We start from the raw sequence: 144,179 nt of genomic DNA on the forward strand, positions 1-144,179 counted from the left end.
CCAGAGTCAGAGCTAGCCAGTGAGAAGGATGTGTTTTCACAATAAAGTAAGCCGGCTTTGTAAACGTTTGTGTGAGCAAGGGGAGTTGGTCACTAGCCCACACGCCACAAAATAGGTCACCCAGTAGATGGTGCAACAGGCTCTCCAGTTGGTGGTTATTCATGCTTACTCTTTTAATAATAGTCCACCAGCACCTGTCTTCTCGAGTTGATCTCCAAAATGGAATCGTAACATGCGTAGACAATGAGGGTTGTGGTGTGAGGTAGCGGAACTCTAAACCTCGCCTCCAGTCTTAAATTCCCATTAGAAACAGGTGACAAGGCGTCGCTATCCTCACCAGGATTGAGATTAAAGATAAACAGCGAGTAACCGTTGTTAAATTCTTCACGTGTGATACTCAGAGGGAGATCTTTTAAATGACGACCTGTCGCTGTGAACAAATTGTAAAATTCCCGGACTGAAATGCCTTGGTTGAACTGAGGCTGGAACGCCTTGGCGGGAACTTGTTTACCATCCTGACAAAGAGCTAGATACTCTATATCCATATGTTTAAAGTTGAAGGGTGACAAGTCCCTTCTTCCCGTGAATGCCTCGTGGTGCACCATACCTAAAACAATATATTTAGGCATCGCTCCCAAAAAGAGATTCTCCTGATTGCATATCCTCGAATTTTCAGGGATGGAGTATGTTTTTACATTCACTCGTGACAGTGGGTAGAGAGCGTTTCCTCTCATTAAGGCCGATGTGTGGCCTAAACGAACAGCGGGGGAGACGGAAACTTTTTTGATAAAAAGAGAGGCTCCTAATATCATTAATCGGTAAGTCGAGTCTCTGGTTCCCATGAGATAGAAGGCCTCACTGGCTCTGGGTAGTTTAACTCTCATATCCACAGAGTTCAGCAGGAGCCTTTCGCAGAAAAATATATCCCCATGGAGGGGGCCCAATAGGTGTACTTCTCTGGAATTAGCTGTACAGAGAGACCTCTGGTTTAGCCCTCTGTTTGGCCCATTATTGGTTACTATAGAGTCTATGGCGCCGGCTTTGTCTTTACAATAAAGACCAGCGCTGAACTGACTCTTTAATGTGTCTTCAGAAACGTTTAGCAGAGTCTCGATCATAGCTCTATATGGGTGGGTGGCACTAGACTGTGAAATTAATCTATCACCCAGAGTAACATCACATTGACTGAATAGTGTATTGAGAGGATAATTGATGAGACCCACAGGTGCGTCGTTCGCCAAGTTTGGGCCGTCTGCATTGGTGATCTTCACGCGTAGATGTAACAAGGTATCGTTGAGATCCAGATACTTTTCACCATCTCCCGGTATAAAAAACTCAATCGGACCATTCTCAGTAATAGCGGATAGAGGCATAATTTCCGTGTAGATCTTATCCTCGATAGAAAGCTGGGTCATAGGGACTGAAAATAAGTCCAGTTCTGCCAGGGTGCACTCAGGGGATTTGTGATGCAAAAGAGCCATGTTTCACTCTCTTTCTCTCTCTATTTATGATTCAGTGGAATATATCCCTGCTCCGTGCAGACTTCCTCCCTTTAGGCTTGATCCTTCCAACTGACTTCTTTCTTTTGAGCGGCCTCACTATTTGTGACCTCCTCACACGTTCACCCGGCGGCCGCTTTCTTGGTCTTCGTGACAGAACCATGATACCCGATCCTTCTTGTCCTCCTGTCTCTGCAGGACCAGAGATCCTTCTCATGGTTTTGCCTATGACATCTGAGGCAATGTTTGTAGCTGCTGTTTTCAGATGAGGCTTAGCTATAGCAAAACCTTTTTTAACAAGGGGGGCTACGAAGCGAAATAATTTTGAAAATATAGAACCTATTCCACGACCGTACATTACAGGTGCTCCATAAAAACCAGGCAGGGTACCTCCGACCTGGATCTGGTAATAGTTTACGAAGCGGTGAGGATCATCCCTCATGTTTATCTGAACCATGTTGCTTTGTTTTGTCGTCCTCCTCCTGACACAGACACAGACACTGAGGTGACCTCTGACTGAACGTTTGTTTGATAGTGACTAATGAGTCTGTGATCAACCCGTTTTTATAAACATATATTCCCTCTTACTCTCTCTGTGATATCAGAGTGAATGACCATCATTTCATTACGCGTTGTGATATCACGGGTCGGAAGTGTAGTCTCACAACGGTTTTCCCATAAGTAAAATTTAGTATTTTGATCCGTTTTAATCTCTATGTGGATGTTTTCAATATGCCTCTTTGCTACAGGTAGATAGTTGACCGGGTTAAAAGTATGCGTAATTATATCGCCAAACTTACCCTCTACTCTAGCTGTTCGCAAGAGCGGGGCATAAGCATCGCCGACTATCTGAGGAGCAACCACATCGCTGTAACAGTAAAGCTGGTAGAAACCTGCTTTTAAATCCATCGGGTAAGGGGCACTCCTTTTATCAAATACGATCCATTTGCCAGGTTCCACACCTAGCATGTAGCTCAGTGGTGGATAAAAACGCAGGTGGTACTGGGCACCTGCCTGATACACGAGTCTATTTTCCACCGTGTTCACGACTAAATAAATATCAGAACCTATTTTTCTAAGGTGACCCTCAATCTCGGCTTTGAGCTGATTCAAATCCTTGAAATGTCCCCATCCTATATTGTGGCGGTAGAAATTTTCCAGCCCCGCTTTCCTCCATTCAAAAAAAGCCTGGTCCTTGGGGGCGTTATGCCATGTGTACGGATAAGAAATCTCCATCAAGGCAACCTGCCACCAACCTTCCAAATCGATATGCTGGGCTAAATCCACGCTGAAACTGGAACTGGTATTATTCTTAAAGACGTTGAGACTAGCGTTGGAGGGCAGGGTGATATAAAACCCCTCATCCTCTACCGTTCGGTTCATGGTGTAATGTAGCGGGCTAGCAGTAGCGATGGCCCCCTTTATACCTCGTGGAGGTCACTGGCTCTGACCCAGCTGTTGAATTTCTCAGGCCAGTTTTTCCAACGGACAAAAACCTGTTTTACACCCCTGATGTTGCGTCGTTTTAATATCTTCTCCACTTCATACATCTTGTCTTTATTCAGTTTAACTTTTTGAATCTCCTCCGCGTAAAATGAACCTTCAATAGCTTCTCCATCAAAATCTTTGAGTTTGTACACAGGGGGAGATCGTGCAAGCTGCTCGGTCACTGTAAACACTTCATCTGTAAAACTTTGTTCATATTTCTTGTCAAACACGCCTCGCAGTTTAAATATTCTTACAAGATCTCCTTTTTTAAACTTTATCCTTGAGTCCTTGCAGCGTCGATCGCGTGCAGAGCCGTACAGGTTCTGAAAAACTTTAAAGGTGTTTTCTAGAGTCACCTCTACAGGCTTCATTTTGATGCTCGTGTGGTAACTGTGGTTGTAACTTTCCACGAGATCCTGCAGGATGTCGACGTATCGACGTGTGTTATTAGCAGTAACATATCTCCACATCCTGGTTTTTAACGTGCGGTTAAACCTCTCAATCACAGATGCCTTTACCTCGCTCGGAGTAGCAAAATGCACAACTCTGTGGTTCTCCAATAATGCCTTAAATTTTTTGTTAAAAAATTCTTTCCCCGCATCAGTTTGAAGTTTTTTAGGGGTCTCGCTTTCTCTAAAAACAGATTCAAAAGCCTTTACGACCTCTGCGGCTGTTTTTCTCTTCATAGTGCGAACGTAAGCCTTTTTTGAAAACACGTCAATGACGGTTAATAGATAATTATACCCGTCATTGTACTCAGCCAGGGCCTGCATGTCGCAGAGATCTGCTTGGAATTGTTTTAAGGGGCTGGTGACAAAGACTCTGTTTCTCGGAAAATGTATTCTTGCAGGTTTATGTAGAGTATATGCATCTTGCTCTGATAAGAAGTCTTGCACTTTTTCGCACGCGACTTTCTTACCCGTTTCGTCCTGTACAGCTTTACGCAACCTCTCTACTCCCCCAAAACTACCAGGGTGGATAGGATCGTAGAAAACCTTTTTCATTAACCTCGTTTCAGCCATCTCACCTTATACAAACTCTGGCTTGTAATGACAGAAAACACAAAACGCAAGTATATTTCAACCTTTTATTTTTTCTCTAATGTGTGATAATACACACACACACACACACACACACACACACACACATACAAATGATCACAAAAAGCAGGAATGCTAGTAATATAGGATTTAAGAAAAGTTAAATGTTATAACAACATCACATCACACGAATACAATATTAGTCTAAACACATCCGGCTGATGGAAAGAAGGAATGTAACACCCCTCTTTTAACCCTCCCAGAACTTTGTCATGGTTTGAAGCTGCTGCAATTTCTTTACATCTTCTCCAATCAACTGCTCGTACATATCGTGTATAGAAGTGTTGATTTGTTTCACCAGAGTTAGTTCGTACAAGTAAGCTTCTGCCACAGCCCTGACTCTGGCATCATCTTCACAAATGTTACGCGCAGTTAGAAGATGTTGAATGGAAGCAATGAATCGTTGATTATAAAGTTTCCGCATCAGAGTGTAGTAATGGTCATGAAAAAAGTCGTCCTCGAGCACATCCTTGCACTGACATTGGCGTAAACTAGGGTGATCGACACTACACCCGTAGCATGATTCAATCATAAATTTTTTGATGGTCTCGTTCAAGAGGTGTATCACTGCAGTTTTCACAACTTTGATGAAACCTGAGGGGACCCATCCATCAAATTCGTCCTCACCCTCTCCTCCGGCATCCTGAGTGTGTGCAGGGGACCCCTGGCCTGGTGGAAGCTGAGAGTCCTCCATTTCGTTAGATTTAGCTTCCTCCGTTGTTACGGCCACGGTGGATCCTATCGGGTAGAGCGTTAAGCAGCGGTCATCAGGCGCCGAATTTGAGAACTCGATCTCGAGAGAAGAGGAGGAGTTGGAGGAGAAGAAAGACTCAGACGAAGTCGCTGGTGAAGGAGGGTGATACGGCTCCAGGTAGTATCTGTCGCTGTCTGGTGATCCAAACTGCGGTGATGTGGATGTTGCAGAAGGGGTCCCTGTATTCATCAATAGCGACGGAGAAGCATTCTCAAGATCGCGGTCAGTGATCTCCTCGCACAATGTCTTCTGGACGCTAGTTCTCATCCTGTTCCTCGTGTTGATCAGTGTATGACCTGTGCTGGAGTGTGTCCTTATAAACCTGAAGGGGGTGTGGTTATTGAGGTTGAGGAGGAGGGTTCTCAGCGGAGGGAGGTCTACACAGCCAGGGTTTTCTTGACTGCTAGAATCTCACCCCAGTTCTGGCAACTGCGGAACAGCGTGGAAACTCGATCCGCTATATCATTCATCTTCTCCACCCAGGCTGCATGAGGTATTGCTAACAGCGTCCTAAACACACCACAGTCAGAGTTATAGCACTCAAGAACAAAAAGATCCCCGTCTTCATTCTCATTAGATTTCCAGTGGCTTGCACGGAAGAACCAACGGCCTGTAACGCCTGTTTTCGATTGCCACACAGCAGTGAAAACCATCCTTGTTTTGGCCAGCTCAGCATCATCCAGAGGATTCCTCAGTCTCGGACTCTCCAGTCTCGGCCGTTTGGCTGCAGACGTTGCCGGGATTTCTTCGGGTTCTTCTTTCACTGTTAACACCTCCTCAGCCGAGCCCTTGCCTCCTTCTCTATGACGCGGTATCGCTAGTTTCAACACTCCCCAGTCGTTGGAAGTTAGCATACCCACAGTGGTCAGAGGTCCCGGCTTCTCACCACCCTCGTCAAGCTGATACAGACAGAGGTCACCTGTTTCATACATGAACACATAGCCCCATCTTCCCCGCAGTCCATAAGGCTCCAGTGACCATTCTTCCCGTAGAGACACGGGCGGCGGTTGCTGCGTTCTGCACAGAAACACCATCCTTTTCTTGGGAGCATTTGGTACCAAGGGCTGATCTTCAATTATCGTTACCGGAGTCTCACAAATGAGAGACCGCAGAGCACACGTCCTCTCCGGGGCCTGCGTAGATTTATCCTCTACACTCACTCTGCTTCTTGTCCTCGGCATCTTGAATCAGCTATCTTTCACCCCAAAGTCGTTCTCTACACACTGACTGTCTCAGGGTTTTTATCCTTTACTCGAAACCCCTCCCCTGTCCACCCATTGGCCCTCAAACCTGGGGTCGAACAATACCCCACCCCACACATCTAATTATTTTCCCATCTTTACCTTACAGGGACCGGTCTTTGAAGCTGTTAAAATGCTGACCGCTTCTACAACTTAACCTTTTCTATTAACCCTAACCCTTTCTCTTATTTAAACATTCAACTAATATATTTCTCACAACTTCCTGACTTTAGCTGTAATCATTCTTAACCCTAGCCATAAACACCCCCTTCCTTCCTTAGATCGCTTCAACAGATGGCTAATCTATGTCAAACGAAGGTCACACGTCAAAATAGCTTGATCGATCGATAAGAGGTCAAAAGTCATATCCCCAGATGTCAGCAAACGGATGTCAAACGAAGGACACACGTCAAAATAGCTTGATCGATCGATAAGAGGTCAAAAGTCATATCCCCAGATGTCAGCAAACGGATGTCAAACGAAGGACACACGTCAAAATAGCTTGATCGATCGATAAGAGGTCAAAAGTCATATCCCCAGATGTCAGCAAACGGATGTCAAACAAAGGTCACCTGTCATATTAATTTGATTGATCGATAAGAGGTCAGAGGTCACCTGTCAAAATGAGTTTGAGCAAAGGTGTTCTTTTATTTCTCTAATATCATTTCAAGTAATCACAGCAGGAGAGGTTAATACAACACATCACAAAATTGCACAACACTACATTAATAAGATATTCACGCATTTAACCCTTAAATGATCTTAACTTATTTACTTCGTAGATGTTCCTAAAACCAAAATGTGGTGTGTTCCCATAACCTGCTATAAAAATAGTATATATTGATATTTTTTACTTTAAACACTTGGTTTAAAAAAAAATATTTCACACCTAACTGTTGAACAAGAACCCCTAACTGCTCCTGATGAGGGTAGAGGCCTCCACCATAGGAATGTGGGCATGTCAGTTGTTAAAAAAATATAGAAATGCAGACCATTTGTCACGGGTAACACCAGTACTTACAGACAACAGAAAATGTCCACTTTTCCACACAGGGATAACAATGGAATCCCTACTGCGAATGTCTCTCTAATAACAAAGAAAAAGTTAAACGTATACAATAAATAGAAATATATTTTCAATAATTTAGCATTGACACAGTATCAGTTTAAGTTAGAGCAAGTGTAAGAAGGCTAAATGAACAAAGATAATTTATAATTTTCCAAACGTTGTTAAGTCATGGCACCCCACTGTGAATATAAATGTAATGTAACACTTTGCATGAACCGTACAATAATGACAAGTTCTGGGTTCAAGTTGTGTTGAATTGTTTAATTAGTCATGTTTTTCAAGCTGTGGAATGAAAACAGAATTAAATACAGTTCACACCATACAGTTCACTTTGTCTGAATTTATACTTACATCCCTCTCCAATTTCATAATCTCTAGCTTGATCTTTTTTTATTTTCTGTTTATTGTATTCCATATCTAGTTTAGTTCTCTCTATACTCAACAGAAGTTTGTACAGAGTTTGTACAGAGTTCGGACATCCTGTGATAGAGGAAATGTGCCTGTGAACAACAAAGTAGTGATAGTAATGTGAAGAGTTACAAACTTCAGTCTTTGCTGCTGGAATTTGTGTTCCTGTTGCAACCTGCAGTGAAGTGTATTGGTGATAATTAGGCCTATTGATATAGAATAGGGAGACTGTAGACTTATCCAAACCGTTTCACATTTTTAATAATAAATAGCCTACCTGTGGCATTTATGTGTCAACAGACACAGTTTCATAATCGAATGCCCGAGATGTGCTAGGGCCATCAAACTGCAAACAGAAACACTGCAGTTGTTGAAGTAGGAGATCACAGGGATGCATGAGATGCATAGTATTTCCATCGAAAGAAAATAAAATTGAATATAACTAACAACTTGGTTGCTATGCGCCGGCCTTATCGGCAGCAAGTAGCTCTCAATTTTGTTTGTTTTTTATATAATTATGTCATTTTTAGTTTTTATCTAAACTTTTTTTTAGAGATCTGCTTTTTATTTACATTTTGTTTTTTGACAATGTACACTGCTACCAGTACTATAGCAGTGTACACAAAAGAACTGTTGGTCCTGTCAAGGATTAGACACGTTGTGTCTATCTGTTGTGGAAATTTAGCAAAGCACAGAGTCAGTTATTTTCTTCTGAGGAGATAAGATGCTTTAATAATAATATCTTGCAAGAGGGAACAACATAGTACAGAATACAGAGTTGCTCTGACCACTGAGGCAAAAACACAGTTATATTGCTCGCTTATCACGTCATCTGTCTTTGGGTATAGTTGATTGTTCTTCTATCTTTTCTCCCCAACCATCAGTTGAGGTTACCCAGACACAGTCGTAAATACCAGCCCCAGCCCTGTCCCCTTTAAAGTGCAGCCATCTCATTATAACAAGCCCACCATTGTAAAGAGGAATTAAACGGGGAAGGTACCTTGCAGCTCTGTCATTTGCAGGTCATGCACAGTAACACTCAATACAATGCATATAAGAACTAATTTTCCATTACAGTGTCGTCATCCTCATACTGGTGGCATTTAGCTAGGTCTGGGATAGAATATGGTCTTCCATACATTATTTCGAGTTAAAGATTGATCTTGTGTGGGAGTTATCCTCATGCTTAGCTGAACTAAGTCGATGCAGTCAGGCCATTTTCTCCCTGTTTCTTCCATTGCTTTCCTCAGTTTCAGCTTAATTGTTCCATTAGTTCTTTCCACTAGCCCTGCACTCTGGGGGGTGATAACCACAATGTTTTTTTTTAAGTTTATGCAGAAGTGGTCTCCTATCTTTTGGATCACTGTATTCACAAAATGACTTTCATTATCACTCTTGATAATCTATGAAATCCCAAAAGTAGGTATTATTCTTTTCCATAAGGCTTTTGCTACTGTCAGGGCATCTGCTGAATGACATGGAAATATCTCTACCCATTTAGAAAATGCATCAATTATTACCAAACAGTACTTCTGGTTGTTACTTTTGTTTAGTTCCATAAAATCCATGTGTATTTCTCGGAAAGGATACTCTGGTTTAGGAAATTGACCTCTTCGTGGTCTCATGTTTCCCATTGGATTATCCATCCATCCATCCATCATCTGCCGCTTATCCGGGGATCGGGTCGCGGGGGCAGCAGCTTGAGCAGAGAAACCCAGACGTCTCTGTCCCCGGCCACTTCCTCCAGCTCTTCCGGGGGGACCCCGAGGCGTTCCCAGGCCAGCCGAGAGACATAGTCTCTCCAACGTGTCCTGGGTCTCCCCCGGGGTCTCCTCCCAGTGGGACGTGCCCGGAACACCTCCCCAGGGAGGCGCCCAGGGGGCATCCTAACCAGATGCCCGAGCCACCTCATCTGACTCCTCTCAATGCGGAGGAGCAGCGGTTCTACTCCGAGCCCCTCCCGGATGACTGAGCTTCTCACCCTATCTCTAAGGGAGAGACCAGACACCCTGCGGAGGAAACCCATTTCGGCCGCTTGTATTCGCGATCTCGTTCTTTCGGTCACTACCCACAACTCGTGACCATAGGTGAGGATGGGAACGTAGATTGACCAGTAAGTAGAGAGCTTCGCCTTCTGGCTCAGCTCCCTCTTCACAACGACGGGTCGATGCAGAGCCCGCAACACTGCAGACGCCGCACCGATCCGCCCGTCAATCTCCCGCTCCATTCGTCCCTCACTCGTGAACAAGACCCCGAGATACTTGAACTCCTCCACTTGGGGAAGGATCTCATTCCCGACCCGGAGAGAGCATTCCACCCTTTTCCGGCTGAGAACCATAGTCTCGGATTTGGAGGTGCTGATTCTCATCCCAGCCGCTTCACACTCGGCTGCGAATCGCTCCAGTGAGAGCTGAAGGTCACGGCCTGACGACGCTAACAGAACCACATCATCTGCAAAAAGCAGAGACCCGATTCTGAGGTCGCCAAATCGGACACCCTCAACGCCCTGGCTCTGCCTAGAAATTCTGTCCATAAAAGTTAGGAACAGAATCGGTGACAAAGGGCAGCCCTGACGGAGTCCAACTCTCACCGGAAACGTATCCAACTTACTGCCGGCAATGCGGACCAAACTCTGGCCCCGGTCATACAGAGACCGAACGGCCCCTATCAAGGGGTCCGGCACTCCATATTCCTGGAGCACCCCCCACAGGACTCCACGAGGGACACGGTCGAACGCTTTCTCCAAGTCCACAAAACACATGTAGACTGGTTGGGCGAACTCCCATGCACCCTCCAGGATCCTGCCGAGGGTATAGAGCTGGTCCACTGTTCCACGGCCAGGACGAAAGCCACACTGCATCTCCTGAATCCGAGGCTCGATTATCCGACGGATCCTCCTTTCCAGTACCCCCGAATAGACCTTACCAGGGAGGCTGAGGAGTGTGATACCCCTATAGTTGGAACACACCCTCCGGTCCCCCTTTTTAAAGAGGGGGACCACCACCCCAATCTGCCAATCCAGAGGCACTGTCCCCAATGTCCACGCGATGCTGCAGAGGCGTGTCAGCCAAGACAGCCCTACAACATCCAGAGCCTTGAGAAACTCAGGACGGACCTCATCCACCCCCGGGGCCTTGCCACCGAGGAGCTTTTTGACCACCTCGGCAACCTCAGCCCCAGAAATGGGAGGCTCCGTCTCTGAGCTCTCCGACTCTGCCTCCTCCGAGCACGTGTTGGTAGGATTGAGGAGTTCCTCGAAGTACTCCCCCCACCGACTCACAACATCCCTAGTTGAGGTCAGCAAAGCCCCGTCCCCACTGTAAACAGTGTTGACTGTGAGCCGCCCCCCCCCCCCCCTGAGACGCCGGATGGTGGACCAGAATCTCTTCGAGGCCGTCCGGAAATCGTTCTCCATGGTCTCACCGAACTCCTCCCAGGCCCGAGTTTTTGCCTCAGCAACCGCCGAAGCCGCGGCCCGTCAGGCCTGTCGGTACCTATCAGCTGCTTCCAGGGTCCCACTGGCCAAAAAGGCCCGATAGGACTCCTTCTTCAGCTTGACGGCTTCCCTCACCACTGGTGTCCACCAGCAGGTTCGAGGGTTGCCGCCACGACAGGTACCGACCACCTTACGGCCACAACTCCGATCAGCTGCCTCGGCAATGGAGTCACGGAACATGGCCCATTCGGACTCAATGTCCCCCACCTCCCCCGGGATATGGTTGAAGCTCTGCCGGAGGTGGGAGTTAAAGCTCCTTCTGACGGGGGATTCTGACAAACACTCCCAGCAGACCCTCACAATACGTTTGGGCCTGCCAGGTCTGATCGGCATCCTCCCCCACCAGCGGAGCCAACTCACCACCAGGTGGTGATCAGTTGACAGCTCCGCCCCTCTCTTCACCCGAGTGTCCAGGACATACGGCCGCAAGTCCGATGATACAACCACAAAGTCGATCATCGAACTGCGGCCAAGGGTGTCCTGGTGCCAAGTGCACATATGGACACCCTTATGCCTGAACATGGTGTTCGTTATGGACAGTCCATGACTGGCACAGAAGTCCAACAACATAACACCACTCTGATTCAGATCGGGGGGGCCGTTCCTCCCAATCACACCCCTCCAGGTCTCACTGTCATTGCCCACGTGAGCATTGAAGTCCCCCAGCAGAACGAGGGAGTCTCCGGTAGGAGCACTCTCCAGTGCCTCCCCCAGAGACTCCAAAAAGGGTGGGTACTCTGAACTGCTGTTTGGCGCATAGGCACAAACAACAGTCAGGACTCGTCCCCCCACCCGAAGGCGGAGGGAGGCTACCCTCTCGTTCACTGCGGTAAACCCCAATGTACTGGCACACAGCCGGGGGGCAATAAATATGCCCACACCTGCTCTGCGCCTCTCACCACGGGCAACTCCAGAGTGGAAGAGAGTCCAACCCCTCTCAAGAGGACTGGTTCCAGAGCCCAAGCCGTGCGTCGAGGTGAGTCCGACTATATCTAGCCGGAACCGCTCAGCCTCGCGCACCAGCTCCGGCTCCTTCCCCAACAGAGAGGTGACATTCCACGTCCCAAGAGCTAGCTTCAGTAGTCGAGGATCAGACCGCCAAGGCCTCCGCCTTCGGCTGCTACCCAGCTCACATAGCACCCGACCCCCTTGGCCCCTCCCACGGGTGGTGAGCCTGTCGGAAGGGGGACCCACGTCATCATTTCGGGCTATGCCCGACCGAGCCCCATGGGCACAGGCCTGGCCACCAGGTGCCCGCTGCCGGGCCCCACTCCCGGGCCTGGCTCCGGGGGGAGGCCCCGGTGTCCCATATCCGGGCAAGGGATCACGAGGTCCAAATTCTCCCAATCACAAAATCCTGTGGATAATGTTTTATGCAAATCTGACATTGTGCACAAAATATTTTTTTTTAATTAAGTAGTAACATAATGTATATAATGTTCTATTATACTGTTAATCCCTCCTGTTGACACATGGCAAAGCCCATGTGCCACAATTGCTGCCCATTTATACATGGATTTTAGCAAGATTGGTTTTCCAAATGGTCAGGTGTAAATGTCACCTTTCAAAATTGCTCCTTTATTGCACCACATAGTTCTTTCACTGTTTGGTGCTTGTTGTTGCATATCTTTTAAAACATCATTTTCCATGGTCATAGTTAAATTGCATTGCAGCTTCTTTTGCAGCTTTATCTACAAAATCATTTCCTTTGATTACAAAGTCTGTTCCTTTTGTGTGTGTTGCACATTTGCAGACCGCAGTAGCTTTTGGTAGTAATATTGCGTCCAGCAAATCTTGCAGCAGTTTTTTGTGAGTTACTGGCTTTCCAGTGGTAGCCTCTATTTTTCCATTGTTGACAATATTGGTGTACTGTAGCGAAAGCATATAGACTATCTGTATATATTGTGACATCTGTTCCTTTATACAGCTTACATGCCTCAGTTAGTGCTATCAGTTCAGCTGCTTGTGCTGAAAGGTGTCCAGGGAGCGGCCCAGCTTTTACTAATTTTGAGTCTGTGGTTACTGCATAACCCACGCGATTTTTTCCTTTTTCTTCAATTTTAGCTGACCCATCTACAAACAAAACTTCTCCTTTTAAAGCCACATCTGTTAGGTCAGGTCTAGGTTTGTAAACCTTTTCTGCCTCTGCTACTGCTTGTACACTGGGGTGTGGCTGCTGCCACAGAATCCAGTCTTTTGGAGAAATAAGCTACCGGCTTACTTCTGCTCACTTTGTTTCCTGTGTCTGCTACATAATGTATCAGCGCTATGGTGTCTTGTTTGCATTTCTGTTGTGACTTTCCTGCCACTAGGTTGTCATCCACATACGACAGTATCTAGCTACCTTGGGACGTGACGAATTCAGCAAAGGAATTTGCTACAGCTTCTGCAAAATAGTTGGACTTTCTGCATACCCCTGGGGCCGCCTGGTAAAAGTGTATCTTTTTCCTTCAAAAGTGAATGCAAACCAATACTGAGAGTCTGGACGAATTGGGATAGAAAAGAAAGCATTACTCAAATCTATAACAGAGAAATTAGGTGGTCACAACTCTGGTCACAACTGGTTTAACAGTGTGTGTGGGTCCAGAACATTTGGGGATCTAACTATCACAGACTCATTTACTGGCCTCATATCCTGTACCATCCTCCATCCTGCAGATGGAGGCGCTTTCTTTACTGGAAAAATAGCTGTGTTAATTGGGGAGTCTGAGAAGGGTCTAATAATCCCTTTACTACGTAAATCTGTAATCACAGGACGTATACCTTCGATTGCATCAGGCTTAAAGGGATATTGTCGTGCTTTAGAACTGTGCTCTGTCTTAGGCCTAATAATAACAGACTCCACACCTTTCATCAGTCCCACATCAGCGTTGCCCTGGGACCATAGTTTGGGTGGCAGTGATTCTAAAGCCTGATCTTGTTCTGCAGTGAGGGTCATGGTTCACGCAGACTGTTCCTCCAAATGCGTTTGTGGGGAACATGTTACGACCCAGTTTAACAGTTTCCTATAACACTGTGTTGAGGGGCTGAACTGCCAGCCTTTCTGCTCATCAGGTCTCCAGTCAGTGACGTCTTTGACATATAATGCCGATTGGTTCAAATGTTTCCAGTCTGTCCAGCCATTTATGGCCATGGACACATGTGGTGTCTTCCCATATTGCACCAATTTGTTCATTTCCGGGGTAAGAGTACATAGACAAAAACAGTTGTCTTCTTTCCAATAACATGCGGTAAGAACAACTCTTTGTGGGCCTAATCGACAAAAAGCCTTGTCAAATGCATAGTCTGGACCAGTGGTTTTCTTAAACCTCACTGTAACATGATAACCACCTGGGGGAGAGGTGCTCTTTGGGCGATTAGTGACTTCAGCTGTCAGATCAGCGAGCTGCTTTGCAGTGCCTTCTACATCGACAGTTGGTAAGTCTAAAGACCATTGATAGTGTGGTTCCCCAGAGCCTTGTATAACATGGGTCTCTGCATATTGACGTGCCACCATGCCCCCATTTTCTGCTGGGTATATGGCAATTTAAATTTTTTTCCATAAAATCTCATCCTAGAAGGTTAAAGGGGCAAGCTGGGGAGAGAACCACTTGTCCCCAGGAATTTCCACCTTGTTCTGGAAATTCTATCTTAATTTTGGTGGACATAGGTTTCTTTTGCACCTCTCCACCTGCTGATCTTACTAAAATGCCATCTTTAGATGTGGGGAACTTGTGGCAACCATCTCTCATCACAGTGCGGCATGTTCCTGATTCACATAAAAACACATATGGTCTCCCATGGACCAGTAAAGTAATTTTGGGACATGCTATCAGCCATTGTGCAGATACCTGCTAAATCCTTAATCCTGTCCTTAACGTCAGGTGTGTTTCCAGAGCCACTAAAAACAGCTGTAATTAAACCTCTGCTGAAAAAGGACAATCTTGACAAGACGCAAATGAACAACTACAGGCCCGTCTCAAATCTCCCATTTATAAGTAAGATCATTGAAAAAGCAGTTTTTCAACAGCTTAATTACTTTTTAACACAAAATAACTGCTATGATACCTTCCAGTCAGGCTTTAGACAGCACCACAGCACTGAGACTGCTCTGACCAAAGTGTTTAATGACATATGTCTGAATACAGACAGTGGAAAAATGTCAGTCTTAGTTTTACTAGATCTCAATGCTGCCTTTGATACAGTTGACCACAATATATTACTCAAACAACTGGAGAACTGGGCTGGTCTTTCCGGAACTGTACTAAACTGGTTCAAAACATACTTAGAGAACAGGAAGTACTTTGTGTCAATAGGTAACTTTACATCTGAGCAGACAAGAATCACATGTGGGGTTCCCCAAGGTTCCATCCTGGTACCTCTTCTGTTTAACATCTACATGCTCCCACTGGCACAGATTATAAAAAACAACCAAATAAACTACCATAGCTATGCAGATGACACACAGATGTATATAACAATATCACCAGGAGACAGAGGGCCTGTACAGGCCCTTGGAAAATGCATTGAGGAGATTAATGACTGGATGTGCCACAACTTCCTCCAGCTAAACAAAAACAAAACTGAGGTAATTGTCTTTGGAGCCAAAGATAAACGATTGAAAATCACCACAGAGTTTCAATCTATAAATGTAAAAACTACCAACCAGGCCAGAAATCTGGGTGTAGTGATGGACTCAGACCTAAATTTGGACAAACACATTAAGGCAATAACAAAGTCAGCCTACTATCACCTTAAGAATATATCAAGGCTAAAAGATCTGATGTCTCAGCAGGACCTGGAAAAACTAGTCCATGCATTCATCTTTAGTAGGCTTGATTATTGTAATAGCATCTTTACAGGTCTGCCTAAAAAGTCAGTTAGACAACTGCAGCTCATCCAGAACTCAGCTGCTCGAGTCCTCACTAAGACCAAAAAAGTGGAGCACATCAGTCCAGCTCTGAAGTCTTTACACTGGCTGCCTGTCCATCAGAGGATAGACTTTAAAGTTCTGATGCTGGTCTATAAAGCTCTGAATGGTCAAGGACCAAAATACATCAGTGACCTCCTGACCCACTATGAACCTTCCAGACCCCTCAGGTCATCTGGATCCGGTTTTTTAATCAGTTCCCACAGTCAAAACCAGACATGGAGAAGCTGCATTCAGCTTCTATGCTCCACATGTCTGGAACAAACTCCCAGAAAGCCTCAGATCAGCTGAAACACTCAGTGTATTTAAGTCCAGGTTGAAGACACACCTAGACACACACAGCTGCATTTGAATAAGCTTGAGTTTCAAAACGGAATCATGTTTTAACTATTGATTTTATCTTTCATATATATAATTTTTTCTGATTTTATCTATTGTTCTTATTTCCTTCTTTTGTTTAAATTTTAAATCATGCTTTTTATTTCTTTTGTTTTAATGTCTCTGTGAAGCACTTTGAATCACCTTGTTGTTGAATTGTGCTATACAAATAAACTTGCCTTGCCTTGCCTAAATCCAACATCTCATCCACCACTCGTGATTCTTCCTCTCCATTGTCTGTACGTGGCTGCTTTCTCTATCTAGTCATTTCTGTTTCCCTTTTTCAGGACAGTTTCTGCTAAGATGTCCTGGCCTGCCACATGACCAACATTCTATATCTGAAAGTTTTCCTCTTCCTCTGGGGAAGCCTCTACCGCTACCTGTGGAGAAACCTCGACCTCTTCCTCGTCCTCTGTTGTCCCAGCTTGGACCTTCCATATAAAACACATCTGCATCTCCTCCTCCATAATCATCACAGCTGTCTGCCACAAATGCATCAGCTTTCTTTTCTCTGATCTTCTTTTTGTTCTGTACCACTTTTTCTGCATGTATGACCTGATCCATAAATAACATAAATTGATTTTTAAAATCAGAGATGGGTTAATCCACGTAATGTGATCGTTAAGGAGAGGGTATGCTGTCCAGACATTGAACTGCTGTGCGTTCTATGTGCCCAGAGAGTTCCCATATACAATCGTCATTGTTGTTTACATTCCACCGAGGACAGCACCTACAACGGCGTGTGACGTCGTCCATGACGCCGTTGCTTGGATACAGACCCTGCATCCTGAGGCATTCATTGCAATCACAGGGGATTTCAACCACTTCTCTCTATCCTCCTGCCTGACTGGCTTTGTAGAGTATGTGGACTGTCCAACACGTGGAGAAAGGACATTTGATCTGTTCTATGCTAACATGAAGGAGGCTTACAGGGCAATGTCTCTTCCACTACTGGTTAGATCTGATCACAGCATGGTCTATCTACAGCCCACATACACCCCTTGTGTACAAAGACTTCCTGTTACTACCAGATCTTTCAGGAAGTGGTCACCAGAGGCGAGTGATGCTTTGATGTCACAGACTGGGCTGTACTGCTGGAGGAAGAAGAAATGGACATTGACATGAAGAGGAGGGTCAGCACCATCACTGACTACATTAACTTCTGTAGGGACACTGTGATTCCAGTTAGGACTGTAAGGTACTATCCAAATAATAAACCATGGATCAGTGATCAAAGATCAAAGAAGCAGAGAAAGGGCATTCAAGAACGGGGATGGAAAAAGGCGGAGGGATGTACAACAGGAGCTTAAAAAGACACTACATCGAGCTAAGTTGGAGTACAGGAAAAAGGTAGAGAGAGAGCTGGAGAACAAGAACACCAAGGAGGTGTGGAGGGGCATGAGGATCATCACTGTATACAGACTGAAGAACTCTCAGTCTGTGGAAGGAGATGTGGACAGAGTCAATACTTTTAACCAATATTTCAATAGGTTTGATAGTGTGGCTTTTTCCACCTCTGCTGCTGCTCCCTCCACCCCACAGCTGCTTACTTTATACTGCTTCCACTGCCCAGCTGTACATCCACCTCAATGGCAACTTGCATTGCCAAGCCTCCTCCTCCTCTGCCTAACTGTACCTCAACCTCTGCACCAACTCTCACCAACAAGCTTCTTCTGTCAAGGTGTGCCTCCACCTCTTTGGCAGATTCCACCACCAGGTCTCCTGAGCCAAGCACTGACTTTATTTTATTTTTTTGGCATCCCGAAGGCTATGCAAAGTGACCAAGGGTCGAATTTTTCTTCTCGTATGTATGGTCAAGTGTTGAAATCTTTGCGCATAAAATACAATCAGTCGTCGGCTTACCACGCACAGAGTCAGGGTGCGTTGGAGAGATTTCATCACTCTTAAGTCTTTCTTGCGTGCTTATTGCACTGACCTGGATCGAAGTTGGGACCGAACAACCTAGTTTTGGGGCATGTGGTGAGGGGCCCTTTGGTTGTGTTAAAAGATAACTGGGTGGATGCTGAGCCGCCCAAAAACTTGATTGATTTTGTGAATGGGTTTTGGCATCGGTTGTCCGTTGCAGGTGGTAGAGCACGGGATAAGTTGCGGATGTCTCAGAGCAAAATTAAAAAAAATTCTGACTGCCACACAGAGTGGCGGGAGTTTAGTCCTGGGGATCAAGTCCTGGCATTAATGCCTTTGTTGGTTCCCCCTTCCAGGCCAAGTACACCGGCCCATACACGGTAATTGAGAAAATCTTGGATTTGAACTATTTTATTGCGACACCGGGGCGGAGAGAGGCCAAACACCTTTGTCACGTCAATTTGTTGAAACCATTTTACAGCTGTGGTATGGGGTCAGGACAGGCCGAGGAAGAGTTGCGTCCGGCTCTGGCTGTTTGTTGGTGGCTTTGATGCATGAGGATGGGGTGCCTAAGCCCGATGACAGTTTGCTGTCTGGTCGTCTGAAAAATTCAGAATCTCTGTATAACTTGGACAAGCTACTGTCTCATTTACCCGAGTCTAGACGTTGTGAGCTCGCTGATTTGGTGCGCAAGTTTCCTTGTCTGTTCGGCGATGTCCTTTCGCGCACCAATTGGGTGGAGCACGACATTGAGGTGGGAGATGCAAAGCCAGTAAAACAACGTTTTTAATCGTATCTCACCGGAGAAACTTAAACATCTTGACTTTGAAGTGGCTTACATGATTGAAAATAATATTGCTGTACCGTCTAACACCAGTTGTGCCTCTCTGTGTATTTTGGTGCCGAAGCAGGACAAAACACCTTAGTTTTGTACAGAGAAAAGTGAATTCAGTTACAAAGCCAGATTCTTTCCCTTTGCTGCAAATGTACGATTGTATTGACAGTGTTGGGTCCGCCAATTTTGTGAGTAAATTCGATCTGCTTAAGGGATATTGGCAGGTACCTCTGTCCAAGCATGCTCAGGAGATTTCAGCCTTTATTACACCGTCGGGTCTATAATCGTATACGGTGATGCCATTTGGACTAAGAAATGCTCCGGCTACGTTCCAGCGCTTAATGAACCAAGTTGTGTCTGGGTTGCAGGTATGTTCAGTTTACTTGGTTGATTTGGTGATCTGTAGTGACACATGGCACTCCCATCTGCAGTGCATTCAGGCGCTGTGAGAGCACTTGGCAGAAGCGCAGCTCACCGTTAACTTGGCCAAGTGCGAGTTTGTTTGGGCCAAGGTGACTTATCTAGGTCTCGGTAGCGGGGTAAGGTCGCGTAGCTCCAGTTCAGGCTAAAGTTATGGCCATCAAGAAGTTTCCACGGCCCACCCATACTTTATATAAATATATAATATAATAATATAATATATTTTTGCACTGCGTCTCTCCCGTTTTTGTCATCTCCTTCAAGCCAATGACAATATTTATAATTTTTTTGAGCTACTTGACAAATTTGAATTTCCCCTACTATAGGATGAATAAAGTATTTTTCTATTCTATTCCATTCTATTCTATTTCTACTCACACATGAGTTAGGGATGGGTTAGGGAGATATAGGCACACCATCAGTTATTATAATTGAGAGACTGACAATTTGAGGGAAAGTGATCAATACCTTCTAAAGAATGAACCCGCACACTTTTGGGAACATATCCTGAGGAGGTCCCTCTATTCCTTCCACCAGTGGCCACCCTCGATTGTTGGTTTGAGCAAGTTCCTCTGCTGGTATGAGATTTTCAGGTGGAGGCCTCCGTCCTTTTTTTTGGTAGCTACAGTGCAACATATTTACAGCTCAACACAATTTTTGTTGAAACACATTTCTTCAAAAGGATACTTACCACTCTGAAATATGTTGTACTTTACTTTCACCTGCTGCCAGGTACGCTATTGGCTGTTAAGATTGCTCCTGCTGAGATGTAACGGTGAAGAATTAATATGTGGGTCACACACTCAAGATAATGTAGTCAAAGTATGATGATATGTGTTGATTATTGGGTTAGTAATAAACTGAGCAGGGCCAGTATATATGTGCGGTACATCTCATACAGAGACAATTCAGCATGCTTTATATATATATATATATATATATATATATATATATATATATATATATATTATGGCATGCCGTTCAGGAAATTAATCTTTGAATATATGGAATGAAACTTTGAATATATTGAATGAAACTCTGAATATATTGAATGAACCTTGAATATATGGAATGAAACTCTGAATATATTGAATGAACCTTGAATATATTGAATGAAACTCTGAATATATTGAATGAACCTTGAATATATTGAATGAAACTTTGAATATATTGAATGAACCTTGAATATTTTGAATGAAACTCTGAATATATTGAATGAACCTTGAATATATTGAATGCAACTCTGAATATATTGAATGAACCTTGAATATATTGAATGAAACTCTGAATATATTGAATGAACCTTGAATATATTGAATGCAACTCTGAATATATTGAATGAACCTTGAATATATGGAATGAACCTTTGAATATATTGAATGAAACTCTGAATATATTGAATGAACCTTGAATATATTGAATGAAACTCTGAATATATTGAATGAACCTTGAATATATTGAATGCAACTCTGAATATATTGAATGAACCTTGAATATATTGAATGCAACTCTGAATATATTGAATGAAACTCTGAATATATTGAATGAACCTTGAATATATTGAATGCAACTCTGAATATATTGAATGAACCTTGAATATATTGAATGAAACTCTGAATATATTGAATGAACCTTGAATATATTGAATGCAACTCTGAATATATTGAATGAACCTTGAATATATGGAATGAACCTTTGAATATATTGAATGAAACTCTGAATATATTGAATGAACCTTTGAATATATTGAATGAAACTCTGAATATATTGAATGAACCTTGAATATATTGAATGAAACTCTGAATATATTGAATGAAACTTGACTGACGTCAGACTTCACGGAAGTGCCTGCGGCCATCTTGTCTAAGGTGTGGCACTGGCTACTGTGGCGAAAAGCGAATGACAATGAGTCAGTCCGCTCGGAATTTCGTAGGAGGAATATTAAAGTATGAGGACATCATTAACACACTGGCGAATGCATGTACGGGCCAAAATCCTCCCGATAACCCTGCCAGTTCTTCTAACGTAGAAGTCGTGGCAGACTTACGACAACAGGCCAGGCAGCTGTTTATCAGGCCGACCTCAGCATGCCTTCAACCTCTCAGGAGTGCCCCAAAACGGCAATGCAGGCTGAATATTTAGTTAAGTAATGAACGTATATGATGATCCGTGACACAATGTCCACTTTGGGCACGATGCATTTGTCTGTCCGCAATCTGCTGTGAGTAACGTCAACAAAGCTGTGTCGCGGATCATCAAATACGTTCAATACTAAACTAAATATTCAGCCTACATTGGTCTATGAATATGGGTGATTCTTATTGTATCTAAACAATATATTAAGAGCTTCTCTTTCAGTTCACGAAATCCCTGTAGCCGCAGCAGCTTCTCCAGTGCCGGAGAAGTGCCGCGTCAGAGCGCAGTGTCATTACGCACGGCCATTCACTGTGTTTCACCTTTATTAAATCAACTGAAAACTTTATCAAGCTAACCATAGAGACCTCTACACACAACAGACTGTTCTGTTAGTAGTTCTGCTTTTGTTTTTTTAAGGAGAAGCTGTGTTACCAGGGCTCATCATGGCTGCAGTGAGGTATCGTCTATATTACATCAGGGCCCTCGTGTTATTTTAAATAAAGCCTATCTATTCCAACATCTTGTGTGTTGGGTCCTTTCTTGTTTACGGGTGGAGATTGCACACAGGGGCTGTTTTGGGGCACTCCTGAGAGGTTGAAGGCATGCTGAGGTTGGCCTGATAAACAGCTGCCTGGCCTGTTGTCGTAAGTCTGCCATGACTTCTACGTTAGAAGAACTGGCAGGGTTATCGGGAGGATTTTGGCCCGTACATGCATTCGCCAGTGTGTTAATGATGTCCTCATACTTTAATATTCCTCCTACAAAATTCCGAGCGGACTGACTCATTGTCATTCGCTTTTCGCCACAGTATCCACACCTTAGACAAGATGGCCGCAGGCACTTCCGTGAAGTCTGACATCAGTCAAGTTTCATTCAATATATTCAGAGTTTCATTCAATATATTCAAGGTTCATTCAATATATTCAAAGTTTCATTCCATATATTCAAGGTTCATTCAATATATTCAAAGTTTCATTCCATATATTCAAAGATTAATTTCCTGAACGGCATGCCATAATATATATATATATATATAAAAAAGTATAACATAAAGAGGAGAGCATAAATACATGAGGACCGTGAAATAAACATGTAACAATTGATGACGGTATGAAACAATTTTTTACGTAATAATTTACGTGTCTGTCAGCAATTGTTTGTGGCAGTTTCCCTCGCTTTATTGATCACAGCTAATTACCTTTTCTGGTGATGACACTTAAAATCCTCATACAGCTCCATCAGCGTTCTTTGTTCAACTGCCGAGAAAATGACAGCTCTTTTCTCGCTCTCCTTTTCTGCCATCTCCTTTTTCCACCATTCACTTGTCAGGGCTTCTTACGTTCCTCGGGCACTCACACATAAGCCTCGCTTGAATCAGCCTCGCTTAGATGCAGCTGAAATGTCTTAGCGGAATGACTTGAGGCTTAATTGGGCGATTGCATTAGTTTAAGCAAGGCTTTCCCGATACAACCTAGCTTTCTTTAGCTACGTTCGCGGAACACCCCTCAGGTTTCTCATCATAAAAATGTGTGTTGACAGTGACATGTTATTGAGAAAGTAGTTGTTTTTCTGCAAAGCTGAAAACAGTTTCTCGGCCACTTGACTATTCAAAGAACGCTGAAGTTCTGGGACAACTTTAATCCTTAACACCTCTCTTGGATCATTGGTGTTGGCCTCGTGGAATTTGTTATACTGGGCTTAATGGTCTGAAGAACCATTGCAAGGATGCCCATCTGTGTCAGGATTTTGTAGCTTTTTTTAGCTACTCAACCATGGAAGAGGAATCTCAAGCTTTCCTAGCTGAGCTGCTGTGACACTGTCTTGGGTTCATGTGGCTTAAAAGGTAGTGTGGTTGGGACATGGAGGTTAGCAGGAGTTGCCAAACCATGAGCAAAATCGTACACAGAAACATTTGGGAGGTGTTTCCAGAACAAGAGATGATCAGCGAAAGCTCTTGGAGACTCTGCCCTCATGTTAAACTTTAAACTGTATGCAACACCATGAGGGCACAGAATCACTGACCAGCCACCTTTAAAGGAAAGTTGAAAAGCTATATAGTAAATGCAAATTACAAATCAAATTGTTCAAATAACAAAACAAATTGTTTTTATGACTTATGTGATTATTTACCAGAAGCTCCCCAGATTTTCTGAAAGATCTTGTCGAATGTGTGTCTCTTTTTTATTTCATCCCTAAGGTCCATGTGGGATCCATTGTCATCTAGATTGCAGGCCTTGCACAGCTTTCTTACTGTGGAAACCTTTTAAAAAACAAACAAACAAAAAAAAAACATTGATACACGATGCATCTCAAATATACAAACAATAACTGTACCTTTTCCTTCATGAGTTCATCAACGAGGCGGCTCTCTGAGACCACACTGAGCACTGCTTCAGTGGACGACTTTGAAAATTCTCAAATTCTGTGTTCACACAGTATCAGTTCTTTGTGTATTTTTCCCCAATCCATGAGTCCCAGTGTTCAAAACTTGGATGGACAGCAAAGATGTTTTTTGCATGGCCTGGAGAAAAAATACACCAAGTGATTTTTTTGCATGGTAAAGTGCACTAATCGATTAAATAAAGACAATAAATATAGAGAAATTTGAGAGGATGTAAATACTTGGAAAAAAGGCACAACAAATCATCTCCAACTGTACAGAGTCCCAGAAATCTTTGATGTCAACTTCACCAGTGAAGTTCTCAGGGACCAGTCTTATGTCACTCACTGAAAGAAAATAAAAACCTGTACTTTACAGTCTCTTTATTATTACATACACATATATACACACATGATATTGTGACTTACCAGGCAGGTTGAAAACTCCTTTCTTGTGTAGGTCCAACAACAGGAGGATGGTGGAGGTACATGTCACATGGTACATGAAGTGGAGGTAGGCATGGAGGACAGTATTTTTTGACGGAAAAGTTTCTTGAACAAGTCCATCACCTTGGAAACTGAAACGTTGTTTTAAAAAAATTTTTTTTAAATACAATACAGCTTATTTTGGAACATCCAAACTGTTCCACAAAGGGCCCTGTAGTTGCAGGTCTTTGTTTCAACCAGCGCACCTGACGTGACTCATTAAATCAACTATCTCAGTTTTCAGAGAGCTGATTGGTCAAACTGTGTGCTCTTCATTGATTGGAACAAAAACCTGTCACATGGCGACATAGAGAAAGAAACAAGCTCCGAGAAACTTGGATTTCCTTATCATGAAAGTTTTATTGTCAGATTTTTGGGAGACTGGACCAAATGCAGAAAACACAGGGCATGGAACACAAGGTAGAAAACGCAGATGATCAGACAAAAGGAGACACTGAGGTTAAATTCACAAGGTAAGACACGGGTGGTGCAATCAAAACGGGAGAAACACATTGGGTATTCACAGCAGGGAAGCAGACAGGAAGACAGTGCGCCAAACTTCAAAATAAAACAGGAACTCAAAAGGAACCAAAAGGCACAGACCATGACATCTATTCTACTAACCTGTAAGTTGGCTCTCAGATATAAAGTTCCAGGCTCACAATGACGTGGTTGTCAAAATTGTGCAGACCGTCTTGTCATTCCTGATAACGGTATGTCATGTGGCAGTGTGGACATTGCCGGAAATAGGTTGATACATCTAATGAAATATTAAAAATAGAAAAAAATTTTAAGATTTTGCTTTTTCAATCAAAATATTTACTCACTCTTTAGTATTTGGTGTAAACTTGTGATGTGACAAGATTTTGATTAATGAACAATGTTGCATTCAGAAATCTTTCATAAAATGAGGAGAGATATTAATAACTTGTGTTCAACTATTCCATTGATGGTGATTATCCTGACATTTTTGGAGATGAGCAAAGCTCAGCGTCTCTCCAGAATCTGCTATTTAACGGTTTTCCACCTACTTTTGACTAGACTATTCATCCAGAATTGTTCAGCGTTGCTCTTCTACAACAGACAAGAGCTTCTGGACATCTCTACTCAAAACTCCGATAGTTTTATCGTCGATCTCTGACTCATCCCAGAGATCTCCAGAATGGCTGCTCACTCCTCCCGGCCGGGTGGAAGTGCACGCAGACAGTGCCAAGAATGTAAACTAAGGCGCAGTGGCGGCTGGTTTTTTGCATTTAAAAAAAAAAAAAAAAAAAAAAAATATCAATCTCAGTTTTACTTAATAGTGTGTGTGCATACATGTAACTTAAATAATTTAAACAACATTTCCACCAACTGACACTCATTAAACAGTGAATTTCCACTGACAGACAGCGTATCATTCTCTCATGGGGCTATCAACAAATAGTCCCAGACCTGCAGCTAAACAGCCAATCCGGTAATGGTTGCTAGGGGAAATTTATGAATAATTGGCCTATCAACGTCGCCAAATTTAACGTAAAATGCGTGAAGGTTTAGGATTGCTGAAGCTACATGAGGAGCCAGCGATAGTTTTTTTTCGTAGTGCGACTCCCAGATTCTGACCTATGCTACGGTGAAAAATAAAATACGTGCGATGACGAAGAGAGATGATGGTGGTGACAGCCAAAGTTCAAGAGCAGCTTCCACCAAATTCGATGAAATCATTATTAATGCACCCTTTGTCACGGTTCGGAGAGGTAGGACCCAGATGCAGTTCTTTTTGTTCACAAAAAGGGTTTATTCCACAAGCAGGGAGCAAAAGACAAGAACAAAAGGCGCGGCAGGGCCGGATCAAAATACTTAACTATGACAGCAAAACCAAGACTGTGAAATACAAAACAAGACTATGAATAAACAAAGAAACGGGACTCTGAGGCATAACCAGACTTATCTCTGTGGCGAAGCATGGAGGGATAGTGAGGTAAGGATTCTAGGACTAAATACTGTGGAGGGAGTGATCAGTGAATGCGGTGCAGCTGTGACCAATGAAGCAGGTGACGTGAGTGAAACTAGGTGGCAGGGGAAAAAACATTACCAGAACAGAACCTGAAAACGTTACTAATAAAACATAAACTGTGACTTGAACAGACTGTGACACCCTTTTGCAAGACTCAATTTAGACACCAACACCCCCCCCCAACTCACTCACTGTATTGTATAGTATTTGATAGCGTCAAGTCTAATATAGCTGTTCTTACCTTTTCTGTGAAACTGTGAAATTAAATTATTATTGTGGAACTGTAGTCATTTTCCGACTGTTAATTTGAATGCTTATGCTAGATTAGGCAGGGAAATCTGTTGGCACACCAGTCCCACCAAGATTTTTTTTCAACAGCCACCACTGCAAAGACGGGTTAAGCTTAAGCTTACACCGCACCGGCTGCCCTTACCCACCATCTTCCTTGCCGATGTCCGTTCTCTGGCAAACAAAATGGATGAAATACGGCTCTCCATCACCGACAACAGACGGATTATGAAGTCAAATGTCATGATCTTCACTGAAACATAGCTAAACAACAGCTGCCCGGACAATTGAGTTAGCAGGGCGCCACACACACCGAGCCGACAGGATAGCAGAGGACTCTGGCAAGACCAGAGGTGGAGGTTTTTGCATTGATATCAACAAAGCTTGGTGCACGAACTCTGCTACTACCGAGAGACAATGCTCACCTAATGTGGAGTTTATAATGGTCAAATGCAGACCTTATTATCTCCCTAGAGAACTCATTTCCATCATACTCACTGCAGTGTATATCACCCCGGACACTAATGCTAAGCTGGTGTAGCATACTCGTGATGACCAGTAAAAGGGGGGGAGACCCAAAGATACCCTTTTTCTTTGATCTGTTAGGAGTGGTTTCAAAATAACAAACCCCCTAATTTACAATCATGAGAAACTGAGTGGAAAAAAAACATTCCAAACAAGGACCTTCATCCTTTGAAAGTTTCTGGAGTTAGATTAACATCTGCTCGGCCGGCCAGAGCTGAGTTGGATAAACACAGCCTCACCTTTTGGTACCAGATAGATCAGTGGGGTGCGTACCAAGAGCGAGCATTACCATCCTTATCTAAAGAGCTGTAAATTAAGACGTGACACTCACCATCCGGACAAAAGACAGACCCTTGTTCGAAATAAAGAAAAACTTCAGAGCCAGTTTCAGATGGATTAATAAATCTGTTACCAATATGCCTCATAATTACCTACTGACTGTGAAATACGAAAAAGGACAGCTCAAGCATCATTTTAAGACTTTCCACAACGCTGTACGTAAAACACCAGGAAAGTTAATATTACTCCGTGGGACCCGACCGTCGTGCTGTGGAACCACAGCGCCATCTACAGGTCGCGACAGCGAATCTTGGGATTAAAATCATTCTGTATTTTATTCCCCTGTTTATAATATGGTGACTACTGCATTAGTGTGTTAAATGTGTGTGTGTTACAATGAACTGGAGGTCCAACCGACGGAATAACCGTCAGTCAATGAACCGTGTGAATAATACATTTTCAGTTTATTGGTCACTCACTATAACCCATCGTCATCTCTTGTTTGAACATATCTACTGACTCATGTTTACATTGCTTATATTTAATGCCTGTGTGAAAAGTATGGTATTAATGTATTCTTTGAATGTGCTTTGGGATGCCGGGATAAGAGAGATTAACTTTTCTTTTATAAAAGTTAATTTAAGAATCAAAGCCCCTCTGTGACGCCCAAAGGCAAACCCACCATTTCATTGGATGTAAACCAGTGACGAAACTCTGCCCTCGCCAGTGAAAGCGAAGCGCGCCGCCGTTTGAGAAAGAGTTTTTCTTTTTTCTTTTCAGTCTAGTAGTTTTGAGTAATTTTCTCCCCATTCTTTAGTTTTTGATTAATTTAGTTTTATTCTATTTTGTTTGTTTCAGTTATAGTTTATTTTACACTTTCAGACTCTAGACTCTTTTTCCCTTTTTGTCACTTATTTACCCTCTACTTAGACTATTTCACTTCTCTCATTTTTGTTACCTTTTTGAGACGCTCAACCTATAATCCCCCTTTTTCACCAAGTTTACTTGAAAACCCTATTTTTGTTGGGGTTATTTTGACTCGACCTCGCTCAAAAGCCACTCAGCCACCTGCCCGCACCCGTCGGCAAGAAGGGGAGACGAGATACCGCATCAGGTGCCTTCAAACCGAACCAGAACCAGAGACTGGTTGGACCTACACAAGAAAGGAGTTTTCAACCTGCCTGGTAAGTCACAATATCATGTGTGTATGACTGCAAGGCGGCAGCCAAATTCTCTGGATTCTGCTCAAAGTAAGGTCCACTCTTGTCTACCTCTCAAGAAGCATCGGCTGTGGTTTGGTAATAAATAGGGCCGAGTTAAAATAACCAAGTTTTCATTCACGCAGTAAACTCATCCCTATAATTAGCCAGAGACCGCTATGGAAATATTAAGTCCCATGTCTCTCTTATCCTTGGGCTCTTGAATTGAATCTTTGGTGTTATGTCCTCCTTATCATAAGTACTGTCTTACCCCCATGTTAAATAAATGACCATATATATGTAATCGATCCGTGTTTCATGTTTCTTAAGTAATTCCGGTCAATTCAGAGAGAATTCTAACCTTCAGTAACGACTCTTAATGTAAATATTTTCATACGTTCCTGCCAGCGTAAATGGTAGGTGGTGCCCTATTTCTAAACGAGGTCTTAAGAATTAATATCCTAGCTAGAACGCTACACTGGCTATGAAAGAACTTTATGCAGCCATTAGCAAACACCAAAACCAAACACCCTGAGGCTGCCTTTATTGTTGCTGGTGATTTCAACCTGGTGACTCCAACTTGAAGACAGTGCTCCCCAGATTCCACCAACATGTCTCCTGCCACACCTGAGGGGAAGGTATTAGTTGAGTACTGTTCTTCAGCTGATATGGTGGCAGATGTTATGAATAAACCCACGACAAAGTTTAACGTGGGGAAGTTTATGAGATTTGTGTGAAATATGAGCTCCATCTGAATAAGATAAGAATGTTTATGCAATACTATGTTTGTTACTGTATAATAAGGTTATGGGCCTACATGATCTTCTGTGAGTTATAGTTGAAGAGTATGTGATCAAATGGGAGTGTTAACATGTGACCACATACGTCATTACATTATATGTCTTGCATTAATACAATAGCGGGAATAAAGATATTCTCTTTCGCCAGCAACCGATGTGAGCAGTGTGTGATTTTTTTCTCTGTACAAATGATATGAATTTATCCCTGCATTACTTGAGTGAGCTCAGTAAAGATGGCTGCGCCAACAACTCCAGGACCAAGTTGCTTCCTCCAGTCATTCAGGGAAGACTGACAGCAGCTGTCATGTAGATTTGACTATGGTGAGCTTCTTACCTTCATTACCAGACATGGTGGTCTCCACAAGTGTTTCAGGCCACTCAGTACCCAGTTTTGCAGTTGCCCTTCTACAAACTTTATGCAGTGCCAGTGTTACAGTCTGGAGAGCAGCTGCATGTGCCATCCGTGCATCCGACTAATCGGATCATACATAAACTGAATGTAAAACATACAGCTGCTCTTATATAACCATCATTATCTTTCAGCTTGGAGTGTTTTAGGTATATGCTAACTACAAAAAAGACAATATCATAGTTCATTAACCCTTTAATGAAATATGCAGCTGACTCAAATATAACACCAACATGTTCAGTATGGACTCAGTCAGGACATTTGCTTGCTGAGGTGTGCATGTAGCTAGCTTTGTAACAAAGCCGTCCATTGAAGATGAACATACTTTTTTAGCACTGAAACGGAACGTTAGAAAACATTAGCGTTCCTATTCAAACACATCACTGTTATAACGTTACAGAAAACACATGAAATATGTGTGCTAAGGCTAATTAATCAAATCGTCATCACTAATGTTAACGTTTACAGCTATCAATATGAGTAAGTAGCAAGTTAACTCTCTGTTTACGCTAATTTTAGCAGCCAACTAGCCAGTTAGCTTACCAAAATGACAGTCCCTCTTCACAATCAGCCACAACAACATGCTTCCTTTTCAGGTGCTCGTGCATCGTTCTGCCTTGCAGATATTGCATTGCTGTCACAGTTTATGTTTTTCAGGTCACAGTTCATGTTTTAATAGTCTTGTTTTCAGTTTCTCATGTTCTTCTTCTTCTTCTATGATTTTTAATGGCAGCTGGAATCCTTGGTGTTGCATATGCCGCCATCTATTGGACTAAATTTATTTTTTTTCTATATTCTTTTAATTATTATAGTTACCAAGAATCTTATTGTTATTCTCCTCCCTTCTTTAGACTTAGCAGATTCCAGTTTCTCATGTTTTCAGGTTATGTTCTTGTCATGTTTCTCCCCTGTCACGTTAGGTTAACTCATGTCATCTGTTTCATTGTTCACAGCTGCACTTCATCACTAATCACTCCCTCCACAGCATTTAGTCTCCTGGTTTCCTTTCACTCATTGCAGAATCCTCACTAACCTTTCATGCCACAGCCACGATTGCCAAGTCAGGTTTTTGCCACCATAGCCACAGTAATTTCATAGTCTTGTTAACCATAGTTCTTTTGTTATTTATCCATAGTCTTGTCTTGTTTCACTAACACCAAGTATTTTGATAATCCGGCTCAGCCGCGCTTTATGTTTTTTGCCTTGTCTTGTGTTTGGAATAAACCTTTTGAATTCAAAGAACTGCATCTGGGTCCTACCTTCCACCGTTCCTGACAATTGCACACATTTGTCTTTCGTTTTCTTAAAGTGCTCCCACACTTTTGAGCTCCGTTGCCGGGTAGCCATGATACCAGAGCCCGTCTGGTTTAACTTTCTGTGACGACTGACCCCGGTTACCACTACTGCACATGTGTGTCAAGGACAGAAACGCAGACGCAGCAGTGGAAGGTGCCGTATGGAAGCGAATCTTGACCATAATTCAAATTAAAATGCATTTGCAGAAATGCTTTTTCATTTTAAGAATGTGGCTGCATTATTTGACTCATAAATGCAATTAGTAATCAATCCTTTCATTTGCATTTTAATTTTCTTCTTCAAGAGTGCTTAATCTTTCACCTAATTAAAATGAAAAAGAAATAGGCATTTGAGATTTAATTTTCAAAATATGCCCCAGCAAATAGATACCAAAATTCAATTTGAAATGTAAAATCTGAAAATTAAAATGCATTTTCAGAAATGTTTTTTCATTTTAAGAATGTGGCTGCATTATTGGACTCATAAATGAAACAAATCAATCCTTCCATTTGCATTTTCTTCTTCAAGACTGCATATTATTATTTTTTTCGTTTTCATGGTCTGCTCGCAAAGTACTGCCCCTGATTCAAAAACGAAAAAGCATTCTGAGCGGCGACGTCAGCTCTTCCTCAGCTCCCTGCTGACCGAGCTACCCATCTTGTTCGGTAGGGGGCGGTGTGCACATCTGCATTGCATTGCAAATGTGCCGGGAAATTGACTGAATTGCCGGGTCTTTAGAGGACGCATCACAGATCATGGCGCTCCCTCAAATTCTGCAAACACTTAGAATTAGCTGAGCAGGTAGAATCTAATAATATATCTGGGTCTGATGCCCGTGGCCGAGTAGAACGAGTCAGAGCTTGGCTGCATACTCTGCCGTCACAGATTTACACATTAATGAGGTTCCATAGTAAACCTCTGTTCAGTCCTGGAACAGCTGGATGCTGTGGAGCCTCAAATTGAAGAGGACAACCAACAATCAACATCAGTTCGAGTCCATTGAAAGCTGTTTATTAAATGGTTTAAAAATAAAGGAAATAGCGGAGCTGTTCGGCATAGGCCACCAGACCATCCGTGGGAGGATGCAAAGCAACGGATTGATGTAGCAGACTCCTTATTACTTTTATTTGTAAAGGAACCGTGTCCACAACTAAACTTAATTGTTGCCATTTGATGTTTTGTGCCAAAGTTCTAACCTGATCATTGTTGATGTGACTGTCACTAAAAATAACTTTTATAACGTAGATCAGCGGCTCCCTTCTATGTCCCAATTCGATTCCATAGTGCCGCAGCAGCTTTGAGAGAAAAACAAAAAACGACACGTCGACTATTAAATTAGTCTTGATGATTTTAATAGTCGACATAATCGTAACTAGTCGACTAATCGTGGCAGCCCTAGTGCGAACAGCATCTAACTGGTCATCCCAGCTGGCTCCCATGCACATATGTCTGCCTGTGTATCCTCAGTCAGCTCCTGTAGCAGTGAAATGGCTAACCCCATCAGAGGATCTGCTGCTGACAGTCTAGCTGTACATCTCGTCTGCATCTTCAATTTTCAGTCAGGCACACACAATGCTCTCAACTAATTGGCATCTTGCAGCCTTAGGCAAGAAGCACAAGAGGTATTTTGTTACTGAAAACACACTTTAGCCAGCAACATGACCATTTCCATGGTGAGGGCAATTTCAGGCTCTGTAGCTCTGAAAAGGAAAAGCAGTCACGAGCTAATATGGTGCAGCAGCTAATTGTCTGGTGACAGTCCAGCTACTGAGACTCAGAATGGCACTGAGTGGTTTGCTCACCCAGACGGTTTTACCAACCCGTTAATCATATGCTGTCTTAGAGGTTTGTTAATGGAGCTAGAAGAGGTGAAAAGAGAATTCCATCAGTAGATTATAACTTGACGCGACTCCGGTTCGTCACTTCTTTGTACTAGTCAAGCGTTATACAGAAACAGAAGTAAACTTGTAAGTGTAAAAGTGTAAAGAACTTCTGGGAGCAGCGTGCGGGGGCGTGTCCCATAATGAATTCCAAAAGAAGTCTTGGAAGAGAGAAACACAAAGTTGTTTTATTTCTGCTACATTATTAATTGATTAAATGATCTACGGTGTTCAAATCAGTTTACATTTGACATACATCAAATGTAGTAATATAATTTTAAAAACGTAGGCTACTGCGGTGAAGCAGTCTTTACATGTGCTGACCAGAAAGGCACGAATGCTGACTTCCTATAGCTTCCGCTGGAGTACGCGCTTCCGCGGGGTGCGTGTGATCATGAGTCTGCATAATGTCTGGTGACGGAGCCTTGGCTGTTTGTGTCCCTGTCAGTGAAATGCTTGGTTGGCAGAAACATGGACGGATGTTTCCATCACGAGTTTCAGGCCCCTGCCAGCATCTGAGCTTTAGCGGAAACTTTGCGCAGACAGAGACACCAACGCTGCTCGCATTCCTGAAAAATCTGGTAGGAAATTCTGAGGATGATCCACGGGCTCACAGAAGCGCGAGACATCGTCCTGTTTTTTCAGATTTTCGTTGCTCTGGGAAAACTCCTAATTTATTTTATTTTTTTAATTTAAACTTTAAAGCCGATCCATCCGTAGGACTCCTCCGCATCTCGGTGGAAAGCATAAATAATGCCACTTCACAGATAATGCTGAGATTAGTTTCATACCTCTACAAAACTTTGTACTTTTGTCCGAAAGAGTTGTTTGCTCAATTTTATCATGCTCGTTTGATTTAAAAAATGGTGTAAGATAACTCGAAATAGAATGGAGTTTGTTGCAGCTTTTTGTCTCAATCGTGCGGAGTCTTGCTTTCAGTCTGCTTGGAAATTCTTGCCTCAACACCCAGTCTTATTGCCACAATGTGCTTTATTCTTAGATCAAGAAAGATCACTGTAGATAATATGGATATACACTATTGTTAACTGTTCCTGCTCGGTCTCGAGACCGTGGTCGAAAAACACAGGGAAGAGGCTCTCTCCTGGGCCGAAGCTGCAGTCAGCCTCGGGTTTAACTCCCTTCACTTCCCAACAGTGGAAAACAGACACCAAACTCGAGTTGTGCCTGCAGAAGATGTGGTATTTATTATCAGACTTGGGCCACACACTTTGAACAGAGTCTTCATAATACAAACTCTTTTGCCTCTTCCATCCTTACAACACACGCTGAGTCTCTCTTTCTCCCCACACGCACTTGCTCTTGAAGGGGCCGTACTGCTCTTACGAAGCTATATTGCACTTTGTTATAATAAAACTGACAGTTGACTGTGGAATATTTAGTTGCAAATATAATGGTACCACGCTGAAATTTACTGAGCTCCTGAGATGGACCTATTCTTTCACAAATGTTTGTGGAAGCAGTCTGCATGCCTAGGTGCTTGACTTTATATGCCTGTGGCCATGGAAGTGACGGGAACACCTGAATTTAATTATCTGGATTATCTGTGACTGGATAGTGTAGACATAAGATTGCCACTTTTCATGTGGGTGACCTGGGTTCAAATCCCCTGCATAAAAGGTACTACCTCCAGTAGGGGTCCTTAGGCAAGACCCCTTTACCCTACCTGTGTAAGTCACTTTGGATAAAATTGTCTGCTAAATACATAAACATTATCTGGGTGGAGTGAACACTTTTGGCAATATAGTGTATATACTGACTAGTTAATTGATTATTTGATATATTTCATAGTTTGCTGTCCCAATAACATGTTGCAACCTAAAAAAAGAGAAGTGAACTCTGATTGTCTAATATGAAGCAATCTGCTCAGATGTTGACATATTTTGCAAGACCAATTTCTTCACTTTTACTGACCTGCAGAAGTCTAAAGGTTTCCAATATTTAGCCTTGTTTTCCGTGAGCTATACAGCTCACTAAAGGTGTTCAGTTTATGAGGACTCTCTGAAGTGAGAAGAAAATTTGTGCTCTTTAGCTCCAGGGTGAGCTAAAGTGAGAGGAGTCCTTGTGTTGAGCCTGTGGCCATGGCGTGGTACCTGAGGCATTTCACCACAGTGGGCGACCAGCAGCCGGGCCAGTGGGAGGAGGAAGAGCTGCATGAGGACAGTGAGGATTTGAGTCCAGCTACAGGGCAGTACCCAACAAAACTGACCTTCAAGGATTCACTGAAGAAGCTATACATCTCTGACCGCTTCCAAGTAGGTCACTTTGGAAAATTCTCCAAAAATACGCATCATTGCTGTTCAAGGCACAACCTTCAAAATGCTGGGTTTTTTTTATGTGTGGAACCTGAAAAAGACTTGGATATCACAGTGATTACAATAAAAAGAAATTGCAGATAGCAAAGAGTGATTAGATGAAGAAAAGTACAACATTCAAAACTCACTGAAACAAAAGTACAGCAAAATGTATTTCAAGCACAACAACTAAGATGTAAGATGTCCTGGAGCTGACTTAAAAAAATCTTACAAGGTCTTAATATGAGGTAAAAACAGATGAACAACACATGACATATTACACTGTCATTATTTATTTAACAAAAACTAAGACAAAACAGAATCAGTGTGGGGGAAAAACTAAGTGAACCCCATGATCAAGCAGCTTGTAGAACCACCTTTAGCAGCAATAAGTTGAAGTAATGCTTTTCTGTAGGACATTATCAGTCTCTCACATGGGAATTTTAGCCCACTCTTCTTTACAAATGTTTTATGCATAGCTCTCTTAAGGTACCACCACAGCATTTCAATGCTGTCTGAATTTGTGTGCAGGTGGTGGTGGTGTGTTTGGTAATCCTGGATGCTTTCTTTGTCTTGGCGGAGCTACTAATTGACCTATCTGTCATCAAGCTTGAACATGATCACATTGCTCCTGAGGTGAGACAGACAGTTTTCCACTCACACTAAGAAACTAACTACTCTTCACAAGACTTTTTTTACAGTGTAACTAATTGTGTGTGTGGCAGATATTTCACTATCTGAGCTTGGCCCTTCTCACCTTCTTTATGGTGGAACTGTCTGGGAAGCTGTTTGCTTACCAGATGGAGTTCTTTCATCACAAGTTTGAGGTGTTTGATGGTGTGGTGGTGGTGGTGTCCTTCTTGCTGGACATTGTCTTCATCTTCCATGAAGATGCCTTTGATGGGATGGGTCTCCTCATCTTGCTGCGACTCTGGAGGGTGGCCAGGATTGTTAACGGTCAGTTCACTCAAAGCTTTTAACTGTCCAAGGAAAGGACATAATGATAAGGCCACTCCACATGAGATACCACAGCCCTCCTCACACCAAACCACCTCAAATCCAATCAAGAACAGTTCTTGCAATGAAAACCATTTAGTGGATTTCATGTTTAAGGCATGTCAAAAAGTGGGCAATGTAGATGTTACTGTTGGGGGTCACTCTATGAATTTCCTGCAGGGATCCTGGTGTCAGTGAAGACTCGTGCAGACCAGAGAATCCACAAGCTGAAGCAGAGCTACGACCAACTTGTCGAAAGAGTCACAGAGATACAGAAGCGCTGTGATGAACTGGTGATTTCTTTAATCTTTATATTATCAAATACAATACACTTTACATTGTAAAAGAATGAAAACGAAAAAAATGGAACATAAGAATAAAACTATAAACTGAAATTCATAAGAAAAAAACAAGGTGAGTAACAGAACGGATTAAAAACCACACCTGTAGGAAAATCATTTGAAAATCAAAGGTTGTCTTGAAATGAACTGTTTTAAGTCCTTCTTAAAAATGTCCTTGGATTGTGGAGCCCTCAGGGTGTCAGGGAGGATGTTCCATACAGGAGAAGAGCAGGAGCACATGGTGCTGAGCATTGTCCAGTGTGTGTGTGTTTGTTGGAGAGCGAGAACTTAGAGAGTGAAGAGTGGGTGTGGGTTTGATCTTAGGTGCAGATTTCTGGACAGACCAGAGTTTCTGTAGACTTCAATTATAGATTAGAATAAAGGTTCAGGTACTGATTTTATTAAAAGTGTAATGCAACTTAAACCTGCTCTATATGACTTCCAAAGGCAATGCACAATGAAATGTGTCATGTTCAATGTTCTGAAATGTTCTGACTATACATTAAGATATCAAAAGCTGGAGCATCCCTTATCAGGGTCTGCACAGATCTATTATAGATCTATATTTATTTGACATATTAGGTAGTAGGAAGTAGTCCTTTCATCTCAGTCAATGCCCAGTCCAAGACAGAAATTTAGTTCCAGTTTATTTTGCCATTCACCATCACACTTTTTTTTCTTTTATAACAGACAAAAGGTGCCTCATAAATAACATATGAATAAAGTTATATTCTGAATGGACAGCTTTTCTGAAATATACTTAGGAAAATACTGTGGATACTGTGTTTCAGGCTAAATGCACGTTGGATTTCAGTGGACTATGTATTTTTGTATTTCAATCAGAGGAGATGTCGTGAAGAACTTTTGTAAATGTATAAAGGAGTCAAAATAACAAATGATTTTCTATTGTAGAACACACAAATGAAGATATACTGCAGGAAACTGAATTCGACTCCAGTACCAAACTGTAGTAAGCAATGTTATGTTTAGAAGAACCAGGTCAGGTTGAAGTAAAGTAATCAAGTTTTGTGTGTTTATATATCTTCATTGTTAACAGTGTTCCGACTTCAGTTCAGCCACTTGAGAGTTTATCAGGAGTAGGACTGGAAACCACCTGTCCATGGGGACTCTTCCCACTTGTTTGGTGTGCACCAAGCAAGCTCTAGTTGAGATGAAATGCACTAACTGACCTATTGCACCCAAGTTTGTTTTAATCAAACTAAATCTATAAAGACTGAACATGTCCTGAGACAAACCTACCCCCAGTCACCAAGAAACTATATTTTAATATAAGTAATGACCATCAGGGCTGTTACAATCACAGTATTTCTCCTTTTCTGTTTTTCAGGCCGCAAATATTGTATGATTGATAAAAGTTTAAAAATACAGATACACCGTGTGAAAAATGAATCGGATCAGTACTTTTCACTTTCTTTTTGCAACAACATGCCTCTTTTAAGTTTTGGCCTCTCAATTTTCCTTGAAATGAAAACCAAAATGTGCCTACTGTGTTGCTGTGCGAGTCACAGGAAAGAAGGTTGGGTCAAGCCTCACTCCAGTTACCTGTGGCTTATCTGCCCCACCACCAGTTGTACTGAAATGGCAACAAATTGTGGCTTTTGGAAAATTTGATCTTAAATATGAAGAAAACCACCAAATTGAAATTTGTGTGCAGAATGACAAACATCTGCTGTATAAACTTAATCTGCTGTTCAAAGACAGTGACTGCTGGTCTGTCAACTTGTGATTGTCCAAGTTGTGTGTTTCATGTGAGGATGGAATGAGCCATGGGTACGAGTTTGCTTAAAATGCACGATTATGTAGTCTGTGGGCCATTGTTGACTATAACATTTGTACCACTTCTGTGTTTATGTTTATTTCAAAACTTCCTGAAGTAAAGTATCACAGGGACGGTGTGGAAAAAACTCATGGGCCATTCTGCATACACCAAATATGGTAGAGAAGTCTTTCATGTTGCTGTTTTTGAAATATCAGTTGGTTCTACTGCACTGATGAAAATGTGAGGTGTAAAAAAAATGGAAACACTCATGTATGTTACAGAAACAAGAACATTAGGAAATAATGGTCTTCATGTAGCTGTGTTTGAGGCTGTCTCATGCTCACAAATACCTAAAGTAAAAAAGAAAGAACTATGAACAGAACAAGTTGTTTATCAGGATGTATCCAAGATATGGCATTTGTTGTCATCAATAATACCTCGGTCTGAATGAAATTCGTAGTTGTCATGCTGGGCATGATGTGTTTTGGCTGTTTTTATGCTCATACAATGGAGTCTGGGTCTCCACCTTAAACATATCATTAATTTACATTTGGTTCTTGTATTAGTATAAGTACTTCTTGCATAAAACCAATACTGTTTATAGTATTACTGTAAACCACTTGAACTAAAACAAAACTCTGGCACACAGTGATTGACTGTGGTTTGTAAACTGTTAAGTATGAGCCATAAAAGATTTGCGGAAGACCCAACAACAAACTGATTCTTGTCTCTGTTTGTTAGACACAAGAGAACCAGAAACTGCAAGCCCTCCTGAAGAAACACAACATCGACTTCTAACTACCATGCAAACATTCTCGTAGCCAGTGATCATCTCATTCATATCCTGTACTTTTTCTCTCTTGTTTTTTTAAACATTGTATACACTATGATCATTATTTAGACTTGATCTTAGTACCATACCTATGTGTTTGTAATGTCTTTATCATTTGGCAGAAGCTGAAGAGAGAAGTATCTGTAATCAATGGATCATTACAAGTCATTGTTGTAGAATATGTCCAATAATTGATTGGCTTGATTAAGTTTAAAGGGCTTGTATACATGTAAAACCTCATGCAAACTGATAACTTGCATATAATGTATTTATCTATATTTAGATCTGCCAAATGGTATATACATTTTACGTGGTATCTTAAGTTGATTCAAATAAAAGATTTAAATATTGAATATGAAAAATGTATTTATTAACTCTACTTGCAAAAAAAATCATATGTACAGTAGTCACACGATATACAAGTACTGATCATTCAAACTATGCTGAGAGTGATACATGTACTGGTGAGGCAAGTCTGTATGGGTCAGACAAAAGGGAAGAAAAAGTCAAAGGGCAGTTTGGCATTGATGGTGGGTGTAGCTCTGTATCCTGGAAGAGCAGCTGCAGATATTGGTATGAAGGCCACTGAGCTTCTGATTGGCAGGACGCCGCTGGTGCCAGACAGCAGAGCCTGTGAGAAAACACACAAAACAAATGATCAAGATGCTGCATTGTTTCTCTATGCTTTGGCTTAAAGTTAAAACCAAAGAAGCATGCATTCTTGTTTATTATTTTTACGTTTGTTATTTTTGAAGCCTCACTGTTTAATTATCAGCTTTGCTCTGTTCAGTAAAGTTAGTATGAAAGCAATAAACCCCATGAATGTAGGTACAGCTAGGACTAAAAAATGGAGGCACTGAAGAACAGCCCAAAACTGAAGCTTGATGTTGGCTCCAGAAATAAGATAATCTCCTCGACTGTATGTAAAATATGGATGAGTCATCCAGTGTCAGACATGAAAAAGAAAGTCTTCAGGGAGGGAGACAGGGAGGACACGCACATATCAGATTTTATTTGAGCATAGATCTTTTGAGACTCCTCCACGCTTCACAGGTCCACAAATGTATACTGCGTTTAATGCTGGTGGAAAGCTGGGCCATCCGGATTTTAATTGGATTCAAGTGTTTTTTCCCTCTATAGTCATCTTGAAGTGGGAAAGACATTTATCTATGCATACAGAATTGCTCATCACCCATTGGTCCTCATGCAAGAACATTTTCATATTCTTATTCTAAATTTCTCTCACTTTTTTCGTATGAAGGTCTGTACGAACACGTCGTCAGATTCAACAAACGCTCTTAACTACAGAAAAAGTGTGTAAACGATCTGTGTAAATGATGAATGCCACCTGTGCGTATTTAAGTGCACGTGCACGAGGATAGTAAATTTGCAGACTCCACGCCTAAAATAATACCATATAAGGCTACGCTTCCTCTCTCCTGTGCCAGGAAGTGTTGAGTCATGAGAATGGCATCAAGTCGCAAAAAGAACCACTTTACGGGCTCTGAGATTGAAGTTCTGCTTTCAGAGATCCAAAAAGTAAAATCTGTCATTTTTAGTTGTGTCAGCAGTGGAATTACGGGACCCGCTAAAGCAATTACGAGTGCTGTTAATTCCGTGTCACCTGTAGTTCGTAATGTCACCGAAATAAAGAAGAAATGGTTTGATATGAAAATGGCTTAAGAAAAAACGTCTCGCCATGGCCAGGCGCTCAATGACTGCAACTAAAGCCATGCAATCAGTTGTTGTCTCGTCATGATGGCACTTTGATGGGGCAGTCCGTAGATAGATAGATAGATACTTCATTGATCCTGAAGGAAATTCAAGCATCTAGTAGTAAAAAGTAACAACATACATTGAACATATATTAGGGTCTATACAAAAACTATTTAAAAAAACTAGGAAGTAACTGTAAAAATGAAAAATGTTTTGTACAACTATAAACTATTTAAAAATATAAATTGACCATACAAATAGCAGAAGTATTACACACAAATGATTAAATCCAGCCTGTTGTAGGCAGAATTCTGGTGTAAAACTTCTGTGTCACCGGATATTTGCTTTGCGGCTTTACTTTACGGTAAGACGTATTGCATCACTTCCTGTTACCTTGTTTGTGTACTGTAGAATTTCTTGCTCCTCTTGGACTACTAATAATCACCTTATTTCTCCCTATAATTTACACATCTTGCATAGTTAACTCTATCCCATACTTGTTATATTCTAACGCTCACTCTTACAGATCTTTAGTTTTTATTTTTCACTTTTTAGCGGTGTGTCTGGTTCTCTAGCTTAGCATGGCTACCAGTTCTCTTCCTCCATCTCCTGCTTTCACCTGCTCCATGTGTCAGATGTTTAGTTACTCCTCTGCCTCCTTTAGTGATAATGGTACATGTAACAAATGTCTTTTTGTAGTTTTGAAGGCAAGGTTATCTGAATTGGAAACACCGTTGAAAACCACCTGATAGTGAGCCAGGCCCCTTTAACCAGTGCGGAGCCACTTAGCGTAGCTAGCTCCATTAGTCGCCTCCTAGCAGAACCTGAGCAGCCGGGGCCCCAGAGTGGCTAGGTGACTATCAGGAAGAGGAGGAGTCCTACAATTGGAGGTTCACCATCAACCTGTCCACGTTTCTAATAGATTTTCTCCACTCAGCGACACACCCGCTGAGCACAAAACCCTGGTAATTGGCAGCTCTATAGTCAGAAACGTGGCATTAGAGACACCAGCGACCATAGTCAAATGTATTCCAGGGGCCAGAGCGGGCGACGTAGAATCCTATTTAAAACTGCTGGCTGAGGATAAGCGTAAATACGGTAAAATAGTTATTCACGTCAGCGGCAATGACACCCGGTTACGACAATTGGAGGTCACTAAAATTAATGTTGCATCTGTGCGTAATTTTGCCAAAACAATGTCAGACTCCGTAGTTTTTCCTGCTAAATCTGACCAGTGATGACATGTTTAGCCCTATGTCCTCCTTCAATCGCTGGTTGTCTAGATGGTGTCCAGCAAACAACGTGAGCTACATAGATAATTGGCAATCTTTCTGGAGAAAACCTGGTCTGATGAGGAGAGACGGCATCCATCCCACTTTGGAAGGAGCGGCTCTCATTTCTAGAAATATGGACAAATTTATTAGCCATCCAAAAACATGACAACCCAGGGTTGAGACCAGGATGCAGAGTTGTAGTCTTACACACTTTCGGCGGCTTCCCACCTGATGCTACCCCCCCAATCAACAAACACAAGAGGAGCAAATCCTTTTGTGCAAAAAAAAAATTTTTAAAAAAACTTTAACTGAACAAAAACATCAAACTATTAAATGTGGTTTGCTGAATATTAGATCTCTCCTTTCGAAGTCTCTGTTAGTGAATGACTTGATCTGTGATCATCGTATTGATATATTTTGTCTTACAGAAACCTGGCTGCAGCAGGAGGATCATTTTGAATCTCTGATTCTCAGTTTTTATCCAAGGTTAGTGCTGAGTACAGATAAAGTCACAGTAATGGGTGACTTTAATATTCATGTAGATGAATGATGAAAATGACAGCCTAAATATTAACTTTAATTCTATATTAGATTCTGTTGGATTTTCTCAAAGTGTTCACAGACCTACTCACTGCCTTAATCATACCCTTAACCTTGTGCTGACTTATGGCATTGAGAGTGAACAGTTAACAGTGTTCCCTCATAACTCTGTCTTGTCTGACCATTTTTTGATAACTTTTTAATTTACATTACTTGACTATACAGCTTCTGAGAAGAATTTTACATATAGAGGCCAGGCTGACAAAGAGTCCGAGCTCTGTTGAGAATGATATGTATTCCTTTAACTGTCAGCAGTGATGATTTATTGAGATTCTTTATCAATGAAATTGCTTCTATCAGAGAGAAGATTAATGGAATCCTTCCCACTATCATCACTGATGTATCATCAAGTGCAGCAGCTTTAGATGTATCTTTAGAACCTGATTTATATTTAGACAGCTTCTGCCCAGTTGATCTCTCTGAGCGAACAACAGCAATAGTCTCTTCTAAACCATCAACTTGTATTTTAGACCCAATCCCAACCAGACTGTTCAAGGAGGTTTTCCCCTTAATTGACACCGCCATACTGGATTTGATCAATCTGTCTTTGTTGACAGGATATGTACCTCAGACTTTTAAGGAATTTGCCAACTTTTTTAGCCAAAAAATCAAAACAATTAGACAAAACATTCACTCCACACAGACCAACAAGAAAAATAATCTGTGTCTAAAACCTAGAAATAACTCTGACGTTATGTCGAAATTTAATATTATTGATTCAAAAATCCTGGAGGAAAGAGTTCGGCATCTGAAATCAACAACTTGCACTCTGGACATAATACCATTTTAAAAGACTTTTTAAAAACTGTTTTTAACCCAGTAGAAAGTGATCTCCTACAACTAGTTAACAGCTCACTGGCATCAGGCATTTTTCCCAAGTCACTAAAGACAGCTGCCATTAAGCAGCTGTCAATCAGGCTTCCGACGTCATCACAGCAATGAAACAGCTCTGGTCAAAGTGTTAAACGACATTGGGTTGAATACTGATTGTGGTTATGTTTCAGTCCTGGTTCTGTTGGATGTCAGCGCTGCGTTTGATACTGTAGATTACAGAGTCCTGTTGCACAGGCTGGAAAACTGGGTTGGACTTTCTGGAGCGGTCCTTAACTGGTTCAGGTCCTATTTAGAAGGCCAGAGTTATTTTGTTACAATTGGCAGCTATGAATCTGAGCGAGTGGCGATGACTTGTGGAGTCCCCCAGGGGTTGATTCTTGGACCTCTTCTGTTTAACTTGTATATGCTGCCTTTGGGTCAGATATTGCAGAACTTTAACATCAATTATCACAGTTATGCAGACAATACACAACTTTATGTGTCTCTGTCACCAGACAACTGTAGCCCTGCAGACGTACTGTGTCAGTGTCTGGAGGAAATAAACTCCTGGATGAGAGAGAATTTTCTACAGTAATGAAGACAAAACTGAGATCATTCTGTTTGGTAGCAAATATAAGAGGGTCAGCATTGGTAAATACCTTGAGACTCGGGCCCTTACAATCACTGACCAAGTTCAGAAGCTTGGAGTGTTCATAGACTCAGATTTTACTTTCAGCAGCCACATCAAAGCTGTGACCAAGGCAGCTTTTTACCAACTCAGAAACATCAACAGAATTAAAGGTTTTCTCTCCTAAAAAGACCACAGTGGGGCGGATTAGCTCAATATTTCACATCAATTGTTCACTTTGTGATAAAAGTATGAAATTTGGTAGATGTGTTGGTGAATATGTTTCAAACAAATCTAGATATTGGGCCACCTCAAAAGCGCCCCCTAGTGGCAGCCAATGTTGTTATGTTAGTTATGCAAATAAATAAAGGATGAATAAAAACTGTCCTTTTAATAATACCAACTGCTGATGTATTGTATATTGTTGGAAAACCTGATTAGTCACCTTTCCAACGGGGTACAGCTTGTAAGGATCGTGCATTCATGGAATGAGCAACGGGGCTAAACGTGTGGGTAGCGTCCCTCAAAAATGTGCATCCCCTGTAGGGCGGATTTGCTCAATCAATCACAAGAATTGTTTATTTTATGATAGAAGCACAAAATTTGGTGGATGTGTTGTTGGATATGTTTCAAACAAATCTGTACATTAGGCCAACGAAAATCCGCCCCCTAGTGGCCATAGTAGTAATTTTCTTCATTAAAATTACTTTAAAATATTTAAATGATTTCTTAAAATATTTAAAAATGTAAACTAAATACACAATTGTATATTAGAACATTTAAATACACATTGATAAAAATCCAGTTAGATACTCTTTCAGTTTTTTTTCCTGCCCCACCACAATCCAGCTAGCCATCAAACTAGCTAGCAAATGAGCTAGCTAGCATTTGCTTCCTGGGACAAGCAGTGCAGTGGATTGTCCATCAAGGTATGCCTAAATATTTTATTTCACCTGTTATAATTATGAATAATATATGCTATGAACATCATAAAGGCTAAAGAGAAAAACAATCATCATAGGCCTTTGAAAAGTAAATAAGCAAGATAGGAAAAATAGGTCGCCTACTTAAGCTAGCTAGTTAGCTTGGAACATGTATCAGTGACTGTTGGGTGTGGAAGCTTAATGAGTTAAATTATGTCCCGTCTAATGTGGACATCTCTTTCTGCACACACGCACACACACACACACACACATTTCTATCACTTCCTGAAAGCAAAAGACTTAATTTACTGTCATTATGTCTCCTTGGCCCATGTGGTTCTTTTTTTCTTTTTTAAAATTTCTTTTATAACTCCATCACAGTCACACACCAGAAAAACCGGCTACAAGTAACCTAGTTTTTAAATATGATTTTTTTCTGTCTAAATTTGTTTTGTTTTTATTGTTGCAGGTTGTACAATATTCAAAAGATGGTGGTGGACATTAATTGACTATGTCAAAAAAGTTTCTGCTAAAAGAATCAGGGTGTCCAACACCCTCAACGTCTAAGAAGCCTAAAAAGGATATAAACTGGGTACTGTGTGCCCGCTGTCAACAACATCATAATGACACGCTAACTGACCCAACACTAACAAAGAGAAAGGATAATGGGAGGGCATACAAGTCATTAGCTGAAAGTCTTCTGAGAATGAAAGAACTGAATGAACTACCCAAAAATATACAGACAAATAAATTAGATGAAGGTGTTGGAATTGAAGCTGCTCTTGTTACCAGCAGAGCGAGGTGGCATCAATCTTGTAGACTGGCCTTCAACAAGACAAAGGTTCAACGAGCCAAGAATAGAGCTCTGAAGAGATCTAGCAGTACAGGCAATGAAACCATTGCAGGCTCAAGTAAACACACAAGGAGATGTTCTTCTAGCACTGAGAAACCATAACAGGAAGCACTATGTTTTTTCTGCTGCAAGCCAGCTGGCACTGATGGTTTTCATGAGGCAGCAATGCTTCAACAGGACAAACGACTTCAGGAGTGTGTGGAGCTCTTTCAGGACACAGAACTGCTTGCACGACTTAGTTCAGGAGATTTGATTGCACTTTAAGCTAAATATCACACTAAATGTTTGGTGGGCCTCTACAACTGTGTCAGAAAACACAAAACTCAAGAACGGAAAGACACTGAGGAAGGGAATTGCTTTTGCTGAAATTGTCATGTACATTGAGGAAACACGATCTCAGTGCTGCATTTGATACGATCGATCACAGCATTCTGTTACAGAGACTTGAACATGTTATTGGGATTAAAGGAACTGCATTAGGCTGGTTTAAGTCATATCCATCTGATAGATTCCAGTTTGTTCTTGTAAATGAAGAATCTTCCTCACACACCAGAGAAAGTCATGGAGTTCCTCAGGGTTCTGTGCTTGGACCGATTCTTTTTACTTTAGACATGTTTTTTTTTTTTTTAGCTGACATTATTAGACCGCATGGCATAAATTTCCATTGCTATGCTGATGACACTCAGCTGTACTTGCCTATGAAAGCCAATTAGGTTGGTCAGACTACAAGCATGTCTTCAAGACATAAAGACCTGAATGACTCACAACTTTCTGCTTCTAAATTCAGAGAAACTGAAGTCATTATCTTTGGACCTGAGCGCTTCAGGGAGAAATTATCTAGCTATATAATTACTGTAGATGGTATTTCCTTGGCCTCCAGTTCTACAGTGAGGAACCTTGGAGTTATTTTTGACCAGAATTTATCATTTGACTGGCATATAAAACCGATTTCTAGGACTGCCTTCTTTCACCTTCATAATAGTGTTACAATCAGGAACATCCTGTCTCAGGGTGATGCAGAAAAACTAGTCCATGCATTTGTTAGTTCAAGATTGGACTACTGTAATTGTTTATTATTGGGCTGTCCCACATATTCTCTGAAAAGCCTCCAGCTGATCCAAAATGCTGCAGCCCGAGTTCTGATGAGAACTAACAGGAGAGATAATGTTTCTCCAGTTTTAGCTTCTCTTCATTGGCTCCCTGTTAAAATCAGAATAGAATTTAAGATTCTTCTCCTCACATATAAAGCTCTTAATGACAGAGCTCCATCATATCTTAAAGATGTCATTGTAAGATATTTTCCTAACAGAGCATTTCGCTCCCAAACTGCAGGTTTACTTGTTGTTCCCAGAGTTTCTAAAAGTAGAATGGGATGTAGAGCCTTCAGTTATCAGGCCCCTCTCTTGTGGAATAAGCTGCCAGTAAATGTCCGGGAAGCAGACACCCTTTCCACTTTTAAGATTAGGCTTAAAACTTTCCTTTTTGATAAAGCTTATAGTTAGGGATGGCTCAGGTAATCCTGAAACATCCCATAGTTAAGCTGCTATAGGCTTAGACTGCTGGGGGACCTCATCTGTCACACCTTTCCTCACTTTGCTCTCTTTTTCCCCCTGTTTAATTTCTCAAATCATATTATGTACATGTGACATTATTGTGGTCATTAACTTGTGTTACCCTGTTCCAACAGGTATCCTTTGAATGGTGTTATGGTGTTTTTCCCCCCTCTTTTCCCTCTTTTCTGTCTTCTCAAACCCCAGCTGGTCGAGGCGGATGGCCACCCTTCCTGAGTCTGGTTCTGCCAGAGGTTTCTTCCAGTTAAAAGGGAGTCTTTCCTTTCCACAGTTGCCACAGGCACGCTCAGGACGGGAGATTGGACTGAAGACAAGTTTCGGTGCAATCTGTTGGTTTCTTAGCTAGGATATTGTTTTTGAATTGGCTCTACATGAATGAATTGGATTATTTTTAAATGAATTCATTGGATTTTAATTCCATTCATTTGGATTGAACTCCAATTGGCTTGAATTGGACTATATTATTTCAGTGCCTTGAGATGACATTTGTTGTAATTTGGTGCTATATAAATAAAAATGAATTGAATTGAAAGTACCATCACTGAGAGCTGTTGTACAGCCTGATGGCCAAAGGGGCAAAAGAGTTCTTGAGTCTGTTGGTGGAGCAGGATTGAGACAGCAGTCTGTCACTGAACACACTCCTCTTCCTGATGAAGGTATTGTGCAGAGGGTGGTGGGCGTTGTCCAGTATGGACAGCAGTTTGTCCAGGGTCCTTCTCTCTGCCAAGGTCACCAGAGAGTCCAGCTCTGTGCCCACCACTGAGCTTGCTCTCCTCACCAGTCTGTCCAGTCGGGCAGAGTCCTTCTTCTTGCTGCTACTTCCCCAGCAAACCACAGCGCAGAAGAGGACGCTGGCCAGGCTGGTAAAATATCTGCAGAAGTTTTTTGCAGATGTTGAAGGACCCCAGCCTTCTCAGGAAGTACAGACGGCTCTGTCCTTTCCTGTGAACAGAGTCTATGTTTGCTGTCCAGTCCAATCTGTCATGCAGCTGTAGCCCCAGATATTTGTGTGTCCTGACCACCTTCACATCGACCCCCTCAATGGACACAGGTTGGGGCTGTGGTTTCTTCCTGCTGAAGTCCACCACCATCTCCTTAGTCTTGGAAGTGTTCAGCTGTAGGCGGTTGAACCTGCACCACCCCACAAAGTCCTCACCCTGGCTGCTGTACTCCCCCACCCATCCGTCCTTGATGCAGCCAACTATGACTATGAAAGTCAAATGTGTACTGGGTGAAGAGGACAGGAGAGAGCACAGTTGCCTGTGGTGCTCTGGTGCTGATAAACACAGTGTCCGACGTGCATGAGGGGGGTCGTCTGGCATGTTGTCTGCCTGGGCTGGTTCAGGTAATGGGAGACCCTCGTTCATGGAAATATTGTGCAAAACACAGCAGTTTGCCCCCCGCTGTATAGTAACACACCCACCTGGCCTTCAGCACACCCATAGTGTGCTCCACAACGGCACGGGTGCTTTGATGCATATGTTTATGTATTTAGCAGATGCTTTTATCCAAAGCGACTTACAAATGAAGATTTAACAAGCTATATAAAAGCTAACAATAAACTACATAGAAGGAACCCACTAGTCTGACTATGTCAGAGGTGACAGAGTAGAGATGGGGTGTAGGCATAGAAAGAAGTGCAGAAAGATAAAGTGCAGAGGTAGAGGGGGTAGGGAAGTACAAGGTAAGTGCTAGGATAGGACATGCTCTCTGAAGAGCTGGGTTTTCAAGAGTTTCTTGAAGATAAACAGTTCTGGTAGCGCTCGGTAGGTCATTCCACCATTGTGGGACGACACATGAAAAGAGTCTGGATTGTCTTAGGCGTGGTGTAGGAGCTGCTAGACGACAATCCTGGGACCAACGGAGGGACCGAGTTGTGACATAAGCCTTTGCAAGAGCATTCAAGTAGATGGGAGCCGTTCCATTAAGCACTTTGTAGCTAACATCAGTGACTTGAATCTGATGTGGGCGGCTAATGGCAGCCAGTGGAGTTCAATGAACAGAGGGGTGACGTGTGCTCTTTTAGGCTGATTGAAGACCAGACGCGCCGCTGCGTTCTGGATCATCTGCAGAGGTTTCACAGCACAGGCTGGGAGACCAGTTAGGAGAGCATTGCAGTAGTCAAGGCAGGAGATGACCAAGGCCTGCACCAGGAGCTGGGTGGCATGTTGGGTCAGGTATGGCCTGATCTTTCTTATGTTTAGTAATGCAAAGCGGCATGAACGAGCAACGTTACCTCGGACTGCATATATGTATGCAGTCTATTGCTCCGATTATGTTTGGCAGCCCAGTCATGGCATGAAAGTCCCTCTTGATCTGTTGACCTCTTGACTTGTTGGACAGCGGTGTATGGGAATTTGATGTACCATGGGCGATAAACTGAAGAGAGCTTTGATGACCAAGGGGAGCGCACGACTCAGAGAGGACTGGGACGAACCCAATCTGTCTCCAATCTCCCTCTGACAGGTTCCCGTGGCCAATAAACCAAGGGTGGTGAGGACCTGGACGTCTGGTGGAATTGGGTTTGATAGGCGTTTCTCGAGTTGTGGCTTTAGTAAGCTGCATATTTGCAGAAGCACAGTCCTTGGCAATTTAAACCGTGACGTCAGCCATTTGTCTGTCTCCACAAGGATATCTACACGGTCTCGGAACACATGTTCTCTTCCAAGAGCACTAAGGTATCCAAAAATAGCAAGTCAGCTGCTGGTTACACTTCCCATTGTTGTATACAGAGTCAAATTAACCTTCAATTAGTGCATAATTTAAGTCAAACAGAATAATGTCAGCATAATTATTGGGTATAATGTATATATTTATTTATGACATCTTCAAAGTAATTAAATATATAATCCATTAGTCAAGCAAACTTGAGTCAAATAACAGCGGACTATTTTACGTGACTCCTATTTCTGTTCGTACCTGAAAGAAAACTCAAAATGCAAAAAAGTGTGTGAATGCGCAAGTTCTCTTAAATCACTCATAAGCGCGATTTAAGAACAAATCTGTTCGTACGAGTGGTTCTTGCATGAGGCCCATTGATTATAATGTCTGCAGACGTTGGTCTGGTCTGTCCTACTCCAATCTACGTTCAGTCTCCTGCTTCTTTTCACCACCACTCGTAAACAAGACCTTGATTTATTTATTATTGAAGACGGACTTAAACTAATGCTGGGCTTACACCAAACGATTTTCACAGTCCCAGACTAAAAACTGACAGTCTTTTGGAGTCTAACTGGAGTCTCGGCGCGCTCCCGTCATCTCGATTGTTAAGTTTAAGGTGGTAATCTGCAGTCTGCGACCGCGTTTCATACCAGTCTTTCCCTAGTCTTGGGCTTAGGATCATATCAAACATGTTTAATATTATCGCAGGTTGCAGTGACGTAACACAATCAACAACCAATAGATAAACACTGACAAAATCGGAAACACGAAAGCAGACAGTCAATAACAAACATGTCGGCGGACGTAGAATGAGCGACAAGCAGGTGAAAATGGACTATCCAAAAGGAGTCCCCGTCCATATAACCAAGGCCGTGCCCATATTCTGTGGTGTTTTCTCTTTAGTTGTGTTTTTTAATCTAATAATTTTAAGCTTTGTGTTATTTATGAGATTTTTAATCATATAATTTTGTTGGGTTTACCCCCAGTGTTTCTCAACCGGAATAGAAACTGTACCATTGCTCTTGAATTTGCAGTACAACTATCTGCTGGACTCTTCTCTCCAGCATCCTGGTATAATTTCCCAGAGAGACTGAGAAGTGAAATAAAGTAATGCTCTTTCATTTATCCAGTGCCTTTAACACAATTCACTCTGCCTCCACAATCGTCTGAATTAATGGCTCCACGACTAACAGTCCACAGTTTGTGAGACTGAAGAGTTGCGCGTAAGAGAAGGGGACTGTACTCTCGCTGTTTCTCTTTACTCTGTACAACTTCCAGTACAACCCAGTGTCCTGTCATCTCCAAAAATATTATGACTATTCAGTTTAGATTAAGAAAATTGTATTAGTCCCAGAAAAGCAATTCATTTGTAGCTTACCCACACACAAATATATATATGTTCTCACATATATTCATGACATACAGAATGTATGCACTAGGCGTCAGACAACAGGGTCATGAATATAAAGAGGACAGCATCCTTACAAAGTAAGTGGTAAAATGAATAACTAAAAACAACAGTAAAAGTGAAAAGTCCAAAACAGAAATTAGTAAAATTGACCCAGATCCGAATTAAGTTGTCTGAAAACAAAAGATTTAGAATATCTTTTTGTTCTACTTGGGAGCAAAAGAAAAAGGCAACCTGAGGGTAAAATCTTGAACTCATGTGATCATGATCGTTAATAATGTTTTGGGCTTTTTTAACTACCTGTATCCTAGTTTTGGGATGCATCAGTTATGCATCAGACCCCTTTGTGACAGGGTGTGTGAACAATCACCTCATTTTGAATGCAAACAATAAATCATCTAATCCTGGACACAAACAACAACAACACAAAAGATGATTATGTATTTCAGGGGGACCGGGAATAATCCAAACACTGCCTATCCTTGAAGAGGAGATGGAGGTCGTGGATAATTACAGACACTACTTCTTGGGGAAGCATTGATTCTTCAATTTTTGCAGCAAGATGTTGTATATCTTCTATCAGTCTGTGGTTGAGAGTACAATCTGCTTTGCAGCATCTGTTGGGGCAGCAGCATCAGAGCCATAGATTCAAAGAAACTGATGAAAAAAAAAGGCTGGCTATGTGCTGGGGACTGCTCTGGAGCTTATGGAGTTGGTTATGCAAAATTAATTTTACAAAAGCTTCTAAACATAGTGGACAATACCGCACTGGATAGTGTAGTGGTAAGATTGCCACCTTTCATGTGGGTGACCTGGATTCAAATCCCCTGCATGAAAGGTACTACCTCCAGTAGGGGTCCTTAGGCAAGACCCCCTTTCCCTACCTGCCTACCAGTGTAAGTCACTTTGGACAAAAGCGTCTGCTAAATGCATAAACATAAACATAATATGGCAATCAAATGACAGTGTGTTTAATCAGGCAGGAAGAAAGAATGTAACAGATAATTCATGAACATAGCAATAGCTACACAATTACTTACTACTGTTATTGTATATATTTATGCTGTCATAAATAAATAAACAAATTGTAATGATTACCTTTTTTGGGAATAATAAAGTATCATTCAGTTAAATTATATCCAGGTGTTATTAAGTAGATTTACTTATTTTGATCAGTGTGCTGGTTGTCATTCTTCAATATGGAATCATAATGAAACAGATATTAGGCCTCAAAGATAGATACTGTTGTCCAATTGAGTTCCAAGTCTCACTCTTTAGCTTTACCATATGGCCCACATACAGTCATTTCTGGCTTCAAAGAGACCAAGATGTTGTCAAACTCGAGGCTTCAAAAACCAATGGGTGACACCACTGTGGCGCTACCCATTTCTTATGTACAGTCTAAAGTCAGTAGTATAAAAAACAAATACCTTTGTTCATCGTTATGTAACGTACAGGCAATTAAATAAACTGGGGCCCTTTTCAAGTCCCAAACAGTGTCCTGCTGTGGAGGCTGTTTAAACATGAGCACTGTTATCCCAACAATTACATTCTCCCTGATAGCTGTCCTTTCACTCCACATTTACTGTATCTGTAGCTACTTAGAATTTACAACAGTTTCTGATGAAGTTGTACAATACATCCTAAGAACTAGTTCTACAACTAGAAGTAGATTGTGGTTCAGTTCTTACAGTATATTTTGCTACAAACTGCAGGTCTTACCAAATTACTGGTGTTGGTCTGGATTACTTCTTTGATGCTTACAATTTTAACTTGAGGGTTAACCAGGGAGCCGTATTTGGTCCATTCAATTTCAAAATGGAGAGACAATGGGATGTTGCAACTTTGTGTTTCCTGCAAAAGACAAACATAATGCTGGACACTAGCACGACTTTAACAGGACGATTCAAAATAAAACTTAAACCCTCTTAACACAGGAAATTCTAGATTTTTACTTAAATTATCTACAATTACTTTCAATGTCTTAAATACCTCACTCACACACTGTAGATTATTTTTGTGGCCAGGCATCTGATCAGATTACAGTGATAAAGTATGTGTGGTGAAGAAGAAGCCTGAGCTCTTTTTCCTCTGAACAAAACTTCCCAACACTAACTCATACTGTCAGATTATTAATAAACAGTCAGTCGTGTGCCTGATGACACCCACACAGTAGACAGGAACTTCTTGCCTCCTCCAATCACTGAAGGACTTTTTTCAAAATAAACTTACCACTGGATGGTTGCTCTTGATCTGCACCCAGTCCAGTTGACTGTCTAACGGTGAATTTCCAAAGGAAGCCACATACTGGGGAAAGTTTTGTCCTCTCAGAACATCCAGAAGTAGCTGGGAGACCAGGGAGCAATTAGTTACGTCCTCCAGTCTGCAGGGACAAGGCAATTCACAGTCACAAATACATTAAGACCCAATGATACTATAGTACCTGCTCCCAGGACTAGGATATGTGTGGTTTAAGGGTACTGTACCTTAAAGTGCACCCAGACACAGAGTCCAGACCAAACAGGACAGGAGAGCGCCGGTGTGAACACCGCAGACAGTCCTGGCCCTGAGTGCTATGGAGCAGCGACAGTGTATCTCTAAGGTTCAGGTTTCTTTTTATCCCAGTGGAAGAGTTGGTCAAGGACAAATCCTGAATCTTGGAGGAAAAAACTTTGGAGATGATTTTGCATGGCTTTGAGTTAGTCACGTACCTTTTTTAATCACAAAATTTCGACTTCTCATATATTGATTGAATAATTTTTTATTCAAAATGTATCTGTAAAATCTTTAAGACAACTAACCCTTCGTCCTCCTTTATTCATGCAGTTTTTTTCATTTTAATTTCACTAGTGGCAACTAATCGCCACTTATTGGTTCTTGCAGCCTGTACTACCACTGGGAAAAATGACAGAATCCCCACATTTGGGGATGTTCATTCAGCTTTTTAATACTATAAAAGAATAAAACACGCATGACAAAAAAAACCAAAAAAACATTTTATTTAATAGCTGAACACTCTGGCTATATAAAACATAGCTAAAAGCTTTTTTTTTTTTTTTTTATAAAAATGTAAAAAGTAGAGGAAAGAATGATGGAATCATTACCCAAAAAATTCCCAGTCAGTCCTTAGTTTCAGCTCCTCTGACTTTCTGCCAACTTGAATTCTTTGATGACTTCACTGATAAAAACAATATTCTTCATCAGTCAGGTTCCATCTTTCTTTCAGCATCAGTTCTGCAGGTTGGAGCCTTGTCATGGACAAATGTTTTCAGTGTCCAACATAAATCTGAACTCAGACTGAGATCCGGACTGTTTGTTGGCCATGTCACTGAGCTGATATGTCTTTCCTGAAGAAAGTCTGAACCCTCTTTGCTGTGTGGAGAGATGCAAATCCTTTACCTGACATCAACCCCATATCATCAATGATGGTGGAAATGTGTTTGTTTTCTTCAGCCAGTCCTCTTTCTATGTTTCATTGGACCTGCACCAAACTAAAGTTCCAGCATCATCTTTTTGTCCAAAGCAGATTGGTGATTTGTCTCTGAATATAACTTTCATCCAACCATCCACAGTTCATGACTGCTTCTGTTCAGCCCATTGTAACCTGGTTTTCTTCTCGATATGTTTGGCTTTTCTGGATAAAATCCCATTTCCTTCAGCCAGTTAATGACATTTTGCTCTCAAATATTGACTCCGATTTCTGTCCGTTTCTTTTTCATTTTATTTTGTTGTACATTTTCTATTTTAGCATGTTGCTTTGACTTTTCTTTTCTGACTGACGTATTCCTTGGTCGACCTGTGTGTTTCCCTTTTACAACCTTCCCATTTTGTTTGAAGTTGCTCCACATATTACATACAGCTGACTGGGAATAACTAACATGTTTTGCCACATCCTGAGTTAAATTACCTTCCTAAGGAGTTTTATAATCCTGTCCATTGTTTCTACTCACAGCTCTCTTGATAGGGCCATGCTACCCATCAGTCAGCCGTTGCAGCGGCTCCTGAAGCTTAGCAAGAACTCTCTTTTAACTCCACACTTATTTGTATATTTAGACTAGGTATTTGTTTTAGGAATTCAAATTGCAAGCTGACTGGATAACTTTTTTCTCTACTTCAACAGAAAAAAGGCAAAACAATCACTACAATTTTATCATTTTTGTTGAATTTTAAATTAAATTTCAATAGTTAATTTTACAAAGTCAGAATATTCAGCTATTAAGAATAATTAGCATCATATCTGTGTTTTGTTTATTGTTTAATAAATTACGAAAGCTGAATAAGCATCTTCCTGGCGAGGTGATTCCATTATTGTTGCCAAGAATTATATATGGGTGTGAGAAAGCCCTTTCTTTGCAAGAGAAGGATATTCTGTTGTTCTTGCTCCAGAAACAATAGGCAGTCCGACCACATAACCTGGATTTCCGCTGTAATGGACAGCCAGGTCTCCTCTATACTCCTGTTCATAAACACAAGACATAAAGCATTACTCAGACTAATCAGATTTAGAGTAGGTTAAAATACATTTTCAGTTATTACGTTTATAGAAAAATGAATTCTACAAAATTGCTGTGGATGTCTTAAATGAGTCAAATATTCCACACACACACCTAACTGAAAAGAGTTGTCTGAACAACTTAGATGAAACAAAGAACCCAAACATTGCCCTGTCAATGAAATTAAAGAAGAAATTTAAGAAGAACCCTAACCCTCTCCTATAGCTGCAAGAAGCCACATAACAGTAGCTATGTGCTAACAGAGCCATAGTACGCGTTCGTTCATTCATTCGTCTTCAAGTATTGGTGAAATAAAGACAGATAATGCCTTATTTAGAGGCTGCATTGTCATTGCCCCGTTCACTCCGTTATATGGATATACGCCGATCGCGAGTTATCTTAATAGCTTCCGAAGGACTCCGACTTTCACCAAACTGTTCTCGGTGAGTAGATAAATGTATTTCATACCAGAAATAAGGTCTAGGTTTAAAACTACCGGAGTTCCCCTTTAAGTAAAATCATTTCTGCAAAGCAATAGGTAAAGATATGTCTAACATACCAACAACCAAGGAATGAAGACATCAGGATATAAAATGATTGAAATAGGTTTATTTGCTTGAACTGGAAAAAGGATATCAGCTGCTTTTACCTGTGGGGGAGGAAGGGACAGATGGTTGGGCTAAACAAATGAAATAAACATAACAAAACCAAGCCTAACTGTTTACTAAACTAGAAGTAGAAATCAAACAACCAAAACCTAACTTACTTATCTAAAAAGAGGTTATCAAAACAAATACAGAGGGTGGCACCAACCACTACAACTAATGATTTAGACATAGGGTAACCTGTGGGCAAGAACGTATAGGGTACCCTAGCTTACCTAGTCCACATTCCTCCCACCACATACCTGACATAGCAGCATCAAGTTCAGATTATAACGCAGAGCAGGGCAGAGAGATGTCTGAGTGAGGAGGGCAGCTCCTAAGTGATCTCTGCGAGCTTCTTTTAAAGGAGGGCTCCAAGGTGCAAGTCATTCAGGTAATCAGAGCAATCAAGAGGTGAGCCTTTCCTGAATCAGCTCTCAGACCAGTGACACCTGAGGAGAAGTGCTTGCACGTAACGGTTTCTTTTTTTTTTGTTCTATGAAAACAACATCTTAACGGCACATCTCAAGTTTAACCATTGTTAAATATTCCATCTTTTCTATTTTGCTTTGCATTGTCTATTTTTGGTTTAACGTTTTTCCCACCATGCATACAAACTGGAGAACACTTCCCAACATATTAGATCACCTTGTCAAAAGTCAGTCTGACAGCCCTCAAGCAGGAGGTTGTTCAATTCAGTTTTGTTTATATAGCACCAAATTACAACAAATGTCATCTGAGGGCACTTCAATAATATAGTCCAATTCAAACCAATTGCAGTTCAATTCATTGTAATCATAATCCAATCAAATCCAATTTGACTAATTCAAAATTAGTCCAATTCATACATATAAAGCCAATTCAAAAACAATTTCCGAGCCAAGGAAACCAACAGATATCACCGAAACTTTTCTTCAGTCTAATCTGCCGTCGTGAGCGTGCCTGAGGTGACTGTGGAGAGAAACAACTCCCTTTTAAAGGAGTCTGCAGTCTAGACCTATAGCAGCTTAACTATGGGATGTTTCAGGGTCACCTGAGCCATCCCTAACTAGACTAGCCTAGTCTTAAAAGTGGAAAGGGTGTCTGCTTCCCAGACATTTACTGGCAGCTTATTCCACAAGAGAGGGGCCTGATAACTGAAGGCTCTACCTCCCATTCTACTTTTAGAAACTCTGGGAACAACAAGTAAACCTGCAGTTTGGGAGCGAAGTGCTCTGTTAGAAAAATATCTTACAATGAGATCTTTAAGATATGATGGAGCTCGGTCATTAAGAGCTTTGTTATAACTGGCTTTGTTCTTAGATTATGTTTAACTTAAGATTTCTCTAGCCTGTTCTTGGGCTTCCAATGAAAGAATCGGGCTAACAATTTGGTGCTGTGACCCGGATTGGCTGACCCTTTTGTCAGACAATTCAAAACACCTAAAGCACAAGCTGAGCAGAAAACCTCTTGTATCAGCATATGTGAAATTTCTGCACATTGGTCAAGCTAAATTAAATTGTCTGAATAAAGATGTCCTCTGATCACTAAATCAAAGGACAAAATTACTGTCCGTCTGTTTTACTAAACGGTCACATGTAAAGTATAAACACATAGTCTCACCTGGCGAGAGCAATGAGTGTCCTAGACTAGTACAATTTGGACAAATAAAATACATAAAATTCAAAAGATAAATTAATAACCCTTTCAGGATTATCTTCAAATATTGAATAGGATCTAGGACATAATTAAGTAGCCCGCAAGTGGCGGTTGGTCTATAATTTTCCCGCAAGTGGTGGTGGGTCTGTAAAATGTCCGCAAAGAGGCAGTTTGACTGTAATTAGGTTAAGTAGCATGCAATCGGCGGTTGGTCTATAATTTTCCCGCAAGTGGCGGTTTGACTGTAAAATTAATCCACAAGTGGCGGTGGGTTTGTAAAAAGTCCGCAATGAGGCGGTTTGACTGTAAAAGTGTGGTTCTGTAGTTCTTTTGAACAGGCGATGAATTAAGTGTTCATCTCCGCATAAGGACACAGGGCTAAGTTTGTTATTTGGGGTGGTTTGCTACTTGGTTGATATTTTACTGTTGGTAGAAGTGTATCGAGCAGTCGAGACTGACCAAGAATTCCTAAACTGACACAGATTGTCACAGTTCAGTCATCCAGTCATCAGTAATTTTCCATTGATCCTGCCTCTGCTCCACTCAACCTGTCAGCCACACCCACCTCGTCAGTTCACTCCACTCACCTGTGCACACAGCTGCCTCTCATCACATGCAATCAGCCCAGCATATAGTCACCAGCTCCACACTTAATCTTTTGCCAGATTGTTCTTTGCCTTGCAAGTCTTTCCAGCGTTCTCCTGCCTGTCATCCCGGTACCGACATCGCCTGTCCCCGATTCCCTGCCTCCTAGTATTTCGACCCAACCTTCCGTCCCTGACCAAGAACTTTGCCTCTCCTCTCCTGATTCCTGTTTGCCGGTTTCTAAACCGTTTGCCTGTCTGCCAGACTCTAAGTAAAACATTGAACTTTTTACCACTGTCTTCTGACTCCTTTGTACTGCAATTGGGTCCATACACCACCCGTTACAGTACAATCTGGCCAGACATGGACCCAGCAAGACCATCCTCACCACAGAATCGGTTTGAGAGGATTGAGAACGCGCTCATGCAACATCAGCAGAGAATGGGGGAGGCTGATGCATACGCCAGACGAGCTGCAGAGGCCAACACCAATGCCCTCTCCGCCCAGTTGCAACAGCTGATGTCCACTCGCCCTCCTGCAGTTCCAGTCCCCACACCAGAACCTCCTGCTCCAGCCCTGCCATAGCCCATGATGATCTCCGAGACCCGAGTGGGAACCCCTGAGCGATATGATGGAAATCCTGAACTCTACGGTTCATTCCTGACCTCCAGCTCCTTACTCTTCAGCCTGCAGCCATACACGTTCGCCACTGCGGAAGCCACCGTGGCGTACGTAATCACCAACCTGACCGGCAGAGCCCTCCTGTGGGGAACAGCAGAGTGGGAGAGGCGGACTCCCGCCAATATTCAGCCAATTTTGAACTATCACAGTTAAAAAAAAAAAAAGTAAAATCCTTGATGATTTCTGAGTTTACAATGCATTCCAATGACATGGAATGTTCATGTGTTGAGTGGAGGCTCCAACTGGCAGAGTGAAAGAATACAGCAAGATTCTTCAGAAAAAAAGTTTTTAACCTGTCACTGTTTCCAAAACATTTAAGCCACAGAAATAATTTTAGCATTAAAACGTAGGTAATTTTGTCTTCTTTCAGCCAATGTGACTTTCATAGCCTTCATGACTTTACTTTTTGAATTTGAAGCCTCTGAATCACAGCAGTACCTTCCAACTGCCAGTCCTTTTTGCATGTTTCTTCTCTTTTCTGTACTTTTCTGCCTTCATCTAGTTCCAGGTGGCTTAAATATTCACATTTTTCTGCATTGATTCCCATCATTCTGATTTTTTTCCCCTTTTAGTTTTAAATGTGTCTAGTCTTTGCTGTACTTTTCTGCCTTAATCTAGCTACAGGCCCTTTCAAAAATACATTTCATGCCTTTTGAAACTTCAGCAAATGACTTTCTACTAAATTTTCTAAATGTTCTGCAGTGTTTCTCTTCCTTTTGAATATATTCACTTTTTGTTTAGCATTTTTCTTTTCTTTCCATAGATACATACTGGAAGGAAGAAGTAAAGGTTAAGTAAAACATAATATACTGAAGGCAGAACTGCTCTAAGTCAGGTAAAGCACAAAGCTCTGAACTACGCGAATAAAGGCTTAACTTATGTCAAAGGAAAAACAAGAAGGATCCTGAACACTTTAGCTAACATTCTAAAACTGCGAACAGCAAAGAAAATTATTCCAAAACAAGAAAGAAACTGGGCCCTTAGGTCAAAGCATGCATGCAAGGTAACAGTGATCAATAACCAACCAATGTCGGAACTGCACGGAAATAACTGTGTGTCTGCTAGTGTAAGTTTTTCTTATGTTTTTCTAAAGCTTCTTTGCCAAAATCAATATCTGTTGTTGAGAAAGTGATCAAAACCTATCCGTGGGTGAAACCTGCTGCCTAGTAGCCTCGGTTGGGCCATAGCAAAGCAATCAGAGTATTCAGGGGCTGTGAATGGGCGGTCACTCCCCTCTCTGAAAACACTTGTTGGTTAACTCTCGGTGGACGGTCTCAGCCTAGTGCAATTAGACAACACATGAACGGCTGTGTCCAATTGTGCGCACAACATAAAGTAAGGGGTGACGCCTGAAGCGTCAGCCATTCTTGTGTGAAGACATTCTTGGGTAAAGACTAGCGTGTCTACCTGCGCGTGTCCACCGAGCAAGGCCTCTGAACAAGGCAAACCTGTCCTACTTGCCTCATCCATGTCGCTCTGGCCTCACCACCTACTTAAAATGTACCTCAATCCCATTCCTGTTGTCTCCGGCTTGCATAGAAGGTGTCACACAACCAAACGCCACCGCAACCTTAACAACCTCCGCTCTCTAAAGCCCACTTCACTCTGTGACACGCCCTTGTCTGTGGGGTTGTGGAATTGCCAATCGGCGGTAAACAAAGCAGATTTCATTATGGCTTATGCCAACCACCTGTCTCTTGACATCCTGGCTCTCACTGAAACCTGGATTAAGCCTGAAAACACAGCTACCCCGGCTGCACTTTCAACCAACCACTCATTCTCCCATACCTCTCATACATCTGGGAGAGGTGGTGGACCAGGCATGCTCATTTCCAACAAATGAAAATACAACCAATAAATACAATACCTTTGAATACCACGCCATCTTGGTAACTGCACCGGTCAAAATCTATATGATTGTCGTATATCGCTTTCTAAATGAACTAGACACCTTGCTCTCTTCTATCCCAGAGCATGACTGTCCCATAATGGTCCTTGGTGACATGAACATCCACCTTGACAGTCCTAACTCTTCAGATTTTCTGACACTAATGCACTTGTTTGAGCTACAACTGCTCAGCAGTCCTCCGACCCATAAAGCTGGCAAAGTGCTTGATCTAATTTTCTCAAGAAACTGTGCCACAGAGGCCCTGTCTATTACACCTCTGCATTTTCCTGACCACTATTTCATTCAGTTCAGAGTGAGTCCCCCGAGAAGACCACCTGCCTCTACCCCTATGGTTTCCTTCCGCCACAATCTCCGCAACCTGTTGCCCACCCGCTTCTCCTCCGTTGTTGCATCCGCTCTTCCAACTTCCAGCACATTCTCCTCCCTTCAGGTTAATGATGCCACGGAGTCCCTTTGCTCTACACCAAGCTTATCTCTGGATAGTCTGTGTCCTCTATCCACCAAACCCCTGGCTTAATGATACTCTCCGAGCGTTGCGCACCAATCTCAGAGCTGCCGAAAGGAAATGGCACAAGTCAAAAGATCCTGCAGATCTAGCTAAACTCCAGGCACTACTGTCATCATTCACATCCAGTGTTACTGATGCAAAAAAGTCCTTCTACATTAACAAGATTCATAGAACTACTGACACCCGGAAACTTTTTCCACCTTCAAAACTACTTAATCCTCCGGTTCCGCCACCTGCTACCAATCTAACAGCAGACACATTTGGCTCATTTTTTACTGACAAAGTGGCAGCTATAAGCAAACAGTTTACCAAACCTTGTACCACAAAATCTGCATGCAGAAGTCCTACTGCATAACTTTCCTCATTCACCCCTCTCGTTCAGAGCAGTGTGTCTAAACTTCTCACATGTAGCCGTCCTACTACATGCCCGCTGGACCCTGTTCCTACTAATCTTCTCCAATCCATTGCTCCTACTGTAACTGCAGCAGTCACGCATGTGATTAATGCTTCACTGGCATCGGGCACATTTCCTACCACATTCAAGCAAGCTCAGGTTACAACGCTGTTCAAGAAACCTTCCCTCCCTCCAACTCATGTGGAGAATTATCGGCCGGTCTCTCTCCTCCCGTTTCTGTCTAAAACCATTGAAAGGGCGGTCTTTAAGCAGGTCACTGATTACCTCTCACATAACAACCTCCTTGATCCAAACCAATCTGGGTTTAAAAGTGGACACTCCACCGAAACGGCTCTGTTGGCTGTGACAGAAGCCTTAAAAGAAGCCAGAGCGACAGCTAAGTCCTCTGTACTTATCCTGCTCGCCTTATCGGCTGCATTTGACACTGTCATCATTTTGTCCACACTCTCTAGCATGGGCATTACAGGGAGAGCACACTCCTGGTTTGAATCATACCTCACTGGTCAGTCATTCAAAGTATCCTGGCTTAGTCACACTTCTGCAGCGCACCACCTCGCAACAGGAGTCCCCCAAGGTGCAGTACTGGGACCTCTTCTCTTTGCCATATGCACCACCTCACTGGGACAGATCATCCGATCACATGGCTTCTCATACCAATGTTATGCTGATGATACCCAGCTCTATCTGTCATTCCCACCTGACGACCACAAGGTCTCAGCACGAATCTCAGACTGTCTCTCTGACATATCAACATGGATGAAAGCCCATCACCTCCAACTTAACCTCCCAAAAACTGAACTTCTTGTCTTCCCAGCCAAACCAACCATACACCACAGCATCTGCATCCAAACTGAATCCCTATCTCTTGCTCCATCAAAGGTTGCTATAAACTTGGGTGTCATGATTGATGACCAACTAACCTTCAAAGATCACGTTATCTCGGTTGCTCGTTCTTGCTGCTTTGCATTACTAAACATAAGAAAGATCAAACCATACCTAACCCAACATGCCACCCAGCTCCTGGTGCAGGCCATGGTCATCTCCCACCTTGATTACTGCAATGCTCTCCTAACTGGTCTCCCAGCCTGTACTATGAAACCTCTGCAGATGGTCCAGAATGTGGCAGTGCAGCTGGTCTTCAATCAGCCTAAAAGAGCACACGTCACCCCTCTGTTCATTGAACTCCACTGGCTGCCCTTAGTCGCCCGCATCGATTTCAAGTCACTGATGTTAGCCTATAAAGTGCTTAATGGAACGGCTCCCATATACTTCAATGCTCTTGCAAAGGCTTATTTCACTCGGTCCCTCCGTTCGTCGCAGGATTGTCGTCTCGCAGTGCCTACACCACGCCTAAGACAATCCAAACTCTTTTCATGTGTCGTCCCACGATGGTCCCCCCGAGCTCTACCAGAACCAGAACGTCCCCATCTATCTTCAAGAAACTTATGAAAACCCAGCTCTTCAGAGAGCATCTCCTATCCTAGCACTTACATTGTACTTCCCTACCCCCTCTATCTCTGCACTTTATCTTTCTGCTCTTTCCTCTATGCTTGCACTCTATCTCTACTCTGTCACCTCTAACAGAGTCGGACTAATGGGTTCCCTCGATGTTGTTTATTGTTAGCTTTTATATAGCTTGTTATATCTTCATTTGTAAGTCGCTTTGGATAAAAGCGTCTGCTAAATGCATAAACAATGTCTAGATAACACAAGCACGATAGAGAGAAAAAAGGATACCTTCGATCAAACTCATTTTGACAGGTGACCTCTGACCTCTTATCGATCAATCAAATTAATATGACAGGTGACCTTTGTTTGACATCCGTTTGCTGACATCTGGGGATATGACTTTTGACCTCTTATCGATCGATCAAGCTATTTTGACGTGTGACCTTTGTTTGACATAGATTAGCCATCTGTTGAAGAGGTCTTTGACATCTAAGGAAGGGGGTGTTTATGGCTAGGGTTAAGAATGATTACAGTTAAAGTCAGGAGGTTGTGAGAAATATATTAGTTGAATGTTTAAATAAGAGAAAGGGTTAATAGAAAAGGTTAAGTTGTAGAAGCGGTCAGCATTTTAACAGCTTCAAAGACCGGTCCCTGTAAGGTAAAGATGGGAAAATAATTAGATGTGTGGGGTGTCGCAAGAATGCAGCACTGCCAGGATTTGGGTGTGGGTGGGGGGTAACAGACATTTGGCTCTGACTGATCAACTCATACCATGAGACTCAACTGCAGGGGATCGCAAGAATGAATCATAAAGTGGCACTGGGCAGTAGGAACAAATGGCCAGGGGTTCATAAAAATGCAAAGTACAGTGTGGTAAACAGTCTGTGTCGTTGTCTTAGTTCGCAAGTAAACAAATTAACATATATGATGTTCACTAGGATGCATCATACTGTGTGGGAAAGAGATAACATTTTAAGTCTCGTACGAGCAAGGGTCAGGGTGCCGGAAAGTCCTCCTTTTGCCAGGTGTTGCTAGCACTACAAGGATTTGGGTGGGGTGGGGGTGTTAACAGACATCTGGCTCTCTCTGGCTGCACCATACTGTGACACTGAACGGAGGATGGGGTGTTTATAGCAAATAGAGGTAGGTTTAAATTACATAAAAAGGTTTCCCTCTTAGTTTGCACACATGGTGTGTATCATGGGTTAATCTACAGAGAATTCACTAATAGACCAGGTTGCCCATAAAGTTTACATCTAGTTCTCTCTCTGACTGATCAACTCATGCCATGAGACTCAACTGCCTGCATGCTGTGACACTGGGCAGTAGGAACAAATGGCCAGGGGTTCATAAAAATGCAAAGTACAGTGTGGTAAACAGTCTGTGTCGTTGTCTTAGTTCGCAAGTAAACAAATGAACATATATGATGTTCACTAGAATGCATCATGCTGTGTGGGAAAGAGACAACGTCTTACTTCACAAGTAAACTGAATCAATCTGTTACTAACCGTAGGGTGGATGTAGACCAGGTGTGAAGAGCAAATGGGTTGAAATTAGCACTTCAAGACATTTTTAAAACACTCCCTTATTTCTATGGAGGGGGACGTAAGACTATATAAAATGGTTCAGGCATTTACGTCAGGGGCTCAACCGAGGCAGGACAGGAACCATGGACACAGTTACGCAAAAAGTCTCCTTAAAACTTTAGATCTCTTAGGTCAGTACTAAAAAAAAAAAAAAAACAACAACAAACAACTTTTTTAGGACGGAAAACAAGAGCTGACGTCCACACACAGCCAACCGGAGGTTCTTTGGCACTATTAGGAGTATTCAACGGTGAGTAAAAAAGATCTGATGATAAACATATGAATGCGTGTATAATTATATTACCACACCATGACAGAGTGCTAATTTCCAGAGTTGGACGCGGAGGATCTGGATAACTTCATATTGACGCAAGCCGATTATGGTAATGTTTCTTTAACTTTAATAACCTTTAACAAGTGAAATGTTTAAATGAAATAACATCAGATGTAACTGTTTACAGATTTACTAAACAGTGTGGAGCAAGGGCTTCCCCGAAAGAAGAACCCAGCCGTGTTCGAGGGTGATTTGACTTTCATCGCACCGGGCGGGGGAAACGGACTTTCCCTGAATAAATCCCGGCTACGACGAAGACTGCTCCCTGTTCAGCACAATCAGTTTTCAACGGAGTGTCCGAGTGCTAGTACAGAGGACGGACAGCAGGAAACATCGATGTTACACACACCACCGAGCATACGTTTCTCCCCTCGAATAATACCGCGACCCGAGTCGCCTGTGAGCGGCCTCAATACCGATACGGTTGAGGGCGAGGGGGCACGGGCTGTCGGTTTACTAGGCTGCATATCAGCGCAGCTATTAGAGGCGCCGCGCATTGTTCGCGGGGAGGAAGGACCCCTCGCTAAACAGCCTGATCAGCGGGGTAAGTTTAAAAAAAAACTCATCACTCATTGTTTTTGTTTTCTCACGTGTGCGCGTAAGCGTCATCAACACGGATGTGACGCATAGGGAGAGAGTGTGGGTGGGAGGGGTTAAAAGAGCGCAGCCTTTTTCAGTAGAACTCATGTGAAGTGCCTGTAAAACAAGCCAGTTGATATATTATTACTGCTCTGTCCACTTATCCGTGCTGCATTCAACGGGAGCATTACATGGTAACATCTATGCAAATTTCACATAGTGTATACTTAAGCAAGGTTTTTTATTTATTTATCTATTTTTATGCTATTAAACTGTGTTTCAATTTGACAGAATCTGATGTTATAGTTCCTGTGAGGTCCGTGGTAAAGAATCGACGGTGCAATAGAGTGCGCAACAGACTGTTGCTTGTCCAGGGGTTAATGAAAGGTACAGCCTATTCCTATTTCTCTTTTATTATTATTATTAATTTTTAAAATTATTATTATTATTAACATTTTTTTAAAATTATTATTTATTTATTTTTAAAAAATTCACAATCACTGAACCAGGTATATTCAAAATACTTTTATGGTTATTTCTCCTTCATCCACAGAGGCCGATCTGTCGATAGAACGGATAAATCCTCCAATTCGACCCGACCCTCGTCTGTGGAGGAAAAGAAAGGCTACCATCCGACGTGAAAAATCAAGAGCTCGGGCATTCATGAGAAGTAGCGAGATTCTTATACAGAGAATTAACCGTGACTTGAACGTGATTTCGAAGTAAAGTAAATGTGTGTATATATATAAGTAGATATCTTAACCCCTCTTAGCCATTCTCAATTCTGTCTAAAGATGGATAATCAAGCAGGCAGAGCTGTGCCGGCTGTAATATCCGAGGCTGTGGGAAATTTGGAAAACATACCCATACCGGTTCATGTGTGGGATTACTTTACACCACTGGAGTATGCGCTCCTTAATGTCGATTATCAGTCATCTCCTATGAATATTGAAGAAGATGAAAATGATGAAATTGATGCGTTACACGAATTAGAATCATCAGTCCTGAATTTAAACGGGCCTCCGCCACCCGCCCTGAGTTTACAAAATGAGTCATCGAATATCGTCTCATCAAATCCAGCTCCTTGTGTCACATCACTAGATACATCCTCAGCGATTAGTGCTTCTCAAACTTCAGCATCAGACACAGTCTTACCAAATCTTACTTCTCTACCTTCTCCAGCTGCAGCAGAACAAACTCGGCAGCATGGTAGGGGGTTGAATCAGGAGAACGTAGCCATCCCTGAACCGAATCGGAGAGCTACACCTCCACCGATTGAGCGTGAACGTTTCAATTGTCTTGAAATAAGACGTCCCGTCACAATACCGCATCCGTGCCCTGATAGAATGCCCAACATCGCTGAGTTCACTTCAGCTGTTATGAGCAATCTTATTGAAGTGGCAGAAACAGCGCGATCACACGCCAGATGTAATGATGTCGTCCAGCTAGAATTAGTAGGTGAGAGTATTTCTCAACACATTACCGTTTCTGTCACAGACGAGTCTGATGTAATCCTGAAAGCCTTTCTGGACTTTTTAGACGAGTTAACTCAATCGAACGCAGAGATTGCCTCTGATACTAACATGGAGTTAGTCCTCCAGGTAGTAAGAAACCCTACAGGGGGCGCCAAACGGAAGGCTTCAAAAACCTTAGAATGCGAATTAATCCATAAGAAAAAACGTCACTTGTACATTACAGATAACTGTGACAATCAGCTCTGTTTCGCCATCAGTCTCGCGCACGTCTCCGGTTCTAAATTTACCGATAGTCAGGCTTCGGCCCAGGCGAGAGAGTGGCAGCGTCAGGCAGGGCTGACTGATCAGACGCCTGTGTCTTTCGGTGATGTTGGAAAATTCGAAAAAATCCTAAACAGAAAATTGTGGTGTTTCACAGAACCAAGGGTGATCGAGCTCTGAATTTGTTTATCAGGGGCAGGTTGTGAGAGGATCACATTTGGTTGATTTACTTAAAAACCTTCTGCTCCCTTTTAAAAGAAAAGCCCAAACCATGCAACCAGCAGGCTGGACAAGTTTTCTCAATTTCCTGATTTCAGAGATCGATCAAGCCCTCTCTTTCTGTTATTACTCCAAAACCATTACTATGGAATAAAAAACCTCAAAGGATTTTTAGGGTCGAGGTACATTTGCGAGCACTGCTACACCAGTTACAATCAGCCACACTCACACTACTGTCCTGGTTACTGTCCTGTGTGTTGCGACTCGTCATGTACAAATCAAGAGCTCAGCCCTGTATTTTGTGGCGATTGCAACAGAAGCTGTCGTAACTCTTCGTGCTTCAACAGACACAAAGAACCTTGTGAGAGACCCCGAGCCAGAATGCAAGTGAGTGATTGTGATCTGATTAAAAGGTGTCCGACGTGTAAGAGATTTTATCGCGTTGCGATGACTGAGGTAATAACCCCCCACGTGTGTGAAGGTTTAAAATGTACAATCTGTGGTGAGAAACTGACCCTCGGTTCTACAGCAACTCTCGGTGGACATCAGTGTTACATTCAGCCTAGCAGCGCCGACGAACGGCTTGACGAAAAACTGATCTTTTATGATTTTGAATCCTTAGTCGGTCAGAACGATGTGCATGTCCCCTTTCTGGTCTGTGAAAAAACGCTGAAAGGTGTCGAGTGGTCTGCCTACGGATTAGATTGTGTCAGGAAATTCCTCCTCCATTTCAGGAGAACACGCTACCGTGGATACACGTTTATTGCTCACAACGGACGAGGTTATGATAGTTATCTAATCCTTAACGTCATGGTGCAACTAGGTATGAAGCCCTCTCTCATCACACAGGGGAGTAAAATTCTCTGTTTTACAGACTGTGATTATGGTTTGAGATTCATCGATAGTCTGTCATTCCTGGCTATGAAACTGAGTATGATGCCGAAAGCATTAGGTTTCAGTGATCATACCAAAGGTTTCTTTCCCCACAGATTCTCTTCAGAACAGAATTTGAAACATGTGGGGCCTTTTCCTTCACCGAGTTACTACTCTGTAGAACTCATGAGCCCCAGTGAGCAGGGAGAGTTCTACAGATGGTACGATGGAGTGTGTAAAGGCACCTTTAACTTTCGTGAACAGAGCATGCTTTACTGCAAAAATGATGTAGATATACTGTTCAAGAGGTGTGTCAAATTCCGCGAGCAATTCTTTAACGAGACGCGCGTGGACCCCTGAAATGCATCACGATCGCGTCGGCCTGTATGAAGGTTTTTACCGCCAACTTTCTGCAGCCTAAAACCCTGGCTATACCTTCACCCGTTGATTACAGTCAGCAGAGTAAGACCTTCTCAAACGCATCCATCCAGTGGCTGGAGTGGTTAGCGTTTAGCAGAGGGATTGAGATTAGCCACGCGTTAAACACAGGGGAAAAAGGAATCGGTCCTTATCACGTAGATGGGTATGCGGAAATTGACAGTGTGAGGGTAGCTTTTGAGTTTTACGGCTGTTTCTTTCACGGCTGCCCCATCTGCTATCTGCCTCAGGACACATGTCCGCTGAGGAAGGAGCCATTTGAAAAGTTCTATGCAGAGACCCATGAGAGAGAGAGAGTGCTTCAGTCAGTGTATGGTCTTCGTCTGCATATCATGTGGGAGCACGAGTGGACTGAGATAAAAAAAGTCCCATCCGGAGGTGATTGAAGTTCTCAAGAGCTTTAACGCCCCTGAACCTCTCTCTCCTAGACAAGCACTGTACGGTGGTCGGACCTGCGCACTCAGGTTGAGGTACAGTGCGGGGGTAGATGTGCACTACGCTGACTTTACATCTCTTTACCCCTATGTAAATTGCAGCTTTCCTTACCCCCTCGGCCATCCCAGAATCATCTGCAAAGATTTTGATGACCCTGACAGCTACTTTGGTTTCATAAGAGCTGTTGTTTATCCTCCGCGCGGGCTGTTTTTCCCAGTTTTACCTTACAAGTCATCTCATGGAAAACTTGTATTCACTCTCTGTCGCACCTGTGCTGAAATGAATAACCAGGCAGGTGCATGCAACCACAGCGATGAGGAGAGAGCACTAACAGGTGTGTGGGTGAGTGTGGAGTTTAGCAAGGCGTTAAAGCTTGGTTATCGTCTTGCTAAAATCACTGAGGTGTGGCACTTTGACAGGACCAGTAGCTCAATCTTTTTACACTACATACACACATTTCTTAAGGGTAAAGAAGAGGCTTCAGGATATCCCGCAGACGCACTTGATGAGGAGAGTAAGCTGAGGTACGTCAGAGATTACAAACTCCATCAAGGTATTCAGTTGGATACCAGCAAAATAGAGGTGAACCCTGCTAAAGACAGGTAGCTAAACTGTGTCTGAACAGTTTCTGGGGGAAATTTGCGCAGAGGAACGACCTCCATCTGACCACCATCATCACAGACCCGAATGAATTTTTTAATTTCATGTTCTCGGGTAAATACAAGATAGCCTACTTCCACTTTCTAAACCCTGACATGTGCATGTTGCAGACTTACAACAAACGGTGCATCGCTCCTCCCAACAAGGTAAACAATGTATTCATTGCAGCATTTACCACCGCATATGCACGTTTAAAACTGTACAGCTGTCTGGAAGTAATGCAGGACAAAATTCTCTACGTAGACACAGACAGTCTGATCTATGTGGTGAAAAAGGGTGAGACTACTCTGAAACTGGGAAACTATCTGGGGGATTTGATCGACGAGCTGGGGGGTGACACAATTCAGGAATTTGTTGCAGCAGGACCCAAGAGTTACGCCTACCAGACCAGAAATCAGAAAAAAGTATCGATGCGCGTTAAAGGCATCACTCAGACGCATGAATGCAGCGAGAAGGTCAACTTTGACAGCGTCAAAGAGTTAGTGGAGGGATACTTGGCTGACTCCAGAGAAATGGTGATCGAGACCCCTCAGTGTACCATCACAAGAGATAAAAAGGGGTTTCTGTTAAAAAATGTGACATTCCAGGTGGTATATGACAAGAGACGCCTTTTTCCTGACGGTATAACTCTGCCTTTCGGTTATTAAGGTATTAAGGTGGTTAAGAGGAAAAAAAAATAATAAATAAAAAATGCCGCAATTTTCTGATATGAAGGAGATTGATTTTGACCCCAGCGGATGTGGGAAATCATTTTTTGTTAAAAGTGTTTTAAAAAAGTGTAACCATGTGATGGATGATGTACCTGATAATATTGCTTGGATTTATACCTCTTTCCAACCATTGTACGCTGAACTGCAGCGGCTGAATAAAAACATCAAATTTGTGGAAGGATTGCCTCATTGTTTTGAAGATGAAAATCGGTTCCCTCCTGATCGTAAGCACTTGGTTATTCTGGACGATGTTATTTTTCAGGCTTCAGACCATCCTGAAGTGGTAAAAATTTTCATACAGTACAGACATCACAGAAATATGAGTGTCATGATGTTGACTCAAAATGTATTTCATCAAGGGAAATACAGTCGCACCATCAGCCTGAACAGTAACTACCTGGTGCTGTTTAAGAATCCCAGAGACAGATTGCAGGTGAATATACTAGCCCGTCAAATCTTCCCCTCAGAGAAAGCTATTTTCCTGGAGAGCTTTGAGGACGCCACCAGAGAGCCGCACGGGTATTTAATCGTCGACCTGACCCACTCATGCCCAGAACAATACAGACTGAGAACGGGTTTACTTCCTAGTCAGTGGCCAGTTGTCTATGTTCCGAAAGCATAGTAATTTATCATGTCAGCCCGTATAAAAAGGAATGCTCCGTTACTCAGAGCTCTGTACCACGCCACACCTCAGAAACATAAGGACATTCTCGGCCATTGTTCACCCGACTTTCTTAAAGCTTTGTGTGAGATTGCTCTGAATATTTTAAAGGGTAACATTAAGCTATCCCCTCCCCAGTATCGGAGTTTGAAAAAAGCAAAAGAAAGTTATCAGACTGTTGGCTGATAAGAGAACTGGTTTAAAACTTAAGCAGCTGGCTCTCAAAAGTCAAGGAGGTGGGTTTATTCTCCCCATCCTAACGGCTCTTGCACCCGTAATTGGGGATCTAGTGGCCGGAATCGTTAGAAGATAAGATGTCGCTCAGGACAGCACAAAAGATGTTTCTCATCTCACCTCATCAGTTCAAACACTTGAGTCAGTCAGAGACTTCTATCAGACAGACGGCGGAGGATGATTTGGATAATAAAATGAGAGCGATACTCGACGAGTCAGGAATGACCTCTTATGAAAAAATTAAGAAATACGACGCCCTGCTGCAAAGATACCTCACCCTAATCAAGCAAGGTCAGATGGAGGAGCCGCGGATGACTGTGACTCTTCAGCGAAACAGTCTTAATGATCCAATACCTGAATCAGATTCCCGTGAGACGGACCGTGTTCACTTGCCCGATCAGTTAGAATTGGATGCAACGGCGAGGGAGGTATTAAAAACCCTTCCAAAGCGCGATCGCAGAAATGGTGAATACATCTTGAGGAAATTATCTGAGAGAAATGGCTGGACCACCAGAGGAGAATTTGTTTATCAGGGGCAGGTTGTGAGAGGATCACATTTGGTTGATTTACTTAAAAACCTTCTGCTCCCTTTTAAAAGAAAAGCCCAAACCATGCAACCAGCAGGCTGGACAAGTTTTCTCAATGTCCTGAATGAACTGAACATACCTTTATCCTCTGTGAATAATCCGCAAGCCCGTGAACAATATCGTCGTCTCAAAACAGAGCCGAGCGGAATGGAGAAAATACCATCTGTAAAACCGAAGAAGAAGATAACCCTCTCCCCACATTTTTTAAGATCTGGACATGCTGAGCGAGACGAGGGTGCAGATGAACATAGTCTGCATAAAAAGATAAAACCTCCGCGCTGGGTTACCTTTTCACCATAAATTTCTGTAAGAAATTAATAAAATGATACCGTCATTTGTTCTCAATAAAAATTTTTATTGATTCCAATTTTCAGAGTCTACAGAGTCATCACTTTCATGCATTCACAATTTGCAGCACTCTTTGAACATCTGTAAAGAACAGGCTCCGTGATGAAATGAGGTAGCACTGTGCTTTCTGATGCATCTCTGATATTTTTTCACAAAGTTAGATACCATCACATCATTTTTAAGAACATTGTCACTGTAGGAGGATAATACTTGCAGAGACATTCCGCACGCCCGGTGGCAGAGGTAATAAACGCACTGCTGACCTCACACGGTGGACAAGGTGTTCTGAAGTTGGCGATTATGGTACGTTATCTTCAGGGATCGGTCTTTCAGAAATGACACAATGTCTGAGGGGTAGTGAGAAAAATCTGGCGGTAGCCCGTAAGAGTCGAAAAAGGTGGCTTGACCGTTCTCCTCCAGAGTCAGAGCTAGCCAGTGCTCCCCAGGCATGTGAGAAGGATGTGTGTTCACAATGAAGTAAGCCGGCTTTGTAAACGTTTGTGTGAGCAAGGGGAGTTGGTCACTAGCCCACACGCCACAAAATAGGTCACCCAGTAGATGGTGCAACAGGCTCTCCAGTTGGTGGTTATTCATGCTTACTCTTTTAATAATAGTCCACCAGCACCTGTCTTCTCGAGTTGATCTCCAAAATGGAATCGTAACATGCGTAGACAATGAGGGTTGTGGTGTGAGGTAGCGGAACTCTAAACCTCGCCTCCAGTCTTAAATTCCCATTAGAAACAGGTGACAAGGCGTCGCTATCCTCACCAGGATTGAGATTAAAGATAAACAGCGAGTAACCGTTGTTAAATTCTTCACGTGTGATACTCAGAGGGAGATCTTTTAAATGACGACCTGTCGCTGTGAACAAATTGTAAAATTCCCGGACTGAAATGCCTTGGTTGAACTGAGGCTGGAACGCCTTGGCGGGAACTTGTTTACCATCCTGACAAAGAGCTAGATACTCTATATCCATATGTTTAAAGTTGAAGGGTGACAAGTCCCTTCTTCCCGTGAATGCCTCGTGGTGCACCATACCTAAAACAATATATTTAGGCATCGCTCCCAAAAAGAGATTCTCCTGATTGCATATCCTCGAATTTTCAGGGATGGAGTATGTTTTTACATTCACTCGTGACAGTGGGTAGAGAGCGTTTCCTCTCATTAAGGCCGATGTGTGGCCTAAACGAACAGCGGGGGAGACGGAAACTTTTTTGATAAAAAGAGAGGCTCCTAATATCATTAATCGGTAAGTCGAGTCTCTGGTTCCCATGAGATAGAAGGCCTCACTGGCTCTGGGTAGTTTAACTCTCATATCCACAGAGTTCAGCAGGAGCCTTTCGCAGAAAAATATATCCCCATGGAGGGGGCCCAATAGGTGTACTTCTCTGGAATTAGCTGTACAGAGAGACCTCTGGTTTAGCCCTCTGTTTGGCCCATTATTGGTTACTATAGAGTCTATGGCGCCGGCTGTGTCTTTACAATAAAGACCAGCGCTGAACTGACTCTTTAACGTGTCTTCAGAAAAGTTTAGCAGAGTCTCGATCATAGCTCTATATGGGTGGGTGGCACTAGACAGTGAAATTAATCTATCACCCAGACTAACATCACATTGACTGAATAGTGTATTGAGAGGATAATTGATGAGACCCACAGATGCGTCGTTCGCCAAGTTTGGGCCGTCTGCATTGGTGATCTTCACGCGTAGATGTAACAAGGTATCATTGAGATCCAGACACTTTTCACAATCTCCCGGTATAAAAAACTCAATCGGACCATTCTCAGTAATAGCGGATAGAGGCATAATTTCCGTGTAGATCTTATCCTCGATAGAAAGCTGGGTCATAGGGACTGAAAATAAGTCCAGTTCTGCCAGGGTGCACTCAGGGGATTTGTGATGCAAAAGAGCCATGTTTTACTCTCTTTCTCTCTCTATTTATGATTCAGTGAAATATATCCCTGCTCCGTGCAGACTTCCTCCCTTTAGGCTTGATCCTTCCAACTGACTTCTTTCTTTTGAGCGGCCTCACTATTTGTGACCTCCTCACACGTTCACCCGGCGGCCGCTTTCTTGGTCTTCGTGACAGAACCATGATACCCGATCCTTCTTGTCCTCCTGTCTCTGCAGGACCAGAGATCCTTCTCATGGTTTTGCCTATGACATCTGAGGCAATGTTTGTAGCTGCTGTTTTCAGATGAGGCTTAGCTATAGCAAAACCTTTTTTAACAAGGGGGGCTACGAAGCCAAATCATTTTGAAAATATAGAGCCTATTCCGTGACCGTACATTACAGGTGCTCCATAAAAACCAGGCAGGGTACTTCCGACCTGGTTCTGGTAATAGTTTACGAAGCGGTGAGGATCATCCCTCATGTTTATCTGAACCATGTTGCTTTGTTTTGTCGTCCTCCTCCTGACACAGACACAGACACTGAGGTGACCTCTGACTGAACGTTTGCTTGATAGTGACTAATGAGTCTGTGATCAACCCGTTTTTATATATATATATATATATATATATATATATATATATATATATATATATATATATATATTCCCTCTTACTCTCTCTGTGATATCAGAGTGAATGACCATCATTTCAATACGCGTTGTGATATCACGGGTCGGAAGTGTAGTCTCACAACGGTTTTCCCATAAGTAAAATTTACCGGAGTGTTTTGATCCGTTTTAATCTCTATGTGGATGTTTTCAATATGCCTCTTTGCTACAGGTAGATAGTTGACAGGGTTAAAAGTATGCGTAATTATATCGCCAAACTTACCCTCTACTCTAGCTGTTCGCAAGAGCGGGGCATAAGCATCGCCGACTATCTGAGGAGCAACCACATCGCTGTAACAGTAAAGCTGGTAGAAACCTGCTTTTAAATCCATCGGGTAAGGGGCACTCCTTTTATCAAATACGATCCATTTGCCAGGCTCCACACCTAGCATGTAGCTCAGTGGTGGATAAAAACGCAGGTGGTACTGAGCACCTGCCTGATACATGAGTCTATTTTCCACCGTGTTCACGACTAAATAAATATCAGAACCTATTTTTCTAAGGTGATCCTCAATCTCGGCTTTGAGCTGATTCAAATCCTTGAAATGTCCGCATCCTATATTCTGGCAGTAGAACTTTTCCAGCCCCGCTTTCCTCCATTCAAAAAAAGCCTGGTCCCTGGGGGCATTATGCCATGTGTACGGATAAGAAATCTCCGTCAAGGCAACCTGCCACGAACCTTCCAAATCGATATGCTGGGCTAAATCCACGCGGAAACTGGAACTGGTATTATTCTTAAAGACGTTGAGACTAGCGTTGGAGGGCAGGGTGATATAAAACCCCTCATCCTCTACCGTTCGGTTCATGGTGTAATGTTGCGGGCTAGGAGTAGTGAAGGTTCTTTTATACCCCGTGAAGGTCACTGGCTCTGACCCAGCTGTTGAATTTCTCAGGCCAGTTTTTCCAACGGACAAAAACCTGTTTTACACCCCTGATGCTGCGTCGTTTTAATATCTTCTCCACTTGATACATCTTGTCTTTATTCAGTTTAACTTTTTGAAAAGGAACCTTCGATAGGTTCTCCATCAAAATCTTTGAGTTTGTATACAGGGGGAGATCATGCAAGCTGCTCGGTCACTGTAAACACTTCATCTGTAAAACTTTGTTCATATTTCTTGTCAAACACGCCTCGCAGTTTAGATATTCTTACAAGATCTCCTTTTTTAAACTTTATCCTTGAGTCCTTGCAGCGTCGATCGCGTGCAGAGCCGTACAGGTTCTGAAAAACTTTAAAGGTGTTTTCTAGAGTCACCTCTACAGGCTTCATTTTGATGCTCGTGTGGTAACTTTGGTTGTAACTTTCCACGAGATCCTGCAGGACGTCGAGGTATCGACGTGTGTTATTAGCAGTAAAATATCTCCACATCCTGGTTTTTAACGTGCGGTTAAACCTCTCAATCACAGACGCCTTTACCTCGCTCGGAGTAGCAAATGCACAACTCTGTGGTTCTCTAATAATGCCTTAAATTTTTTGTTAAAAAATTCTTTCCCCGCATCAGTTTGAAGTTTTTTAGGGGTCTCGCTTTCTCTAAAAACGGATTCAAAAGCCTTTACGACCTCTGCGGCTGTTTTTCTCTTCATAGTGCGAACGTAAGCCTTTTTTGAAAACACGTCAATGACGGTTAATAGATAATTATACCCATCATTGTACTCAGCCAGGGCCTGCATGTCGCAGAGATCTGCTTGGAATTGTTTTAAGGGGCTGGTGACAAAGACTCTGTTTCTCGGAAAATGTATTCTTGCAGGTTTATGTAGAGTATATGCATCTTGCTCTGATAAGAAGTCTTGCACTTTTTTGCACGTGACTTTCTTACCCGTTTCGTCCTGTACAGCTTTACGCAACCTCTCTACTCCCCCAAAGCTACCAGGGTGGATAGGATCGTAGAAAACCTTTTTCATTAACCTCGTTTCAGCCATCTCACCTTATACAAACTCTGGCTTGTAATGACAGAAAACACAAAACGCAAGTATATTTCAACCTTTTATTTTTTCTCTAATGCTAGTAATAGGAATGCTAGTAATATAGGATTTAAGAAAAGTTAAATGTTATAACAACATCACACGAATACAATATTAGTCTAAACACATCCGGCTGATGGAAAGAAGGAATGTAACACCCCTCTTTTAACCCTCCCAGAACTTTGTCATGGTTTGAAGCTGCTGCAATTTCTTTACATCTTCTCCAATCAACTGCTCGTACATATCGTGTATAGAAGTGTTGATTTGTTTCACCAGAGTTAGTTCGTACAAGTAAGCTTCTGCCACAGCCCTGACTCTGGCATCATCTTCACAAATGTTACGCGCAGTTAGAAGATGTTGAATGGAAGCAATGAATCGTTGATTATAAAGTTTCCGCATCAGAGTGTAGTAATGGTCATGAAAAAAGTCGTCCTCGAGCACATCCTTGCACTGACATTGGCGTAAACTAGGGTGATCGACACTACACCCGTAGCATGATTCAATCATACATTTTTTGATGGTCTCATTCAAGAGGTGTATCACTGCAGTTTTCACAACTTTGATGAAACCTGAGGGGACCCATCCATCAAATTCGTCCTCACCCTCTCCTCCGGCATCCTGAGTGTGTGCAGGGGACCCCTGGCCTGGTGGAAGCTGAGAGTCCTCCATTTCGTTAGATTTAGCTTCCTCCGCTGTTATAGCCATGGCGGATCCTATTGGGTAGAGCGTTAAGCAGCGGTCATCAGGCGCCGAATTTGAGAACTCGATCTTGCGAGAAGAGGAGGAGTTGGAGGAGAAGAAAGACTCAGACGAAGTCGCTGGTGAAGGAGGGTGATACGGCTCCAGGTAGTATCTGTCGCTGTCTGGTGATCCAAACTGCGGTGATGTGGATGTTGCAGAAGGGCTCCCTGTATGCATCAATAGCGACGGAGAAGCATTCTCCAGATCGCGGTCAGTGATCTCCTCGCACAATGTCTTCTGGACGCTAGTTCTCATCCTGTTCCTCGTGTTGATCGGTGTATGACCTGTGCTGGAGTGTGTCCTTATAAACCTGAAGGGGGTGTGGTTATTGAGGTTGAGGAGGAGGGTTCTCAGCGGAGGGAGGTCTACACAGCCAGGGTTTTCTTGACTGCTAGAATCTCACCCCAGTTCTGGCAACTGCGGAACAGCATGGAAACTCGATCCGCTATATCATTCATCTTCTCCACCCAGGCTGAATGAGGTATTGCTAACAGCGTCCTAAACACACCACAGTCAGAGCTATAGCACTCAAGAACAAAAAGATCCCCGTCTTCATTCTCATTAGATTTCCGGTGGCTTGCACGGAAGAACCAACGGCCTGTAACGCCTGTTTTCGATTGCCACACAGCAGTGAAAACCATCCTTGTTTTGGCCAGCTCAGCATCATCCAGAGGATTCTTCAGTCTCGGACTCTCCAGTCTCGGCCGTTTGGCTGCAGACGTTGCTGGGATTTCTTCGGGTTCTTCTTTCACTGTTAACACCTCCTCAGCCGAGCCCTTGCCTCCTTCTATATGACGCGGTATCGCTAGTTTCAACACTCCCCAGTCGTTGGAAGTTAGCATACCCACAGTGGTCAGAGGTCCCGGCTTCTCACCTTCCTCGTCAAGCTGATACAGACAGAGGTCACCTGTTTCATACATGAACACATAGCCCCATCTTCCCCGCAGTCCATAAGGCTCCAGTGACCATTCTTCCCGTAGAGACACGGGCGGCGGTTGCTGCGTTCTGCACAGAAACACCATCCTTTTCTTGGGAGCATTTGGTATCAAGGGCTGATCTTCAAATATCGTTACCGGAGTCTCACAAATGAGAGACTGCAGAGCACACGTCCTCTCCGGGGCCTGCGTAGATTTCTCCTCTACACTCACTCTGCTTCTTGTCCTTGGCATCTTGAATCAGCTATCTTTCACCCCAAAGTCGTTCTCTACACACTGACTGTCTCAGGGTTTTTATCCTTTACTCGAAACCCCTCCCCTGTCCACCCATTGGCCCTCAAACCTGGGGTCGAACAATACCCCACCCCACACATCTAATTATTTTCCCATCTTTACCTTACAGGGACCGGTCTTTGAAGCTGTTAAAATGCTGACCGCTTCTACAACTTAACCTTTTCTATTAACCCTAACCCTTTCTCTTATTTAAACATTCAACTAATATATTTCTCACAACCTCCTGACCTTAGCTGTAATCATTCTTAACCCTAGCCATAAACTCCCCCTTCCTTAGATGTCAAAGGCCTCCTCAACAGATGGCTGATCTCTGTCAAACAAAGGTCACACGTCAAAATAGCTTGATCGATCGATAAGAGGTCAAAAGTCATATCCCCGGATGTCAAACAAAGGTCACCTGTCATATTAATTTGATTGATCGATAAGAGGTCAGAGGTCACCTGTCAAAATGAGTTTGATCGAAGGTATCCTTTTATTTCTCTCACGATGCTGTGGCACTGCTAAGGAAAAAAATAGCAGCACAAGGCTCGTCTCAAAAAATAAATAAATGATTAAGATAAATTTAAAAAAATAAATAAATAAACCTTTGTATGTAAAGATGTTATTGTATCACATGATGTTATAAGAAGATGTCACACTGTTGGTACCACATGAAGTGTTTCTAATTAAAATGGAGCAGAAAAAAATTAATGTTGATCCTGAACTGTCTGTGGATGGCTCAGCATCACCAAACACAGCCACTGGTAAGAATTAAAGAGAAGCTAGTATTAAGTAACAATTTAGAATTAAGTCGATTATGCTAAAATTTGATCTAAACATTCTAAACACTGAATTAAGAGGACAGACTCTTCAGTCATGGGGGGATTAAAACTTGTGATCAAATTTTCCAAAGTCTAAATGGTGTGTCCATGGCCAGGCGCCTAAGATCATGTGATCGGTTTGTGGGTTGAAAGCCATATCATCATCGCAAGGTCATGAAACTTGGCACACACGTCCACGCTGACGACCTCTTACGTATGTAAAGAATAGAGAGTGTAGTTGGAACTAAATGGCTCAGTGGCGCTCCTTACGAATTTTCAAAAACCCTGCTGATGATGTCTTCATATAGATGGGATTCTCACAGCCTGCTCCACACTTGACGGACAGCTGTGCTGAGCGACGTGTGTCGGCCGGCGTCTAACGCCTACCCCGACATGCGCACATGTTCGGGCCCGATCAACGCTGCTTGCAGCTTTAATTTCATTTTTTTTCCGGTTGTTTATTTGTTTTTGTTTGGGGTTCATATGAAAACTTAATTGGACGACCTAAGAATACTGGGCTTGAACCTGTTAAAAGGCAATTCCTGAATGTAGAACATTGTGATGATGACATGTTGCATTGTTGAGCTGCTCAGTTCTCTCTCCTGCTAACATTCATCCACAGGTTAGATTAACTGCATCAGCAGCAGAACCACTACAGGACTCACAGCCAGGTGACTGACCGTGTGTCCGTCTGAACGTCTGGAAGTCATGCCCATCATGCCAAGATAATGGTTGAACAACCACACAATCTTCAACCACTGTCAACAAAATATATCTAAATTCTCTCCTGAATTGTCCCAAAGAAAAAGATTAGTTAGGGAAAACGGGTGGTAAAGACCCCTTTGTGGAAGTGAAGTGCTGGTAACCTCTCCTTCCGAGTTAGCTCTGGATCAGACTGCTGAACTGATGTTCAGCCAGAAGGAGAACCAAATACCAAGCAGTGACAGGATTGGACCACAAGAGACTGAGCTGCACTGCACCACTCGGCGCATGGTCATCATAAAATTTTCACTTAAAAGAAATTGCCAGTTTTTACACTACTTGCATCATTACTCATCATCATTTCTCAACAGGGTCCTATTCACATGTCATGGTTAAATGTCTGTACTGTTTTGTGACGTTCATCAATATTCCTAATGATGTTAGGTTGTTTATTGTATACAGTTTGGTTTCCGAAATGCTTTTCATTTAATCATTTGGTTAATTCCTCTTTAGTTTGACATTGTTGCTGAATAATTTTAAGTTTACCAATTACTAATCATAGCCAATCATACATATATCCATTGCCATTTGTGTGAATCAGCTGTTCGGAGCGGGACCTTAGGCATTGAAAGGTAATCAAGTGGCCGGTCGCCAAGTGGGAATGGGGCCAGAGAATTTTCCCAGATATCAGTCATCGGGTTTTTTGCTCCTATTCGCTGCAAACAGTGGATGATTCTGATGGTAATGTTAACTGCCTGAAGCAATTTTTTTCAAATTCAATATTTTAGAAATGTTTGTAGCTTAGTTAATTATTGTTATGTGTTGTGATGGTACTTATGGGTGAGCAGAGCCTTGACACTGCTCAAACCACATATACTTTTGGACCAAAATGAAGATTCTACACAGAGATTGGGTTCAAGGACACATACATAAAGAATAATTTTAAGAACTGTTAAAACATTTATACTTCTATTCCTTGCATACACGTACAGGCGTGATACTTATAGCTTTTCAAGAAATGTGCTCATTGCAGAGTTATGATCAGTTGAGTAATGAAGGTTGAACTATTCTGGGAAAGAGGTTCTGTTCCCAGCATCATGATAAACACTCCTGATACAGAAAGGTTTAGCTAACGCATTACAATTGTTTTATTCTTTACACATGCATGTGCAATGAAGACTTGCTTGCTGCTGATAATCGCAAAGAAGAACAGCTTACACATAACAGCTCACACAATGAAGTTATATCAAAAGGGGGATAACAAGAATCTCCTGTCTGGTTGTGCTGCACCATGATAAAATCATGTCAAAAGGGGGAGATGTTATAATTGGCTTTGTTCTTAGACATTATGTATTCATATTCTATATTTTACCAAATGACCTATGTTCCTAGCTGGTACTTTTCCACTCTACTCATGCAAATGCAATGTATGTCCTTGAATGGTCCAAGACTTTAGGATGACATAGCGAGACAAAACAACTGGGTCAGACAAAGCATCTCTATTGGGTCAGATAGGTCTGGTACATTAGATACACGCCTAAAACAGCACACACACATTGTTTATCACATCCAACAAGACGAGGACGGTGGTTGGCCTGCTCATGCCACTAAAAACTGGCCAATTATACTCTGACAAGTACAACTTCTGTGAGATAAAGCTGAATATAAATATGAAATTATTCCAGATATCGGGGCTCAGCCTGACGTATTTCCTGCGGGAGCTCTGGCACTCTTTACAATATACTTTACATGTGACCATTAACAAATACTTCGTTTAACTTAAGATTTCTCCAGCTTGTTCTTGGGCTTACAATGAAACAATTGGGCTAACAGCTTTATATGTGAGAAGAAGAATCTTAAATTCTATTCTGAATTTAACAGGGAGCCAATGAAGAGAAGCTAAAACTGGAGAAACATGATCTCTCCTGTTAGTTCTCATCAGAACTCTGATGGATCAGCTGGAGGCTTTTCAGAGAATATGTGGGACAGCCTAATAATAAAGAATTACAGTAGTCCAATCATGAAGTGACCCTGAGACAGGATGTTCCTGATTTTAGCAATATTATGAAGGTGAAAGAAGGCAGTCCTAGAAACCAGTTTTATATGTGCGTCAAATGATCAATTCTGGTCAAAAATAACTCCAAGGTTCCTCACTGTAGAACTAGAAGCCAAGGAAATACCATCTAGAGTAATTATTAAACTAGTCAATTTCTCGCTGAAGCGCTCAGGTCCAAAGAGAACAACTTCAGTTTTGTCTGAATTTAAAAGCAGACAGTTCTGAGTCATCCAGGTCTTTATGTCTTTAAGACAGGCTTGTAGTCTGACCAACCTATTGGTTTCATCTGGTTTCATAGGTAAGTACAGCTGAGTATCATCAGCATAACAATGGAAATGTATGCCATGCTGTCTAATAGTGTTACCTAATGGAAGCATGTATAAAGTAAAAATTAGTATTGGTAGCCACATTTGCCTGTTGTGTGACACAATCCATAAGAGACATCAGTACAACGAATTACACAAGCACGACTTTTAGAGGGAGCCCAGTTCTGGGCATCTTTTAGGTTGGGAGAGGAATACTGACTCATTCTTCAGGGTGATCTGCTGTCAGCGGCTGGACAGACTCTAGGCCATAAACATTTAGTGCCAATTTACTCCCACGCATGGGACATAAGCCCTAATGGGCCCCCATGCTTTTCTTTGTTTATATATTTTATGTCAAAGCCTCCCGCTTGGCATACTCAGACACAGTTAGAACAAATCATCTTTCATTTTGCTGGTTCAGAGGTTTTGCCCATATGCCTGGTTGCCTAAAAATAAACTGTGAAGTTCTCAGAATGGCTGCAAAAAGAAGGAGGAGTCATCTGAAAAAATAATATATGTGCTACCTTTTTCTTAAAGGTAGCTGCATTTGTTTATGTTTATGCATTTATCAGACGCTTTTATCCAAAGGGACTTACAGGTAGGCAGATAGGGTAAGGGGGTCTTGCCTAAGGACCCCTACTGGAGGTAGTACCTTTCAAGCAGGGGATTTGAACCCTGCCACACGAAAGGTGGCAATCATACCACTACACTATCCAGCCCCTATCCAGCATTTGCTTTACACTGATTGAAAATAACTGACAGAAAGCACTGTCACTCAGACAAATGTACAATGTGGACAAAAGCTCTATCTGAGATGTGTTATCATTTAGGAAATATGCCAGTACTGTATTAAATGATCAAATTATGTCCTGTTATAAACAAAAATATTTTGTAGCTGAAAGATCTGATTCACAGATAATGACTCATTATAATACCTGAATATACATGATGCGAAACTCCTGTTCCAGAAGCTTTGCAGTTTCACGGACAAATCCAAGCACCACAGACACCACTGCATTCACAACCTCACCAGCTGAGTTGTACTTTATCACATAAATAACCTGAGGAGACAAAAGTCTTGGATTAGTCTAGATGACAAGGAAGTATAAAGCCTTTGATTTTCAACTACAATTACAAAAGAAGTTTGGCTGTTTAAATGTGAATAAAAAAAGAAAGTGGTGATTCACAAAGCTCAAAGAAAACATATCAAATGTTAAAAGTGAGACATTCTACTTTTTTTTTTCTTATGAAAAATATCTTGGAGTCAATGGCAACCACCCATCTAAAAAAAAAAAACTTGGGGCAGGTCCATGTCTCCCATTGTGTAGCATCCCCTCTTCTTTTAGTCTGTAAACATCTGGGAACTGAGGAGACCAGCTGCTGGACCTTTGGGAGAGGAATGTTTTCCCATTCCTATCTGATATAGGCTTTTAGCTGCTCAACAGTCCTGGGTCTTCTTGAATGTCAGTCCAGCACCCAGACTCTTCTACTATGAAGCCATGCTGTTGGAATAGATGCAGTATGTGGTTTAACATTGTCTTGCTGAAATATGCAAGGCCTTCTCTAAAACCTATATATACTTCTCAGCATTGATGGAGCCTTTTCAGATGTGCAAGTTTCCAGTTACATAAGCCCTAATGGGCCCCCATACCATCAGATATGGAGGCTTTGAACTGAGAACTGATAACGAGCTCTCCCTCTCATCTTTAGTCAACAGGATGCAGCGTCCATGATTTCCAAAAAAAATTCAGATTCTGATCCATCTGACCACATAACAGTTTTCCTTTGCCTCAGTCCATTTTAAATGAGCTTTGGTCCAGAGAAGACAGCAATGTTTTTCAATCATGTTCACATATGGCTTCTTCTCTGCATGATAGAGCTTTAACCTGCATTTGTGGATGGCGCGATGAACTGTGGTCACATCCAGGACAGAATCATGTCTGTTTTTAATGCAGTGCTGCCTGAGGGCCTGAAGATCACAGACATCCACAACTGAGCTGTGTCTACAGATGTCTTAAATCTTCTGATGATATTATGTACTGTAGATTATGGAACATGGAAGATTTTCACAATTTTACACCACTGAGCATTATTGTGAAATTGCTCCACAATCAACAGACACAGATTTTTGCATGTCCCTGAACCTCTGTCCATCTTCACCTCTGAGGTTCTACCCCTTTTTTTTTCTTCTTCAAGTTGAACCGCAGTTGATCTCTCAAAGTTGCATTACTGCTATCTTCTGGAATGAGTTCTTCATCCTTTGTGCCATCTCTGAGATTAAACAGCAACTGGGCGATTTAGGATTCTCACAGAAGCCGAAATTTTTATTAGGCTTTGTCCCTGGAACATCACTCAGAACAATTAATAAGAAACTGCTTTCTTCATTTGAGGAACATCTCAAAACTCAGACCGATCTTGTTGATCAGGACAACAAATGAACTGGAGATGATAATTCATGCTTTTGTCTCCTCACAATTAGACTACTGTAATAGTTTGTTCACTTGTCGCAATAAGAAGGAGCTAGCTTGTCTTAAGGCAGTCCAGAACTCTGCTGTGAGACTTCCGACTCGCTCAAACAGAAGAACTCATATAACCCTTGTTTTGAAGTCGCTTCACTGGCTACCAGTCAGTTTTAGAATCAATTTTCAAATTTTGGTCTTAACCTTTAAAGCTTTACATGGACAGGCTCCTCCTTGCATTGATGACTTGATTCAACCATACACTTCCTCTCGCAGTATGAGGTTATCCACTCAGAATCTTTTAACAGTCCCTCACACTCGCTTCACGACTCAAGGAGACTGATCTTTCCAAATAGCAGCTCCAAAACCGTGGAATGCACTGCCTTTATTTCCAAAAGAGAATGTTGGAGAACTTTGAAACAATCACTACCCTGTACTGTTGCACACTTTAAAACGTGTTTGCAGAAAGAATGGGACAAAATAACACATGAAACACTTCATCACCTGGTATCCTCAATGTCAGAACGTCTTTCAAGTATTGTAATAAGGAATGGGAAAATTAAAAAGTGGTAAAAACTGTGGTTTTTTTTGTTTTTTTTGGACTATGTTGTAGGCCTGAAATGTAAAAATGGATATATACTAAAAAATCTAATCAATTCAACATAATAAGACAATAAATATTTTAGTTCATGCAGTCAACTACTTATAGTAACTACTTAATGTGATAGAAAGCAGTTACTACATATAGTATAACTACACAACTACATATAGTTATACCAACTGCTTTCACTCCATATACAAAATTAGGTCTAGAACTGGATACATGTGCAGCCTGTCCAATGTAGAGCTGTTAGCTCTACATTAGCTATGTAAAAAAAAAAAATAAACAAAAGACAAGCTAGCATTTTTTTTAAACAGAGAATCAAATGTACTTTTCCAATTGTACATATTTGTTTGAGTCATGTCTGCACACAGAAACGCATTTCAGGGTTAGAGAAATTCATTGTTCAGTATGAGCAAGAAATATTTAGTTAAGCTAAACTGAGGTTACAAGTGTCTTGGCATACTTGTAAGATCAGTTGATGTTTGTTGTGTAGTTTCTGTGCAATTTGAAGTCTTTAAGACTTACATGACTATAAGAGCAATGTAATCCAAGAGACAGAATGTAACGGTGAAACCGGAACAAGACTGCCACAATAAATACACACTTTAGAACAAACTAAATGGAAGGATGACAAATCAAATACACCTATTTTAATACAATGGAGCCCAACACAACACCACTTTTAATCATGACCTCATTAAGTTCATAATGAGTGAACACTTTTCAGCTCTGTAAAGATTGATGTTGTGGTAGAGCTTCTCATAGTCCTTAAAGTAAAATGTCAATGTTCAGTTCAAAGACCGTACTGACATAAACATGCCACTTATAAATTAATACCAGAGCTTTGTGCCGTTTTTGAAGGAAAGCGATTAGTTTACTTTTAAATAGAAGCTTTTAATCGAAAATAGCCAACAAACAGTGATGTGTTGTACTTAGCTGACTCACCTTCAGCACCACATTAGCACAGAGGGTGGGGCTGAGGAGAACGGGACTAAGGTCGTCTCCACTTCCGACTGTGAGCTCAGTCTGAGTTCCCTCAGTAGACTGCACGATGACTGAAGCCTCCACATCAACAACCTCAAGCAAAACCAGCAAGATACACAATCAGTGATGTTACGGTTTCCGCTGCTCATTGATTACTTTATTGTCTTCAATAATAGTAATATTATATTACAAAATGCCTCGCCAACTAAATTCAGAACATCAGCACTGGGCCAACAGGGCATTGTGAGATTTGCAGAATCTATCAGTGATATAGGCTATGAAACAGCTGTCAAAAGGATCAGACAGAGCTAAAAGTTTTAAAAAGTTTGGGAACAGAGAGCAGACATTTAGTCATCTTGTGAGAAGAGAAACAAGTGCATCCAAGAGCTCTCACATACAGCTGGATGTTAGAGTAGGTGTCCTTGCTGAAGGAGGATTGTGCATTTACTTTTGGTCTGACTGCACTGATAAATTAACTAAATTCAAAACTGCAACACAACATCCTCTTTACACAGGAAATGTACACACTGGTCTAAGCTTTTGTGAGACAGTTTTCAAAACAAATTAAAACAAGTACCATATATAACATGGAGTTATTGGCCCTATATTCATATAGCTTCATAAACTGATGCGTCATTGACACTTCCAGAAATATTTAAACAAATAATAATATCTAAGACATTGTAATAATCACTTTTAAGGAGCTATAACAGACAAATTTGTCCATGGAAATTATGTCTGTGGTGAATATAGTTGGTTCAGAAATAATTGACCAGAAACATATTTAGTGCAGGAATACTTACTTCTGCATCTGTGTTCTTCCCCTGTTGAGCAGAAAGTATTTTGTTTAATGTCTTTAGCTTAACATAATTCAAGTTTCAATAAAGTTCTTTTTTGAAAGGACCAGAGTGCAGGACTTGATGGCATCTTGTGGTGAGATTACAACAAACTGAGTAACCCTCCTTATGCAGAAAGAAAAAAACACCGGCTGTCTCCTCAACAAAACAAGAGCATTTTGAGACCTTATCTATCCACTAAGACTGAATAAAAATTCTGGAGCTAGACCCAGAAAAGCAATAAATATTAACCACGTTTAAGTTGGTAAAATTCTCATTTAAATCAACCTAGGGCTTTTGAATTAATCTGCTAGCAAACAGAAAAACTGAACCAATCATATAATCTTGTTGGATTTTTTTTACGAATGGTCCCACTAGAGCTATTCCTTGGTTACAACCAATTACAATTACATACAAATGGAAACATCTTATTATATTACATTTCTGTCCACAGAACCTCCAAATCACACACACTGGTCCTGCATAAAGGCTCATATTTTTTCTAACCATGTCATTTTTCCTATCGTGACTTTGTCTTTTGTGTTGCAGGTGCCCAGTAGGCGTGGCCGGGTCATTGTTTATTGGGAACAGCGGTGTTCCCACAATAAAATGTTCGCCATTGAAGAGGGCCGGGGTTCAGAGAGGGAACCTCTGTTCCTCTTTCATTCCATGCACTTTGGTTTTCATTTAACACCATACCTCACTCATCATGTGTCACTCACTCATTCGTGCCTGCACCACTGATTAGCTGATTGACACACCTCATGCATCCTCCTTTCAGGAGTGAAGTTGCTTTGATTACTAAATAAACTAATTCCTCATTCCTTTATGTTGGTTTTGTTCCCCTTTTTTTGTCAGAGTTAGTCGTGAAATTATCAAATATAAAAACATGTAAGGGAAAGTTAAAATTCTTAAAATATATATATTTGTCTTACATATTATAAATATGATATTAAGGGTTATATCATATAAGAGAAAGTTTAGCAGGAATGCCTTGTTATTCAAGAGGAGAGCAATTTCTGAAGTTCTGAGAAGTAAAAAAAACAAACAAAAAACCTGCAATTCAATCACGGCAACCACAACTGCTGAACCTGTATGAGCAAAGAGAACTAGAAATGTCCAATTAACATCCAATAAATGTATTGGAATGCTCCTTTACTCATATTCCTATTCCTGGAAAGTAAAAAACATCACACTGTCAAAATCTTTGAGACTGTGATACTCACAGCAAACAGCTGGATGTTAGAGTAGGTGTCCTTGCTGAGGGCTGGCAGGGAGCTGCAGTCCCGATCGAGGACCAAACGCCGGGAACACAGACAGCTCTGATCCTTTAAGAATGCTGTGAATGAACCCAGTAAAACTAAAGACAACTATTTTATAAAAAATAAAATGTACTTATTATTCTTATTCTGTAGGATGTGTGAAATGTAAAACTACCAGCATGTCTCGGCCATGTCTCTCTCAAATAGGTGCAGTGGGTCTCAGCTTTTGTGTATGTGTGCGTGTGGGTGTCTCTGTGTCTCTCTGGTATTTATGGGGGTGTGAGGGTTGGTATGTTTTATCATTGTTGTTTTTAGCCTCTGTGAGGCACTTTGCGTTGCTTTTAAAGTATGAAAGGTGCCATATAAATAAAATTTGATTTGATTTGAGCAAATAAGAAAATGTCAAAAGCTCAAAGGTTACAAAGAGAAGTTCAGACTAAACAGTATTTACTGTTTCACTTTTATTTGTGTTGTACTTTAGACAATCTTTTCAGTAAGCGTCATGCATTGACAGCAATCGCGTGACTTGCCTATGAGTAACCTCAGAGATAGCGTTGTAAATAAACTATTTTTAGCTGACAGAAGCCACCACTCCTCTTTTAAAGCGTTGAAAATAGAAGGGTTTAGCTCAGAAAACCACGTTCTATAAGACTTTAAATTGCAGATGGTTTCCCTTCCCTTTCCCATTTCAGTTTTTTACTGATGACCAATTAAAAATCACCATGTTGCATCAAAGTCTGTGAGAGGACACCAAATGTGATTCAAGAATTTTCCTCAAGAACTGTTACGAAAACAATTTACTTCAATTTGAGTCCTTCTGACAGTCCCTATTAATCAGTGTACAAGATTTTTATCAGTTTACGATAGTTCTATATTGAGAACGGGCTCTTTAACTTTGAAAACTCAGAGTTGCTCCTGTTAATCATTAAAGGGGAACTCCGGTATTTTTAAATCTAGCTTTCCACACACTCGTCTACTGGGATGACATCGTCGACGTGCGCTGCTGCAGCACAGCTCATTCACTCCGTGCTCTGTGACAGTCGGCTAACTTCACACAGAGTTTGCTGCTGATAGTTTTGTGCAACACGGCAGGATATTTATCAGATTTTGATGACGTGGACGACAACTTTGAATACGATGGACGTCCTGAATGAGCTGTGCTGCAGCGGCGGGCGTCAATGACGTCATCCCAGTAGACGAGTGTGCAGGAAGCCCTCTATAAGCCCCCCCGATAGCCGCCAATAACAACAACATTGCAGCTATGAACTAACAGTGCAACAGTACGCGTTCATTCTTCTTAAAGTATTGGTGAAATAAAGACAGATAATGCCTTATTTAGAGGCTGCATCGTCTAAGCCCCGTTCACTCCGTTATATGGATCTCGAAGAATCTAAATATCTTCCGGGACGTCGACTTTCGCCAAACTGTTCTTGGTGAGTACATAAACGTATTTTATGCCAGAAATAAGGTCTAGTTTAAAAATACTGGCGTTCCCCTTTAAATTAGTAATTGGGAATTGAATCCACTAATGGTTAGTTTAATTTAAAGAGAAATCAGGCAGAAATATGTTTAAAGTCTAACTGATGAGTTTGTAATCTTACAGCATGGGTGTATTCTATCTGTGAGCCTTCCTAAATAAAGCCTTCATTTGAAAGGTATGGTTTCTTCTAACATGCAGCGATACGTATTTAGAGTATTCTTAAATTACTGTAGTCCTCACTCATCCCCCAGTGGTACCTGCAGGACTGTTGTCCAGACACTCAGAGGTGACACCACGTGCCGGCAGATAGAACATCTGTCTCTCGCTGTTTTCTCCAGCTGTCACCATCACATCCCCAAACTGAAACCACACACCATCAGTACACAATGAACAAGCTGGACCACTCATAAATTTAGCCACAGATTTCCACAAAATAGAATGTTTAAAACATACAAGTGAATAACACATCTGGCTTTTCATAGTAAACAATAAAATGTAAACAAATACAAACCTATTTCATGTTTTAATAATAGCTTTGCACACTTTATTTTCTTGGCCAACTGGTGCTACAACAGGTGCTGCACACTTATATGTTGCTTTTCCTTCACTCTACAGAGCCAGCATGTGCTGGGTTCAAATTGTCTTCTAGTTCGCAATAAAGCAAGTCAGCAATTGTGTAGTACTGTTCAAATATTTTACCTGAAACTGAAAATGATATGGTGCATAACATTTCCACCACGTGGTATACAAAAAGTAGTGTACAGACGATATACATTACATGGGTAGAAACACACCATCATGCTTAGTGCTCAGAAGCCAGGAGCTAATATAAATTTGATATCATTCATATGCTATGGAGTGTATTGTAACTGAGCTGATGGTGTAGCTGCTTCTGGAACTATTTGATGCCGCTGAGAGGCTAAGACGGATGGCTTCCATAAGGCGCAAAAACACTTGCTGGGATCCAAATATGGTTTTAAATTTTATTAAGTACGCAAAAAAAAACTCATAATCCAAACCCAAAATAAAACACAGCAATCAGAAAAGGATTTTACTTTCTAATTATTACTGTGCGATCAACAAAGAGTATTTGCATCTGCTCAACCCCTCTGTCTACAAAAAAGACACTAAGAAACAAATCTAAGGTGTTTAAATTGTGTGATGGTAAAATTTCTGTCTCAGGACTGACAGACTCTCCAATCCACATTAACCATTTGTATCACCAAGACACGCTAATTGTTTTAAACTATTTACCTCTTAATTAACACTCAGACAAGATAATTGTTTTAAACTCCTGTTTCTTAATTACCATCAAGACTGCATCCTGCCCCCCCCCGGAGATGTGATTACACATCTAAAGAACAAAGCCCACCTCCTCAGGTATAAATCCTTTGTGTTCCTTTTGTCTGTATCTTTTCATACCATTGCCGCTGAATGGTGTGGACTGACTGATCTTTTTCCTTGCAACGAAGAATAAAAACTTAGCCGGCCGGCAGAAAAAGTAAGTTTCTCTATTTCATTGCTCATCAGAGGTATTAGGAAGGAAGCGATTAAAAACTTCCATAACAATTGACACTGAGCATCCACCCTGGCCATGTGATCTGCGTAACTGTCACCGTGACAACCAAACAACAATAATCAAAGTAAACATGACACCAACTCTTAAAACCCAATATCAAAATATCATGGCTCCAACACACCAGCCCCAAATTATCATATCATAATAATGATCCCATTTAAAACCAGTATGAGACATAAGATTAAATGAGATCTACAATTGTCCATGCAGTCTTATATTCGTAAAAAGTCGTCTTTCTTCAAGAATCTTCATTCTGAAAAGGAATCAAAGTCAGTGTTCTGCATCCAACGCAGTATAGTCAGAGTCAAGTGTCAAACCAGTCAAAAAGGTCATAGTCTCATGATGTGGCTCCATGTCCATTTTCACCTTCCTGAAGCAAACAAACTTTCGTAATGGGACGATCCAGCTGTCTTGATCTGAACCTGCTGAACAAATCCTCTTCTGTCCGGAAAGGTTTGAAAAATTCTTCCCATAATCCAGCTCCATTTCTTTCTTTAGCACTTGTTTTTGTTGTTCCTTTTCTAGTTTTGACTGAGCAAAAGTTTCGCCCAGCTGTCATCTCTTCTGACAGCAAGCCAAGAGCCAGCTCTTAAATCTCAAGATTCAGGCAACTGACTTCATCAGACAAGTCCATGAAGAAAAAAATGGAATCATAACAGTCACAGGATCAGCTTTGTGATCTGATTTGTTACATTGACAGCAACCACTTTGACTTCTGGATCATCTGAAGAAACGAGATGCACATGGTTAACAGGCCATTCCCCTTCAGACTGAAGCAGAAAACTGGGTCCTGACAGCCACAAAGGACTTTTGACAAGTTCATCCACTTTCACACCTCTTGATATTATATCCGCAGGTTTATTTGCAGTCTCTACATATCTCCACTGAGACAGGTTGGAGGCCTTGAGAATTTCTGCAACTCTGTTTGCAACAAAGATCTTAAATCTGGTTATTTCATTCCCAATACATTTAAGCACAGATGCACTATTGTCAATGCCACTTGCCATTGTTGCAGAAATAAGCTCCATCCTGGGAATGGTCATAGATTTTCAGAGTCACAGTCCCATAACCGTCTTCACTTACATCGCAGAAATGATGCAGTCTTGAAGTAACTACTTCTTCAAAATTCCGTGGTACATCTGATAACTATAAAAGTCTCCAATTCTTTAGCAGCCATCTCAGGAATCATGTCATCCCATCAAAGTGCTGTCCCGCTAAGGTCTCTCGAGATTTTCTTTGCAGTCAACACAATTGAAGTCAACATACCAAGAGGATCATAGATGGAACTTAAAGTTGAGAAAATTTCTCCTCTGGTGAATGGTCTTTCTTTGAGCAAGATCTTAAATTTGAACATGTCTGATTTTATACACCATTTTACTCCAAAGACTCTCTCCACAGGTCTTGGTACCTCTTCTTACCTCTTTGGCTCGGCAACTTTCTGGTATTGCAACTAAAACTGCTTGTCTGTTGCTCATCCACTTTGTTAGCTAGAAACCACCTTAGAACAGATGGAAACAAACTCATGGTGTAGTGACACTGCTTCCTCCTCCGTAGGTACAGACAGACACTCTGCTTCCTGGCTGAACTGGTCCTTATCATCTTCTGCACATCTCTGGAGTGCAAAATTGGTACAGCTAGGGGACTGTGCCCCAAAGAGATGCACAGTCATCCTGAAATCAACCAGATCTTGATTTAAATCTCCATTAGACCACCACAGAAACCTCAGCATCTTCAGGTGGTACTTTGACCTGATGGAACATTGCTTCGATATCTACTATTACCACCACTGGCTCTTTCCTGAATCGAGTCACAACTCTAATAAGAGAACTGGTAAGATCTGGACCTTGTAAGAACTGATAATTCAATTAAATTCCATGAAAACTTGTATATACCAGACCTTACCTTCATCACGCTTCAGTTCATCCTGAGGCACCTTTTCAGTATAACCTTTAACAATAAGTAGGCGATATGGCAAAAATATCAAATCATGATTTTTTTTTTATAAATCACGAGTTCAATTTTATCACAATCTTAATTGAAAAGTGAAAAACAGACAGTGTTGCAGAAGTATTTTCGACTGGGCAGCTCGTACCGCGGGTCAACTACTTGAAGCAGACGTTCGAACCCCTTGCAAGATAAAAGGTTAAAAGGATAAAAGATAAAACTGCTTCTGTTACCTCTTTCTATCGCTTGCTTGACTTGTCATAAGAGTGACGTTGTCAAACGCCTGTGTTAATGTTGTCTGTTTTGGTCTTAGCCAGCTGCTGCCTCCCCTGCGGTGCCGGTGCCGCCGGGCCCCTCGCTGTTTGGCTCTCAGCATACTGTTTTGGGATGCTTCCTCTTCAAGTGATTGGACAGGTTCGTCGTGTTGCCACCCAACATGTGAACCGTTTCTGTGCAAACTTTGCAAATTACATTTGCTTGCACTTGATCAGTTGCGGAAAATCCAAACCAATTCCATATAATGGAGGTGGAATTTTTTTGTAGCGACCAATTCCTCCGCTTGGCTTTCAGCCATGGCTCTCCATGCGGCCACTGCTACACACACAAACAAGGAGGCGGGTGAGAAAGCGCGTCACTGCCCGTAATTCGCTGTGATTGGTCGGTCAGGTTGACGGCGTAATACGTCTGGTGCGTCGGTGCATCAGCATAGAACTGCAATTTATAGAATGTGCCCGAGACGATCAGTCGATCTCTGCAGTTTGACAGATCGTTAGGGATCGTCTTCACGTTTCAATCGTTCACGATTTAATATCGTCATTTCGCCCACCCCTAACAATAAGGTAATCCATAAATGCAGCATAGTCTTCACTAAAAGATGAATGTCTCTGAAGCCTCTTCAGTAGCTGCAGAGCATGCTGTTCAATGATTTTCCAGTTGTTGGGCATGTTGAGCTCCTTCTGCCTCACTGGTAAACCAATCTGATAATGACCATCCTCGTATCTCACAGAAGTTGAGACCATTTCCATAAACTTGTGATCTTCCTTTTGACATTGCAAGCTGCTCTTCAATACTACGCTCAGGGAAATCCATCTTGAACGGTTGTTGCTAGAGGTCCTCCAAACTTACAATTGAACCTATTGACTGTTAATGCCAACAGATTCTCATTGTTGGCCTCTGCACCATTCAATGGTCCATCACACCATAGTTCTAATTGCATAAGGTCCACCAACATCGCTGTTTATGACTTGCAATGATTCCATAGCCTCAGGAACATTAATTCCAATCAACAACTCAATGTTGGCGTCAATTTCAGGCAATTGCATCTGTTATAATTGGCTTTGATCTTAGACATTATAAATTCATATTCTGTATTTTCCTAAATAACCTCTGTTCCTAGCTGGTACTTTTCCACTCTGCTCATACTGCACAACAGATGACCTTAAAAGGGTCCAAGACCTTAGAAGGACATAAACAACTGGGTCAGACAAAACATCTCTATTAGAGTAGATAGGTCTGGTACATTAGATCCAGGCCTAAAACAGCACACACACACACACACACACACATTGTTTATCACATCCAAAGAACACAACAAGGACAGCAGCTGGCCTGAGCATGTCACCCAAAACTGGCCAATTATACTCTGACAAGTACAACTTCTGTGAGATAAAGCTGAATATAAACATGAAATGTTTCTGGATATCGGGGCTCGGCCTGACGGATTTCCTGCGGGAGCTCTGGCACTCCGAGTCCAGCGCTGCAATATACTCTACTTGTGACCACTAATAAATACTTTATTTGATAAACGATTTCTCCAGCTTGTTCTTGAGCTTCCAATGAAAAAATCGGGCTAACACATCCCTTTCAAATGTGGCCATTTCTGTAGATTCTTCTGTGTGAGGATGTTTCCTTTGTGAACTGGCATGCTGTCTTGAGTGTAGGTCTTGGGTAACTCACAGAACGTTTCTTGTGTCAGACCAGTCACTTCCAAGCTCGACACAATATGACTACTCACAACCTTCTCCTGGCCCATGGTTCTTAGAAGTAAGCAAGTTCTTTATCGTTTGTGCATCAAACCCTCAGTACAAAATACTGTTGTGCTTCCTTGATCCAGGAAAGTGTAAGTGGCTATCATTTTGTCACCATTCTTTCTTTTAACCTTCACTGGAACAATAGGAAGTTTACAGTCTTGAGTTAAACCACTTGACATCAAAGTGCCATCCATTGTTAACTCTGACGATTCATCCATTTGCTGGATGTCACTTTTCTTCTCCTTTGGGGAAATGTGAAAAATGGTTGGATGCCTCATCCCACATTTCTTACAGGACATCCGTTTTCTACAATCCTTGCTGATGTGTCCAATTCACAAGCAGCCAAAACAGACACTTTTCTCATTTAAAAAAACAATCTTCTCCTTGTGAGTCCTTTCATCCAGCTGTGCACACACATCCAGTGAATGTCCTGTACCACAGCAGATGCAAAACTTTCTCGTAGTTTCATCTTATTTCTGTATGCTGTTTATATGCTTATCTCTCTTTTCCACAGGAACAACTAATGGTGTGACGATGCGCTCACAAGATGAGACACGATACTGGGAGCACAAGAACAAAACGAGACGAGCTTTTAAGTAAACTATCATGACAAAATACATGACTGGATCAACAAACTTTTATTTAACCGAGTTGCACATGCATTTTGAAATGTTTTATTATAACTCTTTACATGCATGATGTAAGCATGAGCTTTTAATAAACTAATTTTTCCACAAATTGAAACAAAATTGCAGCGGTATACGGCATTATTTTCATACAATGCTTGCATATTGACCATGTCTTATCATACACTCTACTGCCATTTATCATTTCCGGCACGTACCCAAAATGCTGCCAAACGAACAATTTGAAAGTGGCGGGGGCATCTTCAATGGTAATACCAGTATTTTCTGACGTCATTCTGTCTGCTTAACATTGGCTACCTTGAGTAAAGTAATAAAGTGAAAGTATTAAACATACTTTCATGCATTTCATTTTGTTCTTCCCTCAAAAATTGTAAAATGAAAGGAAACTCACTGTTTATGGTAATTCTAATTAAATCCATCAAGACAAGGACTCACCTGATATCCAGGTGAGGACTGGACTTCAGCAGGGAGCACCTGGTTACTGCTCACTGAGCCGAATATAAAGCTGGTGAAATGTTTAAAGAGCGACTCAAAGTTGGTGTGAGCTGGAAGAGCAGGCGAGGGATGAGACAATCCATCGACACCTACACCAAGCCAACAGACAGAAGCAGAAACAGGTTTTGTTGCGTGTTTTTTTTTTTAAATCCATACCAATCAACAGGGATGTTATAATTCAACAATGCTCTGAATCTGTCACACAAAATAGGTCTACCGCATCGGGAGTTTGCATATCTATTCACGTCCAGTTGGGCTGCAAAGCCCATAAGTTTATAGTAATATATTTAAAATCTACTGATTTTTGATTGTTTAAAAGTAATACAGTTTTAAAAAATCATATTCAATGTAAATGAGCACTTCTGATGACTTACGGTTGTGTGACTGAATGCAGAAGATGTCATAGTTTGCCTCCTTCAGGACAGATGACTGCAGCTCTGAGTAGCCATCTATTGTAGTCCTCAAAGTGTAATATGCTACATCATAGCTGCACAGCTGCTTGATGCCACTGCAGAGAGATGTACGTAAGAAAGGTGAGCTGCTGCAGTTTTGTGCAAAAACATGGGAGAAAACTGTGGAATCATAGGTATCATACAGCATTGCCAGCTTTTTCATGGGAGTTTTGCACTGCCTCAGTAAAACTCACGACTTCCACCACAGATATTTAACATTGAAAGACTTCCAGCACCTCAGAGGGACTAATGCAGTCTGTTACTAGTGGGCCTTTTTACAGTAAGCCTCTGTCTCCATCATTGAACTACAGTAAGCAGAATCATGGCGCTTCCCTGTGGACAGATTACTTGCCTTACAGCAGTGACAGAGCAGCTGGTGAACAGAGCCACCTCCTTATTACACTTTCTGTCACAGCAGCAGTTGATGTTACACATATCCCTTTTCTCATCACAGGGACACAACCTGTCAACTAACAAACACACATACCAAAGCTAAGGTTAGAATCAATGTTACACACAACAGCTTGATCTTTTTTTAGTTGATTGTGTAATGTCTCTGTCAAATGATCTAAATAATCTAAATAAATGACAGCTCCAGCCCCCTGACAACTCTGAACAGGACTAAGCAGGTAAAGCTAAAGGATAGTCAGCAAGGGGATGAAAAACTTGTTGAAGTTGAAGACTTAACTAGTTGTCATACTGCAACATCTACAGGGTGCAGTGTGTAGCTGTCAAAAGTAATATTTCCAATGTTTCCTCACTGTGTGATCCTTCTACACGGACAGGAACACAGATCGTTTTTTTCAAGTTAACAAAACAAAATAAACACGGTGAACCAAATTCATCCTAATAATAGATTGGCATATTGTACAGAGAACTGCGTTTAGCCCGTATGAATTGTTCAGCATTTAGCGGCAGTTACCGTTGGTCACCGGGGTGAGGAGGCGGCCAGAGACGGGTAGCACGGGCTCCTCTTTGCTGTTGTACGCCACTGTTGGTGTTGTTGACTCAAACACGGTGGGCTCTGGTGTTGTATAATTGTCCGTAACATTATATATAACGCTCTTGTCATTCGGCGTGCTAGAGTTAAAGTCGCCGCTTGTTCTATTTTCGTCTGAAGTGGCAGAAATAATAAAGACAAATGAAGAGAAGAGGGTTAAAGTGGAGCAGATTTTAGCCGACGAGAGCGCCATTTTTGTTTGACCGTTGCTATGGTTCGTCTTCTTCTATTCTAGCCTGTTGGCAGGTTTCCGTCTGTAATGGGACATCAACAGTGTTACTGCCACCTCCTGTCACTGTACGCAAATAATCAGAAATGACTGAGATGACTTACTATGGGTTGCCGTTTGTAAAGCGGCTCAAGCTGAAAATAACAGCAACATTTTGTCACATTTAGCTTCATACGATGTTTAAAAAGTGAAGTGAAATTTTGAATTTTTTTTGCACATTTACAACAATATTTATCTACTTAGAGATATTTTTAATATTTAAATCCTAATGTTAAATGTTACACTTAAATGTTAAATTTAAATGCTAAATCTAAATCTAAATGTCAAATCTAAATGTTAAATCTAAATGTTAAATTTAAATTTAAATCTAAATGTGAATGTTAAATCTAAATGTAAATCTAAATGTAAATCTAAATGTTTCGGGTGAAACTAAATATTTAGCTAATATGCAAATTTACTGCCGGTAACAGGAAGTACCAAAATAAAAGCTCGATGAGTTCAGAGTGTATTTATAGTGGCAAATCACGAATAGAGCCCATCTTATCCGGGGAAATGGACTCTTGGACATGGATTACCGTCATAATAACCACCTAAAATAACAAACACGTTTGGAGAAACTTTATTTGAAGAGTACTTTGAGTTTTTAGTGTCACTTTTATGAAGAATGAGGGACTTATGACCTGTAACCACTATAGCAAGCCACAAAGGGGGCTCACTTTGACTATATATCACTTTTATTATTTAAAAGGGGGGTCACTTTTATTATATATCATTAAGTGCAGCAGCTTTAGAAGTATCTTTAGAACCTGACAGGATATGTTCGTAACACTTTTAAAGTTGCTGTAATTAAACCTTTACATAAAAAACCTACTCTTGATTCAGAAATGTTATCTAATTATCGACCTATATCCAATCTCTCTTATGTTTAAAGTTCTTAAACAAATAGTTGCAGCTCAACTTTGTGATCATTTACACAGAAATAATCTATTTGAACAATTTAAGTAAGGACTCAGAGTGCTTCATAGCACAGAAACAGCACTAGTGAAAGTTCCCAATAATTGGCCACTTTAAATTGACCATAGGAATGAGTTTGACTGTGCATGGTTGTTTGTCTTGTTGTGGCCCTGTGATGGACTGGCAACCTTTCCAGGGTGTAACCTACCTCTCACCAAATGACAGCTGGGATAGGGTCCAGCCCCAACCCTGAGTTGGATTAACCGGGTATAGAAAATGGATGGACAGCAAAAAGGTTTCCACTGTCTCCAAAATCGTGACTTTGTCTGCCAATCAGCAACAGCAGAACCTTTCTTCAAAAGATAGTTTATAATGTGATATTACTGAAATACTCATACTGATTGCACACTAACACATCATAATAACATCGCAACGCTGTAAATAAAACAGATATGTGACCAAATATAAACATTATAAGCACCAAAACAAAAAGAAAAAAGACAGGTTTCACCCGATTCTATAATGACCTACCAGTTTTCAACAAAATTAAAGACTTCAAAACTGGAAGATAACCAGATGGGAATGTATTTGTAATTCTTCTGTTTTGGTGTGAACAAGTTCTTTAGCTAAGATTGTTTCGTCCACAAGATGGTGACAAGTAACAGTTTAAAAAAAGACTTCAGTTTACTTGGCTGTCATGCGCTTCTTACACAGCCTTTGGCTTACATATTGTGTCTGTGTGAAAAAATTCCTTCTCAACACTGTATCCTAGAAACATGTTTTATTAACTGAATAATGCTTGCTAAACATGAATTTGTTTAAATGGTAAATTAACTGTACTTGTATAGCGCTTTTCTAGTCTAGCTCACAACTCAAAGTGCTTGTTATAGCAACCCATTCTTTTTGGGTGTTCATCAAGCACTTGAAATTCTAACGATTTTGAATAAACATTCAAATCATATGGTTTTCGTTCACCTGTAAAAAATTTAACTGGACACACAACCACCCACGCTCACGCTTATTCACAATTTATTCCCAATTTAGAGTCACCAATTAACCTAACATGCATGTTTTTGGACGGTGTGAGGAAGTTGGAGTACCCGGAGAGAACTCACGCATGCTTGGGGAGAACATTCAAAATCCAGAATAGCACCAGCCGTGAATCAAACTTGGAACCCTCTTGCTGTGAGGCGATGGTCCTAACTGCCACATCACCGGGCAGCCCATAATGTGTAATGTAGATGATTAATTAAATGAGTAATTAATTAACAATGTGTACAGAAATGTAGGAAACTTATTCAACAAGCATCTGACATGAGTAGTGTTCAAGACATTAGGTATCTATGTTACAGTGTTACTGTGCAGCAGATACATCCAAGGTTGACTTCATTCCCTAGTACTCGTCTAAATATCACTATAGATGGCAAAAAGAAATCAAGAGTCTCTTAGGAAGTGCTGTATTTGGCACTGTTGCCTCACAGCCAGAAAATTTTGGGTTTGTACCTGCTGCTCAAATGGACCTTCTCTAAGTAAACTTTGCATGTTCTCCGTGTGCCTTCCTTTCTGTCATTGTTCACCAGTCCAAAACAATGCAAATGTGTGTTACCCCAAAAGACTTATGACCTGTACAAGGTCTCTTCTGATTTTTTCCCAACAGGAAAAAAAAGTATTGTTGTTACTGTCATATCAGTGTATTAAAATGCTTTAAACCTTTGGATATTTTGCAGTAATTGAGGCTCAGGAGTAGGAGCAGTCGCCTACCAATCGGAAGGTCGGTGGTTCGACTCTGGCTTCCCCAAGCTACATGTCGAAGCGTCCTTGGGCAAGACACTGAACCCCACGTTGCCTCCCAGTGTATCACTGGGGTATGAATGTGTGTATGAATGATTAGAAAAAAAAAGCACGTAGTTAAGTATCCTAAGACGTGCTGTGTGAGTGGGGTGAATGCGGCATGTAGTGAAGCGCTTTGAGTGGTCAGTTAGACTAGAAAAGCGCTATACAAGTACAAGTCCATTTACCATTTACCATTTACCATTTGAAAGGTTAAATTCAATTCAGTTTATCTATATAGCGCCAAATCACATCAAATATCATTAAATATTATCTCAAGGCACACTCCTGAACATCTTAAGGTTGGTTGTTCAACTTCCAGCTTCTCCAGGCTACATGCCAAAGCGTCCTTGGGCAAGACACTGAACGTTGCCTGCCGTTGCCTACCACCATCTGTGTGTGAACGTGTAGAAGAAAGTATTGCGTTGCCGAAATGGACAATGTGTATTGAAATGTATGAGTGAATCTGTGAATGTGGCATGTCGTGTGAAAGCACTTAAGTGCAGTCCATTTACAGCAGCTTATTTCTTCACTTGAAACATATGGCTACATGAAAAAGACACAAAAGAGAAAGTGTCCAATAGTGAAGATGAGGCGCGTTGCCTGAACACTCTGAGGCACAGTTACTAAGAATTCACACTGTTTCTTATTCTACACGGCAGCTTGTATACTGTAAACTGCCACAACTTTTGTTGACAGTGAGTTTTTATGTACTATTGTGTACAAAGAGCAGCAACTAACACACCCACCTGCACAGGTAAGGAGACAAGAAACAACCATGAAGAAGGTTCCTGAGAGCTGCTGATGCAGACAGGATGAAGATTGCCTTAAAACATGAGGCATCATGGGTATTCTGCTGCAGCTTGAGTTGTAGCTGAGCTTGTCTATCATGCTGTTCATTACAATATTTCAGATTTAACCATAGAAAATGTGCTGCATATTTCAAATATTGATATAAATGACATACATGCATGTTGCCAAGGCCCCCAGACCTGAAAAACATATTTGTCTGCCTGTCAGACAACAGATAGATATTAGCATAAGCCTGATGTTCTGTTTATTTTACCAGCTGAATGTATATAAATGTTATGTTGGCTAGCTACGATGCGCACGTTGTTACAATCATGTGTCTTCAGAATCTAAATAAGAGCTGCTGGCATTGTGCTGTGGTTCAGCTTGGGCTCAACAAAAAAAATCTCTCAATCTTAAGTGGCCTAACAGGCCAACCTGTGCTTTATTTAATTTAGATGGAGCTGTAATGTGGACACACAAATAGACATAGTACAGGTTACGTATGTCCACCTGGTTGTTGAATAACAGCTACACCATTGAGTGACCCCAGCTCTCTGCCCTGATCCAGCACCGCCTTTCTGACCCCTGACACTCCTTATGCCCCTCGTCACCTCCTGGATTTCTGTGAATGGGTATTTTTAAAGCAGTTTCTTTCCCCATTACACTGGACACACCTATCATAACCCTTGCCATCACACTCACAAATTAATTCTCAAGGGCCATTAGTGCAGCGTGGGCCGCTCAGCTGATGAATAAATTCAGTCTGACTCTTGGTGGATAATATTCAGCTGTCAGGGGGAAGCATAGCTGCACTATAGATGGCCATGGCCAAGGTGCGTGTGTGCATTGGGGCATGGCCACAGAACAATGAACACACAGGTTATCACAAGGTTGCCACCTCATTTGTGTGTGTGTTTGTCTGGGTGAGAACTGAGAGGAAGCAAGTCTAATTAGAGCATTAATTAGAAGGCAAACAGCTTATTGAGTAAATCCTGTGGCCATTAAGTGAACACACAACATTAAGCCTCCTCTTCTGTGTATTTTCTCTATGATATTTCTGTTCTAACGTCACACAAATACCATGCTAACACAAAAGCTTCTGCTTGTTACAAATATATATATATATATTAGAATATTATAATAATAACAAGGATATCTGTAGCTTCCTCACTGCAGAGAGGCTTTGGCCGTTGACTTTAGCCTTTGGTCACAACAGAAAATAGTTAGTAAAAAATTTGACTGAAGTCTGTGAAGGCTGACTTTTGGAGCATGAGGACATGCAGCCTGAGTAAAAAGCAGTAACTTGATGTATTTGGTATCTATGGTAAGAGGCCGTTGTATTAAGCATAACTCTGGCTTTGATTTGCTCGTTTTATTTAATTATTTTCTTTATATTACAGTGACAGCTTATATAGTTGAAAGATGTAGAGAATCCTAAACTGCTATTTTAGGACAAGAACAATAGTCCAGGCAAAGTAACACATTTTGGAGCCAAAAATAGAACTAATTGTAAAATAATTTTTTTCAGCTTACATAATTTCTATGAGGTGTCCAGAACAACATACTAAAAGTCCTAAGAAATCCTGAGGGTGTCGAGGATCCAGGCTGGATTTAAAAAAAACAAACATTAAAAAAAAAAACTTTTAAAAGAAAAACTAAAAAAATATAAAAAACACACCAAAAACAACCCTCCCCTATTGTTACTACCTTGTCGTGGTGGGGAGGCTTGTGTGCCTCTGTGACCCTGAAGACTATACCGGCGGGAGTTATACCCCTGGCAGGTACTACCAAGCCAGGTTCCACTGGAAATTAGTTATTTTCTCACAGAATCGCCTGTATCTCAGCATATCCAGTGATTCCTCTTTTTTGCCCCCATACAGTGATACCAGAGCTTTTTCACCTGCTGCAATGATAATGCCTTTTCCCACATTTTCCTGTGACTGCCTGAATACCTTAACTTGTTTGAGAAAGCTAGTGTCATTCTTTACTTTTTTCAGAGTGAATGTGGTCAAGGGTGGAAACAGCCTGTCTTTGTGGTATTTTATTTTATTTACTGATGTATAATGTGTGTATGTATTATAGTTCTAAAGTCAATAATTACATTTATAGGGGTTATGCCCCTGGCAGGTACCACCGAGCCAGGCAGTTTTCATCTTAGAGGCCAATCTAAAAGCAGCATTGCCATCACCTATTGGCAGTAGGATGATTGGATGAAGATTGGGCCGATGTATTTGTCATGAATGATGTTTCTGCCTATGCAAATTAGTGTGGAGCTCATGTGCATATTCAAATTATTTTCCAAAGAAACTTGTAATGCAAAAAAAGGTACTTTCATTGTATAAAGTTTTATTTTGATAGGAGTAAAGGAAAAAAAATATTGGCCTGGCCTTATTGGCACACATCTTGGATTAATGAGAATTTAACATATTTCCTCAACTAGGAATTCTTAAGACTTTTAGTATGTTGTTCTGGACACCTCATAGAAATTATCTAACCTGAAAAAAATTATTTTACAATTAGTTTTGCCTGGACTACAAACCTGTCAACTATTCCCAGTATGTAAAAGGTACCTAGTGGTCATTAGAGGAACTACAGCTTTTAAAATGGTCGCCAGGAACAATCTGACGGGCAAAACCTGCTTCACTTACAACATGCCCTTTGTGGTGCTTGGTTGGAGCATGAAACAGTGTATTTAACTGTATATCTGCTGTATTTCTCATGATATTCTGTGGCAGCAGCCAGATTTTGCGTGGTTGTAACTCACTCCACAAAGCATGTCTGAGTGTTTGTTGTGTATCATGTCCCAGTGCAACAGAGCACCATCTCTACTACCTCTAATCCTCTCAGCCTACACATCTCTGTCTGTCTGTCTACATCTATCTCTCAAATTATCACTCCATCTCTCAAAAGGTCATTGTCACTGTTTCAGCCTGCAAACATCATACCTCCCTCCTCACTGATATAATTGTCCTTCACAGGTATGCTACACACAGACACATCAAAACCCGTGTAGCCTATTGTACCTCACTAGCCTAACACTTTCTATTTTGAAATATGTCTCCATGTAAAAATTAAACAAACAAAAATTTTATATTATTATTGAGTTATTATATATTTTCATTAATAGAAATATTGATGTTATCAGGACACCTTTCTGCCATTCACTTCCCTGCATCTCTCAGACTGTCAACTCTCTGTCCTGATAACATCATGTTATCTTCTCTTCAAATTAGAGCTCTAGCCTCATGCCCTTCACTGACACACACCTGCAATGTGTGTGTGTATAGGTCACCATGTATGGCTACATTGCCGTGCAATGAAGGTCATAGGAGGGGCTGTAAATCAAGTTCAAACGGGATGGGTTTTTTTATGATGAAACATTGAGATCTATTCAAACTGATCACACTCTGCAGTGAAGAAAAAGAGGAAGTGAACTTTTGTTTTACCAGGAAACAAATAGCTGTCACATAGCCTTCTAATGCTATACAGTAACACTTAAAAAAGCAAACACACAGACCCCAGGCACATACACAACTTCATTGTAGTAAAGGAAATAGAAATAAGTCTATAATTTAATACAGAAATGCACTCAAAAACATTTTTGGCCTTTTGTTCTTTTTTTTTTTTTTTTGCAAGAAACCCCAGAAATGTTTATAAAGTAAAAGGGTTATGAGAGCTTCTACGGTCAGCAGATTACATACTTCACATATGTTGCTGGTTCACAACATGTATCAATCCAAGGCATTTTAAAAAAGTCCAGTTAAATCCAGTTCAAATTAAATCCATTGTGATCAAAATAGAATCAAATTCAATGCAATCAAATTAAATCCAAGTCAGCAATCATTTTTAGTTATAATTAGCCACATTAATTAAAGTTGTGTTCATTTAATAACTTTCATAAATACCTTAGCTAAGTAAACCAACAAATTGCACTGGCTCTCAAGTTGCTGCCCCAACAGATGGTTCCAAAGCAGATTGCACCCTCACCACAGACTTACAGAAGATATGAAATATCTTGGCGTCGATACCGAAGAAGCACAGTCCCTTTTTTTGTAGACAGCCTCTGTTGCATTTTCAGTCTAATCTGTTGTCCAGGTAAACTCCCAGGTATCTGTAGTCTTGAATCCGCTCTACCTCTATTCAGACGTTCACTTGTCTAGTGAGGGCAGCCAATAACAGTCTCTCTTGGACTTTCATGGTGTGGGATTTTAGGGCAACTGATCTGTAGTAACTGAAGGCAGATTGATGATATTTAGGTACTGGGGAAAGGAAGGATGTCTTCTACAGCACCAGAGTCACGCGGTTGAACAGTTGCCATAGAATCCCACATAGCTGTTCCACACAGGCTCTCAGGTGCTGCTTCTTCACCCGACTGCTGGAGACAGACAGACTTGAGGGGGAGGCAGAGGAGGAGATGTTGATAGTTTGTATCCCCTTTTTTTCACAAGATATTTTTAATGTGTTACAAGATATACAGTATCATAAGCTGTTGTTGCTTTGGTTTAAGATTTTTGTTTTGAATTTGCAGAACACCATCTTCAGTGTCAGAGAAGCAAAGTCAGACAGTCTGTATGTTCAACATAGAAGACTGAAGGAACCAGTCCTGACTCCTTGCTGGGCTTGTAGCAGAGCTAATTTGCAAGCGTAAATAACAGATAAAATTCAATTAAATTAAATTAAGTTTTATTTATATCGCGTCAAATTACAGTCCAATTCAAGCTGATTGGACCCAGAATCCGTTCCATGTCTTGTCTTGTCATTTCCTGTTTTATTTTGAAAACTCACTGATCTTGTCCCCTTGTTTCAGATAACTTGCCCTTCCTCCCGTGTCATGCGTCTCATCGTCTTCCCACACAGTCGGATGTATCACTGGTCACACACCAACAAAGAGAAACACAGATTGCGCACATATTGCACATACACACATGTGCACAAAAACATTCCATATGTTCACACTCACAATCACATAGAGAAAACACAAGCCTGGTTGCTGTAAAAGTCACTGATCAACCTGCTGTGTCCGCAGGCTTTGTGCCTCTCTTCATCGTCTTCCCTGTGTTTTCACCTGTTCCCCTTGGTCCCTCATGTGTTCAAATAGTCTGCGTTTCCCTTGTCTCGTCGCCAGTATGTTGTCTCATTTTGAGCTTCGTTACCAGCCACCTGCCTTGTCCTGTCCTGTCTTGTCCCATGATTCCACGAGCCTGCACTGAGCGACTCTCCTGTAGTGCATCTTGCTTTGTAATTTATTCTTGTTCCATAGCCTTAGTTTATTTGTTGTACCTGTAAGTTTCATAGCTTTGTTTTTCCCCCATTTTCAAGGAGTGAGTTTTCGTTGTTACCTGTCACCTCCGTTAAAGGAGAGCTTTAAGTTAAAGTAAAATTTTCATAGAACCTCTGTTTTTGTAAAGAGTGTGCCTTTGTTTTATTCCGCCTCATTTTGAGAGCGTGACTTAGTTTTGTTAAAGTGTTCATAGCATTTCTGTTTACCTCCCAGTTTGGAGAGATTTTATGTCTTGTAAATTTCATAGCCGCGCTCCTTCTCCACCACAGGTACGGAGGAGAGCGCTTAGGATTTTTATAGCCCTTTTCTTTTGCGCTGCCGGGAGATCGCCCTGCCGTGCCGAGATCTGTCTTGTGTTTGTTTATTTGAATAAAACCCTCTTGAAACCACATGACCCTGCATCTGCGTCCTGAGTCCCTTTGGTAACTGACACCGATAGGACTCCTTCTTCAGCTTGACGGCTTCCCTCACCGCTGGTGTCCACCAGCGAGTTCGGGTGTTGCCACCATGACAGGCCCTTACCACCTTACGGCCGCAGCCACCTCAACAATGGAGGCACGGAACATGGCCCATTCGGACTCAGTGAAGCTACAGAGAAGTGTGTAAGACTAAAACTCTGCATCCTGGTCTCAACCCTGGGTTGTCATGTTTTTGGATGACCAATAAATTTGTCCATATTTCCAGAATTGAGAGCTGCCCCTTCCAAAGTGGGATGGATGCCGTCTCTCCTAATCAGACTAGATTTTCTCCAGAAAGATTTCCAATTATTTATGTAGCCCACTTTGTTTGCTGAACATTATCTAGGCAACCAGCGGTTGAAGGAGGCCATGCAGCTAAACATATCATCACAGGTCAGATTTGGCAGGGTTCCAGAGAAAACTATGTTTTGGGAAAATTACACACCGATGCAACATTAATTTTAGTGACCTCCGATTGGCGTAACCGGGTGTCATTACCGCCGACGTGAATAACTATTTTACCGTATTTACACTTATCCTTAGCCAGCAGTTTCAAATAGGATTATACGTCACCCGCTCTGGCCCCCGGAATACATTTGATTATGGTCGCTGGTGTCTTTAATGTCACGTTTCTGACTATAGAGCTGCCAATTCTCAGGGTTTTGTCCTATGCAGGTGTGTCACTGAGTGGGGAAAATTTATCTGAAACGTGGATAGGTCGATGGTGAACCACGGGCTTGACTTTTGGACTATGACTCCTCTTCCTGACAGTCACCCGGCCATCCTGGAATTCCAGTGCAGCTAACGGTGTTAGCTATGCTAGTTGGCTCCGCACTGACTAAAGGGACCTGGCTAGCTATCGGGTGGTTCTCAACGATGCAGAGCAGAGCTTCCAATTCAGATAACCTTGCCACCAAAACTTCAAAAAGACTACATTTGTTTCATGTACCATTATCGCTAAAGGAGGCAGAGGAGTAACTAAACATCTGACACACAGAGCAAGTGAAAACAGGAGATATATAGAGAGAACTGGTAGCCATGAGTAGAGAACCAGACACACCGCTAAAAATTGAAAATAAACACCAAAGATCTGTAGGAGTGAGTGTTGGAAAAAAACAAATGAATGCAGAGCTGCATTGTAATTGTCGCTATGTGTCGTGTAGGCGAAGAGGTGAAGAGAGGAAAAGTAACAAAAGGCGCAGCAAAGTTGGAATTTCAAATGGCCAAACTGATAAAACAAATGTTAAAAATTAAAGAAAAAGAAAAATGTCGAAAGACTTGTACCACTCCAGTGGATGGGTGGTAGGTCGATCTGGTGGGACGACCAGATGTCCAGCGATGTGGGAAGAAGGCTGGAGAGGCAAATAAAGAGACGAAGGAGGAAGCGTACATGGCAGCTACTTGTGCAGGCTGTAGTCCAAAAATCTCTACCATGGCTGCATGGTGCACCCTTTTAGCCAATACAGGCAACCTGTGGACAGGCTTCTCCCAAAACATGTCCATCAAATTGCTAGCCACCCACAGTCTCTCCACAGGCTCCTTCCGTCAAGCAGTCATAAAAACTCACAATAGCTTTCTGGAGGGTCTGGAAGTCTGCTGGGTCCATGGTTTGGAAAGATGAGTATTTTTGTGTACTGGGGGAATCTATGTCGGCTGCAGGTGATAAGGAGCACCTGTTACCCGGAGGTTGATGATTATGGGGGAGGAGTTTAATTAAGAGAGGGAGCCCTTTTAAATGGAGTAGAGACGCGTGGAGAAAGGAGCGAAAAATGGCTGGGAATGATGTAAAAGCTGGAGCTGATGTGGGCTTGATTGGTAAAAAAAGATATGTACAGACTGTAGTAATTTGGGGACTGAACACACATGTGGGGAGCAAAGGGGGCACAATAAATAGCTCCACCAGGAAACCAGCAAGGAAAAGTCTGTGAGTTATTCCGGTGACGCTGAACCCAGTCACCGGGAGGTGGAGTGGCGGACAGCAAACACCCGGGCCCGTGATGAAGAGGGCGATCGCCATTCGCACCTCATAACACGCCAATAGAGCCACTTCCGGTTGACGTCTTCACCACCACCACCAACAACAAAACTAAGGCATTCGAGAAAGATGGCGAACGCAGAGCAAGATGAAACTACGTCCCTCTACATTTAATTTATGATGAGCATGGTTATGGCACAAACACGATGCACAATGGCGCATTCTCCATCGCATTGTTTATTTCTTTCTGATGGCGGCGACAACAACAGTAATATTGTCTCGTTTGACTTCCGGGTGATGATCCTGGGAAAAAATCTCAAGTATGCGAAGAACGCTCAATCCGATCCACTGCCGTCTACATGCACGTTCAGTGTACATTTGGATTGAGTTATCTCGGGGTCTTAATTCGATCGCGAGTATCCCGATCCGATACGTTTTTTTGTCAGATCACGGTGTCTACATGAACTGGATAACTCAATCTTATTGTAATTTAGCCATTAATCTGATTCGATGGCACTCATGTTACCCCACTGAGTGAGGACCTGATAACTGGCATGAACAAACTAGGAGACTAAATACTGTGGAGGGTGATTGGTGAGTGAGTGTAGTTGATGAGAATGAACACAGGTGAAGGGAGTGAAGCTGATGGCAGGGCAGAAGAAAGACAAAGTGGGGCAATGGCAAAACTAAAGACTACACAAAAACACAGAACATGACAAGATGCCAAACATGACAGTAATAGGACTTACATACAAATTTTGTTTTTTTTGTATAAGTTAAAGTAAACAACTTAGTGCTCCATGTTACAAGAGAGATGAACAATTAAAAGTGTTTTAAAGATTCACTTTAGGATTTATTCACAAAGTTCACTCATAAAGTCCCAACATTCTAGACCAGACCAGATAATATACAATATTTAACTTAGCAACAAACAAGGCTTGCCAAATAAAAAATTTGTCTTAACTAATTTTATTTTTTATTTCAAAGTTAATTTCTTGTGTTTGTTGAGGTTGTACTAAAAATGTATTCATATATACGAATTTTCAGCTAGTGTCTACAGGATCAGAGGAAGTTACAGATGTCGAATCGACAATGTGAGTTGTATTGACCATTTAATAAGTATGCAATCGGTCACACTACATCATATCTATGAAATCAGAGGCGACTGGACCACTTAATCATCCGACCGCATTCTGTGTTTTTTTTAGGAGTAAAAATTATTATTTTAGGACATCATCCTCATATAGTTATTTACCTTTAATATACATACAATAGATAAACAGACATTCATATCATCTTCACTTTATCAAATGTGAATTATCCATCACAACAAAGACCTTGGCTTTGCCAGATTTCCAACCAGTTATTATTGGTTATGCCAATGAAAATGAATGAATACCCTATCTCTGATTTATCCTCAGCAACTGTGTGTGCAAAGCTCAGCTCATTTCAATCACAAACAGCAGCATCTTGATTTACTCTGGCTGCTGTTTAATAGAGCTAGCCATGGTCAAATTCAAACCAGCTCGATTAATCAACTAAACATTCAATATACTCCATTCAGCAGGCGAGCTGAAAGCACACACAGCTTCCCATTCTGAATTTTCCGGGAGATTTCTCTATTGATCAACAGACAGATGATTTGTGAGATACATTGTGTGGAAATCAATGGCTGACCAGTCAATAGCTTATAGGAAGAAATTAACTGCAGTGACATGAAGGCCAGAAAGTCAAGTTCTCATGTAGGCTAATATAGCATATGTCAAGATGAAGATTTACACTGTCTCTGGCAGATCCAGGGACTTGAACCAGCAACTTTTCAGTCCCCATCCGCTAAAACTGATGTGCTGCCAGAAACAAATAAGCTTTAAGCAAGCAGAGAGGCACAAGGCCTGCGGACACAGCAGGTTGATCAGTGACTTTTACAGCAACCAGGCTTGTGTTTTCTCTATGTGATTGTGAGTGTGAACATATGGAATGTTTTTGTACACATGTGTGTATGTGCAATATGTGCGCAGTCTGTGTTTCTCTTTGTTGGTGTGTGACCAGTGATACATCCGACTGTGTGTGAAAGAACAGTGAGGTTAGACGAGTGTCAAAACCAAGCAGATGATGAATGGCATTAGTTTAGTCTGTCATTACAGACTAGTGTTTTATGTTGGGGTCAACTATAATGGAGGAGAGGAGAGGTGAGGAGAGAATTGGATTCAAAGGTCCTTTAAAAACACGTAAAGGGAAAACAAAAGTCACAATAAAAACACACTTTAAAAAAGAAAAATTCTTTTATAGTAAAAAAAGTCTTACAATAATTCCATATTTCCCCCCACAAACCATAAAACATTTCGTACAGCCTATCTGGTAATGAAGACCTCCATTTTCATCTACCATGTGATGATAATGATGATTTCTACGATTCTATTCTAATTTGCTCAGTTGAGTGAACGCTGGCGCGTTTAGCTGCCGCTGCTCTCTGGCTATTTTTATTTTTTTATATTTTATCAAATGAAAAAATGAGAATGAGACACTGTTCCACAATCAAAGCGATTGGTTGACAGATTCATGTTTTAGACTTAATACTTTATTTGGAACGTACTAGCGTGCTAACATTGTTAGCCTCCTTCTTACCTGGTCTCTGCTACTGCTCTTCGGTGAATAGCATCTGCCCATTCATCATGTGAATCTACAAACTTGCTGTGAGCGTTGTGCTCTCCTGGACTGTCCTGTCCTTTTTAATATATCCAGCGGCAACCCTGATCTAATACCTGAATGCGGAGCTCCTTCAACTTCGGATCCACCAGTCCGCTCCGCCGCCGGTACTGCAGTATTTCCCGGACATCGCTCGCCGTCCCCATCGGAGGTACATCCACTGTGGTGCTAGACGAAGCTACCACATAGATGACTCCAATGCCATAAACTCCATTTGGTCCTCATCTCGCCGCCACCCTCTGAGAAAAGCCAGCAGGGTGTTTAACCATGGCATTAACCGTGGCATTAACCATGTCGCACCAGTTAGCCTCGTCAGGTCAGCTAACGCTAGCTCCTCCAACCAACACTGCGACGTCAGATTACTCAACATCCGTTCCCTTTCTGGCAACAGACAAGTACTGCAGGACCTCCTCCTTGACCGCAAAAATGACTTTCTTTGACTAACGGAGACATGGCAACAACCCAATGACTTTTCTCACCTGAACGAGTCTACTCCACCTGGGTATGTTTACGTCAGCCAGCCCCGTCTCACCGGCAGAGGAGGAGGTCTTGCGATAATTCAGCGCAAGACTTGGAAGGTCTGCTCTGTCACTGTACCTGTGTTTCGGTCTTCCAGTTTACCGTCCTCCTAAACCCAATAAGGATTTCGTTGATGATTTCACTACATTTCTCACCTACATCTGTTCCCTCTCATCCAATATAATCCTATTGGATGATTTCAACATTCACATGGACAACACCAATCATACTCTCACTAAGGACTTCACTTCTTGCCTGGACAGTTTTGGTCTCCAAAAACACATTGGTTTCCCCACCCACTCTAAAGGACATGTTTTTGACTTAGTGTGTTGCTCAGGTGTCACTCCCTTCAATTGTTCTGCAGTCCATCTGCCCATTTCTGATCATATGTTGGTTTAATTTAATTAGAGCCTCACTATCCAAAATCAAGTCACGTGTTATGTTATTCTGCAACATAAAAAATATTAATTTAGCAGACCTCACAACAGGCATCAACAATTTCCCCATCATCATCATCATCCCCTATGCACCCTGGATCAGCTGGGGCCTCATGTACAAAGACTTTTGGATTTCCTACTGAAACATGGCGTACGCTCAAACCAAAATGCCCTCCAACGTACAAAAATATCAGGATGTATCAATGTGTGCGCATGCATGAATCCAAGCACATTTTTTTTGTACATCCCAATCAACGTGGAATTGAGCGCACATGTTGGAGTACCCGACTCCTCCCTGTCCACGCCCCGATTTAAATATGCAAATCATATTTCAATTATCCCTGCACCTGCGATTCCTCTCTCTGCAGGATCAGAAAATAAAGAAAAAAGAATGAGTAAGACTGGAAAAAGAATAACTTAATGGAAAGCGAGATGGAGGTGCTACTTTCTGAAGTGGAGGAAAAATGTGCTCTTTGGCACGCTGTCCTACGATATAAACAGCAAACGTAAAAGGAGTGGGTGGTTGAGGGTGAGCGAGGCCTTTAATGCTGTGGAGTCTGAGAAGTGCACACAAGCAGAGGTGAAAAAGAAGTGGTCCGATATTAAAGTGGATATGAAGCGGAGACTGGTTGCCCACCGCCGAAGTGTGGCCAAAACAGAGTCGGCACAACTATGGGTGACACTGCTCTCTCAGGGGTGGTGGGTGTGGGACTCTGATTAACCCTCTAACCGCCATGGTCAACTTAAGTTGACAAGATTGCGTCCTGAATAAAACGGCCCATTGTGGCAAAAATAATGTCATATTTTGTTCCTACTCTCCACCTCTGGTTGGCGGACATGTCACACTTCACCTCTGACGCAAAAAACATCATCTGTCTATGTCAAATTTTCACGCCACATCAAGTTGAATCAGTACGAGTTCTTCACCGAGCGAGTGCATCATTGAACTACAGCAGCCAAGCGATATATTCAGTATTAGCGAGTATTTATTTCAAATAATCACACAATGTCCACTAAAAAGTTTACCTGCAAAGAAGCGCTGGGTCTTCTATACGCTAATCCTGATTCTGAAGAGGAAAATCTACCTTCGGAAGATGATTGTCCGCTGTCTGCTAGTCCCGGCGCTCGTGGCGACGTGTTCCCGTGCTGCATCCCTGCCTCACCAGCAGTCGGACAAAGTGTTTCCCTGCACCAAACACCAACTTTAGATCCTTTGCCCAGCAATGTAGGTGGTGAGGAAAATGTTTCACGGGGTCGAAGTTTCCATCGAGGAGTTAGCAGGCGTGGTAGTACTGGAGGGAACGAGGCTGGGAGTAATGTGGGTGTTCTGTCTTTTTTTCGAGCTCGCCAAGTGAACGCTGTGCTTTCTGACACAGTGCCTTCACAAAGTGTCTGCAATCGCGCAACCAGTAGCTTGACAAATCTCAATGGACATGTCAGACATGGTCAAAGTGTCAGTGGGAGAGCTGGGGGAAAACGTAGCGGCGCAGTTCATGCGCCATGCTGTGTCTGTTCACTCGACCGGAGCGCGTGTTAGTGCACTTGGTGGAGACATGACAGAAGTGCAAGGTGGCACAAGTGGTGCATTTAGAGGCAGAAACGCTGTCACACAACGCAGAGCCAAGTCAGCCAACATGCGTCTTTCTAACCAAAAATGCAGGCTTTGAGTATTTGACTGATGAGGTGGGGTACCAAAATGGATAAAGCTATTGGATCATTTTTTGGCCATATATTAGAAATAATTTACAGTGTTGGTTTACTCTGCTATTTCCCTGAACATTTTACATTGTATAGCACATTGAATATAGAATATTGAATATAGCACAGAGATTAATAGGGGCATATTTGGGAAAAAGGCTGCATTTCATTATTGCAAATTTCACAAAAAGTCTATAATCCAAGATTGCCGCCACCCCATGATGTCATAATATGCAAATTAGGTGTGTAAATTTGCTCACTAAATTAACTTTGGGTCATCTGTAACATTTCTCTATTTTACAGAAAGTCTCTATCGCCTATCAGTTTTAAGATGTAGCCTTTTGAAATCTATTTGTCAAAATCAAGGATTTTGATTTTAACTCACAACAAACGTGTTCATACAGTAACCAGAGCAGAAGTGCGCCGGGGAAAAGGTGAGGCTGATTAAGACATTTCACACTTTACACACAGGGTTATTAACATTTGCACACAGAGACGACCAGGGGCTTGTTAGAAAGATGTAGTTTAACCAGCAAAAAACAGCAAGTTACTAACTTTAACCACCAACTCTGATGCTGTGAAGATGGGATAGAAATTGGGGGGGGGGCACATGCTCAATGCACTTCATGGGGAATAATATTAGAACAATTACACGAATAAAGTTACTCACCAAGAAGCCGCCCATCGCGCACAGTGCCAGTTTGTAGTCTGTTCCCAACATTTCTGTTACTGAATGTATGAATCGTGTGTTGAACCAGCCCCCCCCACAAAGCATTTGTGCATCACATACGATCTGTACATTGATGGAATGAAAATGTTTCATGTTGATATACAAATTCATCATGCGATGGGCTTTTATAACACTGTGTGTGCATGTTATGTGTGGCCAGGTAATGGCACACCTGGAGTGTCTAGGTGTGCTGCTATCCCCCTGCCCTCTCCTTCCTCTTTGTCGTCCTCCACAGGCCAATAGCCAATTGGTAATCAGGTCAAGGATAAAGAGGGAGCAGCAGCTACATTGATGGTTTGCTTTCTTTTCATTTAATTGTTAACCCTTGCTTTCTTTCTTCTTCTTATTCATCTGTCTTACATGACAGTGTTTGTTTTTCCTATTTTAGTTTGTTATGTTAGTTTGAGTTGGAGACTGCCGGTAGTCCTGTTTTGTCGTTTTTGTTTCAGGTTATATTTGTTTGTTTTTTTCAGTAAGTGGGGAAAACGCAGGGTGCGACGGCCCACTGCGTGGCTGGCCCTGTGTTTCCCCCTTTTGTTCCTTTTTGAGAGGACTGAAAATGGCAAATATTAATGATTTTCTTCGGGACAAAGGGGTGTCAGAAGACCAGATAGTGTCATTAGAGGAGCAGAAGGTGAGTAAAGTGCATATTTACCGGTTCGTTTGTGATTTTTGTACATTAAAAAGTGTGAAGTGACGTCTCTGATTAGGCTAGCTTGCATACTATAAGGTAAACATTAGCCCATGTAATGTTGATGAGCGGACCGGCTTATTGCAATAGCCACATTGTTATGTCCTCACTCGTTATCTTCATACAATTCATACATATTCTGCTGGTGTCTGATGATCCCTGCTAACGGAAGGATTTCTACACACCTCTACTGGGACCACTTCATCCACACGCATGGCTGCAGCACAGCTTATTCAGCTTACTCAAAGTCGTCGTTCACATTGTCAAAATCTGATAAATATCCTGCCATGTTGCACAAAACTAGCAGTAGCAAGCTCTGTGTGAAGTTAGCCGACTGTCACAGAGAAATAAACTGTGCTCCAGGGGGGCGTGTGGATGAAGTAATCCCAGCAGAGTGCCTGTGTAGGAATACCTCCTTTATCTCTCCTATAGCCGCAAGAAGAAACATAACAGCACCTATGAGGTAACAGAGCTATAGTAGACATTTGTTCATTCATTCTCCTTAAAGTATTGGTGAAATAAAGACAGATATTATTTAGTTGCTGCATCGTTAGTTAGAGGCTGCATCGTCCCTGCCCCATTTACTCCATTATGTGGATGTACGCTGATCGCGAGTTTTCTAAATAGCTTTCGAAGGACGCCGACTATCGCCAAACTGTTCTTGGTGAGTAGATAAACGTATTTCATGCCAGAAATAAGGTCTAGGTTTAAAAATACCGGAGTTCCCCTTTAATGGCTGTATAAGTGGGTCCAGACTATATGTGGATGGAGGCTTTCATCACAAACAGTGACCCCAAACTTGTTGCTGGGTATTTCATCAGAACAGTATCTAACATAAGTGGATTGGAGAGGACGGAAAGGATTTGAGCAGACAGGGACACAGAAAATGGCTGTGTGAGAGACATGCAGATCTTTTTATGAAGGAACCACACAGACAGTTTTGCCGGTGAGAGAAGTTTCCTTTATGGAAGAAGCACAGCGGATTGAGTGGTGGTGGAGTACCCTTGACAAACAGAGTATGCAGTTCTGGATGAACTTGTTCCAAACATTCCAGGATGATGGTCACTTTACAGGAGACTTTTTGGACAAAGGTCTTGTTTCATTCTGTTTTCTAAATCTTGTTCAGGTAAAAATCTTTAAAATCGCTCTGAAATGAGTCGGTCTTAAATTTTTTTCAAAGTACTGCTATTCTTTTTCATTGAATATAAATGTTCTAAAATATGCAATTCACAATTGTAGAAGTTCCATTTTGCATCATGTCAGGATTTTTTTCTTTTTTGAAAAAGTTAAGATTCTGTACATTTTCATTAATATATTTATAAAATTGATCTTTGAAAGTAGGCTACTTACACACACTCACAAGATATTTTGACAATGTGTAATTACTGTCAACATTTGCTTTTACTGTGATATAGTACTGACCAAAATTTTTCAGTTTGAAAAAAATATATTTGTACAAGATTTTCTTTGCAATTTCAACTTCTCTGGGACATTAGTGCTACAAAAATATTCCATGTTAACTTAGGCTTACACTATTTTAGTTAAAATGAAAATTATAATTATTTTAATAAATCGGGATTATGTAATAGAGAGGCAGCAGAGGCAGGTAACTGAGTGCACCAGTGTGAAATAACAGGATGCATTTTGTGCTTAGTCATTTTGAGAGAACACATACAGAAAATGGGAACCTCTCAAAATTTACGAAGGCTTATGAATTGTTTTTAAAACCCTGTTAAATTAAATCATTGAGTTTATTCTGGACAGACTAAATTTTAAATTGTCAACGGACCTGTTCCTTTGAGCGTAAGACAAAATTGTGATTAAAATATGATTAATTGTGTCGCTCTGGGCCTTTCACTGTATTATATAATATGTTTCATAAAATACAGTTACCTTACCTTTATAACTATTTAAGGAAATTAAAATGAAAATGAAAACAAGACCAAAAAAACAAGATGTAAATTTGCTTTGTTAACTCACATTTATTTTCTTCAGTTCTGATTTAAAGAAATAATGCTAGTTCATTTTTGCAGTATTTCATAGTGCTGTTCTATTATTATTATTATCATTATTAGTATTATACTGTTCTATGTTTTTAAAGGCTATATTGTCCCCTTTTTATATCACTCTGACTATAATATTAGAGTGCTGGGTGTGCATGATGTAGAAAGATTTTTATTAATTTACAGGGCTTTCATGTATTCTACTTTAGTTAAAGTGGTGGCGGACACGTAAAGGTGGCAGCCTTGACAATGAAGTGGTGTGGGAAACACTGTTGGTAATCAGCAAATGCTTCTTCCTGTGCAGGATGAACTGGACGAAGATGTCAACACATGGAATGCACACATGATCAGACCAAGAAGTGGTAGTGCTGTGTCAGGCCAGCCAGTGATGTACTTATTCCCAGAGCTCCACGATGCTGAGGATCAACAAAAACCTATTTCCATGGAGGAAATCAGTGTGTGTGCAGAAGAGTCTACTCCAAAGGGACAGTTTCCATGTGATCAAGCTGTTTTTGAACTTTGTTGTCTACTGATGGAGGGGAATGGGCGGGAGGCTGCAGCAGATCCTTTTGCTGCAGCAGATCTGTACATCAGGTTACGAGAGGAAATACTTCAAATTATTCAATGTCTTTTGGTAAAAAAAAAAATATATATATAAAGTATTTCAAGTTCATCTTCGTTTTTCTTTTATCTTTTCACTAATTTGAAGTATATTGATGAACATAAAATCAACATTTTCAAAGATAAAGATGAGCAGAATGCATATTTGGTAGAAGAATCAACATTTTATAGAAAATTCAATTTAAAATTTTTTTTTCCAACCTTAGACACTTGAAAGTAAAATTATGGCATAGAAATAACTCATTAAAAGTTTTTGGTGTAGACTGTAAAATATCTGCCCTGAAAGAGAAAAATGTGAAAAATAGAAATCATACAACTGACCAAGATAATGGCAAATGAACATGACTGTCTTCTTGTGCAGTTTAACAGAAGCAAGTGGTGTAATAGAATATTTGAATTTAAAGATTGAACACGTCATAACACTGTATCACAAACTTTGGATTTAAAGGGATAGTTTGGAATATTTTACAATCAATTTTATGAAACTTGTGACCTCCGTCATGAGGGGACACAAAAACCAACAAAAACCAACAATGCTTCAAACATGATGGGGTCACAAGTTTTGCTTTACAAAGAAGCATGAATTGTAATGTAATTGCCTTACAAAGAAGCATGAATATATTTTGTTACATTATGTTAATAGTTAACAACATAAAAATAACAAAAATAACAACAGTCCTCATATATGTCAAACAATTGGTTGCCTACTGTATCTTCTGTACTATTTTTCAGTCACATATAACAACTTAAAGCAGGAGTTTTGTTAACCTATGTGACACGTTTGCATCCACTATACTACTGCCATATTTCATACAATTTAATGTCCAAAATTCCAAACTATCCTATTATGATGAGTAAGATCGTTGAGAAAAACAGCTAAATCCCTTGCTTTCCGAACTAATAAATGATTCTCATCTAACTATTAAAACATGTATCAGTGTTCAAGCTGAATAGAACGTTTCAATGTAAGATTAAATACAAATTAAATGTATGCCTAAATTGACAGAAATTTGTTGTGTAAAAATGCTGTTTAATAGTATATGATTGTGGCATTATAACATGTAAGAAGGCATCACAGTAGTTTCATTAGTTACCAAAAACAAGTCAGAACACTAATCACATTTAAGCCTGGGGAATGATATTTAACTGTATCCATAAAATTCTGCAACAGGATATAATACAAAACTCTCCAGGGGTGGCAAATGCAAAAATAATTTACACAGATGAGAAAGCAAAGATTGAAAATCGGTCAACAAGTGTTGATCAAAAGCAAACATTAAATTCCAATCAGTTTTAATATCATTTTTTAAAAATATGTATCAGGGAATAACTGAGCCAACTGTTCAGGGCTCTTATGTATCTGCCAATAGATCCCAGTTACTGTGTGAATGCAGGATTTGCTACACTTTTAGGAAATATAGTGGTAATTTGGAACACCTTTCCATATGGATGTTGCACAACTTTGCAAATTAGAGTCATGTTCATAAAGGTTGATTTTGTGCAGCTAGATAACTAAAATCCATAGAACGTATTCCTCAACATCCTCTACAACAAAACCCTCAAAGAGTAGTATGCTATCTGTGCCTTCTTCCACGCTGTAAACCAGCCCGAAGGTAATAATTTCGGAATCAATGGATGTTTCTGGAGAAGGCTGGGGCTGATCTGTGTTATTGAAGACATCTCCTGTTTGTAGCTCTGCTACACTAACTTCACTGACACTGGTTGCTGAAACAAGGATCACATCACTGCCATTTTCATTCATTTCTTTGGGCTTGGTTGCAATGTAAAATTGCAACATTGTCATCTTTGCAGTCTCATACATGCTACCTACAGTCAGACATGCCTCATCTGTAAGGCAGTTCTGTTTAAAGTCCCACACCTCAAACTCAAAATCGAATACTGATCCTTTGGTAGAAATTCCATCAGGAAAAAAAGTCTTCTTCCCCTCTTGAATTATATCTTCTATTCCAGCATCTGTTCACAGTTTAATTTTTCTGGTGCCACCACCCTGCTTTGCCCTGACCTGTTTGGTTAATTGTCCTTCATTGTGAATCCATCCTATCTCCACACTTCTTACTGACTTTAGCTTTTCTGAATGTGTTGTATTTTTGTCTCTCTTTGATATATCCTCTGTGGAACTGTTCTTTCTGAGTTTCATTTTCTCACAGATGTTATCTAAAAGCCCTTGCTTTTGTTTTGACACAGAATTTTAATTCTTGCAGAAGTTGAAGAGTGCAATTCGGTCTCCATAGGAGGGGATATAGTTAGCCAGGGTTGCATCATCCATGAGCAATATAACACTGCTGTCATAACACAGTCCCTCCGGTCGTCACAGGATTATCGTCTAGTAGTGCCTACACCACGCTGAAGACAATCCAAACTCTTTTCATGTGTCGTGCTACGATGGTGGAATGACCTACCGAACGCTACAAGAACAGGGGCGTCCCTGTCTATCTTCAAGAAACTCTTGAAAACCCAGCTCTTCAGAGAGCATCTCCTATCCTAGCACTTACCTTGTACTTCCCTACCCCCTCTATCTCTGCACTTTATCTTTTTGTACTTCCCTCTATGCCTGCACTCTATCTCAACTCTGTCACCTCTGACAGAGTCGGACTAGTGGGATCCTTCTACCTAGTTTATTGTTAGCTTTTTTTATATAGCTTGTTATATCGTCATTTGTAAGTCACTTTGGAAAAGCATCTGCTAAATGCATAAACATAAACAAATTAAAGCAAAAGGTGTGAAGTTAAACTGTTCAGTAAAAGAAAGGTGACGCATATATGTATACACAAATATATCAGTGTTACTCCCAGAAAATCCCTTATTTCATGTGGCGGTCCACATGCTGGTAGATAAGGAGACAGACATGACGAAACATTTCTAACTGACTTCAGGTTTTTTGTTTTTTTGCACTCAAGCACGCACTTTTGTTTTCCTTGTGAAATATTTCTCAAAATGCCTATGGTTGTATACACTGATTTATGAATTACTTAAAACTTAGTGTGACTTAATCTGTATCCTTACATTTTTCACACACAAACTTCATCCCAAAAGTTCATCCCTCTGGTGTACCATAATCATAGTAATTTTAATATAAAATTCCAGAAATATCATACAAGGTTGATCTTTTATCTAGTTGTACTGTCACCACAATAGGAACCCTTCTAAATCAATGACTTTGTAACCTGAAATTAATAGTGTAGGGCACCTTTTTTCATAATGACCTGCTCCTTGAAACAAATCGAACGATTCTCTTAATCAGAAAACAATGGCCACCTGAATAACCAGTACTCGCACGCTCTGTCGTAAGGTCTTGCGAAGTTCGGAGCCAAGGCAAAGCAATGCCGGTCCCCGTGCAGTATCAGCAGGGTGGGAAACGCCAGGGTCAGCGCTCATTAGTGTCTATGAGTGTTGGCAGGCAGGCTGCTTTTCATCCGTGACTCCATCTTCGGACGGAGTTTCCCCTGCGACACTGGGGCACAGAGAAGCGTTCTGCCTGCATCTCGTCTGGACGTGGTTGTCGACAGTCATGCCCCCCCCCATGGATGCAGCTGATGGATCACCCATTCGCACTTATGGCACAAGGTATTTGGAACTTTGTTTTGGGGGACAGCGTTTTGGCTGGGACTTTGTTAAGGCAAAGATTGCTGTTCCCCTCCTGGTTGCTGGACCCAAAGATACCCAAAGATACCCAAAGATACCCTTTTTCTTTGGTCTGTTAGGAGTGGTTTCAAAATAACAAACCCCCTAATTTACAATCATGAGAAACTGAGTGAAAAAAATTCCAAACAAGGACCTTCATCCTTTGAAAGTTTCTGGAGTTAGATTAACATCTGCTCGGCCGGCCAGAGCTGAGTTGGATAAACACAGACCCACCTTTTGGTACCAGATAGGTCAGTGGGGTGCGTACCAAGAGCGAGCATTACCATCCTTATCTAAAGAGCTGTAAATTAAGACGTGACACTCACCATCCGGACAAAAGACAGACCCTTGTTCGAAATAAAGAAAAACTTCAGAGCCAGTTTCAGATGGATTAATGAATCTGTTACCAATATGCCTCATAATTACCTACTGACTGTGAAATACGAAAAAGGACAGCTCAAGCATCATTTTAAGACTTTCCACAACGCTGTACGTAAAACACCAGGAAAGTTAATATTACTCCGTGGGACCCGACCGTCGTGCTGTGGAACCACAGCGCCATCTACAGGTCGCGACAGCGAATCTTGGGATTAAAATCATTCTGTATTTTATTCCCCTGTTTATAATATGGTGACTACTGCATTAGTGTGTTAAATGTGTGTGTGTTACAATGAACTGGAGGTCCAACCGACGGAATAACCGTCAGTCAATGAACCGTGTGAATAATACATTTTCAGTTTATTGGTCACTCACTATAACCCATCGTCATCTCTTGTTTGAACATATCTACTGACTCATGTTTACATTGCTTATATTTAATGCCTGTGTGATAAGTATGGTATTAATGTATTCTTTGAATGTGCTTTGGGATGCCGGGATAAGAGAGATTAACTTTTCTTTTATAAAAGTTCATTTAAGAATCAAAGCCCCTCTGTGACGCCCAAAGGCAAACCCACCATTTCATTGGATGTAAACCAGTGACGAAACTCTGCCCTCGCCAGTGAAAGCGAAGCGCTCCGCCGTTTGAGAAAGAGTTTTTCTTTTTTCTTTTCAGTCTAGTAGTTTTGAGTAATTTTCTCCCCATTCTTTAGTTTTAGTTTAATTTAGTTTTATTTTATTTTGTTTGTTTCTGTTATAGTTTATTTTACACTTTCAGACTCTAGACTCTTTTTCCCTTTTTGTCACTTATTTACCCTCTACTTAGACTATTTCACTTCTCTCATTTTTCTTACCTTTTTGAGACGCTCATTTCCAGACTCAACCAATAGTCCCCCTTTTTGACCAAGTTTACTTGAAAACCCAATTTTTGTTGGGGTTATTTTGACTTGACCCCGCTCAAAAGCCACTCAGCCACCTGCCCGCACCCGTCGGCAAGAAGGGGAGACGAGATACCGCATCAGGTGCCTTCAAACCGAACCAGAACCAGAGACTGGACCGCACGCTCCAAGGATCCTGAGCTGCTCCAATGGCCACCATTCCATCGGAAAAAGAGAATCTACCAGCTTCCGCTCGTGGACTGGCTTATTCGATGATCCAAACTCCTGGGAAGGCGGCAGCCAAATTCTCTGGATTCTGCTCAAAGTAAGGTCCACCCTTGTCTACCTCTCAAGAAGCATCGGCTGTGGTTTGGTAATAAATGGGGCCGAGTTAAAATAACCAAGTTTTCATTCACGCAGTAAACTCATCCCTATAATTAGCCAGAGACCGCTATAGAAATATTAAGTCCCATGTCTCTCTTATCCTTGGGCTCTTGAATTGAATCTTTGGTGTTATGTCCTCATTACCATACGTACTGTCATGTTAAATAAATGACCATATATATGTAATCGATCCGTGTTTCATGTTTCTTAAGTAATTCCGGTCAATTCAGAGAGAATTCTAACCTTCAGTAACGACTCTTAATGTAAATATTTTCATAAGTTCCTGGCAGCGTAAATGGTAGGTGGTGCCCTATTTCTAAACGAGGTCTTAAGAATTAATGTCATAGCTAGAACGCTACAGATGCCAGGGAAATTGATCACTTTATCAGCGCATAAATCACACACAACGCCCTATGGTCCTCACACACAGGTGCAATTTAGCCACGTGCGCGAGCGTGTGTGTGTGTGATTACAGCTAACAGGTGTATCCAAGTATAACGCATATATATATATATATTTATACCCCCCGTGACAATACACACTCATGTGAGAATGGAAAAAGCAGCCATTAAACGTAACAAGAGGTCACCCTCGTTTATGGCAGAGGAGATGGCCATATTAGTGGATGAGGTTTGGCAGAATCGTGATGTCTTATTTGGGGGAACAAAGGGCAAAAAAGACTAAGCTTTAAAAAAACGAATTTGGCAGGCCATAGCCCAAAAGATGTCCTCCTCTAGTCCCTGTGGCCTGTGAGACTGGGGTGCTGTGAGAAAAAAGTGGCAGGAGTTCCAAAGCCAAACCAAAAAAAAGGTGCAAAGGCGAGAAAGCATGGGCACAGGTGGTGGCGCACCTGGTGCTACAACCCTCACTCCCGACAAGGAAAAAGTTATTTCCATAGTTGGAAAGACGGCCTCTGAAGGCACTAGTGGGGGAATCCATCTGCTGGGGGATCAATCAATCTCCCTACATTGCAGGTGATGCAGATGCAGTCTCCAAGTAACTGTGCCACCGTTATTTATTTATCTTTTTTAAATAAACTACTTTTCCTTTTCAACCATGTGTTCTGTTGGTCATTTTGCGTAATTTTCTAGCTTTCGAGCCCTATACATGTCACGATGAAAGCACAGGAGGCAGATGCAGGGTCGTATCAATAATATGGTTTATTTAACAATGATCACCGATAAACTCTTTGCAGAGCAAAACAATGGGCTATAAATTCCTAACACACTCTCCTCAATATCTATGGAGAGGAGAGTGTGGCTATAAAACTTATCAAACAAAAGCTCTCTCCACGTTAGGAGGTAAAACAAAAGTTATATAAATGTTATAATTTAACCTTACTCCTCTCTGAACCGTCGGAGGCACTATCGAAGTATAATTAAGCAAAAACAGGAAGAGACTCCTCCTAATGGAGTTACTAAGAACCTTAAGGGTATAACAAAGAAACACTCCACTAACGGAGATACTACAAACCAGGATCAATGCAAACAAAAATCACTCGGAGTAAATCGAGGACTATGGCAAACTTTACAACAGAAAATCACTCGCAAAGAGGATCGCATCAATGAACAAGATCTTAATACTCAGACTGTGGTCGCTGTGGAGGCTAGAGTGAGAATGCTTAGCAAGGCAAATTCAACACACTGGCAATGAGACAAGGGGAAGACGCAGACTAAATACACATGAGGATCCCAGGGAAGCATGTGATAACATTTAGGGTGATCAGGGAAGACACTCAGACACATGACACGGGAGGAAGGGCAAGTTATCTGAAACGAGAGGACTGGTTAATACTTCAAAATAAAACAGGAAGTGACAAGACAAGGTACCAAAAAACTAAGAACGTTTACGAGACCTGACAATACATGATAGTTGATATGGGTTGTGTGATGGTAGTGGGTTTAATGTTGGGAGTAGGGTGGTGCTGATATCAGTGCTTGGTGACTGGTGGTGATGGGGTAGGTGCTGATAGACATCAAAAGAGATTCACAAACTCCTCCCTGGTCTGGACACCAGCTTGGTGGAGTGCTGCTTGGGATTCGCGGGGGGCGGGGTTGGGGGCTTCATCCTCCGATGGTTCCCCATCTTCATCCACAGGAGGCGGATCATCTGATCCAACACGCACTGCTATGTTGTGCAGCATGGCTGTGACATCAATCACGCGGCAACATTTCACAGGTGACAAGCGCAGCCTCCCCGACGAACGATGGATACATCGGTAACGAGACTTCCACCCGCCAAACACCTGTTCAATGTGGGTCCTGGTGTGTGTGTATGGGCCTCATTGAACCGCTCCTCCTGTGGTGTTGCTGGGTTGGCTATCAGTGTCATGAGGTAATTCCAGAGAGGGTTGCCACTGTCCCCGAGGAAGATGCTCCTGCCGAACTCTCCTCTGCCAGCCTTCTGCCTCACAGCTGAGTTGGCCCACACGACGCTTTCCTGTGTGCCTCCTGGCCACCTGGCAACGATGTCTGTGATGGTCCAACACCACCTGAGTGTTGATGGCAGCGTAATGTTTCCTCCCAATCCAGCACGGATCCACCAGGGAGGGATTGTGGATTGGGATCAGTGTACCATCCGTGACACCAATCACCCGGGGGATCCCAGCCATGGCACGAAATCCATGGTGGATCTCGCGGACCTCGTCCGGTGTGGTGGGCATTCTGGTGGGCATTCTGGTTGCCCTCTGAATGTGTGGTAACACTGGCGTTGGATCTCCACACGGGGAAGCCGGTACTTGGACTGGACAGCCCGGTCCGACAGCACGTCAAGTGGGGAGAAGTGCAGATGCACATAGGCCTTCATGTAAACTATCTGGCTTCGCACACGGTGACGCTGTTGGTTAGCAGCGAGAATATGCTGTATTGCAGCCATGATGTCTCACGCATGGACTTCAGCAATGCCTTTATATAGACTAGCAGGTGGAGCCTCTCTTGATGAGGTTCGAGCCGAGTTCAATTACACCTGTCAGTTTCCCTGATATCTGTGAAGTACTACAGGGTTGTTGCTGTTTTGATAGCTACTGTAAACTCATATGTAGATGCAGAGTGTTTGTGAAAACGTAATGAGTGATAGTGATTATAATTCATTCTATTTATGTAGCTACAGGAACACATGGGTAATTCTTTGTTTTTATATTGTTATTTTTCTTCTTATGCTATTTGTCTTGCGTCGGTGTTCTGCAGCTATGAACGCACATTCATCATTACGCATGGTTTTAGTATTCCTTTGAGTGTCAGATATAACTTTACCTGACACAGCTGCAGTGAGCATTTGGTCGCTAACAAGGCTGTTAGGAGTGGGTCAGGGCGATCTTATGTTTCCTTCTTAGTGAAAATCTTCTTAAGCTAAGAACGACTCTGGGAAACACGTCCTTCTTTCACAGCGGTCTTAAGACCGCTACCTAAGCTCCTAAGCTCTTAGCGCTTAAGAGCTTCTTAACAAATTTGGAAAACGTGGTCAAGGTTATTTTCTCAAAGGTAGACCTTGTCCGGGGATATCATCAGGTGCCCTGAACATCCGCTGGACATTCCAAAAACGACAGTGATCACACCATTCGGTTTGTTTGAGTTCCTGCGCATGCCATTTGGTCTTAAGAACGCAGCTCAAACGTTCCAACGCCTTATGGATTCTGTGTTGTGTGACCTGCCTTTTCTTTTTGTGTACTTGGATGATATCCTGGTGGTGAGCACTTCGAGATCCGAGCACCTGACACATCTTTGCCTGGTTTTTGAACGGCTCAGCCAATACGGGCTGATTACCCCACCAAGTGCCAGTTTGGACTTTCCACCATTGATTTTCTGGGGCACAGAGTCACTAAGGCCGGTGCAGTTCCCCTACCATCAAAGGTGGCAGCAGTTTCACAGTTCCCATGCCTGCTCATTGTGAAATCTCTTCAGGAGTTCCTGGGCATGGTGAATTTTTACCATCGCTTCATTCCCCAAGCTGCTCAGCCGATGAAGCCTTTGTATGGGGCCTTGAAAGGTAGGATGCCAAAACATGCCATTGATTGGACACCAGACAGGGTTCAGGCTTTTGCTGGTACTAAAACAGCTATAGCAAACGCTACTATGTTGACACGCCCCTCACTCACAGCCTCTATCGCACTCACCACGGACGCTTCTTACTACGCTGTTGGTGTCGTACATGAGCAGTGGGTAAGTGGTGCTTGGCAGCCGCTTGCTTTCTTCAGCCGACTTCAGCCAACTCCTCAAGTCCTCTACTACAGGGCTGCAGCTAGAGGATGTGGTCTTTGACTAGAATGGCCCCTCACTCCTGTGTGGTGTTTCCACAGGCAACCTCCACAGGTTTTCGATGCCATTCATCTTCTCTCTCACCCAGGGGCAAAAGCCTCACAGAGGCTGGTCGCAGCTAAGTATGTCTGGCGCGGCCTCAAAAAGGACGACAGGGAGTGGACTAACACCCGTCTTGAGTGTCAACGTGCCAAAGTACACCGCCATACCCTCTACCCCCCTCCCATGGTTTCACTTACCTGTTGACCATGGTTGACAGGGCCACTCGTTGGCCAGAACCTGCGGGCCAGCCTTAGAGACTGGAACTGGATCGACAGATTACCTTGGGTTATGCTTAGCATCAGAACCGCACCAAAAGAAGGCCTACAGTCTTCATCTGCAGAACTGGTTTATGGTCAACGACTGCGGGTTCCAGGCGATTTTTTCGCCAGCACCACTGTTCCTTGGTCTGCGTCTCTTCAGCGGTCCACACTGCTGGACAATACATGGCTTTTCATACGAGTTGTGAACCTCAATCTCAAGTCTCATGTGTCAAGTACTGATGGCTTTGCTTTGCGGTAAGACCTATTGCATCACTTCCTGTTGCTTTGTGTGTGCACTGTGACAGTTCTCGCTCCTCTTGAACTACTAATAATCACCTTATTTCTCCCTATAATTTACACATCTTGCATAGTTAACTCTATCGCATACTTGTTATATTCTAACGTTCACTCTTACAGATCTTTAGTTTTTATTTTTCACTTTTTAGCGGTGTGTCTGGTTCTCTAGCTTAGCATGGCTACCAGTTCTCTTCCTCTATCTCCTGCTTTCACCTGCTCCGTGTGTCAGATGTTTAGTTACTCCTCTGCCTCCCTTAGTGGTAATGGTACATGTAACAAATGTAGTCTTTTTGTAGTTTTGGAGGCAAGGTTATCTGAATTGGAAACTCGGCTCTGCACTGTTGAAAACCACCCGATAGCGAGCCAGGCCCCTTTAGTCAGTGCGGAGCCACCTAGCGTAGCTAGCTCTGTTAGTCGTCCCCGAGTAGATCCCGAGCAGCCGGGACTTAAGAGTGGCTGCGTGACTGTCAGGAAGAGGAGTCATAGTCCTAAAGTCAAGCCCGTGGTTCACCATCAACCTGTTCACGTTTCAAATAGATTTTCCCCACTTTCCCCACTTTCCACACCTGCTGAGGACAAAACCCTGGTAATTGGCAGCTCTATAGTCAGAAATGTGGCATTAGCGACACCAGCGACCACAGTCAAATGCATTCCAGGGGCCAGAGCGGGCGACATAAATCCTATTTAAAACTGCTGGCTAAGGATAAGCGTAAATATGGTAAAATAGTTATTTATTAGTCATCCAAAAACATGACAACCCAGGGTTGAGACCAGGATGCAGAGTTGTAGTCTTACACACTTCTCTGCGGCTTCCCACCTGATGCTGCCCCCCCCTCAATCAAAAAACACAAAAGGAGCAAATCCCCTTGTGCAAAAAAAATTAAAACAAAAAATTTAACTGAACAAAAACATCAAACTATTAAATGTGGTTTGCTGAATATTAGATCTCTCCCTTTGAAGTCTCTGTTAGTTAATGATTTGTGATCATCATATTGATATATTTTGTTTTACAGAAACCTGGCTGCAGCAGGAGGATCATGTTAGCATTAATGAATCAACTCCCTCTGACTATTTAAATGTTCATGTTCCTCGAACCACAGGCAGAGGAGGAGGAGTGGCAGCTATCTTCAGATCAGGGTTACTAATCAGTCCTAGACCCAAGATTAGTTTTAGCTCTTTTGAATCTCTGATTCTCAGTTTTTCCCACCCAAAGTGGAAATCACAAAAACCTCTTGTGTTTGTTGTTGTGTATCGTCCACCTGGCCCTTATTCTGAGTTTCTGTCTGAATTCTCAGAGTTTTTATCCCAGTTAGTGCTGAGTACTAACTCATTGTAGTGGGTGACTTTAATATTCATGTAGATGTTGAAAATGACAGCCTGAATATTAACTTTAATTCTATATTAGACTCTGTTGACTATTGGATTTTCTCAAAGTGTTCACAGACCTACTCACTGCCTTAATCATACCATTGACCTTGTGCTGACTTATGGCATTGAGAGTGAACAGTTAACAGTGTTCCCTCATAACCCTGTCTTGTTTGACCATTTTTTAATAACTTTTGAATTTACATTACTTGACTACACGGTTTCTGAGAAGAATTCTACATATAGATGGTATCTGTCAGAGAATGCTGTAACCAGATTTAAAGAGTTGATTTCATCATCCTTTTCTTCACTGCCATGTGCTGATATGACAGAGGACGGCTACCTAAATTTTACTCCAGTAGAACTTGACTCTCTTGTTGACAGCACTATAGCTTCAATGCGTACAACACTGGACAATGTTGCCCCTCTGAAAAGGAAGGTAATCAGTCAGAAGAGGTTGGCTCCTTGGTATAATTCACAGCTGCGTGCGTTAAAGCAGACTGCAGAAAGCTGGAGAGACAGTGGTGTTCCTCTGATTTAGAAGAGTCTCAATTAGTCTGGAAAGATAGTTTAATAACGTATAAGAAAGCACCTCGTAAAGCTAGAACTGCTTATTATTCATTATTGATAGAAGAGAATAAGAATAATCCCAGGTTTCTTTTCAGTACTGTAGCCAGGCTGACAAAGAGTCCGAGCTCTGTTGAGCCATGTATTCCTTTAACTCTCAGCAGTGATGATTTCATGAGATTCTTCATCAATAAAATTGCTTCTATCAGAGAGAAGATTAATGGAATCCTTCCCACTATTATCACTGATGTATCATCAAGTAGAGCAGCTTTAGAAGTATCTTTAGAACCTGATATTTATTTAGACAGCTTCTGCCCAGTTGATCTTTCTGAGCTAACAACATGTTAGACCCAATCCCAACCAGACTGTTCAAGGAGGTTTTCCCCTTAATTGACAGTTCCATATTGGATTTGATCAATCTGTCTTTGTTGACAGGATATGTACCTCAGACTTTTAAGGTTGCTGTAATTAAACCTTTACTTAAAAAACCTACTCTTGATTCAGAAGTGTTGGCTAATTATTGACCTATATCCAATCTCCCTTTTTTGTCTAAAGTTCTTGAAAAAATAGTTGCAGTTCAACTTTGTGATCATTTACATAGAAATAATCTTTTTGAAGAGTTTCAGTCAGGATTCAGAGTGCATCATAGCACAGAAACAGCACTGGTGAAAGTTACCAATGATCTCCTCTTAGCCTCTGATAGCGGACTTGTTTCTGTGCTTGTCCTGTTGGATCTCAGTGCTGCATTTGATATGATCGATCACAGCATTCTGTTACAGAGACTTGAACATGTTATTGGGATTAAAGGAACTGCATTAGGCTGGTTTAAGTCATATTTATCTGATAGATTCCAGTTTGTTCTTGTAAATGAAGAATCTTCCTCACACGTTGGAGTAAGTCATGGAGTTCCTCAGGGTTCTGTGCTTGGACCGATTCTTTTTACTTTATACATGCTTCCATTAGGTAACATTATCAGACAGCATGGCATAAATTTCCATTGTTATGCTGATGATACTCAGCTGTACTTATCTATGAAACCAGATGAAACCAATAGGTTGGTCAGACTACAAGCCTGTCTTAAAGACATAAAGACCTGGATGACTCAGAACTGTCTGCTTTTAAATTCAGACAAAACTGAAGTTGTTCTCTTTGGACCTGAGCGCTTCAGGGAGAAATTGTCTAGTTATGTAGTTACTCTAGATGGTATTTCCTTGGCTTCTAGTTCTACAGTGAGGAACCTTGGAGTTATTTTTCACCAGAATTTATCATTTGACGCACATATAAAACTGGTTTCTAGGACTGCCTTCTTTCACCTTCGTAATATTGCTAAAATCAGGAACATCCTGTCTCAGGGTGATGCAGATAAACTAGTTCATGCATTTGTTACTTCAAGATAGGACTACTGTAATTCCTTATTATTGGGCTGTCCCACATATTCTCTGAAAAGCCTCCAGCTGATCCAAAATGCTGCAGCCAGAGTTCTGATGAGAACTAACAGGAGAGATCATGTTTCTCCAGTTTTAGCTTCTCTTCATTGGCTCCCTGTTAAATTTAGAATAGAATTTAAGATTCTTCTTCTCACATATAAAGCTCTTAATGACCGAGCTCCATCATATCTTAAAGATCTCATTGTAAGATATTTTCCTAACAGAGCACTTTGCTCCCAAACTGCAGGTTTACTTGTTGTTCCCAAAGTTTCTAAAAGTAGAATGGGAGGTAGAGCCTTCAGTTATCAGGCCCCTCTCTTGTGGAATAAGCTGCCAGTAAATGTCCGGGAAGCAGACACCCTTTCCACTTTTAAGATTAGGCTTAAAACTTTCCTTTTTGATAAAGCTTATAGTTAGGGATGGCTCAGGTAATCCTGAAACGTCCCATAGTTAAGCTGCTATAGGCTTAGACTGCTGGGGGACCTCAGCTGTCACACCTTTCCTCACTTTGCTCTCTTTTTCCCCCTGTTTAATTTCTCAATTGATTTTATGTACATGTGACATTATTGTGGTTATTAACTTGTGTTTCCCTGTTCCAACAGATATCCTTTGAATGGCGTTATCGTGTTTTTCCCCCCTCTTTTCTCTCATTTCTGTCTTCTCAAACCCCAGCTGGTCGAGGCGGATGGCCACCCTTCCTGAGTCTGGTTCTGCCAGAGGTTTCTTCCTGTTAAAAGGGAGTCGTTCCTTTCCACAGTCGCCACAGGCACGCTCAGGACGGGAGATTGGACTGAAGACAAGTTTCGGTGCAATCTGTTGGTTTCCTTAGCTAGGATATTAATTTTTGGATTGGCTCTATATGAATTAATTGGATTATGATTACAATGAATTGAATTCCAATTGGCTTGAATTGGGCTATATTACTTAAGTGCCTTGAGATGACAATTGTTGTAATCTGCCGCTATATAAATGAAATTGAATTGAATTGAATATATATATTCACTCTCACGCACACATACATTCTCCTTTCATACACATAATATACATAATAATACATATATATACATGGAGGGGAGATAGAAACTGTTCAGACCTGCAAATACCTGGGGTTGGTGCTGGATAATAAACTGGAGTGGTCTGCCAACATAGAAACAGTGTACAGGCGTGGCAAGAGTCGTCTCTTCTTCCTGAGACGGCTCAGGTTCTTCCATGATGTGCATGTTTTATCACACTATCATTGAGAGTGCACTGTTCTATGCTTTTGTCTGCTGGGGGAGTTGCACTATAGACAAAAACTGTAGGCGCCTGGACAAACTGGTAAAAAAGGCCAGTTGTAGGCAGAAGACTAGACCCTCTCAGTGCTGTGATGGAGCAACGGACGAGGAGGAAATTATATTCTGTTTTGGAGAATAGACATCCTCTCCACAGCATCCTGGCAGGTCAGAGAAGCAGCTGCAGTGAGAGGCTCATCTCACTGCGCTGCAGGACTGAGAGGTTCAGGAGGTCCTTTGTCCCCACAGCCATAAGGCTTTTTAACAGTGACTGCTGACAAGTTCTTCTCAAATTTGTTCATTTCGTCATTGATTTTTATTATTATTGTTGTTGTCTAGTATGCAATCATTGTAAATATAATTTTCTGAACTACTCCACTAATATGAATTTTCCCCACTGGAGGATGAATAAAGTATTTGAATTAAAGCATAAAGTATTTGTTTAAAGAGGGACACAGGAAGTCCCTCTTTAAACAGGAAGTCACTCTCAAACCAGGAAATACATGTGCTTGCTCAGCTTAATAATAATGAGATTATTCACCAAAAACTCAGTATTCTTATCTTTGAGGATTTACACCCATTTGAATATTTTGAAAGGACCAGGGTTCAATGTTTGCAGAGATCAGTTCAGTAATTTATTTGGTAGCTGGTAGAAATTTATAGGTGAACAAAAGGTGGTGGATGATGTCCTGTACAAAATAAAAGAAAACATAAATCCCAATACCAAACAAATAAGAACAATCAATGAAGACATTTAAACTTAATTCACTTATAACTAATGCATCCACAATTAAATGTTGCAAGGTAAGAGGATACTTTGGGTGGGTTCCTTGTGGAGGGAAAAGAGACAGGGTAAAAGAGGGTGAAAGTAATGCAGTTACAATTTCAAGCGGTTTTAAGCACTTTTCATACCCTGAAAACACCATGTTGATTTATGCTTTAAAATGTGTTTCAAAGGTGCAGATTGTTTGATACCCATTCCAAATACCATACAGAATATTGAATGCAATACACGGTAATCTGTCAACACTTTGACGTGTGAGGTTTACAGTCACTAGTTATTAAAGGATTTCCATATTTTCTTTTCTCTAATGCCACAGTACCCTTAGTGATGAATTTAAAAAAAAAACAAAAAAAAAAACTGACATTATAAACAAAACAAATCACTTTATTCATCGCCAATGAGGATAAATTAGTTATATATAAAAGTAAGAAACTCTTTACTTGTATGTAAACTGTCCATATCATGTCCTGCATCGAGTTTCTTGGAAATTGTTTCTTGGATAAGTTGTGTCAGCTGGTAATGGAGCTCTCAGGTCACACAGATCATCCTGATGCATGTTCTGTGGATACTGAGGCTTCCCGATGCTGCTGGCTGTTGTCTCTCAGGCTTTTGCTTGACTGAAGCAACAACAATAACTTCCTCCTCTGATGGTTTCTCATACTACGAAGAGCGTCTGGCTGGGTCCAGGAAAACCTCAAATATAGTATCATCAGGTCACTCTGATGATCTGTAAAATATGCAGAATCACTGTTACCTTTTATTATATGGTCATGATTGGTCAGTCCCAACCATACACATACCCACTGCAATTGTGTAATTCTTGGATCTATTTTGTTATGGCATTCTATGTATTTCATTTCTAGGTCATCTGACCATCATTAATTACATTTCAATTCTTTGTTTGTTTATTCTGTAAGGATCACTCTTTGCTGCTGTGGCATTTGTAAAGATTTCTTAGGATATTTATTTTAGTGTAGGCATGTGAATTATTATCTCAATGTGAATTATCGTGAACACTCAAAACACTTTTCCTGTTCTATTTGAACATGGTCGTTGTCACGGACCGGCAGGACACAGGACACAGGACACAGATGCAGGGTATTTTCCGAGTAAAACTGTTTATTCACAATAAACACCTTAAGGATCTCCAAAACAGGAAAACAAGAGGCTGTGAAAACCTAATACACTCACTCTATGTTTGAGGATAGAGTAGCTATACAAATGATCAAAACAAAAACCCACTCCACTCTAGGAGGAAACAGAAAAGGCTGTGAACGATTACAAATAAACCTAACACGCTCTCCAAATAAGGCGGAATAAACAAAAGACGCTCTCTCGCTTAATGGAGGCACGGTTACTAACTATAAAAAAACTCAACACAAGGGAGGCAATATGAAACTTAATAATTATCTTTAAGCTCTCCTATAATGGAGGCACTATGAAACCAAAACACAAATCTCTTTTCTAACGGAGGTTCTATGAAACTTTAACAAGAAAACAAAAACCACTCCTTAATGGAGGAAACAAAAACAGGCTATGAACTTACTGAGGGCTAAACTATGACTATGATTCAATAACTTAACAAAACAAAGATCGCCCTGTAGGAGGAATGCTGAACTACAGGCTTGTGGATTCAAGACTATGGTTTTTAAAGGCGCTAGACTAAATAGGTGTCAAACTCAAGGCCCGCGGGCCAGATGTGGCCCGCCATGTCATTTTATGTGGCCCGCGAGAGCTTAAAAGTTTTGAGTGTCTAAAAATAAATACCAAAAAATAAATTAAGAGCGTGCTTTGACCAAAAACTACATTTCCCACAATGCCTTTTGATTGCCTACGTTAGCCGCGGCAGTTTCCATGCCTACTAGTGGAATTGAGATATGATCCCAAAATGTCCAGAAAGAGAAAAGTTGATACAGACGGAAGACTGTTTCAAGAAAGATGGGAAGGCGAATACTTATTTGTGCTTCAAGGAGAAAGACCGGTATGTCTTTTGTGTTACGAGGCGGTGTCGGTTGTCAAAGAGTACAATCTGCGTCGACATTTTGACACCAAACACGGAGCTAAGTACGCTAAAGCTAGCCTTCAAGAAAAGCAACAAATTGCCCAAGAATTAAAAGGCAAACTGTGGTCTCAGCAGAGTTTGTTCGTGAAATCCACAGCCAAAAACGAGGCCGCAGTGAAAGCTAGCTTCATTGTGGCTGAAGAAATTGCCCACGCTTCCAAGTCATTTTCAGAGGGAGCGTTTTTGAAACAGTGCATGCTGAAGGTCTGTGAGCAGGTGTGTCCCGACCAGTTACAGACTTTTAAAAATGTCAGTTTATCAAGAAACACCATCGCGAACCGAGTGAAGGAACTAGCAGAAAATCTTACAACACAGCTGGCCGAGGAGACACGCAGCTACACAGCTTTTTCATTAGCTGTTGATGAAAGCACAGACAGCGCAGTTATACATTTTTATTAGAGGCGTAAAATCGGACCTCTCTATTACTGAGGAGCTGTTGGATGTGGCTGCAATACATGGGAAGACGACGGGACAGGACAGTTTTGATGCGATGCGGTGGAGAAGTCCGTCAGTAAAAATGCATTGCAGTGGGAAAACTTGGTGGGATTAACTACAGACGGTGCACCGGCAATGTGTGGAGGAAAAGTGGGCTTGGTTGGACTAATGAAGAGGAAAATGGAAAATATGAACTGTCACACACCTCTGATAACGTATCATTGCATTATCCATCAAGAAGCTTTGTGTGGGAAGGTGCTGGGGATGGAGGACATTGTGATCACAGTCGTGAAAACAGTGAACTTCATTCGGGCGCGTGGCCTGAATCACCGTCAGTTCCAGCAGTTTTTGCTGGAGATGGACTCGGAGCACGGCAATGTGCCGAACCGTACAGAAGTACGGTGGCTGAGGAGGAGCAAAATCCTCAAGCGATTTTTTGAGCTCAGAGAAGACATTGCTCTTTTTATGCAGAGTAAAGGAAAACTCATATCTGAACTATCCGGTCCAAAGTGGCTGTGTGACTTTGCTGTGTTGTGTGACATAACCGACCATCTCGCCCAGCTGAATCAGAAGCTGCAGGGACGCAAAAAAGTCATCACGCAGATGTCTGACACGATCACGGCTTTCCGGTGTAGGTACCAGATGTGCTCGGGTTACCAGATCCGCTCGGGGGCCCTGCGCCTGTTGGTGATGTCACATTCTACGATTGGCTGGACGTTGGCACGATGACGTAAGGGAATGTGATTGGTCCGGTGTAGGTACCAGATGTGCTCGGGTAGCCAGATCTGCCACTCATAAAAAACTTTTTTTTCAATACAAAATGTATTTGGAAACTGAGCTAATCATGTCAGCATTTCTATAAAAGTCACAAAAAAACAGCTTTTTTAAGAAAACATAAAGTAGTGGGTTTACGTTTACCCCACTATTTACATTTTATGAATTAAGTATATTTTGCCAATATGAGGTTATTTAATAGAAACTCAAACTTTATTACAAACTACATTGCGCTCCATTTCATAAGAATCAGATGTGCTCGGGGTCAAGTCCCTTTCAAAAGATAATGCTGGATTTCTTTGTAAAAGCCGTCCATGTTTCCTATGAAGAACCGTGAAAACGACTTCAATAGGTTGTTTTTTTTGCTACTTCAGTAAGTTGTCTGGACCAATCACATTCCCTTACGTCATCGTGCCAACGTCCAGCCAATCATAGAGTGTGACGTCACAAACAGGCGCAGGGCCCCGATCACATCTGGTAACCCGAACACATCTGGTACCTACACCGGCGTAAATTGGACTTATGGATGTGGCAAGTGAAACATGACAATCTTGTCCACTTTCCTGTTTGTCAGAGCATGTCAACCTCGTTTCCCGAGACTTTTTCATGTGCTCAGTTAGCTACCAAACTCAGCTGGTTAAAGACTGAGTTTGATCGGCGCTTCTTTGACTTCAGAGCACAACAGTCTGGCTTTGACATCTTTGCCAATCCTTTCACCACCGATGTCTGCACTGCACCCCAACATCTTCAGATGGAGCTAATTGAGCTTCAAAGCGACAGTGGCCTGAGAGCAAAGTTCCAGGATGCTGCAATCCAGGACTTTTAGCGCCTGCTGCCCCCTGGTTTGATGCCACAGCTTCGACTTCATGCTGCCCGTGTTCTTTCCATGTTTGGAAGCACCTATCTGTACGAACATTTTTTTCCCATAATGAATCTGAACAAAAACAAGCACAGATCACGCCTCACGGATGACAACCTCCATGCTGTTCTACACAGTGCCTCAGCACAGGACCTAAAGCATTTTTTTTCAAAACTTAGTTAAAATGTAATTCAACCAAGAAGAACAGTTAAACGGTGTGCAATTTAATGATTGTGCTTGCATTTTGTTTTGTGTTTAATTTTCAGAACATGATTAATGATAGTAGAGAGAGAATCCACTTGGTGTGTTCAAGGACAGGCAGCATCTCCTCATCAAAGACTAACCAAAAAACTTGAGTAATATAGTTGTGAACTGAGTCAACCTTTATTTTGTTATTTTTAGTTGATTACATATTATTTATGTGTAGCTGCTGTTGTAATTATTTAATATTTGCAGGTCTTATGTGTGTATGCAGACAAATTGTTGTCATCAAACCATCAGTTGGATGCAAGGCTGTGTGTAGCCTTTTTTTGTAAAATGCTACATGTGTCATACATGTTCTTTGCAGCTCAGTTTTATGTTATTTTTCTTTATTCACTTGGACAGTTTGATCCTTCAGTAATGGAGTTATGTGGGTTTTCATAAGCTGACAAAATTTAAAAGGATGTTAGAGCAACAAGCAAACATATGTTTTCTATGCAACTGTAATTGTAGTTACATTTATTTTACATTACATTTGATTTCATTTAGTTACATCTGGCCCTTTGAGGACACCCATTATGCTGATGTGGCCCTCGGTGAAAATTTGTTTGACACCCGCTAGAGTGAAGAACACGGAAAGGTTGCGACACACAGCCACAAGACAAGGGAGACGCAGACTATTAGAATACACGAGGAGCCATGGGGAACATGTGGAAACACTTTGGAATCAGGGAACACAATCAGACACTTGACACAAGAGAAAGGGCAAGATACCTGAAACGAGAGGGAAGTTAATATTTAAAAAAAAAACAGGAAATGACGAGACAAGACATGGTTCAAAACATAAAACGTGACAGTCGTGTTCCCTGTTTCTTTGAATTTTCTCAGTAGTTACACCTACCATGCTTTATGTAGAACCACAGGATTACACTGTGGAAGGCCTCAGTAGTGATGGCTAAACTTATCCATATCACCCCAAGACTGCCCTGGAGACAAGACTGACTGACACTTAACCTGAAAACCACATTAGAGAGAGAGAATTCCAACACTGAATTAGACTGGATTCTTTTAAGTGAATAAACAGATAACTGATACAAACACACAAATGAAGGAATATTCTAGGCCTGCACGATATCAGCAAAATGTGTGATCACACTGTACAATATTGCGATGACGATAAAAATTCGATTAATCGTGCAGGCTCACACAACATGAAGCAAATGTATCTTTTTTTATCTGTCCATTGTTCAAACAAACAGAAGCACATGGCTAATTATTATGTAGAATGACATACTAACAGACTGATGAAATATAAAATCTTTTGACTCACTTACAGGAGGCTGGTTTAGTGTGTTGTGCCAGTTACATCCATGGGCTAACGGTTTAACTATCTGACATGCTATGTATAGTAACTTACGTTAGTTCTAGGACTGAATTATGTAACTTATATAGCTCTACCACTCATATCATGTACATGTTACTTAAAACTCATGCAGACATCTTACACACCACCTCATCCTCCTTTAGCTGTCCCTCAGTAACGTTTTTAAATGTCTTCGGTCCTTCGATGCTAAATTAGCCAGGTTAGCCGTGGACAGCGCTGATGCCAGTCTAACATGAAAAATAAACAATAAAGCAACATAAGAAAGGGCAAAACTTACAACTTCCAAGTTTTAAGTTAGCATCAATCAATCCTTGATCTTCATTAAACGTTCTTTAAACTGCCACAGGAAAGAAGTCTGCAGTAGTTTTCACACACGTCAGAGTTTTCCGGTTGTTGTGGGATTATTTCCATTTAAAATGTGAATACACTCAGCTCCCCTGTCCTCTGAGGCGGTGGGCTCTATTAAGCCGACAAAAGAGTTTCAGTGATTAGCTCTCTGCTTCTACACAATGCTAGTAAGGCCATGTATGCAAGAGAAAATATGGCGTCCTTTCACAAAATTTGTCCCACCCAGTCCCTTCTGAACAGCCAATCACAGCACACATAAATGAGTTTCTTTCCTTTTCCACAATCTCTCACACACACACCTATATTCTCCTTTCACACACACACACACATTGTCCTCTCACGCACATATATTCTCCTCTCACACACACATATATTCTTCTCTTACACCCATATATTTTTCTTTTACATTTATATATTTTCTTCAGGGCTGCACGGTGGTGTGGTGGTTAGCACCATCACCTCACAGCAAGAGGGTTTCAGGTTCGATCCCTGCCTGGTGCCTTTCTGTGTGGAGTTTGCATGTTCTCCCCGTGCATGCGTGGGTTTTCTCCGGGTACTCCGGCTTCCTCCCACCGTCCAGAAAACATGCATGTCAGGTTAATTGGTGACTCCAAATTGTCCGTAGGAGTGAGTGTGAGCGTGCATGGTTGTTTGTCTCGTTTGTCTCTATTTGGCCCTGTGATGGACTGGCGACCTGTCCAGGGTGTACCCTGCCTTTCGCCCGATGACTGCTGGGATAGGCTCCAGCCCACCCGCTACCCGATTAACGGACTGTCGGTATAGAAAATGGATGGATATTTTCTTCAGACATACATATATTTTTTTTACATAAAATAAGTGTGTGTGAAAAGAGAATGTATGTGCGTGAAAATAAAATGTATGTGCGTGAAAATAAAATGTATGTGTGTGAAAGGAGAATATATGTGTGTAAAAGGAGAACTTATATGTGTGAAAGCAGAATATATGTGTGCGAGAGTGAAAATGTATGTGCATGAAAGGAGAACATATGTGTGTGAAAGGAGAATATATGTTTGCATGAGAGTGGGAGGGGACGAAGCGAAGCCAGGAGTGTTGCCGACGGCGACGCTTCAGAGGACTCAGTAAAAGAAGACATTCCTCATTCGCGGCCCTATTTAAAGGAATTATTCATTCTTGTCGGCTCCAAAAAGGACTCGTGGCGCATGTGCTGTGTCCTGTGTGAACCCAAAAATCACGAGCTGCTGGCGTTCAAGAATTCGCCGTCGAATCTGAAGAAACACATACAGGTAAGGTGTAATTTCTGTTATTAGCTTTTTGAGGATTTTTTTAAAAGTCCGTTTTCAATATTAGCAATTCTGTGTGTACACATGTTTTGGTGGTAATAGCCAAGCTAGCTAGCTCTCGGTTTAAAAAACAACAAGGCAGTAACCCTCAATTCACTGCTATGTACGGTGTACATTTTAGGACATCCTCAGGATCAGGCTTCAGCATCAGACTCGCACCAATCAGCCACATTTAAAATCAGCCAAGAACTTTGAGCACGGCAATAAATCTGGAAGGTTCCTAGCTAACCAACTAAAGAGAAACAAAGAGAAAACAACAATCACTTCTGTTAAAGACTCAAAAGGAAATGTCACCCATGACCCCGATGTAATCAACAATGCTTTTAGGGACTTCTATAAAACCTTATATTCATCACAAAATGATCCATCAGACAGTAACATAGATCAGTTTCTTAGTAATATCAACCTTCCAAAATTACAAACCGAACAGGCAATGGCTCTGGATTCACCTCTTTCAATAGGAGAACTCCATGAAGCCCTTCAACATATGCCTAGTAACAAAGCCCCGGGACCAGATGGTTTTCCAGCAGAGTTCTACAAAGAATTTTGGACTGTTTTGGCACCTGCATTTCACAAAATGGTATTACAAGTTAAGCAGAATGGCAGATTATCCCCACACATGAACTCTGCTAAC

The 144,179-nt window shown here is 41.6% G+C and overlaps 2 protein-coding genes across 3 annotated transcripts; one reads left to right on the top strand and one right to left on the bottom strand.

The window, feature by feature from the left end:
• Window positions 1-33,593: 33,593 nt before the first annotated feature.
• On the top strand, window positions 33,594-39,648 carry hvcn1 (hydrogen voltage-gated channel 1). Of its 2 annotated transcripts, XM_072396288.1 has the most exons (6): window positions 33,594-33,717; window positions 35,187-35,409; window positions 35,980-36,084; window positions 36,174-36,405; window positions 36,625-36,737; window positions 39,307-39,648. In XM_072396288.1, exons 2-6 carry the CDS (start codon window positions 35,236-35,238, stop codon window positions 39,361-39,363), a joined length of 681 nt encoding a protein of 226 aa, XP_072252389.1. In that variant the 5' UTR covers window positions 33,594-33,717; window positions 35,187-35,235; the 3' UTR covers window positions 39,364-39,648. The 2 variants fall into 2 exon arrangements, with proteins under 2 accessions (XP_072252389.1, XP_072252390.1); XM_072396289.1 differs by lacking the exon at window positions 33,594-33,717 and having other exon boundaries at window positions 35,036-35,409.
• A 193-nt stretch (window positions 39,649-39,841) lies between these two features.
• On the bottom strand, window positions 39,842-99,907 carry tctn1 (tectonic family member 1). Its single transcript, XM_072396290.1, has 14 exons — window positions 99,611-99,907; window positions 99,041-99,158; window positions 98,611-98,744; window positions 98,177-98,325; window positions 91,799-91,901; window positions 90,026-90,138; window positions 88,767-88,787; window positions 87,925-88,056; window positions 84,852-84,977; window positions 56,212-56,300; window positions 54,331-54,468; window positions 54,077-54,227; window positions 53,567-53,698; window positions 39,842-40,028 (listed from the first exon to the last, which is right to left on the bottom strand). Exons 1-14 carry the CDS (start codon window positions 99,879-99,881, stop codon window positions 39,882-39,884), a joined length of 1,824 nt encoding a protein of 607 aa, XP_072252391.1. The 5' UTR covers window positions 99,882-99,907; the 3' UTR covers window positions 39,842-39,881.
• Window positions 99,908-144,179: the final 44,272 nt, after the last annotated feature.

This window comes from Leuresthes tenuis, unplaced genomic scaffold, assembly GCF_036924035.1.
Source record: "Leuresthes tenuis unplaced genomic scaffold, fLeuTen1.0.hap1 SCAF_11, whole genome shotgun sequence".
Lineage (NCBI taxonomy): Eukaryota > Metazoa > Chordata > Actinopteri > Atheriniformes > Atherinopsidae > Leuresthes > Leuresthes tenuis.

Excerpts from the sequence above, each read along its gene's own strand:
- hvcn1 (XM_072396288.1), top strand. The coding sequence starts at position 35,236 with ATGGCGTGGTACCTGAGGCATTTCACCACAGTGGGCGACCAGCAGCCG. Across the intron at positions 35,410-35,979 it reads ACATCTCTGACCGCTTCCAA|GTGGTGGTGGTGTGTTTGGT; the intron begins GTAGGTCACTTT and ends ATTTGTGTGCAG. Across the intron at positions 36,085-36,173 it reads ATGATCACATTGCTCCTGAG|ATATTTCACTATCTGAGCTT; the intron begins GTGAGACAGACA and ends TGTGTGTGGCAG.
- tctn1 (XM_072396290.1), bottom strand. The coding sequence starts at position 99,881 with ATGGCGCTCTCGTCGGCTAAAATCTGCTCCACTTTAACCCTCTTCTCT. Across the intron at positions 98,745-99,040 it reads TGCTCTGTCACTGCTGTAAG|TGGCATCAAGCAGCTGTGCA; the intron begins GCAAGTAATCTG and ends ATCTCTCTGCAG. Across the intron at positions 53,699-54,076 it reads TCAAGAGCAACCATCCAGTG|GAAACACAAAGTTGCAACAT; the intron begins GTAAGTTTATTT and ends TGTCTTTTGCAG.